The 121,896-nt window shown below is 42.3% G+C and overlaps 2 protein-coding genes across 4 annotated transcripts; both read right to left on the bottom strand.

Moving 5' to 3' along the window:
* Positions 1-1,152: 1,152 nt before the first annotated feature.
* Positions 1,153-63,107, bottom strand: MSH2 (mutS homolog 2; the record flags this gene model as incomplete). 3 transcript variants are annotated; one of them, XM_080711719.1, is made up of 16 exons in its annotated part: positions 1,153-1,323; positions 3,411-3,586; positions 10,441-10,688; positions 12,297-12,501; positions 13,752-13,997; positions 16,079-16,176; positions 19,229-19,379; positions 22,591-22,714; positions 30,393-30,502; positions 41,790-41,989; positions 45,032-45,165; positions 45,786-45,935; positions 49,228-49,374; positions 52,092-52,370; positions 55,705-55,859; positions 62,897-63,107. In XM_080711719.1, the coding sequence occupies 16 exons, from the start codon at positions 63,105-63,107 to the stop codon at positions 1,153-1,155; spliced, it is 2,805 nt and encodes a 934-aa protein (XP_080567845.1). The 3 variants fall into 3 exon arrangements, with proteins under 3 accessions (XP_080567845.1, XP_080567846.1, XP_080567847.1); XM_080711720.1 differs by lacking the exon at positions 45,786-45,935; XM_080711721.1 differs by lacking the exons at positions 1,153-1,323; positions 3,411-3,586; positions 10,441-10,688; positions 12,297-12,501; positions 16,079-16,176 and having other exon boundaries at positions 13,967-13,997.
* A 10,018-nt stretch (positions 63,108-73,125) lies between these two features.
* Positions 73,126-91,046, bottom strand: EPCAM (epithelial cell adhesion molecule; the record flags this gene model as incomplete). Its single annotated transcript, XM_080711189.1, has 9 exons — positions 73,126-73,167; positions 76,454-76,498; positions 78,837-79,037; positions 80,611-80,712; positions 81,753-81,816; positions 85,311-85,376; positions 87,233-87,473; positions 87,758-87,865; positions 90,971-91,046. 9 exons carry the CDS (start codon positions 91,044-91,046, stop codon positions 73,126-73,128), a joined length of 945 nt encoding a protein of 314 aa, XP_080567315.1.
* Between the last annotated feature and the right edge of the window lie 30,850 nt (positions 91,047-121,896).

Raw genomic sequence — 121,896 nt, 5'->3', positions numbered from 1 at the left:
CTGAAACAGGAGTCTTAAGTCAGGGCTCCCAGTCTGATTATTTTGTTAAAACCTAGGTTTCTAAGTCTCAATAGAGGTGCAAGGGTTTGAGGTGCAGATAAGGTGTGTCATGTCTTAGATTTGGAAAGTCCCCTTAGCCCTCATGCAAACAGGGTAGAATGTCAAAAGTGGGTCTGGGTTCCCAAGGAGGAGTCCTGGGAGTGTGGCCTTGGAGAGCATATAGTTGGCTCCTCCTTGCTCTAGTCTCTGCTTCTGGCCTCTGTAACGTGAGCAGAGTACTTGTAATCTCTCTCTGCTTTCCACTGCCATACCCTGAGCTCTGCAGACCCAGTCTGGTGTGGACCGAGCCTCTAAATCTCCAAACACTGAGCTGGTAAGTCTTCCTTCCTAAGAGGTGTGGTAGTCACTTTGTATCATAGGAGTGAGAATGTTCACTGAGACAGTGTTAAGAGTACACCAGGACACTGGATTAACACACTCTTTGGGCCAAAGCACCCGAAGCCAACCTGACTCCTGGTGCTAGATGGACATGCTGGAGAATAACTGGAAATTATTTCTATCTTGTCCTTCGGCCTTAGGATTCTTTACTTTTATAAAGTCTTTTGGTATTTACCTAATGGAGTAAATATGGATAAAAGTTATATTGCAAAAAAGTACGGCACATCACAAATGGCAAACTACATTTTATTTATGAAATTCAGCATATTGCTTACTACTACCTATGTCCATTTAAAAAGTCTTTATTTACAACTCTTAATTTCTAAAAGTTATTGAAAACATACTCAGTTAAGCTATTACAGATTTTTGAAATTATTTTTATTTATTTTTGCAGTACTAGGGATTGAATCCAGGAGCATTCTACCTCCAAGCTACACCCCCAGCCCTATTTTTTATTCTTTATTTAAAAGGGTCTCACTAAATTGCAGAGGACCTCGCTAAGTAGTTGAGGCTGGTTATGAACCTGCAGTCCTCCTGTCTCAGCTTCCTAAATGCTGGGATTACAAGTATGAGCCACCAAACCTGGCTACTGAATATTTTAAGTTGATATTCCATGGACAATGATAATCAATAGTATAGAAAAAAGATTTATATAAAACAATATAAGTATTACATGTAACAGCTTATCAACATTATTCTATTGGTGAGTTTTTTTCATGTAGTAACCTTTATTCGTGAAATGATTTCATTTACAAAACTATTATTCTTTGCTATAACTTCAGCTTTCAGTTGTTTCAACTTCATTATGATGTTTTCTTCCGACATTTCAGTAAAGGGCACTTGTTTCACTTTGGATACAAACTCCTGAATTATTTTTTCACCTTGCTGAAAAACATGTGAACATCGCAAATTATTAAAATGTCTTTTTTGTAAAAGTCACTTTAGACAACAATGAACTGTCTCATTAAATTTCAATCTACACATGCTATCCACTTTTTTTTTGTGGTGCCAGGGACCGAGCCCTGGAGCACTCTATCTCCACGCTACACCCGTATCCCCTATTCATTCATTCATTCATTCATTCATTCATTCATTCATTCATTCATTATTTTGTGGTACTGGGGGTGGAACCCAGGGGCTTTTCAACCTCCGGGCTATACTCCCAGTCTTATTTTATATTTTATTTGGAAACAAGGTCTCACTAAGTTGCTGAGAGCCTAAGTAGCTGAGGCTGGCTTCGAACCTGTGCATCTTCCTGTCACAGCCTCCCAAGCGCTGGGATTACAAGTGTGCGCCACCATGCCTGGCTTATTTTATTTGTATTTTGAAACAGGGTCTTGCTAGGCTAATGACAGTGCCACTACTTAGGCTGCCCTTGACCCTGTGATCCTCCAGTCTTAGCCTCCCAAGTACTAGGATTATGGGAATGGACCATCATGCTTGGCTACTACCCACTATTTACTTATTTACTTACTTATTTTTGCGGGTTTGGGGATGGAGCCCAGTGGCATTCGACCTCCAAGCTACACCCCCTGCCCTATTTTTTATTCTTTATTTTGAAACAGGATCTGAGTTGCGGAGGGCCTCACAAAGTAGCTGAGCCTGGCCTCAAACCACAATCCTCCTGTCTCAGCCTCCAAAATGCTGGGATTGCAAGTGTGCGCCACCACGTCTGGCTAAAAATGTTCTTTAAATAGTGGGTAGTACTCGGAGATAGAATGCCCCTGGGTTCCATTCCTAGTACTGGCCCCCACAAAAAAAGAGATGACTAAAATACACGGTTAAGTTCATACATAGCTAAAAGGAAACCTAAGTTCTCAAGTCTCTCTGCTTTTAAAATTGAAATATAATTCTTTTTCTTTTTTGTAGTACTCAGGTTGAATGCAGTGGCATCCTACCTCAGGCTGTACTCCCAGTTCTTTATATTTTTAAAACAGAGTCACTCTAGGTTGCCAAGAGTGTCACTATGTCACTGAGGCTGGTTTCAAACCTGTGACCCTCAAATCTCAGTCTCCCAAAGATTGATATTACAGGAACATGCCACCACAACACCTGCCAAAAACAAGCCTTTAATTAAAAAACAAACAAACAAACTTTATACTTTAAGACGTATTTAATGTGGTGGCCCAAGCCTATAATCCCAGTACTTGGGAGGCTGGGACAGGAGAATTGAAGGTTCTAGGATAGTCTCAGCAACATAGCAAGACTTTTAGTAATCTAGTAACATCAGCTTCAAAACAAAAAATAAATAGGGCTGGGGGTGTAGTTCAGAGGTAGATTGTCCCGGGGGGGGGGGGGGGCGCACAGAGACAGGCAGGCAGACAGAGACAGACAGGGAGTTCTTATCTCAACTAGATTCTAACAGGTAAGAATATAGAAACTAGAAATTAAATCTTTCATTTTTTTGCTATTATCTAAGAAAATACACAATTTAGCTAGGTGTCTTTGAATGACTAATTATAAACCTAAATTAGTAATTTTTTATTCCTACTTCTCAAATCTGATACATGAAATGTAATTTTTTTCCCTGGTGATGGGAGACTGAATCCAGGGCTTCCTGCATGTGAAGCACACACTCTCCCACTGGGATAAAGCGCAGCTCTGAAATGCTGTCTTTTCATCAAGCGATTTAGTGATACAGAAATCAAAATAAGAGATGAATTCTTGGCCATGCAGAAATTTAACTGAAAAGTATTACAAATGATCAGTACCTGGGCAGGGCGGTACATGCCTGCAATCCCAGCTACTCAGGAGGCTGAGGGAGGAGTATCTCAACCTCCAGACCATCCTAAGCAACTTAGTGAGACTGTGTTTCAAAATAAAAAATAAAGGGTTGGGGATGTAGTCCAGTGGTAGAATGCCCCTGGGTTCAATATCCAGAGCTACAAGAAACATCACCAACTCATCTTGGTGACCTGGTCTATGTAATGATATTGAGGTTATTAAATAACTACAAAAACAAACCAACAAACCTCTCTTTCCAGATAGCACCTCTTTGCTGCTGGTTCAGTTTCATCGTGTCCTTGGGAGGCTCCAATAGTCTGAAACTCCTCAAGTTCCAGGGCCTTTTGTTTTGCACACTCTATCACGTGCCTAGGGAAATTAGCAAGCTCTGCAACATGAATCCCAAAACTTTGATCACAGACACCTACAAATAATTGGGAGGGACGGGGAACAGAGTAGAGACAGTAATTAATATAAATGAAAAGTATCCTTCTTGTCCTAAGGAAACTTATTTTGGATTATTTCAAATATATGAGTCAAACGTTCCAGAGTAACTTAGAAAATAGAATTTAAAATAAGCCCCAATAGCCGGCCGTGGTGGTGCATGCTTGTCATCTCAGTACTTAAGAGGCTGAGACAGGAGATCCGGGTGCATGGACAGCCTCAGCTACTTAGTGAGGCCCTTTGCAACTCAGTGGGAGCCTGTTTCAAAATAAAGAATAAAAAACAGGGCTGGGGCATAGCTCGGAGGTAGAATGCCCCTGGGTTCCAACCCTAGTACTGCCCCCAAATCAATCAATCAATAAACAAATAAATAATCCCCAATAAAAAATGATTATGATTTAGCATACCATACTGTATTTTATCCTTAACAAATATAGACAGTAAAGTAAAAATAGCAGAGGAAAAGCTTTGTAGATAATCTTCAAAGGCCTAGTATCTTTATCTGAAAAAAAAAAAAAGAAAAGAAAAACTTCCACTATCTCTTTTTGGTTTTTATATTTCATGAGAAAAACAAAACAAAAAAGTGTCACTAATTAACAATAACATTTAGTTCAAGATATACTGAACTCATTATTAGCTAATGATCTAGCCTTCAGATTTATGTACATTCTGCAGAGATAGTTACTTAAGAGAATCAGCTGGATCAATACACTGAAAAATTACATAGTATTTTTCTTGGAAAAATTGTTTACTATACATCCATACTCATTCTAAATTACTGATAACAGGACTTCCAGGAAGATGGCGACTGAGAAAAGTGGGGCTTAAGAGCCCCGCTAACAACCAATCTCCATTACCACAAAATCAGCGCCTTTCATAGCCAGAAAACACCATCACCAGAGAAACAAAAAATCACCAGGCTCCAGAGAGAAAGCGGACTGAAAACAGAGCTCAGAGCCACAGAGGAGATACACTGGCCTCACGCCCGAGGCCGCGGCAGCAGCGCCATACTGCCGGCGGCAGCGGCGACTTCACCGGACGGCTACAGTAAGATGAGGTGAGCCGCTGCGGAACAGCCAGGCGGGATTTCTCACCGCAGGTAAAATCTAAAGCTCCCAGTGGCTGAGCTCAGCACATGCTGCAGGGATTCAGAGTAGAAATCAAAACCAAGAAGAAATACGCCAGCCTCACGGCCGAGGGCGTAGCAGCGGCGCCATATTGCCAACGGCGGCAGCAGCAGAGAATTCACCGAATCCAGTACAGCTACATCTGCGTACTCAAGAACAGTGAGTCAAATTGCGGGCCACAGAGGAGAAATCCCAGTACTGTACTCCCTGGGACTTGACCCATTGGGGAGGGGCGGTGGCAGAGATATCACACCATAGGAGAACGCCCAACCTGGCACCCCCCACAGTCTAAAGCAGCCTCTATCGACTCTCTGGGTCGGAGACTCTGTGATATAACCCAGTAAAGGAGTAGTGGGGTTTGAGATAATACTGACTCGAGATCCAGAACACCTTAAGTGAAGTCATAGTGACCCAAGGGAAGAACCCAGAAAAGGCACAAACATCCGAAATCATGGGAAAGAGGAATAATACTGGAGCAATGAATGCCCACAACCCCACAACATCAGAACCCAATAAAACAGAAAATCAGAGATTTCTAGAAGATCAAATCAGGAAAATAACTGTAGAAATAATAGAGGTGCTTCGAAAAGAACTCAGAGAGAGCCAAAAGGAGATAAAGGATGCAATTAATGAAGTAAAGGCCTCAATTCAAAGCACAAACAACCGATTAGACCACATGGAGAACAGAATCTCGCTCTTAGAAGATGATCATTCCAAAAATGAACGCATAGTTTCTAATCTAGAAAAAAATATCCGACAGCAGGAATCTGACATTGAAGAAATATGGGCCCATTTTAAGAGAGCTAACCTAAGAATAATTGGAATAGAGGAGGGAAAAGAAAGTGAAACCTAAGGGATCAACAATCTCTTCAAGAAAGTAATAGCAGAAAACTTTCCAAACATAGAGCAAGAGGTTGATACACAGGTCCAGGAAACTTATAGAACTCCCTTTAGACAGGATCGGAGAAGAGGATCCCCACGCCACATAATTGTCAAAATGACCAATGTGGAAGCCAAGCAGAGAATCTTAAAGGCAACAAAAACAAAGGGCCAAGTGACACTCAGAGGCAAACCAATTAGAATCACTCCAGACTTCCCAAACCAAGTCATGAGAGCCAGAAGGGCTTGGAGTAACATATTCCAAACTCTGAAAGAAAACAACTTCCAGCCAAAAATTTCCTACCCAGCAAAACTTTCTATCAAATTAGATGGAGAAATAAGAAGTTTCCATGACAAACAAAAAATGAAGGAATTTATGTCTTCAAAACCAGCACTAGAGAAAATACTCAAAGAGATTAACTACAAAGAAGAAATAGGTAACACACACCAGAACCAGAGAAACAAGAGTTTGCATCCAACAGACAACTAAGATTGGCTATATGTGGAGATTCATTATTTATGTTAGTCTTTTACCTATCTCTAAATGGTATTGTTTGCCTTTATTGTTGTTAATTTTTAGGATTTCTAGTTGGAATATTAATATACCTTCAGATATAGCATTTGGAAATATTTTATCCCATTCTATTAGTAACTGTTAACTCTGTTTACATTGTCTTTGGATATACAATATTTTTTTTTTTTAGGGAGTTTGTATACTCTTCTGTTGCCTGTGCCATTGAAATCATATCCAAGAAATCACTGCCAATTTCAATGTTGTGAGGTTTTATGACCCAGATTTTCTCCTAAAAGTTTATAGTCTTAAGATTTATATTTAGGTCTTTTATCTATTTTGAGTTAATATTTGTATATGGGATTAGGTAAGGGTCCAATTTTATTCTTTTCCATGTAATTATTATGTTTCAACAATATTTAGTTAAAAGATAATTTTTTCCACCACCAAATGTTTGTGGAAACCTTTTCAAAAATAACTTGACAATATAGGGAAGAATTTAGCTCTAGGCTTTTATTTAACTCCAATGGTTTATATATCTGCCTTTAGAATAGTACTACACTGTTTCAATTATTGTAGCTTTATATGGTTTGAAATCAGAAAATATATATCTTCTAGGTTTGTTCTTTTTCAAGATCATTTTGGGTATCTAGAGTCCATTTTCCATATTAGGATAGATTTTTTTTTCTGAAAAATAAATATATAAATATATGATACTTTCACCTAAAAAATATAAAAAAAAATATTCTCTGGTAAGAAAGAAAGTAAAAAGAAATACTGAAATGTTATCTTTAAGTCATCAAAAGCTTGGTATCAGACAAATAAAACTTATGTGAGATTATCATTTTTAATTTTGGATAAATTGCTATAATACTAGATGTCAACCACTAAGCCAAGCATGGGAGGGAGGGATGAGGAGAGAATGGGGTGGGGATCGGGTGGGGGCTGACTGGGCGATGTGTGCATGTATGTCTACAAAAGTTTGTATCCCACTATGATGTATGAATACAGTGCACCAATAAAAAATAAAAAAATTAAAAAAATAAATTACTGATAACAAATGACAATAATTTTTTTTTACCCAAAGAGGTAGCTTATCTTCATTTCTATTTATAGGAAATAAACTGACTTAAGACATTCTTTCTAAGCATTTAATGCAAATGATGATTGTAAAGTTACCATAGAGCTTTTTTAAAATTTTTTGGCGGTACTAGGGGTGGAACCCAGGGGCATTCTACCTCCAAGCTACATCCTCAGCCCTATTTTTTATTCATTTGGAAACAGGTTCTCACTGTGCAAAAGGCCTCACTAAGTAGCTGAGGCTGTCTGTGAACCGAGATCCTCCTATCTCTGCCTCCCAAATACTGGGATTACAAGTGTGTACCACCATACTTGGCCAAAAACAATGATTTAAAAGTAGAACCACACCGGGCGTGGTGGTGCACACTTGTAATCCCAGTACTTGGGAGGCTGAGACAGGAGGATGGTACAGGTCGAAACTAGCCTCAGCTATTTAGTGAGGCTCTCAGCAACTCAGTGAGACCCTGTTTCCAAATAAAAATATTTAATAGGTCTGGGAGTGTAGCCCGGAGCTAGAAGGCCCCTGGGTTCCATCCCCAGTAACACACACACACACACACACACACACACACACACACACACACACACCTTAATGGTAAATGCCAGATTCACAAGTACCTATATTTAGTGATAATATTTATAATGATATTTACAGTGATAATATTTATAATGATAGTGATATTTATAGTGATAATATAGTGATATATTTTATATAGTGATAATAGTAATATTTATATTGATAATATTTATCAATTATAGTTTAATATAATAATATTTATAGTGATATTTATAATGATAATATAGTGATATATTTATAGTGATAATATTTATGATATAAACATAGTAACTCAGAAGGATTCCCACTGAATGATAAATAGCAAAGGATAAAAGAATCAAGGCTATGTGGTGTAGCTGGGCGTGTTGGTGCACACCTATAATCTCAGCATTTTTGAGGGGTTAAGGTCAGAGGATCACAGTCACAGCCAGCCTCAGCTACTTAGTGAGGTCCTTTGCAACTCAGTGAGATTGTTTCAAAATAAAGAATAAAAATCAGGACTGGGGGTGTAGCTTAGAGGTAGAATGTCCCTGGTTTCCATCCCCAGTACCACACACACACAAAAAGCCACATACACCTATAATCCTAGTACTTGGGAGGCAGACATGGGAGGATTACAGGTTCAAGGCCAGCCTCCACAACACAGTAAGATCCTCAGAAACCTAGAGGGACCCGGTTTCAAAACAGAAATTACAAAGGGCTGGGGGTGTAGTACAGAGGTAGAATGTTCTTGGGCTCAATCCTCAGTATCTTCCCCTCAACACACACAGACACATACAACCAAGACTACATTCAACCCACACCAGGAAATGTGTTCATTAAAGATCAGAAAGCCATGTAAAAGTTATTCTTTTTCTTTCTTTTATTTTTTTAGGTACTGGGGATTGAACCCATGGGTATTCTACCTCTGAGCTACACCCCAGGCTGATTTTTTATTCTTTATTTTTAAACAGGGTCTCACCAGCCAGGCGTGGTGGCACATGCTTGTAATCCCCGCACTTGGGAGGCGGAGACAGGAGGATCGCACAGGTTTGAAGACAACCTTACTGGCTTAAGAGACCCGGTTTCAAAAATATATATATATACATTACATATACATATACATATACATATACATATACATATACATATATATATAATAGATCTGGGAGTGTAGCCCGGAGGTAGAAGGGTTTCCAGGAGCCCCAATACCACCAAAAAACCCCCAAACAAATAAACAAAAACAACAACAAAAAACGGTCACACTGGGTTGCAAAGGGCCTTACTAAGTAGCTGAAGCTGCCTACTATGGCCAGAATGTAAAAGCTATTCTAATGAGTATAGCTCATATAGTATGATAAGATCTTATAATATGTTCATCAATTCAGTGGTCTGAGTAGGTACCAGATCCATAAATGACAAGCTTTTTACCTTTGTTTTTGGTACTGGGGATTGAACCGAGGGCAGCTCTATCACTGAGCTACATCCCCAGCCCTTTTTGAAAGAGTTTCACCAAGCTGTACAGGCTAGCCCTGAACTTGTGACGCTCTTGCCTGGGCCTCCCAAATAGGTGGGATTACGGCATGCATCACCATACCTGGCTGGCAAACATTTCTTAAAGGATGAAATACCAACAGATAAGCCACACCATAGGTCATACTAACAATTCTGGGGTATCTGGAATCCCCTAGCTTTAAATGAACCAATATCTATCATACAATCTTAAAAATACAGAAAATTACACTAAGTATTTGAATTTTTTTCTTGTACTAGGGAATGAACCCAGACACGTTCTACCTCTGATCTACACCACCAGTACTATTTCTTATTTGGAAATAGGTCTCCTTAAGTTAGTAAGAGTCTCACTACTTGTTGAGGTTGTCCTCAAACCTATAATCCTTCTGTCTCAGCCTCCCAAGCACTGGGATTAGAAGCATACACCACCACGCCCAGCTACATCTAGTGCTTTAAAACTTCAGCATATTAATTGTTATTATCTAGTAGCTAATCTGACAAAAAATATACTACTATGAAGATAAGTATATGCCTATGTGTTGATATTCAGGGGTACACATTTAGCTGGGTATAGTGGTGCATACTTGTAATCTTAGTATTTGGGAGACTGAGACAAGAGGATCGCAGGTTCGGAGCCAGCCTCAAAAATTAAGTGAGGCCCAACACAATTTACTAAGACCCTGTTTAAAAAAAAAAAAAAAAGACTAGGGGTGTGGCATGGAGGTAGACTGCCCCTAGGTTCAATTCTCAGTACCACACAAAAAAATTACAGATTATTCTTTCTGTGACTATTTTAAAATGAGTGGTCCTGTCTCCAGATAATAGAAATACACATATTGTACATGTTCCTATCTCCAGAGTCTAGAAGGTGAAAGGTAAATATGTTCCTTAAAGACATTAATGACTGAGCCAAGTACAGTGGAGCATGCCTGTCATTTCTCTTCAGTTTTTGAGAGGCTTAGACAGGAGGATCAAACTTAGACGTTTGAGGCTAGATTTAGCATTTAGCCAGACCCTCAAGAGGGACGCAAGAGGGACTGGGTATAGTTTAGAGGTAGAATGCCCCCGGGTTTAATCCCTAGTACTAAAAATATCAACGATCCATACTAACTGAAAACAGGCAATTACTGATTATTTCAAATGTGGTTAAGTTCCCAACTGTCAGTACACCCGTGGTACATACTCACCTTTCTTCACCTGATAAAGCATAGTTAAAGTCTCTTCAGTGGTTAGTGCTGTGACATGTAGGTTATGAACAGTTGGTATCTGATTGGCCAAGGCAGTAAGCTCATGAAAGTGGGTTGCAAACATGCAGAAAGCACCAATCTTTGTTGCAATGTAATCTGATATAGCCCATGCTAACCCAAATCCATCATAGGTAGAGGTTCCTCTTCCCAATTCATCTATGATTATTAAAGAATCTTTGGTTGCAGATCTGAAACATAGAATTACATGAAAAGTTGCCATGACATAAAATTTAATAATGCAAAAATCAAAACTAAGACAATACATAAACAGATTAATGACCTTAGTGGATTAAAAAAAAATTCAACAGTCAGTAAACAGTACTAAAACTTATTAGCATGCATTATGTTTTATTTTGAAAGATGATCTCACTAGGTTGCTGAGGGTCTTGCTAAACTGCTGAGGCTGGCCTTAAAACCTGCAATCCAGTTGGGCATGGTGGTGCACACTTGTAATCCTTGGAAAGATGAGTTAGGAAGATCGTGGTTCACGGACAGCCTCAGCTACTTAGTAAGCCCCTTTGCAACTCAGTGAGACCCTGTTTCAAATAAAAAATAGGACTGGGGTGTAGCTCGGAGATAGAATGCCCCTGGGTTCCATCCCTGGTACCGCAAAAACAAAAACAAAAACTTGCAATCCTCATGTCTCAGCATCCTAAATACTGAAATTACAGGTGTGCACCACCACATCCAGCTTGTATTGCTTTTATAATTCCTCATGAATAATAGAACCTCTCGGAAGTTAAAATAACACATAATTTACTAAAGTATATACTATATGTAAAGTACTTTATAATTTATCAAGAAAGATAATATAATGATCCTGACTTCAAGAACACTCCTAAAAGTTAAAAAGACAAAAGATTTTGGTAATCTCTAAAATAAAAAATTATAGCCATATCAAATAGTTCAGAAATACCCGTAACCTTAAGTCTCATATGGCCAGAAAACTCATCAGTAGAATTATAATCAATAGGGCTTTACAGAGCTAAACATACCTGGGTAGAGAGCAAGACAGACCACTCTAAGCAGCATGAAGAGTGGTGATAAGTGTGGTAGTGACGGCAGTTTATATGTGGGCCAGAGACTCCTAAGGAAACAACTTTTTCATTTTTTTGCAGGTCTGGGGATGGAACTCAGAGGCATTTGACCACCGAGCTACACCCCCTGCCCAATTTTTTATTCTTTATTTTGAAACATGGTCTCACTGAGTTGCAGAGGGCCTCACTAAGTAGCTGAGGCTTTCTGCGAACTGCGATCCTCCGGTCTCAGCCTCCCAAATGCTGGGATTACAAGCGTGAGCCACCACGCCCGGCAACAACTTTTAAAAGAACAAGTTTTGCCAGACATGGTGGCACACACCTATAATCCTAGCTACTACAGAGGCTAACATAGGAACCTTACAAGTTCAAGGGCAGCCTGGGCAACTTAGCAAGATTCTTTCTCAAAATTAAAAAAGGAAAAAAAAAAAAAAAGGGAAAAAAAACCACAGAAGTTTCCATAACTAATCCCATCATGCTTTCCCCAAACCCTTAAGGCAGGGTATCATGTTTCCCAGGATGGTCTCAAACTCCTAGGCCCAAAGCAATCTTCCTACTTCAGCCTCCTGAGCAGCTGGGACTAATCGTATGTGACATAGCACCCAGCTCCATTCACTCTTTTAAGATAAATGAAGCATATAAAATTCACAGGAAAACAACCATTGAACTGTGATCTGCTTTACGAATGAATCTGCAGATATACCTCCCATGGAATTAGAACATTCACTCCACTTCTAGAGGACGAGGACATGCACTCACCTGAGGATGGAAGCAGTTTCTAGCATTTCGGCCATGAACGTGGAGACTCCTTTCAACTGGCTGTCTCCAGCCCCGACCCGAGCCAATATGCAGTCCACAATGGACACTTCCGCTGACTCACACGGCACAAAGCATCCGATTTGGGCCATGAGTACTATTACCCCGGTCTGGCGAATATATGTTGACTTACCTCCCATATTGGGGCCTATAAAATAAATTACATCAAAAAGCAAGATTATTCATTTATTTCTGCTATTAAGTGGAGTGCTAGTCCTAAATATTGATTAATCACATAAGTCACACTGATATGGTAAGTTAGGAGCAGAACCATAGGCTACCCAAGGAAAAGAGTTACTTCCCATAATGCCTCCCAAAGTGATGCTATTATTATTTTCAGATAAAATTACAATGAGCCATTAAAAATGTCCTATAATATTACCTATAATTTGGTTGTGACCTAAAAAGAGCATATATACATTTCCCTGAGGCTTAAAGAGCTGCCTGCAGATTAATTTCATTACTTCTAGAGTCGTAGTATAGGCCTGGTTGACTACTTAACCTTATTACTGCTTTTATATAAAAGGTTCTACTAGTGAATGGATAATCATGGTCAAATTCTTCAAATCACTTAAAACCCACGCTGAAGTCCTAAGACCTAATCCTTCTTTTGGCAAATATACAAAAAAAATTTGTTAGGGTTAGATTAAATAAATTGAAGCCAGGCATGGTGGTGCACACTTGTAATCCCAGCATTTGGGAGGCTGAGACAGGAGGACCATGGTTCACCGCCAGCCTCAGCTACTTAGGCCCTTTGCAACTCAGTGAGACTGTTTCAAAATAAAGAATAAAAAATAGGGCTGGAGATGTAGCTCAGAGGTAGAATGCCCCTGGGTTCCATCCCTAGAACCACAAAACAAACAAACAAACAAATTGTAACTTTTTCCAGCGTTTTTGTCCTAAGACTCTTACTTCCTTTTGTTTCCTAGAAACTGTTAGGTGTCTCAAAACACTTAAGCTGATACATACTACATTAGTCTTTATGCAAAGCCACTTGTTTTGAGTTTCACATAAATATTTATAGAGTGCCATGTCTTCAAAGAATGGCTACTCTGAGCTGTGGTTTTTCTGGCAGCAAAATCTGCCTGTCCTTCAATGACCTCACTGTTCAAAAGACAGGCTCCAAGGTAAGCTCTGAGGATGCATTCATTTTTAAATGCTCTGAAACCTTGGAATAAGAGTTGCTTATAGGTACAATATTCTCTCATAAACTTTAATCTCCCCTTCAAAATCTTCCCTCCAGTCCAAATGTGAATGCATTACTAACCAGAATGAGTAACATATTCATTTCTTAATTCTGAGGGCTGGGATTTTCTTCATCAATTTAAAACATTTTTATTTCAACATTAATAAAAAGGGAAGTCATCCCTTCAAAAGCATGTAAACTATGCTTTTTACCAGTAATAATGTGGAACATCTGTTTGTCTTTTTCAAAGTATACATCATTAGGAATAAATGCAACATCATCTTGAATTTCCACACAAGCATGTCTGGATCCTTTCAATATAATTCTTCCTTGTCCTTTCTCCAAAATGACTGGTCGTACATATGGAATAGGTGCTCCGTTAGACACATGAGCAAAGCTGACAACGGCATCCAGGTGAGCCAACACATCATTGAGTATCTGCATTGGTTCTACATAACCTGTATTGAAAAAAAGAGAAAGTGTACACATAAATATCAAATAATAACAATAGTTATAAGGCATAGCATTTGAGAATTCAAAACCCATTTCCTAATTTATATACATGGTGGGTGTGTGTTTGTATTACTGGGGATTGAACCCAGGGGCGTTCTACCCCACACCTATGCCTTTACTTTTTTGTTTTGAAACATGGTCTTGCTTAATGACTGTGCTTGCCTCCAACCTATGATCTTGATTCAGGGGGATAAGGTCTCAGACAGGAAAATCACAGGTTACAGAACTGTCACATAGTCACTTAGCAAGACTATTTTAAAACAAAAAGTAGAACCCCACCCCCTAGGCTCAATCCCATGTGTGTCTGTCTTTGTCACACATATATTTTGCTATAGGAAACTTCAAGAACCATGTAAACTCAGTATGGGGTTAAAATCTGTTACTATATCCTGTAAATACATTTCAAAACTAAGCATATGAAGGTGGATACACCTTCTGTACCTGCTTGTAATTCCAGTTACCCAAAGACTGAAGCAGGAGGATCCCAAGTTTGAACTTAGCCTGAGCCACTTATCAAAAACCTTGTCTCAAAATAAAATTTAACCAAGGGCTGAGGCCAGGTGTGGTGATGCATGCCTGTAATTACAAGAACTTGGAAGGTTCAGACAGGAACATATCAAGTTCAAAGCCAGCCTCAGCAACTGAGTAAGACCCTGTTTCAAAATAAAAAAAACAAAACCTGGATTTGGTGACATGTGACTCTAATCTAAGTACCGGGGAGCCTGAGTCAAGAGGACTGCAGGTAAGCAGCCAGCCTCAGCAACTTGAGTCCTCTGCTACTTACTGAGGTCCTATTTCAAAAGAAATTAAAATAGGGCTAGGTGTGTAGCCTAGAGGTAAAATGCTCTTGGGTTCAATCTCTAGTACCACAAAAACAAAACAAACCCGCACTGCAAAAAAAAAAAAAAACACTTCAAACATCCTGATTCTTTTTATATTGTACTGGGATTGAATTCAGAGGCATTCTACCTCTGAGCTACACCTCCACTCCCTTTTTTTTTTTTAACTTTTAAATTCCGATCTCCGCTGGGCGTGGTGGCGCATGCTTGTAATCCCTGCGCTTGGGAAACGAAGACAGGAGGACTGCACTCTTTTGAAGCCAGTCATGCTGGCTTAAGAGACCCTGTTTCCAAATAAAAATATAAAAATAGGTCTGGGAGTGTAGCCCGGAGGTAGAAGGGCTTCCAGGAACCCCAGTACCACCTAAAAAAAAAAAAAAAAAAAAAAAAAAAAAAATCTGATCTCAGCCTCCCATATACTGGGATTAGAGGTGTGTGCCACTGCATCCAGCTCATCTGGATTCTTTTCTATTAGCAAAAATCAAGTCAGAAAGCCAGGCATGGTGGCGCATGCTTGTAATCCCAGTACTTGGGAGGCTGAGACAGGAGGATCGCAGGTTCATGGCCAGCCTCAGCTACTTAGTAATGTTCTCCACAACTTACTGAGGCTCTGCTTCAAAGTAAAGAATAAAAAACACAGGACTGGGGGTGTAGCTCGTAAATGGTTCAATCTCCAGTACAAAAAAAAAAAAAAAATTCAGGTCAGGAGCCAGAATGGCAGCACGCAGCTATAAATTCAGTATTTTGGGAGGCTGGGATAGGAGAATTACAAGTTCAAGGACAAGCCTCAGCTAGTAGTGAGATTCCCATCCACCTAGCAAGCAAGACCCTGTTTCAAATTTAAAAAAAGGGCTGGGGTGTAGCTCAGAGGTAGAACGTCCCTGGGTTCAATCCCTAGTACAATCAATTAATTAATTAGAAGAATAAAATCAGGCCATTTAAGAACATTTAATGTTCTGGTTCTATTAAATGTACCTGAAGCTGGGTGTGGCGACACACATTTGTAATCCCAGTATTTGGGAGGCGGAGACAGAAGGATCACAGGTTTGTGGCCAGCCTCAGGTACTTACGGAGACTGTTTCAAAATAAAAAATAAAAATTAGGGCTGGGGTGTAGCTTGAAGCTTGGAGGCCCTGGGTTCCATCCCCAGCACCACAAAAAATAAACAAATAAATTAAGAAATTTACCTGAAGAAATATTGACGATCTCTTTAACAATGGCATCTTGGGCTTCTTCATACTCAGTTTTATTTTTAGAATATTCTTCGTTGAGAGAGGATAATTTACTACAAAACAAAATAATGGTATTACAAAAATATGAAAACATGCACTAGAAGTAATGTGCATTATACAAGAAATACTCAGATTTGTTCTATGAAGCATCAAAACACTGGTAATTAAAATGAAAACAAGGTGCGTTTGGAGCTGGAATTGTTTATTCATGTTATTTCTATAATAGCAAGCCAGCACAATTCGTGCTGTAATGATTATTCCCTGGTTAAAATTCTGATCCATAACCTTTCATAAACTACTTGTATGTAGTCCTTATTTAGGAATGAAGGCTACCCCCTACCTTTAAAAACACAAACACATATGGCTTTTTCATTACAGTGGTATAACTCTTGATACTGAAATTGTAAAAGAGACATTCTTTCGAAATTAAGTCTTGAGTAATTTGAAAACTGAAATTATCAATTAAAATAAAAATAAAGAAAGATGACAAACAATATTCACTGGCATCAAAGAGAATGAAATTAAGATAAATAGAAGGAAGGAATGTAGAGAAGGGAAAGTGGGGGAAACATCTTAAGTAGGAGGGAACCAAATAACCAAGTAGTTAACTTCAAATGGCATAGTAGACATATACAGTAGCTCAAGAAAAATGCACTGGCATGTTATAAGCACAAAAGGAATTCTATGAAAAAGGCAAATAGAACTAAAGAAAGAAAAGCAAGCGGCAAACACCTTATGAAAGTAGAACCAGCTAGGTGTGATGGTGCATGCCTATAAGACCAGTACCTGGGACAGAATGATCTCAGGTTCAAGGCCAGCCTCAGCAACTTAACAAAGCAAAAGGCAGAACCACTAGGTGAAGAGATGAACTAAAGAAAAGCTGAGGTGGGCAGGGTGCAGTAGTGAAGTAATCCCAGGACCTGGGAGTTTGAGACAGAAGCAGCGCAGGTTTTAGGACAACCTCAGCAAGTAGTGAGACTCTCAGCAATCTAGGGAGATACTATTTCCAAATGGGTGTAGCTCAAAGATAGACAGAATGCCTTTGGGTTCAATCCCCAGGACCACCCCACCAAAAAAAAAAAAAAAAAAAAAAAAAAAAAAGGAAAAGGAAAAGCAGAAGTGAGAGGGGCCATATATTATACAGGCTACAATACAGATTTTAGATTTTATTCTGAATGTTGGATAAGCAATGGAGGGGTTAAGAAGGAAATGATACAATTGAAATGTTGAATATATAGCAACCATTTCATCTACCAACAAAACTGAGTGAAATAATTTTTTATAACTTTTGGTACCATGTAGCTATTCAGTCCAATCTCATTTTTATATTATAATCAGGCACATGGTGATATGATGATGATTGTAATACCAAAAGTTCTATCTTATGTAAGCTAAAATATATACATTTCTTGAACCAGGAAGGATATAGCATGCTAAAAAAACCAACTAGACTTGGCAACAGAAGACCTGGGTTTCAATACTTGTACCAGTCATCTAACCCTGGGAAATTCATATCTCAGCTTCTTTATCTATAATTGAGAGAAATACATCTGCTGTTCCATTTACTTCAGTTGTTACAAGGAACAAGCTAAATTAATTATTTTCATTACTGGGGTAACTAAGTACCTAGAATAATGCCTGTATATAACAGACTCTTGTTAAATAAATGGATGGAAGGATATCTCAGGTGGGGGTGGGGGTGTGCACCTGTAAATCCAGTACTTGGGAGGCTGAGACAGAAGACTGCAGATTCAAATCAGCCTCGGCAATATAGTGAGACTCTCACCAACACAGTGGGACCCTGTTTCACACACACACAAAAAGGGCTGAGGATGTATCTCAGAGGTAGAATGCCCCAGGGTTCAATCCCTGGTACAAAAAAAAAAAGTATCTTACATATATATGGAAGAAAAGCAATACCATATTTATACATATGGTTTCAGTACTGGGAATACTCAAGGAGGGTGAGAGTAGGTTCTGGATTAGTTCAGAAGGAAAAACGATAATCTTCCTCCCTAAAAATCATAGACTTTAAAAACAATTAATTTTTCATCTATGAATAATTTGCATTAGGAACTTCCAAAAATGAGCAAGGAAAAAGGCAAAAGAACCTGGAAAGATTTTTTTTAAGCTGGGCGTGGTGGAGGACTCTTTAATCCCAGGACTTGGGAGGCTGAGATGAGATGATTGCCAGTTCAATGCCAGCCTTAGCAATTTAGCAAGACACTCAGCAACTTAGAAGCTGTTTCAAAATAAAAATAAAAAGGACTAGGGTGTGGTTCAAAGGAAGAATGCCCCTGGGTTCAATCCCTAGCACAAAAAAGTTTTTTCAACACAGAACACGATTTTTTTTAAAAAAGGCTATAATCTAGTGAATGGCCTTAATTAAGGCTGACAGACAGCTAATTTATACATACAACTGAAATACCAGAAGAATTTTTTAATTTGATAAATAACAAAGTTTTCTTAGATAAAATAACAAATAAAAATAACTAAAGCAGTTAGAAGGAACTAGCTCTAATTAATATAGAAACATAGTGTAAAATAAGTTAATGAAATCTATTTGGTACTGACATTAAGAATAAGACAGCTAAGGGAAAGAACAATCTTAAAGAGACCCAAAGTCTCACTTCATTGAAGAGACAGATTATTTAACAAATGGTGCTGGGACCTCTGATTAATCTCTTGGAAGAAAATAAAGCTTGACTCTTATATCAGTGAACAATAAATAAGGTAAAACCTCCTTATCATAAAACTTTCACATTGCCGGGCGTGGTGGCGCACGCTTGTAATCCCTGCGCTTGGGAGGCGGAGACAGGAGAATCGCACAGGTTTGAAGCCAGCCACGCTGGCATAAGAGACCGTTTCCAAAAAAAAAAAAAAAAAAAAAAAAAAAAAAAAATATATATATATATATATATATATATATATATATATATATATATATATAAATAAGACTGGGAGTATAGCCCGGAGGTAGGAGGGCTTCTAGGAACCCCAGTACCACCAAAAAAAAAAGAAAAAAAGAAAAAGAAAACCTTTCACATTTCACCATAGAAACCATGGAACTACTAAAGACTTAAAGTATAATAAAGACTTGCAAACCTGTTAGTGAATTTAACACCATTCTTCTGGATATCTACTGTGCTAAAGTTTTTATTATTACGAAGAACTTTTTCTTCCTTACAGGTTACACGAAAGTAATATCCAAACTGTGTGCTGGAATCCAATTTAATCTGCTTGCCAGGATCCAATCCTTCATGTCCAGGAAGAAAAGAATACATATGTCATAAATGTCTACAGGTGTTGTCTAAAATTAAATCTAAATAAGGAAATAAATACTTTCATTCCATGACAGCTTACTGGAACTTACTAATATTTCAGACTGGAAAAGGTCCAAATCCCACTTTACTAAAACTACATGGAACAGGATCTATAAAATCTTCAAGCTAGCAAACCAAACTGTTAAACTGAAAAATTCAAGTACATATTCCCTGCATAATCATTTTAATAGAGGAAGCTGCTTTCTGGGTAAATGCTCCAAGACTACAGAACATGAGCACAGGAAGCACACACTGCCCCAGATGTTACAGAGATATGAAGATACATAGGGATGGTCTAACCTGAGAAATCACACCCAAGGAATCTTTCCTTAGCTAAAGTAATTCTTTGGAACTATTTAGGGTAAAAACTGATCAAATACTGCCACATACGATGTGCACCTGTAATACCAGCTATTTAGGAAGCTGAGGTGGGACAATCACAAGTTCAAGGCCAACTTAGACTGGCAACTTAGACTCCCGTCTCAAAATAAAATTTAAGAGGGCTAGCTAGGCGTGGTGGCTCCCACCTGTAATCCCAGTATTTGAGAGGCTGATACAAGAGATCACAGGTTTGAAGCCAGCCTCGGTAACTTAGTGAGACCCTGTTTCAAAATAAAAAGTAAAATAGGACTGGGGGTGTAGCTCAGAGGTAGGATGCCCCTGGTTCAATTCCAGTACCACAAATAGGGGGCGGGGGGCTAGCAATGCAGCTGGGTGGTAGAACACTTGCCTAGCATGCCCACAGCCCAGGATTTAATCTCCAGTATTGTAAAAATTAGAAAGGAAAATAAAACGACCAAATGTAATTTCCAAACAAAAAGCATGAGATACTGACAATGAAACTCTAAGAAAACTAGAACAGATATTTTTTGTTAAGTGTAGAAAACTTCACAAAGGACCCAAGTGTGGTGGATTACGCTTGTAATCCCAGTATTTGGGAGGCTGAGATAGGAGGATTGCAGGTTTGAAGCCAGCCTCAGAAACTTAGTGAGACTCTGTTGCAGAATAAAGAATAAAATAAGGATGGGAGTGTAGCTCACAGGTGGAATGACCCTAGGTTCAATCCACAGTGCCACGAAAAAACTAAAAAAAGAGAGAAAAGTTCATAAAGCAAATAATCTGATAAACTAGACTGTATGAACCTGAGATTTTTAACTGTTATAACTGTCCTTTTTTCATAATTTCACTCATCATTTTGATCTTTAGACCATAGGTTCATCTCAAATCCATAATTCTCCTGTCTCAGCCTCTCAAGTACTCGCAATACAGGTGTGTATTACCACAACCAGCTTTGTAAAGGTATTTCTGACGACGTGTAACTTTTACAACCGAAGCACTGAAGCCAGGCAAAGTGGCACACCCGCCTCAGCAACTTAGTGTGACCGTTTCAAAATAAAAAAGGGCTGGGGATGTTGCTTGAGTCTTAATAAATAAAGCTGAAGAACAGAAAATTAAATAATTTGTAAATTCACAAAGAAGTTTCCAAACCAAAACTTCAACTCATGTTTTCTAATTCCCAACCTTCTTACACTACTTTTAGTTTCTTTTTCTTTTGGCTCTAAGGCTCAAACCCACGACCTTATGTATGCCAGGCAATGCGCTACCATTGAGCAACACCCCAGCTCCAGTGTCTCCTCTTCACTTTCACTGCTGCTCATGTTGTTTACAACATTTTTTTTATAAAACAAACTATTTAAACAAAGTTTTCCAGTATCTTCTCATTAGGACGCAAAAAAATAGGCAATAACTAATGCCTACAGATACATTCTTAATTCTTTCTTCATATTACAAGTGTTAGCAGAAAAATGTCAAACCAACAAGTTAACACACCGTGAAACAGAAATTTGTACGTACTTTTTCCTTTCTAGTAAGTCGACACAGTAACCTTAACTCTAGTTACCTAAAACCTCTGTCTCAGAGAGATTTAGCTGGAAAGCGAGGAAGGCAGACTTCAAGTAGCTTTAAGGCAAATCTTTTGCAAGTACCTTTCTTGGAAAGAATCAACAACTTTCATCAGGTTCTCTAAAAATTAAGTATTACTATCCCAAGGGGTTTTCTAATAGTCTATAATTCATTTTTTATTCTAAAAAGATGCTTGAGATGTTCAGCACAACAGGCTTAGTATCCAGAATAAAATGGTGAGAAGCCAGGCGTGGAGGCGCATGCTTGTAAATCCCAGCATTTGGGAGGCTGAGACCAGAGGACTGCAGTTCGTGGACAGCCTCAGCTACTTAGTGAGGCCCTCCACAACTTAGTGAGACTCTCTTTCAAAATAAAGAATAAAAAATAGGGCAGGGGGTGTAGCTTGGAGGTAAAATGCCCCTGGGTTCCACCCCCAGACCTTGAAAAAAAAAAAAAAAGTGTGAACCCTTAGAAATTAACAGTCTAGTATAGAAAATAGAAATTAATAAAAATAAATAAGTTAATGAAGTACTTGGAAATCCCAAAGCCAAACTAACAAATTATCCCTAGGAGAATCAGGCATATATGACAGGTGACATTTAAAAGAGTTTTTATTTAAGTTGGGTGTGGAGGCACATGCTTGTAATCCTAGTACCTGGGAAGCTGAAAAAGGAGGATCGCAGGTTTAAGGACAGCCTCAGCAGATAGTGAGACTTTTATCAAACTAGGGAGACCCAGTTTCAAAAATAAATAAATAAGTATGCGCGTGCATACATGTACGTATGCACACACACATACATACACACACACACACACACACACACACACACACACACACACACACACACACACACACACAGACTGGTGGTGTAGCTTGGAGGTAGAATGCCCCTGGGTCCAATCCCCAGAAACACAAAGTACATGCTATGCCCCCAACCCTATCTTTTTATTCTTTATTTTGAAACAGGGTCTCACAGAGTTGCAAAGGGCCTCACTAACTAGCTGAGGCTGGCCACGAACCATGATCCTCCTGTCTCAGCCTCCCAAATGCAGGGATTATAAGTGTACGCCACCACGCTGACTAAAATTATTTTATCTGAGTGCAAAGGCTTTTGAACAATTTCCATTTGGCTAAAATGTGGAACCATCTCGGGGATGAGAAGTAGTAAGATTAACTCTGGCACCACTGTGGACATTGGGTAGACAAAAGAATCCTTAAATCCTCCAGGGACGCATTCCTACCAAGATCCTGGGCTGCACTTATTAAGGTGGACTGCATCTTCTTCTCCAAGCCATCCATTACTTCTCTTAATTCACTCAGATTAGGATCAAATGAAGGTTTTACAAGGAATTCATGGTTTTCTACCTATAAATAGAACAGAGTAGCTGAATTACATAAAGAATGGATAAAGATGGAAATCATGAAGCATAATTTTCTTCTATTTACTTAAGGGCATGGGGGTGCACGCTTGTAATACCACACTTTGGAGGAGGATAGCACAGGTTCGAAGCCAGCCTCAGCTACTCAGTGAGGCTCTCAGCAACTTAGTGAGACCCTGTTTCCAGATAAAATATAAAATAGGCCTGGGAGTATAGCCCGGAGGTAGAAAGACCCTGGGGTCCACCCTCAGTACCACCAAAAATAAATAAATAAAATAAAATTCTTAGTGTGCAGACAATTACATATAAAAGCTTGAAAATTAGTGTTCTAAAACAAAATGACAAAAACATATTCAATAAATAAGGTTGAGATAAACAGCTTATATTTATTATGCACTTAATCAGAGCACATCTTCATATACTTAAAGTGGACTACATAAGAAAAAATTTATTTTGGGGGGGGCGATACTGGGGATGGAACTCAGGGGCATTCCACCTCTTGGTTCATGGCCAACCTAGGCGAGAAAGTTCGAAGCCAGCCTCAGCTACTTAGTGAGACCCTGTTTCCAAATAAAATGTAAAATAAGTCTGGGAGTATAGCCTGGAGGTAAAAAGCCCCTGGGTTCTATCCCCAGTACCATCAAGAAAAGAAAAGAGTAAAAGAAAAAGCTGGGTGTGATGGCACACACTTGTAAACCCAGTACTTGGGAGGCTAAGACAAGAAGACGGCAGATTAAAGCCTCAGCAAGTAATGAGGTAAGGCTTTCAAACTAGGGAGCCCCTGTTTCAAAATAAAAATAAAACAGGGCTGCGGTTATAGCTGGGAGATAGAATGCTCATGGACTCAAATCCCAGTAACACACACACACACACACACACGCACGCGCGAAAAGAAATAAAAGAAAAAAGCAATTTGCAGTGAGACTCATAGATACATGTTATTCCCTTTTTTTTTTTGCAGGTCTGGGGATGGAACCCAGGGGCATTCGACCTCCGAGCAACTCCCCTGCCCTATTTTTTTTTTAATTGTTTATTTTGAAACCGGGTCTCACTGAGTTGCAGAGGGCCTCACTAAGTAGCTGAGGCTGTCCGTGAACCACGATCCTCCAGGTCTCAGCCTCCTGAATGCCTGGATTACAAGCGTGCGCCACCACGCCCGGCTCATGTTATTCTCTTTGGCATGGCAATTTTACTCCTAGGAATTCAATCCAAGCAAATAATGGAATAGAAATAAAAAACATTTTTATCTGCTAGAATAAAATTTTGAAGATAATAAAACACTACACTGCACAATGGTTCAAGATAATAAAGATTATCTAGAAACAATACCAAGACTTAAGATATTTGAAGGGGAAAAAATATGGTACAGTGGTGGACTGAAGCTGCTATAGAATTCTCTTCCAATGAATCTACAAAGGTCAAGCTAAGTTCCTATCTCACACCCACCTTCCAGGCACCTATTGATGAGCCAACAAAACTGAGAATTCTCACTAATAATCCCAAATCTGGAGAGAATAAATTTTAAGTGGGAGTCGGGCATAGTGGCGCACACTTGTAATCCCAATATTTGGGAGAATGAAACAGGAGGCTCCTGGTTCGCAGAATAAAAAAATCGGATGCGGGTGTAGCTCAGAGGCAAAGTGCCCTGGGTTCAATCCCTAGAACTACAAAAAAAAAAAAAAAAAAAAAAAAAAAAAGTGGGTAACTTTATATTTTCTTTCCTCAAGTAAGAAAGCAGTATTTTGAAAGGGCTGCTAGAGAGATCCAAGCAAAATAAGGTAAAAGCAAACTAGGCTCTTACTAAAATAATATTCAGGGCTTCATACCCTCCAAACAATCTTAGATCATAAAGTACACTGATGCCCAACTACGTATTCTAATCTAACACAGAACATTCTATAAACACAACCTATGATCTCTACTAGTTGCCTTTCCTACCCAGGGACTAAAACATAGTGGCTGCATGAGGCAACACCAAAAGGAGACAGAACCCCCCTACAAACAAACACACACACACACACACACACACTTGGGCCGGACGTGATAACACAAACTTGTAATCCCAGCATTTGGGAGGCTGAGACAGGAGGATCGCACAGGTTCGAAGCCAGCCTCAGCTACTTAGTGAGGCTCTCAGCAACTTAGTGAGACCCTGTTTCCAAATAAAATATAAAAATAGGTCTGGGAGTATAGCCCGGAGGTAGAAAGCCTCTGGGGTTCCACCCCCAGTACCACAAAAAAAAAAAAAAAAAAGAGATGGGAGGATCACGGTTCTCAAACAGCCTCAGGTACTTAGTGAGGCCCTTTGTAACTCAGTGAAACCCTGTTTCAAAATAAAGAATAAAAAATAGGGCTGGGGTAGCTCCGAGGTAGACTGCCTGGGGTACCATCCTCAGTACCACAAAAAACAAACCCCACCATCCTAGAAATACTAGATAAATTATATATTTTTTTTAAAAAAGTATAGTGGAGCTGGATAAAACTAAAGCTCTGAGCCCTCACCACAGTAAATGGCAACCAAAGGGGAAACCTACCTTTGTGAGATTGGTCCCCTAGGGAAGGAAAAGTGGGGCCGACTCTCCATGACAGGGGTGATTAAGTCACTCGGGTTTGGGTTTTACATGCCTACCACTTGTGTTGGCAGACAAAGAGAATTTCAGTTACTGGCTTATTCTATTAGCCCCTCCTTCTTCAGTGATAGAAATGACCATTTTTAGCAGGGCAGTTAGTTAACCAAGAACAAAGAATACCCTTCCCAGCTTCCTTTGCAGCTAAGGTATAAGTTTCTGAATAAATTCTGGCCAACAGAATATGAGCAGGATGATGTGTACCAGCTGGACACAGTGGCACATGCCTATTATCCTAGTACCTGGGAGGCTGAGACAGGAGGACTGCAAGTTTGAGGCCAGCCTCAACAACTTAGCAAGACCCTATTTAAAAATAAAAAATAGTTGGGCATGGTGGTACACGCTTGTAATGCCAGTACTTGGGAGGTTGAGACAGGAGGATCTTAAGTTCAAGGACAGCCTCTGTAACTTAGTGAGGCCATTTCAAAATAAAAAAAGAATAGGGCTGGGGGTGTAGCTTTGAGGTAGAATGCCCCTGGGCTCCATCCCCAGTACCACAATAAATAAATAAATAATAGAGATGGATTGGCTAGCCTCTTTCTAGTATGCCCAGACTGTTATTAAGAAAACTAATGTCCACCACTATTATTTACTCTGAGTTTCTTTTGTCTCTCCCTTCCCTTCTCCTCCTTTGCTCTCCCCGGGGATTCTTCTGTCTCAGTCTCCCAATACAGAAATTATAGGCACACACCATCTAGCATTCCTCTGGGTTTCTTTTTTAGCAATTAAATCTTCACACTAATAAATCTGGAAAGCTCCAGGCTGGGAATTTAAGTTTTACCTGGCTAATTACATTATGAGTCATCTCTGGCAAAGAAGCAAAATTTCACCCGGTAGGATGTATGATTAGCTCTAAACCCAGGTAAGTAAGAACTCACAATCTAAACACATGAAACAAAGAAACAAGATTACACAAAAACGAGTAATGGATTAAAACCCAATAAAGATGTCTGTGATCCCAGATATACAGAGGCCAAGGCAAAAGGATCAAATGTTAGAAGGCAGATGGGCGTGGTGGCGCACGCTTGTAATCCCAGCACTTGGGAGGTGGAGACAGGAGGATCGCGCAGTTTGAAGTCAGCTGCGCTGGCTTAAGAGACCCTGTTTCCAAATAAAAAAGTATAAAAATAGGTCTGGGAGTATAGCCCGGAGGTAGAAGGGTTTCCAGGAACCCCAGTACCACCAAAATAAATAAATAAATAAATAAATAAATAAATAAATAAATAAATAAATAAAGTTAGAAGGCAGACTGGTTAATTTAGTGAGGCCTTGTCACACAAAAATAACAAAAATAAAAAAGTGCTAACAATGTAGCTCAGCTCCGGTTTAATCCCCAGCACCCAAAATGAACAAACAAACAAATAAAACCCAATAAATTTTAGATGTGATATTAAACAAGTGTATTTTAAACATGTAAAGAAATAAAAGAGTATAGAAATAGCTACTTTTGATATATTTTGGTACTATGGACTCAGGGCATTCTACATCTGAGATGTAACCTCAGCCTTTTAAATTTTTTATTTAGAAATTGGATCTAAGTTACTGAACACTGACCTAGAACCTACAGATCTCTTGTCTCAGTCCCCCAAATACTGAGATTAGAGCATATACCACCATGCCCGGCTAGTTTGTGACACTGCTGTCTTATGGAGAAGCTGCGGTTATAGGCGTGTGGCACCACACCTGGCTCTAAGTCAGTTTGTAAGAAGAATGGATCATCATATCGTGTGGGCGTATGTATGCACTATTTTTGGCACACTGGATGTTTACTTAAAACTAGTTTGAGAGAAGGAAGGCATCAAGTGCTAGGTAGCTTTTGGATTGTTTAGACATAGGATCATACCTGGAGAAATTCTAAGCAAAGTCTAATGAGTTAGGTAATATAATTAATGTTTTTGTGAAAAGTCATTGTCTCCTTTGAGACAATCAAAAATTTTTCAAAGTTTTATGGAAAACAACTACAAAAACACTTGAAGCATTATACACAGGCTGGGGGCCTAACTGAATCATTCATGTAGATAACTGATCCATCACAGAACTCCTTAAGTGCACAGCTGGAAAATAGTCAAGCTTTCAAGAATTATACATAAAACAATTGATATTCCCTGGAAATTTCCTCAAAGTGGATCTGAATCATATAATTTGAAAGCCTAAATTCTTTATAAATATTTGTAATGACAGTGCGGGGTTGAGACAAGTTTAAAGGTTTGAAACAGAATAAAGAAGATACTATATTTAAGTCAACTCCCTAAAGTTTCTAGAGCAGTTTTTTGTTTGTTTGTTTTCACAGTACTGGGAATTGAACCCAGGGACATTCTACCTCTGAGCTATACCCCCAGCCCTATTTTATTCTTTATTTTGAAACAGGGTCTCACTAAGTTGCAGAGGGCCTCACTAAGTAGCTGAGGCTGGCTGCAAATCTGGAATCTTCCTGTCTCAGCCTCCCAAATACTTGGATTACAAGCATGGGCCACCACACCAGCTTTCTAGAGCAGGTTTTTAACTAGGATCTAATTTATTTGAGACAATACCATACTATCAGCCATGGAAAACTAGTGTCCTAGAAGACACTATTAATGGTCTACACAACAGTTCTTCCCTCTTTCTCCCTTCTGCAGTGTGAATACTTTGTATAGCTCTTCCAGGAAGGGAGCTGACTCCATAGCCAATCATGGTGACCAAAGTCAATAATCCCACTCTATATCCCTGGCCACAGTCACTGTTTAAATGGCTCTGTATTGGTATTACTAGAGCCCCAGGCCAGAGGCATGACTCATAGATTCCAACAAATCAATTCCAAAAACTCACCCTAGAAACCAAACATAAAAGGCAAAAAACATGAAAGGTACTTTACAAGTGTACACCACTGGAAAGACAAGGACTCATGTCCTTAGCCCTGTCTTCAAAGGGCTGAAAACAACTCTGAGGTTTTATAAAAAGAGCAGGATCAGAGGTTTGCATAGCGAGAGGCTTTACAAAGCAGTCAAAGCAGGCAATCTTGATCAGATGTGATCATATCCATCATTATCTCAGGAATGGTCAGGCAGGGCTTTGTCAGGAATAAAATCAGTTGTGTTGCCTGGGAAATGGCTTCACCTCATCACAAAATGTTTATCCATCACACCTATTTTTCCTGAAATCCAGGGTGTTCAGAACAAAGTAAAGAGATGTGAAATGAAGACAGAAATCCCTAGTCTTTGATCCTGCTTTTAGCCACTCATGGGATATTTGCAGAAAAAAGAAAAAGAGAATCTAAATCCTTGTTACAGTGACAGTATTCTTTTTTTTCCAGGTCTGGTAATGGAACCCAGGGGCATTTGACCTCTGAGCTACACCCCCTGCTCTATTTATTCTTTATTTTGAAACAGGGGCTCACTAAGTTGCGGAGAGCCTCACTAAGTAGCTGAGGCTGGCTTTGAACCTGTGTGATCTTCCTGTCTCAGCCTCCCAAAGGCTGGGATTACAAGCGTGTGGCACCATGCCCGGCTCTCATACACTATTAAAATGCAGAGAGCACACAAAAGAAATTTAACATTTTTTGTGTATGGCACTGCAGATTAAACTCAGAAGCATTCCACCTCTGAGCTACATATCCCTACCTTATTTTTTAGTTTGAAACAGGATCTCACTAAGTTGCACAGGGCTTCATTAAGTTGCTGAGGCTTTCCCCAAACTGGTGATCCTCCTGGCTCAAGCCTCCTAGCACTGGGCACACACCACTATGCCTAGCTTGAGATTTATCGATTTATCTTCTTTAAGTCTCAAATGGTGCACGCTTGTAATCCTTGCGCTTGGGAGGCTGAGACAAGAGGACCACACAGGTTCGAAGCCAGCCTCAGCTACTTAGTGAGGCTCTCAGCAACTTAGTGAGACCCTGTTTCCAAATAAAATATAAAAGAGGTCTGGGAGTATAGCCCGGAGGTAGAAAGCCTCTGGGTTCCATCCCCAATGCCAATAATAATAATAATAATAATAATAATAATAATAATAAATAAATAAAAATAAAAAGACTAAATAATAGGACCGGGGGGGTGTATCTTGGAGGTACAATGACCCTGGTTTCTGTCCCCAGTTCCGAAAAAAAAAAAAAAAAACATATATAGGGCTAAGGGTGTAGCTTGGAGGCAGAATGCCCCTGGGTTCCTTCCTCAGTACCACAGGGAAAAAAAATAAAAGATTATATTGGACAAATATTAACTCAAACTCACAGGTAGTAAGAAGAATGCAAACCAAACTGTTCAAATGAAAAATTCAAGTACATATTCCCTGCATAATCATTTTAATAAAAAATTTAGCTTAAAAAATTACAACATACCCCTCTCTTTTTTGTTGGTGCTGGGGATTAAACCCAGGGGCATTCTACCTGAGCTACACCCTTAGCCCCTTTTATTTTTTATTTTGTAACACAGTTGTGCTAAGCAGCTGGACAGCCTCAAACCTGGGATCCTCTGTCTCAGCCTCCCAAGTACTGGGATGACAGCCATGCAGCACTACACCCAGCTAAAATATTAAAGCCATGCAGCTGGGCACAGTGGTACATGTCCATTATCCCAGTACTTGGGAGGCTAAGACAGGAGGATTGCAGGTTCGAGACCTCCTCAGTAACTTAATGAGGCTCTCAGCAACCTAGCCAAGACCCTGTCTCAAAAGAAAGTCAGGCACTGTGGCACCCACCTGTAACCCCAGTTCTTGGGAGGCTGAGACAGGAGGATCGCAGGTTCAGGCTGGCCTCAGCAACTTAGCAAGACAAAAAATGATAAGGAGGCTATGGGTGTAGCTCAGAGTGGAATGTTCCTGTCAATCCCCAGTAACAACAACAACAACAACAACAACAACAAGAGCAACAACAACAACAACAAATTTCTCTAACACAATTTAACTTTTCAAAAATATGCTCTTTTGTAGTCTGGTCATCTTAGTGAGATCCTATCTCAATAAATATAAAGGACTGGAGATGTAATTCAGCAGTACACCACTCCTGGATCCAATCCCCAGTACTGCTCAAAGGAAAAGAAAACCAAAAAGTATACTGCATACCTGATCCATATCTAAAGTTGTTTCTATCATTTCCTGAAACTTGGAGAAATCAGAACGAAGATCAATAAGAGGAGACACAAAAACTGACAATAACAACGCCTGATGTCTTCCTGAAAAAAAGAAGAAAAATAAACAAATTAAAAGATGTTTTTAAAATATAGGACTATAGACCCTAAAAATTTTTTACTGAGATAATGGATACCATTTAATACAAAAAGCACAAATAGTACAGCAGGTCCCCAAAGTTACTATTTACTTGAGTGTTTTAATTCAAAATTAGTACTCATTTTATAGATAAGAAAATGATGTGATATATCACCAAAAAGTTTCCCACTAATAAAATAATGCATCTCCTGCATGTCTGTCATCTTTCGTAAGGAATCCTAGATGTAGAAATGCAACATTAATTACAACTAAACAAATCTCATTTCTTGTAGATCAAATAACCCAGTCTACTTGTGGATTACCCATGCCTAGTACTTGGAGGGTGAGACAGAGGATTGAGGTCAGCCTCAGCAACTTGCGAGGCCTTCAGTAACTTGGTGAGACCAAGTTTCAAAAAAAGAAAAAATTGGGCTTGGGTATAGTTCAGAGGTAGAATGCCCCTGGTTCAATCCTTAATAACTAGAACAAGCACTGGTGCGCGCGCGCACACACACACACCAAAGCCATTAAAAATAAGACTCTGGCTGGGCGTGGTGGCGCACGCTTGTAATCCCCAGGAAGATTGAGCAGGTTTGAAGCCAGCCTTGCTGGCTTAAGAGACCCTGTTTCCAAATAAAAATATAAAAATAGGTCTGGGAGTGTAGCCTGGAGGTAGAAGGGTTTCCAGGAACCCCAGTACCACCAAAAAAAAAAAAAAAAGACTCTGCCTTACTTTATATTCCTAATTTTCATTAGAAACATAGTGTTTCATTTAATAGAGATTAAATCAAGTATTTGAATACTTGAACTTTGCTTACTGCTATTTAAAAGTATATGCTGGACCCTGGTGTCCAAAATTAAAAGGGCTAGGGATGTAGCACAGTAGTAGCGTCCTTGGGTTTAATCCTCAGTACCACACAAAAAGTTGTTAGGTACTTTTCTAAACACATTTCAGCAGAATTTGTTACCTTTACAACTCTATGTGTTTTATATATTTAAAAATAGTAGCTGAGAGTGGTGGTGCACGCTTGTAATCCCAACATTCTGGAGGCTGAGACCGGAGGATCATGGAAAGCCTCAGCTACGTAGTGAGGCCCTCTGCAACACAGTGAGACCCTGTTTGAAAATAAAGAATAAAAAACAGGGTAGGAAGTGTAGCTCAGAGGTTGAATGCTCCTGGGTTCCACCCCCAAATCCACACACACAAAAAATAGTATTCAGCCAGGCATGGTGGCGCACGCTTGTAATCCCAGCATTCGGGAGGCTGAGACAAGGAGGATCGCGGTTCGCGGACAGCCTCGGCTACTTAGTGAGGCCCTCCGCAACTCAGTGAGACTCTGTTTCAAAATAAAGAATAAAAATTGGGCAGGGGGTGTGGCTCGGAGGTCAAATGCCTCTGGGTTCCATCCCAGACCTAAAAAAAAAAACAGTATTCTGCCTATAACCCTACTACTTTGGAAGCTGAGACAGGAGGATTGCAGGTTCAAGTACAGCCTCAGAAACTCAGCAAGACCTCCTAGCAACGTAGTGAAAACACATTTCAAAATTTAAAAAGGCTAGAGGTATAGCTCACAGGTAGACTGCCCTTGGGTTCAATCCCTAGTAACAAACAAAACAAAACAAACAAAAGACACATTGAGGACTGGGAATGTAGCTCATTGGTAAGTGTGCTTGCGTAGCATGCACAAATTCTGGGTCGTCCTTTGCACCACACGCACAAACCCATACGTCCATCCGTGTGAGAGTACTTGCTGAATGTCTGCTTCCCTTATACTCTAGGAGCAGGCGAGTGCTTGATGCTCCCCGTCACAGCTTCAGTAACTAGCTGTCTCTCTCTTTTTTTCTTTTTCTTTTTTTTGGTGGTACTGGGGTTCCTGGAAGCTCTTCTACCTCCGGACTACATTCTCATACCTATTTTATACTTTTTTATTTTTGGAAACAGGGTCTCTTAAGCCAGCGCGGCTGGCTTCGAACCTGCGCGATCCTCCTATCTTCTAACTTCTAACTTGATGAGTACTCCAAGTGTTTATTGAACCTCTTCCTGTTTCTGCTTTTTTGCTTCTTTTTTGTCCTGAGAACTGAACTCAGCTATACCCTCAGTCCTCTTATGATCTATAACAGCTCTGAATAATAGTCTTTCAGTATAACATGGGTCAATTAATTAAATCAACTCAGCTAATATTCTTTTATCAGTAGAGACTAAAGTTAAAAAAAAAAAAAAGGAACACTAGCTTGGCCTCGTGGCACACATATAATCCCAGTACTTGGGAGTCAGACACAGAAGGATTGCATGTTCAAGGCCAATGCTTGGTAATGTAGTGAGACCCTGTTCGAAAATAAGACTAGGTGAGTGGCAGTACAACCCTAGCTTCAATCATACACATAATAAAAGGGAACACTGCGGCTAGATGAGGTGGTGCATGCCTGTTATCCCAGAATGTGCGACGCACACACGAGAGGAGCACAGATTGGAGGCCAGACTCAGCAATATAGTGAGACCCTGTTTCAAAACAAAAAAGCTGGGTGTATAGCACAGAGGTTGAATTGTATACCACTGGATTCAATCATCAGTTAAAAAAAAAAATACAATTGTTTGTTTTAGTTTTTCTTCATGAAATCAATGTTAAGGAGCTAAAGCATAAAACATAGGACGACAGATTAGCTCTGGAACTATATGGAAATGCTGCAAAACATAAAGCCAGGTGTAGCATATGCAATAAAGATCACACATACCCTCAAAAACAACAAAAAGGCAGGGCGTGGTGGCACACACTTGTAATCCCAATACGTGGTAGGCTGAGTCAGGAGGACTGCAGGCTCACTATCATCCTCAGCAACACACTGAGGCTCTCAGCAACATAGCAAGACCCTGGTTCCAATAAAATATAAAATAGGTCTGGGGGTGTAGCTCGGGGGTAAAAGGCCCCTGAGTTCCAGGCCTAGTACCATAAAAAAAATTACGCCAACAACAAAGTATCTGCCAATGTTCTTTCTAGAAACATAATCAGAAAGTGTGGTTAACAGTCATTATGTTTATGGAATGTTTGCACCAATGCTTCATCCCCAAATTATAAACTTTGCAAGCCTCTCAGTAACTTAGCAAGACACTATTTCAAAATAAAAAAGAGATGGGTGTATCACCCAGAGGAAGAATAATGAATGCCCTAGTTCAATCCCCAGTGACTGACTGACTGACTGTCTGTCTGTTTGTCTCTCTCTCTCACACACACACGCACACACGGTTGGAATTTAAACTTTTTTTTTTTTTTTAACGAAACTAAGGATGGAATCCAGGGGCATTCTACCTCTGAGCTACACCACCAGCCCTATTTTTATTCTTTATTTTGAAACACATTCTCACTGAGTTGCAAAGGGTCTCACTAACTAGCTGAGGCTGGCTTCAAACCTGCACGATCCTCATGTCTCAGCTTTCCAAATGCTGGGATTACAAACATGAGCCTAATACCTGGCTATTATATTTTTAAAAAATTATATATAAATATTCATCCATTCATCACAGTATTGGGGAATAAATCTAGGGTTGTTTTATCACTGAGCTACATTCAAGGCCCTTTTTGGGTTTTTTTGAGACAGGTTCTCACTAAGTTGCCCCAGCTGCCCTCAAACTTGTGCTCTTCCTGCTTCAGTGTCCCGAGTAGCTGGAATTAGAGGTGAGTGCCACCATACCCAGGGAGGTTATGTTTTTACCTCCAAATACAATGCACCAGTCCTTCTACCCCTTGATCAGGACATCATTTAGTTTGTAAGACACACACACATCTAGCCAGGAATAGTGGCACAAGCCTGAAATCCCAATACTTGGAAGGCTAGTCACAAGGTTTGAGGCCAGCTTCAGCAATTTAGCGAGATACTGTTTTAAAATAAAAACTAAGCCGGGCATGGTGGCGCATGCTTGTAATCCCAGCATTCAGGAGGCTGAGACTGGAGGATCACGGTTCAAGAACAGCCTCAGCTACTTAGGCCCTTTGCAACTCAGTGAGACCCAGTTTCAAAATAAAGAATAAAAAAAAAAAAAAAAAGGGGCTGGGGGGTGTAGCTCAGAGGCAGAATGCCCCTGGGTTCCATCCCCAGTACCACAAAAATAAATTAATTAATTAAATTTAAAAAGATAAAAATACAAAGTAAAAAGAGCTAGGGGTGTGGCTCAGAGATAGAGTGCCCAAGAGTTCAAACCCTAGAACCCTCCCTCAAAAGAGGATACTTGCTGGGCGTGGTGGCGCACGCTTGTAATCCCAGCATTCGGGAGGCTGAGACCGGAGGATCGCGGTTCGCAGACAGCCTCAGCTACGTAGTGAGGCCCTCTGCAACTCAGTGAGACCCGGTTTCAAAATAAAGAATAAAAAATAGGGCAGGGGGTGTATCTCGGAGGTCAAATGGCCCTGAGTTCCATCCCCAGACCCGCAAAAAAAAAAAAAAAAAAAAAAAAAAAGAGGATACTTATCTGTCTAGTATTTTGTCACATCTGATCAATGACTGATAACAAAGTCTAGTACAGACATAATGTGACCTTAGAAATTATTCATAATAGTCACCAAGGTTGCAATAGATAAATTAAAACTAGAAACTGTAAATGACTGCTGGAAGAATTTCTGGAGTGAAATTGTGAATGATTTTGAACATTTCCTGGAGATTGGTTAAAAGTAATTAAGAAAATCATTCCTACAGAAAGACAAGTTGGTAGAGACGAAGTTGTTAACATGATTAATGTATAAGTGGAAGAACATTCTGAAGTCCACTGAGTCTTGTCAACACAAGAGGAAAGAACTTGAGTTATCTTCAGAGAAAGAGGAACACGAGGAAGAAACTAAAGCAGAATCAGGAAAGTGAATATTACCAAAATTTGCCAAAGTGTTTCAAACTGGAGAGATATATTTAAGGACAACATTAGGAGATGCGATACTCAGGTATAATGTAGGATTAAAATCATTCATATAAGCACCAATGGACTAAAATCTACACAATACTTTTTTATTTTTGTAGTAATGAGGATTGAATCCTGAGGCATTTTACCTTCAAGATATACCTCCAGCCTGATTTTATTTATTATTTGGAAACAAGGCTTGCTAAGTTGATGGGAGTCTCACTATTGCTGAAACTTGTCCTCAAACCTGCGATCCTTCTGTCTCAGTCTCCCAAGTATACAGATTACAGGTGTGTACCACCATGACAGGCTTGCAGAAATACTTTAAAAAACAAAACAAAACAAAATGCGAGCTGGGCATGATGGCACAAGCATTCAGGAGGCTGAGACCGGAGGATCGCGATTCGCAGATAGCCTCAGCTACTTAGTGAGGCCTTCAGCAATTAGTGAGATCCTGTTTCAAAATAAAGAATAAAAAATAGGGCAGGGAGTGTAGCCTGGAGGTTGAATGCCCCTGGGTTCCACCCCCAAACCCACCAAAAAAAAAAAAAAAAAGAAAAAGGCACAGTCAGGTATGGTGGCACACGCTTGTAATCCCAATATTTAGGAGGCTGAGACAGGAAGATTACAGGTTCATGGCCAGTCTCAATAACTTAGTGAGACTATGTTTCAAAATAAAAGAATAAAATAGAGCTGGGGTATAACTCAGAGGTAGAATGCCCCTTGGTTCCAACACTAGTACCACAAATTTAAAAAAAGGGGGGGAAGACAACTGATTATTTTCCGCCAGAAGGTTTCAGCAAAACAAAAAACAACAAATAAAAACCCTTAATTAAGAATCCCCAACCACTGATAAAGTCATGTTAATGGCCCAAGATCATCCTAAATTGATGATCACCCTAAGTTCTGACATATCATCAAAAGTCAAGAGGGGCTGGGTGTGATGGCGCATCCCTGTAATCCCAGCACTTAGGAGGCTAAAACAGGAGGATCACAGGTTCAAGGCCAGCCTCAAGAATTTAGTGAGATCCTCAGCAACTGAGCGAGACCCTGTTTCAAAAGAAAAACGATCCCAACTTTTGGGAGGCTGAGACAGGAGGATCATGGTTCATGGCCAATGTTAGCAACTTAGTGAGGCCCTTTGCAACTCAGGGAGACCCTGTTTCAAAATAAAGAATAAAAGCCAGGTGTGTTGGCGCACGCTTGTAATCCCAGCATTCGGGAGCCTGAGACCAGAGGATCGCGGTTCATGGACAGCTCAGCTACTTAGTGAGACTCTTTGCAGCTCCGTGAGACTCTGTTTCAAAATAAAGAATAAAAAATAGGGCTGGAGGTGTCAGTTGGAGGTAAAATGCCCCTGGGTTTCATCCCTCAAAAAAGAAAAGAAAGAAAAACTAGAATAGGGCTGAGGGTATAGCTCAGAGGTAGAATGTCAATGTGTTCAATCCCTATTACCAGACACATGAACAAAAAAATTTATAAATAGTGAGCTAGGCATGGTGGCACAAGCTTGTAATCCTAGTACTTGGGAGGCTAAGACAGAAAAATCATAGGTTCAAGAATAGCCTTAGCAATTTAGTAATATCTTCAACAACTTAATAAGACCCTGTTTAAAAATAAAAATCAGAGCTGGGCATGGTGATGCACCCCTATAATCTGCATACTTGGGAGGCTGAGACAGAGGATCACAGGTTCGAGGACAGCCTAAGAAACTTAGTGAGGCTGCCAGCAATTTAGTGAGACCCTGTTTCCAAATAAGAAATAAAATTAGGCTGGGGTAGAATGTCTCTGGGTTCAATCCCCAGCACCACAATATAAATATATATATATATATATATATATATATATATATATATATATATATATATAGCAGGGTTGGGGTATAGCTCAAAAGTTAATGTGACTTAATGCTACATCAGTATCTACATCATTTATCTCATTTCATCCAGTAGACACTGTATCAAATTCTGACAAGAAGGATGAGTATGGCTACTATCTTTGGCAAAATCACATTCCTGAAACTTTTATTACATCGTATTATAATTATTCCCTTATTATTGTTATTCATCTCTTACTGTACCAAATCTGTAAATTAACATTTATCAGATGTAATAGCCAATCGTGGTAGTACATGCCTGTAATCCCAGTACTTAAGAGGCTGAGACAGAAGGATGGGTTTAAAGACAGCCTCAATAATGTACTGATACTCTTAGAAATTATCTGATGAGAACTGCTTCAAAACAAAAAATAAAAGAGGCTAGGGAAAAACCTGTGTGATGGCACACACTTATAATCCTAGCATTTGGGAGGATGAGACAGGAGGATTGCAGTTTGTGGACAGCCTCAACTACTTAGTGAGGCCCTTTGCAACTCAGTGAAACCCTGTTTAAAAATAAAGAATCAAAAATAGGGCTGGGGGTGTGGCTCAGAGGTAGAATGCCCCTGGGTTCCATCCCCAGTAACCCCCCCCCAAAAAAAGGGCTGGGGATGGAGCTTAGAGGTGGAATGTCCCAATACACAAAAAGAGGAAACATCTATATATATAGGGGAAAAAAAATAACATATATAGGGTTCAGATACTATCTACAGTTTCAGGCACACACTGGGGGTCTTGTAACATATTCCTGTGGCTAAAGGGATCCACTACATATGATGAGTTACAGATCATTTCTCCAGAAAAAAATCATATACACAAAATTCTGCATAAGATTTCAGGGTGCTTTTAAGAACTTATTCAAGAATCTCATCTTTAATGTTACTGGTATTTAAATAAGTGGACCAAAATAGCATTGGAGGTGGTGCCACTTAAGGGAAAGGCAAGTCTGGAAAAGAATAAGCTGTATAACAAGAAGAACACAAAAATATTTAACAGAATCCTGGAGGAAAGTATCAAGACTGTCAGACTTGGCAGCAAAAGCCAGTAAGGCAAGGACTGGAGCTGGTTACTGGATTTAGCAACAGACAACTCAGCAAATACTAGTCAAGCACTGTGGTCAAGAATGGAAGGGAAGTGAGCGAATGGGAGGTAGAAGTGTAGGCTTTCAGAAATGTGGCTTGGACTGAAGAGATATGGATGGTACCAGAAAAGGACCCAGGAATAAGACATGGCATTTAAAATAGGACAGATGGACAGGCATAGTGGTGCATCCCTGTAATTCCATTACCTGGGAAGCCAAAACAGGAAGACAGAGAGTTCGAAGCCAATCTCAGTAACATAAGTGAGGCTACCAGCTAAGAACTTAGCGAGACCTTGTTTCCAAATTAAAAATAAAATAAGGATGGGGGTGAGGCTCAGAGGTAGAATGCCCCTCGGTTCAACCCCCAGCCTCCCCCTACACACAAAATAAAATAGGTACAGCTGTGTGTGGTGGTACATGCCCGTAACCCCAGCACTTGGGAGGATGAGGTAGGCTTCAACCCAGGCTCAGCAACTTACTGATGTCCTTGGAAATTTAGCAAGATCCCACTTCAAAATAAAACATGAAGAGGTGGAGGTGCTGGTGCACCCCTGTAATCCCAGTTCCTGTGAGGCTGAGACAGGAGGATCGCAGGTGTGAAGTCAGCCTCGGCAACTCAGAAGCTCTCAGCAATTTAGCAAGACCCTGTTTCTAAGTAAAAAACATAAAGTAGGGCTCGGGGTATAGCTCAGAGAAGGCCCATGGGTTCCACCTCCAGTACCCCCCCTCCACGTACACACACCACTGCTAGGAGTGTAATTCAGAGGTAGAATGCCTCTGGTTCAATCCTCAGTACTACCAAAAAATAAATAAATAAAAAATAAGCAAGTTGGACAGAAGTAGGACTTTAAAATACTTTGTGCTGCCAGACATGGTGGTGCATGCTTATAATCCTAGCATTTGGGAGGCCGAAACAGGAGGATTGCAGTTTGTGACTAGCCTCAGCTACTTAGTGAGGTTCTTTGCAACTCAGTGAGACCGTTTCAAAATAAAGAATAAAAATAGGGCTGGGGATGTCTGGAGGTAGAATGCCTCTGGGTTCCATCCCCAGTATCACATAACAAACAAACAAACAAACAAACAAATAAATAAAATATTTAGTACTAAAGAGCCAGTAGAGAGTAAAAGAAAATCAGCATTAAAGAGGAGAGGAGAGAGGTAGAAAATTAATGGAGTACCTAATCAAAGCCAGAACTTTATCAGTAAAAATAAAAGAATATTTACTATATAATGGGAGAGAGGTATAAGAGAAAAAAGTTCAAAATAGTTACAATGTAAATGGTGAGCATTATTTAGAGAGGCTATTTTTATTAGACCTCTTCTATCCCTAATACTTGTCACCTGTATGTCCAGTTGATCCAGTTGGAAACAGACAAAACAACATGAAATCAAAAAGGCAAAGAGAATGCCGGGCGTGGTGGCGCACGCTTGTAATCCCCGCGCTTGGGAGGCAGAGACAGGAGGATCGCGCAGGTTCAAAGCCAGCCCCGCTGGCTTAAGAGACCCTGTTTCCAAAAATAAAAAAGTATAAAATAGGTCTGGGAGTGTATCCCGGAGGTAAAGGGCTTCCGGGAACCCCAGTACCATCAAATAAATAAATAAATAAATAAATAAATAAATAAATAAATAAATAAATAAATAAATAAATAAATAAATAAATAAATATAAAATGGAGCCCTACAGCCAGGCATGATGGCATATGCCTGTAATCCCAATACTTGGGAGGCTGAGTCAGGAGGATTGCAGGTTCAAAAACAGCCTCAGCAAGTAATGAGACTCTCATCAACCAAGTGAGATTTTCAGCAACTTAGGGAGACCCTGTTTTAAAATAAAAAATAAAATAGGGTTGGAGGGGCCGGGTGTGGTGGCACACGCTTGTAATCCCCGCGCTTGGGAGGCAGACAGGAGGATCGCGCAGGTTCGAAGCCAGCCGCGGGCGCTGGCTTAGGAGACCCTGTTTCCAAATGAAAATGTAAAAATAGGTCTGGGAGTGTAGCCCGGAGATAGAAGGGCTTCCAGGAACCCCAGTACCACCAAAAAAAAAAAAAAAAAAGGCAAAGAGAAGATATTGATTTACAGAATAGAGAATAGCTGTTTTACACTAGATAAAGGAAAAGGCTACCTTAAATTTTAGTTTACATCTATAATTTTTGTATTGTCATCATAAAGTTGAATTTAAGTCTCTGCCAAAGAAAAATAAAACTTTCCTACAATATTAAAATATGTTTTGTTTTGTGGTGCTAACAATCAAACCCAAAGTCATGCACAGTAAGCACTCTATCATTGAACTACATGTCCCACTCCAGAAAGGTATGTTTTAACAGTTCTAAGGAATGCTGATTTTTTTCCCAGTGGTACTGGGGATTGAACCAGAGGCATTCTACCTCCAAGCCCAAGCTATACCATCAGCTCGATTTTATTTATTATTTGGAAACAAGGTCTCACTATGTTGCTGAGAGCCCACTAAATTGCCAAGGTTGGCTTCTACTCTATGAACTTCCTGTCTCAGCTTCCCAAGGACTGGGATTACAGGCATTTGCCACCAAGCCTAGTTATTTTTTGTTTTTGAAACACAGTCTCAGCTGGATGTGGTGGCATACAATTGTAATCCCAGTATTTGGGAGACTGAGACAGAAAGATTACAAGTTCGTGGCCAGCCTTAGCAATTTAGAACCCTTGTTTCAAAAAAATAAAATAAAATAAAATAGGGCTAAGACTGTAGTTCAGAGGTAGAATGCCTCTGGGTTTAATCCTCATCACAAATAAATAAAATAAATAAATAAAGAGACTTTGTTTCAAAATAAAAAATAAAATACAGCTGAGGATGTAGCTCAGAGGTAGAATGTTCTGAGTTCAATTCCCCAGGACCACAAAGGATCTTCCTAGGTTGCTGCGAGTCTTGCTACTGTCTATACTCAAACCCGTGATCCTCCTGTCTCAGCCTGCAAGTATTGGGGTTACAGGTTTGTGCCACCACACCTGACTACATTTAATTCTAAAAAGCAAAACATCTAACCCATTTCATGATCCCTAGCTTCTAACATGATGCGTAGGCCAATATAAACCTATTAAGAAAACTTAAAAAATGTTTCATAAGAAGAGTCACCTAGAGCCGGGCATGGTGGCGCACGCTTGTAATCCCAGCATTTGGGAGGCTGAGACCTGGAGGATCGTGGTTCACGGACAGCCTCAGCTACTTAGTGAGGCCCTCCGCAACTCAGTGAGACCCGGTTTCAAAATAAAGAATAAAAAATAGGGCAGGGGGTGTAGCTTGGAGGTCGAACGCCCCTGGGTTCCATCCCCAGAGCCAAAAAAAAAAAAAAAAAAGAGCCACCAGCACCAACACTTTAAGGACAGAACATCTGCCAAACAGATTTTAGTGAAGAAAAACAAGCAACAGAATCATTTTATTACCTTCATACTTTTCCAGAGCCTGTAAAACATTTGGGAGTTGATTTATACCCTGGTAGAGTTTGTAGCAATCTTGTAAGTTTGCTGCTTGTCTTTGAAATTTCTTGGCAAGCCGGTTAAGATCTGGGAATCGACGAAGTAAATCTTCTTGTAAACTCTGCCTCAATTCTGAATCTTCTACAAAAATTTCCACTAAATTTAATCTGAAATTAATTCCATGAAAATGAATATTTAATATTCTAATAAAATTAAATCTGTTGTCTAGGGTTGGGGACATAGCTATGATAAGAGTAGATATACGCAAGACCCTGGGTTTGACCCCAGCACTACTTCAACAACAAAAACAAAACAAATACACACACATAAAATATATAGATTCTTTTTCCTCTGTTTTATTTCTGCAAATCCCATAAGAGAAATGGCACATCAGCTGGGCGTGGTGGCACAACTTTAAATCCTAGTACTTTGAAGGCTGAGACAGGAGGATCTCAAGTTCGAGCAGGCCTGCTTTAGTTATTTCCAGAGACCCTCAACAGCTTAGTGAGACCCATTTCTAAAAAATAGGGCTAGGATGTAGCTTGGAGGTAAAATGCCCCTGGGGTTCAATGCCAGGTACCACAAAAGAAAAAAGAAAAAGCAACACCTCTAGTTTATGCTAACTGGTTTTAAAGATATTCAAAAGCTGGGCTTGGTGGCGCAGACCTGTAATCCCAGTACTTGAGAGGCTGAGACAGGATCACAGGTTCCAGGACAAACCTCAACAACTTAAGACAGAATTTGTTTCAACATAAAAAAAAAGGAGGGGACGGAGCCAGGCATGGTAGCGAACATTTGTAATCCCAGCATTCAGGAAGACCGAGACAAGAGCATCGCAGTTGGTGGCCAGCCTCAGCTATTTAGTAAGGCCCTTTGCAACTCAGTGTGACCCTGTTTCAAAAGAAAGGGTAAAAATAGGACCGAGGGTGTAGCTTGGAAGTAGAACACCCCTGGGTTCCATTCCCAGTACCACAAAAAATAAAAAATAACAAAAAGGGCTGGGGTTGTAGCTCAGAGGTGGAATATCCCTTGGTTCAATCCCCAGTACCAAAAAATAAAAAAATAAAGTTATTCAAACAACCTCATATAATTCAAACCTCAAATAATTCAAATGTTTTATCCAGAACAAATCCTTACCATAACCCTAGCCTGTGTATTACTCCAGTACTTGAGAGGCGGGACAGGAGGATTGCTGGTTTAAGACTAGCTTCAACAGCTTAGAAAGACCCTGCTTTAAAATACAAAGAACTGAAGGTGCATATTGCAGATAGAATGACCCTAAGGTTCGATCTCCAGTACAAAGAAAATATATATATTCATCTTGAACTAATTTCTCCTTTTCTGTGGATAAATTCTCTTTTGAAACTGGACTTCATTTATACCAAATTTACTTTGAAAGTTTCACAAAAATTACAGAAATAAACCATCATGGAGCAAAAAAAAAAAAGCTCAACATTCAATCTTTTTTACTTTTATTTTTTGGTGGTACTGGTGGTGGAATCCACTAAGTAGCTGAGACTGGCTTCAAATCTGTGCAATCCTCCCGTCTCAGTCTCCCAAGTGCAGGGATTACAAGCATGCGCCACCACGCCCAGTTTAAATCTTTTTTTTTTTTGCGGGTCTGGGGATGGAATTCAGGGACATTCAACCTCTGAGCTACATCCCCTGCCCTATTTTTTATTCTTTATTTTACAACCAGGTCTCACTGAGTTGCGGAGGGCCTAAGTAGCTGAGACTGTCCACGAACCGTGATCCTCTGGTCTCAGCCTCGCTGGGATTACAAGCGTGCGCCACCACGCCCGGATCAATCATTTATTTTAAACTAGCTATTTGATCCCTCGTTCTAAGAGTGGAAGTATATGACAACAGATTTATAAGGCTGAGAACAAACGTGATATCTAAAAAACTGTGGTTAGGTGTTTTTTTCTTTTGGTGGTACTGAGGGTGGGACCCAGGGGCTTTTCTATCTCTGGGCTATACTCCCAGACCTATTTTATACTTTATTGGGAACAGGGTCTCACTAAGTTGCTGAGAGCCTCACTAAGTAGCTGAGGCTGGCTTTGAACCTGTGAGATCCTCCTGTCTCAGCCTCCCAAGCACTGGGATTACAAGCGTGCGCCACCACACCCAGCGGTAGTTAGGGTTTGATTCTCTTTATTTTGGTACTGGGAATAGAACCAAGAAATATTCTACCTCTAATCTAAAGCCACTCCCTTAGAAATTAAAAAAAAAAAAAGAAAGAAAGAAAAGAAACAGGGTCTCACTAATTGCTACAGTCCCACTTGCTAAGTTGCTGAGGCTGGCCTCAAACCTTTAATCTTCCTGTCTCAGCCTCCCAAGTACTAAGATTACAAGTGTGCGCAACTATGCCCGACTCTGTGATTTAATTTTTCCTTTTTTAGTAGTGGAAATTGAACTCAGGGGCATAGTCCTTTTTATTTTTTATGCTGAAACAAGGTGTTGGTAAATTGCTGAGACTGGCCTCAAACTTATCCTCCACTTTCAGCCTCCCAAGTACTGGGATTATAGGTGTGTGTCACCATACCTGGCTCAGCTGTGACTTAATTTTGACTATTTGAGCTCAATCCCCAGTATCACAAAAAAAAATAAGTAAACACATATACACATATACATACATTTATACATTTTACTGTGTATTTGCTTGTTTATAAATATATAGTTATTAATATATTAATATTATTTATACATATACAAATAAAAACAAAAATATAAAGGGCTGGGGATATAGCTCAGAAGTATAACACTTGTGAGTTCAACCTCCAGTACCACCAAAAAGAAAAAAGAAAAAATGAGTTCTTTGGTCAATCTAAAGCATTACTTTCTATTGCTATTCAACTCTCTATGCAGTTAGATGATAAAATATGACCACAAAATTGCTTATGAGAGTAGTGGCATAATCATAAGGAGCAATTGCAAGTTATTTGTTTTGTTTATTTATTTTTTTTTACAGTACTGGGGATAGAACTCAGGGACATTCTATCTTTGAACTACACCCCCAGCCCAATTCTTTATACTTTGAAACAGGGTCTCACTGAGTTGCAAGGGCCTCACTAAGTAGTAGCTATGGCTGTCCGCGAACTGCGATCCTCCAATCTCAGCATCCCAAATGCTGGGATTACAAACCTGTGCCAACCACGCCCAGCCTGCAAGTTATTTAAAGCTAACAAAAGCACACACTAATCATATACCTCTCTTCTATTCTCTTCTTATCCATCAGTGGCTGCTTAATCCACTGGTTAACGAGTCTTTGTCCCTGAGGGGTTTTGCATTTATTCAGCAAAGCAGCCAAAGACTGAGAGCCAGTAGTATCTTCAACAGAACCCTAAAAAGGAAAATGATAAAACAGCACACCCATAAGTGAACACCTTACTATGCTGTAGAAAATACTATTTTTTTTTTTTTATTTTTTTTTTATGGTGGTACTGGAGTTCCTGGAAGCCCTTCTTCCTCCGGGCTACACTCCCAGACTTTTTTTTGGAAACAGGGTTTCTTAAGCCAGCGCGGCTGGCTTCGAACCTGCGCGATCCTCCCGTCTCCACCTCCCAAGCGCAGGGATTACAAGCGTGTTCCACCACGCCCGGTGACAAATACTATTTTTAACATGTAATATTCTTCAAATATAAAATGAGAAATTTCCACAAAAATTCCTTTTACTAAGATCAGCTAATCTGTATTTGTGGCTGTATATTTTTCCTCAAGCCAAAACCACTTTATAATATACCAATATAAAATATACAAATATATAAATATAAACATACAACTTTATAATTACTGAAGCTTGAAAGTGCTATTAATATACAAAATGACTGATAAATCCAAGACAAAGCTACATGTAAAGTGTAGAAGTAGAAAAATAAATGAAAACAATTTAAAGTTACTTACTTAGGTTTCTTCAGTTAACAATGAAATGAAGCATTTTGAAAGTATACACATGTATTTTACCTGGAAAAGGTTAAGGGCTCTAACGGCTGCAATATCCAATTTCATGTACTGGCTGAAGTCAAAAGTAGTCAGTTCAAACTGTCCAAAATTTGAATCATCTGATAAGAGTTCTAAAAACTTGATTACTGCAGATAATGATGAAACTGCAACCTAAAATTAAGAATTTAAAATAGAAGGTTCTCATATTACCAGGACTAATTTTAGAGATTATTTTTTTAATGCAAGATGAAAATAAATACTGAACATTATCATTTTCCTTGGTATTCTTCCACAAGCCAAACCAAGAAAATAAAAATAAGTCCTTCAAGATTAGAAAACAATTTTTCTTTTTCTTTTTTACTGGTACTGAGAATCAAACCCAGGGTGATCTACCCCTGATATACATCTCCAGACAGGGTCTTGCAAGTTGCTCAGTCTGGCCGTGAATGTAGAGTCCTCCTACACCATCCTTTCCAATCTTGCACTGGTGTGCCACCACACTAGCTTAGAAAACAACTCTGAGAAAGTAAAAAATACCTGGAAAAGTAGCATTACTTAAAAAGGTATAGTGGCCCATGCCTGTAATCCCAATACTTAGAAGGCTGAGATAGGATGATTGCAGGTTCACAGGCAGCCTAAGCAACTTAGTGAAAGGTTCTCAACAATTTAGTGAGACCCTGTATCCAAATAAAAAGTAAAGAACTGATGGTGTAGCATGGATATAGAATTCCCCTTAGTTCAAACCCCAGCACCACACAAAATAAAAAAAAATTATAAAAACCTGGAAGAGGTGGGACACGCTTATAATCTCAGTACTTGGGAGGCTGAAACAGAAGGACTGCAGGTGAAGCAACGGCAGCTTCAAAAAGTAGTGAGACTATCACCAACCTATTAAGACACTGTTTCAAAATAAAAATAAAATAAGCTGGGCGTTGTAGTGCATGCCTGTAATCCCAGTGCTTGGGAGGCTAAGACAGGAGGATCACAAAGCCAGCCTCAGCTACTTGGTGAGGCTCTCATCAACTTAGTGAGACCCTGTTTCCAAATAAAATATAAAATAGGTCTGGCTAGGGGTATAGCCTGATGTAGAAAGCCTCTGGGTTCCACCCCTGGTACCACCAAAACAAACAAACAAACAAACAAACAACAAAAAAAAAAACTTTTAAAAATGGAAATTATCTAAATATTGTAAGTGGGACATGGTGGCACATGCCTATAATCTCAAATTTTGTGTGTGTGTGATATTGGGAATTGTATCCAAGAGCATTCTACCTACAAGCTATACCCCCAGACCGATTTTTTATTCTTTATTTTGAAACAGGGTTGCACTGAGTTGCAAAGGGCCTCACTAAGTAGTAGCTGAGGCTGTCCATGAAGCCCAATCCTCCTGTCTCAGCCTCCCAAATGCTAGGGTTACAAGCATGTGCCTCCATGACCAGCTTAATCGCAGTATTTGAGAGGCAGAAACAAGATCAGCCCCTGCAACTTGGCAAGACCCTCAACAATCTAGTAACCCATTTCAAAATAAAAATGAAAATTGAGCTGTACGTGGTGGTGCACACTTGTAATCTCATACTTGGAATGCTGAGATAGGAGGACCACAGGTTAAAGGCCAACCTCAGCTACTTAGTGAGGCCCTCCACAACTTAGTGAGACCTGGTTTCAAAATAAAGAATAAAAATAGGTCTGCAGGTATAGCTCAGAGGTAGAATGCTCCTGGGTTCAATCCCCAATACCAAAAAAATTAAATTAAAAAATTAAAAAAATTTTAAAAAGGGCTTGGATGTAGCTCAGAGGTTGAACATTTCTGGGTTCTATTCCCAATACACCCCCAAAAAAGGAGTAAAATGGATAAATTCTGGCATGTTCACAGTATAGAAAACTACACAACAACAAACCTCAGAATGAAACATTCGCAATCACACTCAATAGTAAGGATAAATTTTACAAATATTGGGGAAAAAAACTAGACAAAAAAGTACATTACATAATAATGTTTAAATAAACTATTAAAACTGACAAAATTAATCTATTTTTAAGGTAAGAACCGGAGTTATGTGCTGGGGCATGTTGGTACACACTTGTACTTGGGAGGCAGATAGGAGGATCACAGGCTCAAGGCCAGCCTCGGCTACTTAATGAGACTCTTTGGAACTCAGGGAGAGACTGTTTCAAAAAAAAAAAAAATAGGGCTAAGGAGTGTAGATTGCCCCAGGGTTCCATCCCCAGTACTAAAGGAAAAAACAAAACAAAACAAAAAACAACCGGAGTTATTCCTTGTAATGGGGTGGGGGAAGGGTTAATGACTACAGGAGGTATAAGAAGGGCTAGTAGAGGTCCAGTAATATTCTGTTTCATGGATACTAGTTAGATAGGTATGTTCAGTTTATGAAATTTCAGCAATATACTTATGGTATAATCACTTTCCCATATGTGTACCTAAACAAAGTTTAAATTATTTATCCGTATTCTTTCTTTTTTATTTTTTTTGTGGTACTGGGGATGGAACCCAGGGGCCTTCTACCTCCAGGCTACACTCCCAGACCTATTTTATATTTGGAAACAGGGTCTCACTAAGATGCTGAGAGCCTCACTAAGTAGCTGAAACTGGCTTCGAACCTGCAGGATCCTCCTGTCTCAGCCTCCCAAGTGCTGGGATTACAAACCTGCGCCACCACGCCCAGCTTAACTTCTTATCACCATAGTATCCCCTTACTTAAGTAACAGTAATTAGGCTCTTGTATATGAAAAAAACATTTTTTTTGCGGTGCTGGGGTTTGAGCCCAGGGGGATTCTACCTCCAAGCTACACCACTAGCCCTATTTTTTATTCTTTATTTTTTGAAAAAGGGTCTCATTAAGTTGCCAAAGGCCTCACTAAGTAGCTGAGGCTGGCCACAAACCTGCAATCTTTCTGTCAGCCTCCCAAGTACTGGGATTACAAGTGTGCGCCACCACACCTGCCTTGTACATGAAATTATTAAAATCCTTCCAACCCCAGGGACATGTATCATTTAGATATAATTTAAGATTTAATTTAGATATAAATTTAAGCCTATTTGAAAATAGGTTTAAAATTTTCCAGCTTGTCAGGTATGGTGTAATACGCTTCCCATATTTAGGAGGCTGAGACAGGAGGATTACAGGTTAACAAACAGTCTCAGCTACTTAGCGAGGCCCTCTACAACTTGGTGAGACCCTATTGAGAATAAAAAATAGAACTGGAAGCATGGCTCAGAGGTAGAATGCCCCTGGGGGTTCAATACTTAATTCTGAAAAAAAAAAAAAAAAAGAGAAAGAAAAATTTTCCAGTTATTTCCTTGAACTTCTCACTCACTTTATCATACATAAAATGAACTTAATAAAACTGATTGATACATAGGTTTTGAGACAAACTTAACAGAAGTAGTCTTCTAAGATACTATTACAATTTAAAAATAAACCCACATTGATAGAACACATACCTGATTCTCCATTTCTGGCAAAACAGCACTATTCATCTGTTCTCCCTTTTTGCTTCTCAACAACCTGTTGAGATCCTGATAAATATCTTTTGTGGAAAAGTCAGCTCTTTTTCTTTCTGTGATCAGAATTCCTCCTCTCTGAATAACCTATTTCACAAGAAATATTTTAACTTACTACGAGAAAAGAATAAGTGTAGCAACGACAAATATAAGTAACTAGAGCTTAATAGATTGCATTTTGTTGTTGTTGGTACTGAGATGAAGGCTACAGTCTGCATGCTAGGCCACTGTTCCACCACTGACCATTCACAGCCCCATAATTAATTTTTATATAAGACATTGGTAATATTACCTAATGACACAAAAGCCCCAATAACACAATTTTTTTTGTTTTGTTTTGCGGTACTGGGGATGGGACCCAGGGGCATTGTACCTCCAGCCCTGTTTTTTATTCTTTATTTTGAAACAGGGTCTGAGTTGGAAAGGGCCTCAGTAAGTAGCTGAGGTTGCCCAAGAACCACGATTATCCTGTCTCAGACTCCCGAATGCTCGGATTACAAGTGTGTGCCACCACGCCTAGCTTTGGTTTTTATTTAATATGTGTACACATGTACATGTTTATATGGGGGGGGGTGCTGTGGCTTAGACCCAGGGGTACTTTACCAGAGCTACATCTCCAAACCTTTGAATTTTTTTTTGGGGGGGGGCAGTAATGGGGATAGAGTCCAGGAGCATTCTATTACTGACCTACACTCCCAGTTCTATTTTTTTATTCTTTATATTAAAACAGGGTCTCACTGAGCTGCAAAGGGCCTCACTAAGTATAGCTGAGGCTGGCTGTGAACCTGAGATCCTCCCGTCTCAGCCTCCCAAGTGCTGGGATTACAAGGGTGCGCCACCACGCCTGGCTCAAGCCTTTGAATTTTTTTTTTTTTTTTTTTTTTTTTTTTTTGGTGGTACTGAGGTTCCTGGAAGCCCTTCTTCCTCCGGGCTACACTCCCAGACCTATTTTATATTTTTTCAACAGGGTCTCTTACGCCAGCACGGCTGGCTTCGAACCTGCGCGATCCTCCTGTCTCCGCCTCCCAAGCACGGGGATTACAAGCGTGCGCCACCACGCCCGGCAAGCCTTTGAATTTTTAACAGGGTCTCACAAATAGCACAAACTCTAAACAAATAATTGCCTATAAAAAATTGTATTAGGTGCAGACCGGAGAATCACAGTTCACAGACAGCCTCAGCTACTCAGTGAGGTCCTTCACAACTCAGTGAGACTGTTTCAAAAATAAAAAAAAGACTAAAAAATAGGGTTGAGGGTGTCTCTTGGGGGTACAATGCCCCTGGGTTCCATCCCCAGTACCACAAATTAAAAGAAAAAGTTTTAGACACAGATTGCCAATGTCAACAATGTTATTCCCAAAGTGGACACTGAGTGGATCCAGGAGGGGTTATAATTTCTCAGGTGCATTTGAGGAGTGTTGAATAAAAATAAGGAGGCGGTAGAAGCACCTAGGGTAAGAACACTAATTTTTTTTATTTTTTTTCTGAAAAGGAAGCATTAAGCAAATAAGTTTGGGCATCTATGGATATTACCTATGCTAAATACTTATCAAAGATTTGCTAAGTACTAGAAATTCTTGTGGTATTTGAAGCTATAAAATGAAAAGAATCCTTGGGGGATAAAACACCCCTTTAAAAATAAATAACAAGCCAGGCGTGGTGGCACATGCTTGTAATACCCGCGCTTGGGAGAATGAGACAAGAGGATCGCACAAGTTCGAAGTCAGCTACTTAGTGAGGTTCTCAGGAACTTAGTGAGACCCCGTTTCCAAATAAAATATAGAACAGGTCTGGGAGTATAGCCCGGAGGTAGAAAGCCTCTGGGTTCCACCCCCAGTACCACCAAAACACAAATAAATAACAAATGGTATCCCTTTATAAATGGAACAACCAGAATTTGATTGAGGCATGATGGTGCATGGCTGTAATCCCAGTAACTGAGAGGCTGAGACAGGAGGATCGCAGGTTCATGGCCAGCCTCAGTTACTTATTGAGGGACTCTGCAACTCAATGACACCCTGTTTCCAAATAAGAAATAAAAAATTGGGCTAGGGTGTAGCTTAGAGGTAGAATGCCTCTGGGTTCAATCCCAGTACCAAAAAATTAAAAAATGAATAAGTAATTTTTTTAATAAAAGGGCTTAGTAAGACCCTGTTTCCAAATAGAAAAATAAAAAAGGCTGAGGATGTAGTTTAAAGGTAAAATGCCCCTAGGTTCAAACCCTAATATTACAAAAAATAAATAAAAAATAAAAGAGCTGGGGTATAATTCAGAGGTAAAGCATCCCTGGGTTTTTCACACACAAACACACACACACACACACACACACACACACACACACACACACACACACACTCTCTCTCTCTCTCTCTCTCTCTCACTCATTCACTCTCCCTCCATCCCTCCCTCCCTCAATTAGGTAGGGCTAGAAATATAGCTCAGAGGTAGAATGCCCCTGGGGTTCAATCCCCAATACACAACATATAAAATTTACTTTTTAATTATTTTTCAATAAATAAAACAGCACCACAGTAATTAAAGAATCTTTCCAGCTGGGTGTGGGGCGCAGATGGTAATCCCAGCATTCAGGAGGATCACGATTTGCAGACAGCCTCAGCTACTTAGTGAGGTCCTTTGTAAATCAGTGAGACCCTGTTTCAAAACAAAAAATAAAAAACAGGGCTGGGGATGTAGCTTAGAGGTACACTGCCCCTGGGTTCCATCCCCAGTATCACAGAAAATAAAAAGAAAAAGAAAGAAAGAACTTTTCCTGGCTTCTCCATCACTGTACTCAATTCCCTTACCTGCCTCAGCTTCACCATGTCTCCAGCAACTTCTCCTCCTGGCAAAACACATTCCTTGGGTCCAATCTGAATCAGGAGAGCCTCAAGATTGGAGAACTGATCATTATCAGGAAATTCACACAATCCAAGCTTCTTCTGTATGGAATCAACATACCCAACTCCAACTTGTCTTTGACCATCAACTGTGGACATTTTAATACCCACAACACCAATGGAAGTCGACATATCATTATTACCGAAGAGAATGTCTTCAAACTGAGAAAGATTGCCAGGAGAAGCCTAAACAAAAGATGAAAATACTTTAAAATCTTACTGCCAAAATTTTTCTACTCAGCCAAGTATGGTAGGACACACCTGTAATCCCAGTACTTGGGAGGCCGAGACAGGAGGATTAGATGTTCACAGCCAGTCTCAGCAACTCGTGAAGACCTTAATAACTTAGCGAGACCCTACTTCAAAATAACAAATTAAACTGGGCTTGGGTATAGCTCAAAAATAAAATGGCCCTGGGTTCAATCCCCAGTACCACACACACACACACACACACACACACACAAAAGGTTTAAGCCCAGCTTCAGCAATTTAGGACCCTCAGCAATTTAGTGAGACCTTGTTCCCCCAAAAATGGGAGGTGTCAGGGGAGTATAGCTTGGAGGTAGGTAGACTACTCCTGGGTTCAACTCCCACCCATACACAAAGAAGAATCCATCAATCCTGATAAGACAGAGGGAAGTGTAGTGTGATCAGCTGATAATCGTGGTGATCACTTGAACATGTAATTCTACATTTTGTTGTTATTTATTGAAGGATGGTACAGAAAACATCCCTTTAGGCTAGGGATATAATTCAGTGCTATATACCTTGCCAAGCATTCATGAGGATCAGTGTTCAATACCCAGAACTGCCAAAACAAAACAAACCACATACCTTTGTGATATACTAGAGCTTCAATTTATTTTTTCCATATTGTGGATAGAACCCAGGGGCATTTTACCTCAAGACTACACCCCCAGCCCTATTTTTTATTTTGAAACAAGTCTCACTAAGTTGCAGAAGGCATCATTAAGCAGCTGAGGCTATCTACAAACTGCATCCTCCTGTTTCAACATCACATTTTCACCTCTTTCTTTTCTTTTTCTTTCTTTCTTTCTTTCTTTTGTACTAGGGATTGAACCCATGGGAATTCTACCTCCAAGCTATACTCCCAGCCCTATTTTTTATTCTTTACTTTGAAACAGGGTCTCACTAAGTTGCAGAGGGCCTCACCAAGTGTCTGGGGCTGGCCGCAAATCTGTGATACTCTTGGCCTCCCAAGTTTACAAGATTATAAGTGTGCGCCACCACATCTGACACAAGTTCAATTTTCTATTAAGATCTTTCAGACAGTAAAAATTTGAGGTCCACCATTCTTAGTATAATAGCAATAAAAATTCCCAAGAAAAGTTTATAATGTAGAATGTTGAATTCTCCTAGATAGCCTACAGTGTACATATATTTATATTTATATATGGGCAGGGGTGAAAGGATAGAACAAAAATAAAAACACTGTATATGAAGCAGCTCTATCAAGTTTAAATGTTATACAGCACAATCATAAAAGACGCCTCAAGGGGAGCCAGGTGTGGTGGCATTCGCTTGTAATCCCAGCATTTGGGAGGCTGAGAGAGGAAGATCACGATTGGCAGACAGCCTCAGCTATTACTTAATGAGGCCCTTTGCAATTCAGTGAGACCCTGTTTCAAAATAAAGAATAAAAAATAGGGCTAGGAGCCGGGCGTGGTGGCGCACACTTGTAATCCCCGCGCTTGGGAGGCGGAGACAGAAGGATTGTGCAGGTTCAAAGCCAGCTGCGCTGGCTTAAGAGACCCTGTTTCCAGATAAACAATGCTCCGGGGTTCCATTCCCAGTACCACCAAAATAAAAAAAATAAAAAAATAAAAGAACCCTCACAAAACTTTAAAATCATAAAGTACCTTAAAAACCTTATAAACCAAACATGATGGCCCATGACTGTACCCTAGCACTTGGAAAAGAAAAAGAATATACACAAAAAGTAATTATCAAGGTAATAAATAATAATTATAAAAAAGAAGAAAGGACCAGACGTGGTGGCACACACTTTTAATCCCAGCATTTGGGAGGTTGAAACAGGAGGATCCGGGTTCATGGCCAGCCTCAGCAACTTAGTGAGACCCTGTTTCAAAATAAAAACAGGGCTGTAAACCAGGCATGGTGCTGCACACTTGTAATCCCAGCATTCAGGAGGCTGAGACCGGAGGATCACAGTTCACAGACAGCCTCAGCTACTCAGTGAGGCCCTCAGCAACTTACTGAGACCCTGTTTCAAAATAAAGAATAAAAAAGAGGGCAGGGGGTGTAGCTCCATCCCCAGACCCCGCCCCCAAATAAAAAAAGAAGCCAGGCATGGTGCTACACACCTATAATCCCAGTACTTGGGAGGCTGAGACAGGAGGATCACAGGTTCTCAGCCAGCCTCAGCAACTTAATTGGGCTCAGAAACTTAGCGAGGCCCTCAACAACTAGGCAAGACCCTGTATTTTTTTTTTTTTTTTTTAAAGAATAGGGTTGCCGGGCATGGTGGCACATGCTTGCAATCCCCCGCACTTAGGAGGTGGAGACAGGAGGATCGCACAGGTTCGAAGCCAGCCTTGCTGGCTTAAGAGACCCTGTTTCCAAATAAAAATATAAAAGATAGGTGTCTAGGAGTGTAGCTTGGAGGTAGAAGGGTTTCCAGGAACCCCAGTATCACCCCCCCAAAAAAAGAATAAGGTTGGAGTTGTTGCTCAGAGTATAACACCCCTGCATTCAATACCCATTATCCCCTCATACACGCAAAATTAAAAAAAAAAAAAACCTTATAACTTTACCATTTATGAGAAATAGATACAGGCTAAGGTTTGAGGATTTGCCTAGTCACCCATCACTCAGTAGGGACAAAGAAGAAAAATGAAATCCCTGACTTATATAATCCCACAGCATTGTCCTTCTTACTACATAATTATTCTCTTTCAAGAATAAAACTCACTCTCCAGACATTATAACCACTAATTTATTCCAATATTTATTGAAAACTTAATCTGTGCAGGTACTGTGTGTATGAAAATTTTTTTTTGTATGTGGTACTGAGGATTGAACCCAAGGGCATTCTACCTCCAAGATATACACCCCAGCCCTATTTTATTTTTATTTTGAAACAGGGTCTCCCTAGGTTGATTAAAGTCTCACTACTTGCTAAGGCTGGTTACAAATCTTGTGATCCTCCTGCTTCAGCCTCCCAAGTACAGGCATATGCCACCATGCCTGGCTTAAAAATATGTGTTGTCAGCCAGGCATGGTGGCGCACACTTGTAATCCCAGTACTTGGGAGGCCGAGACAAGAAGATCTAAGGTTCATGGCCAGTCTCAGCTCCTTAGTGAGGCCTTCTGAAACTTAGTGAGACCTTGTTTCAAAATAAAGAATAAAAAAAGGGCTGGGGGTGGGGGTTAGGGTAGCTCAGTGGTAGAATGCCCTTGGGTTCAATCCTCAGCACCAGGAAAAAAAAAAAAAAAGAGAGAGAGAGAGAGAAAGAAGTAAGTTAAAGGAGATAAGTACCTTAAATGCCAAGTACCAATCGTTTTCCTTGGACGCTTTATTCCCAGCTTTGCTCTTGTAGACTTCAACTCTGTACTGGCGGACCAGGAGAAGATCTTTCACAAAAGACTCAAAGTTCATTTTACTAAGCACAACACTTTGCAGAGTCTTTGCTCCTAGAAGAAAAATTTATGTCATAGAACTGGCCACAGAGATGGTGTTTAGCACCTAAACCATTTTCCCAACCGCAATCACTGGACTTTTCAGTTGACTATTTATCAAGCACCTGTTTTATGTCCCAGGCAGGGAAGGAGAATGGTGAGTAGACACAACACCCTGTTCCTGTGGAGCCCACATGTCAAACCCAGAGATCCCTGGAGAAGACATGAAGATAGCCCGGCCTAGGGCACACCTGTGATCCCAGACTTGGGAGGCTGAGACAGGAGGATCATAGGTTGGAGACCAGCCTCAGCAACTTATCAAGACCGTTTCAAAATAAAATGAGAAAGGGCTGGGAGTGTAGCCGAGTATCACAAAATATAAAAAATAAAAAACAGGGCTGGAGGTAATAACTCAGAGGTAGAACACCCCCGGATTCAATCACTCACACACACACACACACACACACACACACACACACACGACATATAGATAAAAGAATGAGTAAATATTTCTATAAACAAAGCCTGGCATGGTGGCACATGCTTGTAATCCCAGGAGTTAGGAGGCTGAGACAGGAAGATAACAGGTTCATGACCAGTCTCAGCTACTTAGTGAGGCCCTGTGAAATTTAGTGAGACCATTTCAAAATAGAATAAAAAATACGGCTGGGGGGGTAACTCAGAGGTAGAATGCTCCTGGGTTCAATCCCTAGTCACACACACACACACACACACCAATCTATAGCTAACCTTTAACTTGTCCTTTCTTGTAATTTATTTTTCACAAGTTTTTTTGGTGCATGTATGGTGCTGGGTATTGAACCTAGAGGTGTTCTGCCTCTGAACCACACTCCTATCCCTATTTTACTTTATTTTATTGGAAAATAGGGTCTCACAAGCCAGACTTTTTAACATGTTTTAATGAAAAGTCTTATATAAAACCACAAGCTGGGTGAAATGGCACACACCTGTTGCTACTTGGAAAGCTGAAGCAGAAGGATCTCTTGAGATCAAGAGTTCAAGGCCCGGCAGGGTAACAGAGCAACATATCAAGACCCCAGCTCAAAACAAAACAAAACTCAAAAATATGGTATGTTTTTGTATAGAACAATCCTTTATCAAAAGGTTCATGAAAGTTAGTCAGTTTGTGAAGTAGCTATTCACATAGTTCAAAGTAGTATAGCAAAGTCTCCCTTTCATTGTTATCCCCCTTACATTATCTGTTAATAGATTATATTTTCATATATATCCTATATATTCATTCAAGCAATTATGAAGCATTTCCCCTCTTTTATATAAAAAGTGGCATATTGCACATACTTTTCTGTATGTTTTTCAAATTTTACTTGGGAGATTGTTCCAATAGTACATAATTTGCTTTTCTGTTTATAGCTGCAAATATTTCAGTGTCTGTAGTTTCCTATTGATATATATATATAATTTATATATATGTAAATAATGCTGCATGAATTACATCATACATGCTTCATTCTCCAATATTAAAATATATCTCTAAGTCTTAAAATTAGATTTTATTAAACATGTAATTTTGATAGTCAGATTATCCCTCTTGGTTATGTATGAGTACATCTCTCTCTCCTACATGGTTAACATGAAAAATTTTCAAACTTTCTCATGTTTATCTTTTTTTTTTTTTGTTTGGTTTTTTTTTGGCGGTACTGGGTGTGGAACCCAGGGGCATTCTACCTCCAAGCTATACCCCCAGCCCTATTTTTTATTCTTTATTTTGAAACAGGGGCTCACTGAGTTCCAAAGGGCCTCCCTAAGTAGCTGAGGCTGTCTACAAACCATGACCCTCCTGTCTCAGCCTCCCAAATGCTGGGATTAGAAGCATGCACCACCACACCCGGCTCATGTTTATCGTGTGTGTGTGTGTGTGTGTGTGTGTGTGTGTGTGTGTGTGTGTAGTACTGGGGTTTGAACCCAGGGCCATTCTATCTGGAAGCCACACACCCCCAGGTTCATTTTTTATTCTTTATTTTGAAACAGCGTATCACTAAATTGCAGAGGGCCTCACAAAGTAGCTGAGGCTTGCCAGAACCTGCTATCCTCCTGTCTCAGCCTCCCAAGTACTGGGATAACAAGTGTGCACCACCACACCCAGCTGTCATGTTTATCTTTGATCACTAGTTCTTAACTAGGGCTAACTTTGCTCCCCTCAGGGACATATGACAACGTCTCGAGATCTGACTTGTCACAAGAAGGGGGCAGGAGATACTAGTAAAATCTAGTGGATAGAGGCAGGGATGCTGTTAAACATACACAGAACTAGGCTACAGAGGTAGCTCAGTGGTAGAATACTTGTGTAGCAACTTTGAGGCCTTGGGTTCAATCTTCAGCACCATTTTTTTAAAAAAAGGTAGAGAAAGGGAGAAAGGAGCTGTGGCTTTCAGGAGGCTATGGCAGTGGAATCACATGTGTGACTATACAATTAAAGACGCAAAACATATTCGATAAACATAACCACAGTGAAATGATTACTATACAAATTAACATATCCATTAACTCACGTTACCCTTGAGGGGAGATGACCTAAACCTATTTTCTTAGCAAATTATAGTCTTCATACATTTCTTTATATACCTTTCTTTCTTTCTTTCTTTCTTTCTTTCTTTCTTTTTTTTTTTTTTTTTTTTTTTTGCAGTACTGGGGATTGAACGCAGAGGCATTCTACCTCAAAACTACACCCCAGCCCTATTTATTTATGGGTCTGGGGATGGAACCCAGGGGCATTCGACCTCTGATCTACACCTCCTGCCCTATTTTTATTATTTATTTTGAAACAGGGTCTCAGTAAGTTACGGAGGGCCTCACTAAATAGCTGAGGCTGTCGTCCACAAACCGCGATCCTCCGGTCTCAGCCTCCCAAATTCTGGGATTACAAGCGTGCGCCACCATGCCCAGCTCTATTCCTTTATTTTGAAACAGGGTCTCACTAAGTTGAGGAGGGCCTCACTAAGTAGCTGAGGCTGGCTGTAAACCCAGATCTTCCTGTCTCAGTCTCCCAAGTACTGGAATTACAAGTGTGTGCCATCACATCTGGCTTTTTTTTTTTTTTTTTTTTTTTTTTTTAGGTACTGGGAATTGAACCCAGAAGCATTATACTTCTGAGCTATACCCCAAACCCTATTTTAATTCTTTACTCTGAAACAGGGTCTCACTAAGTTGTGGAAAGCCTCACTAAGGTTCCCAAGTATTGGGATTACAAGCATGCACCACAATTCCCAGATAGAAGGTCTCTTTTCTTATAACTAAAGAATATTCCATACTTATATTTCACTTTGGACAATTCACTGACTTTTAGAAACCATGGTGCATTTCTGGTTTTAAATCCTTTTCTTTTCAAAAGTCATTTCTGTCCATTTTTAATCATTTCTGTCAATTTCTAGTAACAAAGTTACCGCTCTGGGGAGCGGGTACTTGGTATTGAAACCAGGGGTAACCTACCTCTGAGCTACAACTCCAGCCTTTTTTTTTTTTAATTTGGAAACAGGGTCTAAGTTACCTCATACTGTCCTTGATTCTGTGAGTCTCCTTTCTTAGCCTCCCAAGTTCTAGGATTACAGGTGTGTGCCAACACTCTTATTATAATGCTCAAATAAAGATTAGGCCAATATTTAAAATGTGTCTGTGGCATTGTCTAATGTAAGAAATAGATGCTTGGAAATAGTTCATATTTCCTTGTTGACCTCTTTAACCATTCTTAACATGATTAAGATGAGTTGACTAAGGTTATGCTTTTTTTTTTTTTTGCGGTACGGGGGATGAAATCCAGGGGCATTCTACCTCTGAGCTGTATCACCAGCCCTGTTTTTTTATTCTTTAATTTTGAAACAAGGTCTCACTAAGTTGTAGAAGGCCTCACTAAGTAGCTAAGACTGTCTGTGAACCTGGATCCTCCTGTCTAAGCCTCCCAAATGCTGAGATTACAAGCATTTGCCACCACGCCCAGCTAGGTTACTCCATTCTTAGAAATACCCCTGCAATCTGGGCACAGTGGCACTGTAATCCTAGTGCTTGAGAGGAACAGGAGGATTCCAGGTTCGTGGCCTGCCTCAGCACTATGGTGAGACTTTTCTAAACTTAGTGAGGCCCTATTTAAAGTAAAAAATAAAATAAGGCTAAGGGTGTAGCTCAAATGCAGAATCTTCTGGGTTCAGTTCCCTGTACCACACACACATACAAAAGGAAGAAATACCTCTGTGAAATACATTTTAAATTTCATAATCAAAATTAGACAAAAAAATTAAAAGCATTAGAGTAGGTGCTTAGAAAAATCAGTGATCTAAATTATACAAAGATATATAAATAAGTATAGTACTTTTCATATCACTTTAAACACTAAATCTATTCTGTTTTGTTTTTGCAGCAAGGGGGTTGAAACCCAGGAGCATTCTCTTTTTGTGGGTCTGGGGATGGAACTCAGGGGCATTCTACCTCTGAGTTACAACCCCAGCCCTATTTTTTATTTTGAAACAGGTTCTCACTGAGTTGCAAAGGGCCTCACTGAGTAGCTAAGGCTGTCCACCAACTGCGATCCTCTTATCTCAGCCTCCCAAATGCTGAGATTACAAGCATGTGCCACCATGTCCAGCTAAACACTAAAACTATTCTAAACTGAATACAAAGAGCTATGTGCAGTAACCTCAGAAAACAGGACTCATAATCATCTTAAAAATAGAAAGCAAATAAAAACTAAAAATGAGAGACCATCATTAACTATGAAGCCACCCGTAAACTACTTCTTGTTAATCTTAACTAGTCCTATACTTCTACAGGACTTGGCCCCTTTTAACCCATTGTCTGCACGAAAGCCATAGTGACCCGATGCCCCATTGAATGTTCACTTCCAAGCCTTCATACTTCTCACTGCCTACAACAGATTCAGCCTTTTGTGGGCTGGGAGTGTAGCTCAGTGGTACAGCACTTACTTAGCATTTAAGAGACCCTGAATTCCATACTCAGCACCATTCAAAAAAAAATTTTAAATAAATACAAAGCCTGTTAGGCATGATGGTGCATTTATAGTACTTGGGAGGCTGAGAGAGGAGGATCAAAGATTCAAGGACAGCCCTCAGCAACTTAGCAAGACTGTTTCAAAGTAAAAAACACAAAGGGCTAGGGGGTGTAGCTCAGAGGTAAAACATCCCACAATTCAATCCCAGTTCCACAAAAAATAAATACAAAGCCTTGTATAATCCTGATCCCACCTACAAAGGCTAATCTCCTCACCCATCAGTACCAATATACCTTCTTTCAAGCCCACTCCCCCAGCAAACTCCAGAAAATTCCTCAAGTGAAATCTGGCATTCATCTAACACTACTTCTGCTGTCTATAGTCTTTGCTATAGTCCTGCTTCTATGCTTCTTGACCAGCTTGTTATGGTGTTCACATCCAAATATTTTCACTTTGAATAGTAGATTTTTCTGCCTTACTCTTCACTAGAGTGAGTTCTGAAGACAAAGACAGTCTTTTCATTGAGACCATAACCCTGCCTAACAGTATTTCTATTTAATGAATGAACTATCTTTTAGTAACATCCTACTTGTACCTAGCAACATCAGGACCAGAAACCACAACTCCTTAGTGCTCTTTAATGCTCCCTAGGATGCCCTTTCAGTTATCATATCTGAAAGAAAAACAAGGGAGCCAGGGAGGAAAGAGACCCTAACTAACATCTAGCCTGAAGGGGTGGGATGGGGGAGTGGGAGCACTTCAACTTGCTTGATAGGTGGGGCTGCACAACAAAGGGTACTGAATGCTGAGCTGAAGGTCACACAGTAAGTAGGTTAGCTAGATCTGAAACCTCGCTGCCCAGCTCCAGAACAAGTTCAGAGTTCTGACAGCTTCTTCATACTGCCCCTCAGTGGTGAGCCATTCATTATAGGTCCTCAAGCTGACTAGAGGTAAAAATAATGTGTAACAGAAGGTCTTCCAAATCCTTACGCCAGGAGTGGTGGAGCACGCTTGTAATCTCAGATCTGGAAGAGTGAGGCAGGAGGATCAGGGTTCACCCCTGTAATCCCTTTACTTGGGAGGCTGAGACTGGAGGACCACAGTCAGGATGCCTGGCTATAATGACATTAACAGGACCAAGGCGAGACCTCCTCAACTGCTGGAAGATGAAACATAACAAATAGCATGCCAATTGAAAGCCTGCTCCTAAGAAACTTTCTAACTTACGCCTACAATTCTAATCACTTAGAGCCTAAGAAAGGAGAATTCCAAGTTCAAGGCCAGGCTGGGCTTAGTGAAACTCCATCTCAGCTGGGCGTGGTGGCACACACTTGAAATCCCAGCATTTGAGAGGCTGAGATCTGAGATTGAGGATCTGAGATCTGAGGTTCGTGGACGGCCTCAACTACTTACTAAGGCCCTTCGCAACTCAGTGAGACCCTGTTTCAAAATAAAGAATAAAAAATTGGGCAGGAGTTGTAGCTCGGAGGTCAAATGCCTCTGGGTTCCATACCAGATCCGCAAAAAAAAAAAAAAAAAAAAGAAAAAGAAACTCCATCTTAAAAAAATAATAATAAAGTAGGGTGTGGTGGCTCAAACCCAGTACTTAAGAGGCTCGCAGGTTCGAAGCCAGCCTCAGCAACTTAGCGAGACACTTTCCCAATTAAAAATTAAAAAAAAACGGACTGGGGTTATAACTCAGAGGTAGATGCCCCTAGATTCAATCCCCAGCACCACAAAACAAATAAATAAATAAAAGTAAAAAGGACGGGAGGTGGGGTAACTCGGTGGTAGATGGCTCCTAAATTCAATCCCAAAGACCAAAAAAAACACCAGACCCTCTCCCTGCGTGGGTCGCGAGTTCCGGCGCAGGGCGGCAGGAGACCCGGATTCTGGGCAAGGGGGCGGCGCCTCCTCGGCTGAGCAAGTACCCGAGGAGGGGATCCCTCCGGAGGCACGGCGGTCCGCGCCCCCGGCCTGGGTGCGAGTAAAGGGCGGCCGCCACTTCCTGGAGGGGCAGTGGAGCCCCCGCAGGCCCCCGCAGCCAGGTCCTCCCGCGCCGTCCCGCTCTCACCTGCCGGCCCCATGTACTTGATCACCCCCTGAGTCTTGAACACCTCCCGGGCAGCCAGCAGGGCGTCCTCGCCGTGAGCCGTGTAGAAGTCGCCCCGGTCGAAGAGGCGCACAGTGGTGGTCGGCTTCTCGGGCATGCTCTGGAAAAAGCGCACGAAGCTGACCTCGGCCGCGCTTTCCAGCTGCAGCGTCTCCTTCGGCTGCACCGCCATTTCGAAACCTCCGCACAGCTGGCTAGGGGAACCGCGCGACACGCACCACTAGGCGGTTTCCCGCCTCCCCTCCTCAGACCCCCTCCCGGCTGCGTCCGCCGGCGGACGCGCCCAATCAGCATCCAGCGCCGCACCTCGGTGGGTGGGAGTCCTCCCAAACAACCAATCACAAACAGAAGCGGCCCAGCCTCCCGCGCACGCTAGGGACTCTGCTTACTGCGCATGCCTGCGCTAGGTCGCGGGCAAATCCGCGTTCGCGCTTGTGTGAGCAGGGTGGTTTCCTGGGTTGTCTGGGCTGCGCCCCCTAGAAACCCAGGTAGGTAGACCGCTAGAGTGAGCAGGGATGTGGTGGAAGGTGTCCCTCAGTTTATTTTGTGCCCCGAAGCATGAGAGTGAAAGAACCTGAAGACGAAAGACGAAAAGTAGCCATCTTTCTCCCCCGCCCTAGTACTTTTCTGGGGATGGCGGGGCTGGAGATTGAACCTCAATGGATTTCTACCTCGGAGCTACACGCCTAGCTGTATTTTTTTTTTTTTTTTTTTTTTTTTTTTTTGCGGTGCTGGGAATGGAACCCAGGGGCATTCTATTTTCGAGCTATACTCCCAGCCCTATTTTTTTTTTAATTATTCTTTATTTTGAAGCAGGGTCTCACTAAAGTTGCGGAGGGCCTCACTAAGTTGCTGAGGCTGGCCAGGCGTGGTGGCGCACACTTGTAATCCCAGCATTTCGGAGGTTGATACAAGAGGATTGCGGTTTGAAGACAGCCTTAGCTACTTAGGCCCTTTACAACTCAGTGAGACCCTGTTTCAAAATAAAGAATAAAAAATAGGGCTGGGGGTGTAGAGCAGAGGTAGAATGCCCCAGGGTTCCATCTCCAATACTGCAAAAATAAATGAATAAAACTCACGATGAAGGCAAGAAAGTGAGATGGTGTGTCTGTTATCATCTAGGCTTAGATGGCAACTAAGGCAAGAGAATAGACAAAATCCTCTAGAGGGAAAACAGAATGAAGAAAACAGCCCTAGGAACATTAATATCTCAGAATCAGGAGAGGAAAACCAGTTTGTAAACGATAATATACTGGAGCAGAAAATGGCCAGTCATCTCAGTGATGGGCTGTGGAGAGTACTCATGGCCCATTAGTAGTAAGTCAGTGTTGGCCTTAGCAAGAATAGCTTCAGAAGAAAGAGAACAGAGAGCTGGGCACGGTGGTGCACGCTTGTAATCCCAGTATTTGTGAGGCTGAGACAGGAGGATTGCAGTTTTGAAGCCAACCTCAGCAATTTAGCAAGACCTCATTTTAAAAAAAAAAAATCAGCTGGGCATAGTGGTGCATGCTTGTAATCCCAGCATTCGGGAGGCTGAGACCAGAGGATTGTGGGTCGCGGACAGCCTCAGCTACTTAGTGAGGCCCTCTGCAACTCAGTGAGACCCGGTTTCAAAATAAAGAATAAAAAATAGGGCAGGGGGTGTAGCTTAGAGGTAGAATGCCCCTGGGTTCCATCCCCAGACCTGCAAAAAATAAGTAAATAAAATAAAGAATAAAAAATAGGGCTGGGAGCCGGTGTGGTGGGGCATACTTGTACTCCCAGCATTTGGGAGGCTGAGACCAGAGGATTGTGGTTCCCAGACAGCCTCAGCTACTTAGTGAGGCCCTCTGCAACTCAGTGAGACCCGATTTCAAAATAAAGAATAAGAGGGACTCCAGATGATGGAGGGGAAATCTCAGCAAAGCTTGAATGGAAGGAGAGGAGAGGAAGAAAGCTGAGGTTGTTCAATGGAGGAGCTACATACAAATATGTGTAATAGCATAAATACAACATGATTAACCTGGACACTCTTGGGGGGGAGGGAAAAGAAGGGGGAAGGGCATGAAGCACAATGTAAATGTACACCACTCTCAATATGTTCCACTTATTAAATTAAAAAATTAAATTAAAATAAAAACAATAAATAAAAAATAGGGCGGGGCTGTCGCTTGGGGGTCAAATGCCCCTGAGTTCCATCCCCAGACTCGCAAAAAATAAATAAATAAATAAATAAATAAATAAATAAATAAAATGGGGCTGGGCTGTGTAGCATAGAGGTAGAATGCCCCTTGGTTACACCCCCAGTATTGCAAAATAAATAAATATCAGTCTAGGGATGTATCTTGGAGGTAGGATGCCCCTTAGTTCAATCCCTAGTATAAAAAAAAAGAGAGAGAGAAAGAGAAAGGAACCGGGCATGGTGGCGCCCACTTATACAGGAGGCCTGAGACCGGAGGATCGCGGTTTGCAAACAGCCTCAGTTGCTTAGTGAGGCCCTTTGTAACTCAGTGAGACCCTGTTTCAAAATAAAGAATAAAAAATAGGGCTGGAGGTGTAACTCAGAGGTAGAATGCCTCTGGGTTCCATCTCCAGTACCGCAGAAAGAGAAGGAAAGAAAGAAAGAAAGAAAGAAAGAAAGAAAGAAAGAAAGAAAGAAAGAAGAATGGGAAGAAAGAAAGGAGGAGCTAGGCAGGCAAGGTGGCTCATACTTGTAATCTCAGTACTTGGGAGGCTGAGGCAGGAGGATAACAGGTTCAGGGCCAGGCTCAGCAACTTAGGCCCTCCACGCATGGTCATCATCATTATTTTGAGGTATTGGGAATTGAACCCAGGGACATTCTACGTCTGCGCTAACCCTCAACCCTATTTTTTATTCTTTTATTTTGAAACAAGGTCTCACCAAGTTGCCTGGCCCCTCCACACCTTAGTGAGACTCTATTTCAAAATAAATAATAAAATAGGGCTGGGTGTGTAGCTTGGAAGTAGAATGGCCCGGAATTCCATCCTCAGTACCACAAGAAAGGAAGGGAGGGAAATAGAGACTTGAAGGCAGAGGGTTGAAGAATGTGCTAGTTACTGACTTCCTCCCAAATTCACCTTTTTTGTCTGCTCTGTGAAAGGAAATCTGAAGCTTTGTCACCAGAGGGCACTGAAGAGGCACTGCAAAAAGAAAGAGTTGAGCTGGATGTGGTGGCCCATGCCTGTTAATCCCAGTACTTAGAAGGCTAAGACAGGAGGATTGCAGGTTTGAGGACAGCCTGAGAAGGTAGTTAGACTTGTAAATCTAGCAAGACCCCATTTCAAACTAAAAACCAAGCCGGGAGTGGTGGCGCACGCTTGAATTCCCAGCATTTGGGAGGCAGAGACCAGAGGATTGCAGTTCTCGGATAGTCTCAGCTACTTAGGCCCTCCACAACTTAGTGAGTGAGACCCTGTTTCAAAAATAAAGAATAAGCTGGGCGCAGTGACACATGCTTATAATCCCAGCGATTGGGAGGCCGAGGCAGGAGGATCGCACAGGTTTGAAGCCAGCCTCAGCTACTTAGGCTCTCAGCAACTGAGACCCTGTTTCCAAATAAAGTATAAAATAGGTCTGGAAGTATAGCCCAGAGGTCAAAAAGCCCTTGGGTTCCACCCCTAGTACCACACACACACAAAAATAATAATAATAAAAAGATAGGATTGGGGGTGTAGCTCAGAGGTAGAATGCCCCTGGGCTCAATCTCCAGTACCAAGAAAAATAAAAGATGTATAAAGGTTGTTTCCTAGTTCTGATGTGCTGTCTCCCACCCCCAGGCTGCTCCCTCGTTGGACTTTTGGCAACATGAGTGGCTTCTTATGCTCCAGGGCTGCAGTGCAATGGATGGCAGCCAGGAGCTTCCCTGAGTACCTCCCACCCCACACCTGCTGGAGCAAGCTTATAGAGGGCCTTTGGTGTCCACTGAGACACCTTCCCAGGAATAGCTGTCCCCAGTACTCTAAAGCAGAAGTCAGCAAACTTGTCCTGTAAAGGACCAGGCAGGCAATATTTTAGACATCGTGCAGTCCATTACAATGAAATATACAACCCTGCTGTTATGCAGAGCATCACAAACAATATGTAAATGAGTGGCATAGCTGTACTCCAAAAGGCTACTTGTGGAAAATGAAATTTGTATTTTATGTGATTATCACATAGCAATAAGTGCTCAGCCGCATGTGGTGGGACAGACTTGTAATCCCAGTACTTGGTAGGCTGAGACAAGAGGGTCTCAGGTTTGAGGACAGCCTCAGCAAGTCGTGAGGCTTTCATCAACTTAATGAAACTCTTTCAAAATAAAAATGAGACAGGGCTAGGGTATATCTCAGAGGCAGAATGCCCCGGGGTTCATCCCCAATACCAGTCCTGCCTCGGTCTCCCAAAAAGCTGGGATTAGACACATGCCACCACGCCTGGCTAAAATTGTGAGTGTGGTACTGGGGATTGAATTCCGAGGCATTCTACCTCTGAGATGCCCCCTTTTTACTTATGTATTTATTTATTTATCATGGTACTATGGGTGGATCTCTGAAGCCTTCTACCTCCAGGCTATACCCCCAGCCTAACTTTTTCTTATTTAGAACAGGGTCTCACTAGTTTGATGAGAGTCTCACTACATGCTATGGCTGTCCTTGAACTTATGATCCTCCTGTCTCAGCTTCCTAAGTGCTGGGATTACAAGGACGCAGCACCATACCCAGCTTACTTTTTATTTTGGAACGGGGTCTTTTTAAGTTATGGTGTGCTGGCCTTGAAACTGCGATCCTCTTGTTTTGACCTCCCTCTACTTTGCTCAGAGATTATTTTAACAGTATGGGAGATCAAACCCAGAACCTCAAACTGACATCTCCAGCTTGCAGGCTATGTTTGTGGTTCTGGGGATTGAACCCAGGGACATTCTACCTCTGAGCTACAGACCCAGCCTATTTTATTTTTTATTTGGAAAGGGTCTTTGCCAGGCGTGGTGGTGCACGCTTGTAATCCCCGCGCTTGGGAGGCAGAGACAGGAGGATCGTGCAGGTTCGAAGCCAGCCGCGCACACGCTGGCTTAGGAGACCCTGTTTCCAAATAAAAATAGGTCTGGGAGTGTAGTCCGGAGATAGAAGGGCTTCCAGGAACCCCAGTACCACCAAAAAAAAAAAAAAAAAAAAGAAAAAGAAAAAAGAAAAGAAAGGGTCTTAAGAGCCTCACAAAGTTGCTGAGGCTGGCTTCAAACCTGCGATCTTCCTATTTCAGCCTCCCAATACTGGGATCACAGGCACGCACCACTTCAGCTTATCTCAGGCCGTGGTTTGATGAGCCCTACCCTAGAGAAATTTCCAGCAAGTTCTACAAGGCAGTTCAAGAAACTTCCATTACTCTTCAGTGAGTCATGGCACCATCTCCTGCGAGGTCTGGGTCTCAGCCTAGCATCTGGGCACTAGGAAGAATGAGAAGGGTCTCTTATGTGGGCATACCATCGTAGCCCTAGGGGAAGTAGCTGATCCTCATGTCCGTTATTCCTAATTTGTAAAGCTCTCATTATTCTTTATCAGATGTAATTATTTCTACAGTGGTATAACAAATTACTATGAGTTTAACATCTTAAGACAGTAAAAACAGTTGGGCAGCTGGGCGTGGTGGCACATGCTTGTAATCCCTGCACTTGGGAAGCGGAGACAGGAGGATCATGCTGGTTCGAAGCCAGCTGCGCTGGCTTAAGAGACCCTATTTCAAAAACAAACAAAAAAGTATAAATAGGTCTGGGAGTGTAGCCCAGAGGTAGAAGGGCTTCCAGGAACGCCAGTACCACCAAAACCAAAAAACAAACAGACCAAAAAAAACCAGTTGGGCATGGTGGTGCACACTTGTAATTCCAGTACTTGGGAGACAAGACAGGCAGATCACAGGTTTGTGGCTAACTTCAGCAACTTAGACTCTCTGCAACACAGTAAGACCCTATTTCAAAATAAAATAATAAAATAGGGCTTCAGGTATAACTCAGAGGTAAAATGCTCCTGGGTTCCATATCCAGTACACACACACACACACACACACACACACACACACACACACACGAAATTTATCTGTTTACATAGGTCAGGAGTCAAGATATAGGTTAGTTGGGTCTTTATTCTTGGTGCTGTGGGTTGAACCAAGGGGCATTCTATCTTTGAGTTATACCCCCAGCCCTTTTATTTATTTATTTATTATTTATTTATTGCAGTACTGGGGATGGAACCCAGGGGCATTCTACCTCCAAGCTACACCCCCAGCCCTATATTTTATTCTTTATTTTGAAACAGGGTCTCACTGAGTCGCAAAGGGCCTCACTAAGTAGCACCGGAGGCTGTCTGCGAACCCCTATCCTCCCATCTCAGCCTCCCAAATGCTGGGATTACAAGCGTGCGCCTCCACGCCCGGCTCTTTTTATTTACTTTGAAACAGGGTCTTCCTGAGGTGCCAAGGGTAGCCTGAAACCTTAAACCCACCCGTCTCAGCATCCCAAGCTCTGGAATTACAGGTGTGCACAAGCACACCCAGCAGTGTCGAGTCTTTTGTTCAGGCTCTCAGGGGTGCAGTAAAGGTGTTATTCAGGGCTGAGATCTCATCAGGGCTGAGGGTCCCTCTTCTAGGCTCTGGTTCCTGGCAAAATTTCTTTCCCCTGTTTGTGGGACCAAAGCCACAGCTTCTGGAGTCGTTTGGTTCTCTCACAGAAATCCAATCCACAACATGGCACTTTGCTCCATAATGTGAAAGCATCTCTTTCATGTCAGCTTGTCTGTTACGTTTGTTTTTGTATGTCTTTTTTTTTTTTGTACTGGAGATCAATCCCAGGGCCATGTACATGCCAGGCATTCTACCGCTGAACTACACCCCCAGTGCATCTCTTTTAGGCATCTTTAAAAAGGTTCACCTGCCTAGGCCAGGCCCACCCACAGTAATTTCCTCTGTATAATCTATTCACCTCTACCATAAGATATAACTTAAATCTTGGGAGTGATTGTCCATATTTTTAAGGCCTGCCACACTTAAGGGGAGTGGATTATACATGGCAGGAACAGGAAATCTTGGGGCCCATCCTAGAACTCTGCCTACAACAGAAGGGGTAAAAATCACAGGTAATTTTGGGGAAATTTGTTCAGTCCCCAGGAGAAATCTACTATATACCACCATACCTGGCCGACTGAACCCAGTGAAGTTCTATGATGGGGCTACAGCCCCAGACCGTTTTTTACTTTTTATTATTAAACACAGTCTCACAGCCGGGCGTGGTGGCGAATGCTTGTAATCCCCGCGCTTGGGAGGCGGAGACAGGAGGATTGCACAGGTTCGAAGCCAACTTGCTGGCTTAAGAGACCCTGTTTCCAAATAAAAAGAATATATATATATATATATATATATATATATATATATATATATATATATATATATATATTAAAAAAAGGTCTGGGAGAGTAGCCCGGAGGTAGAAGGGTTTCCAGGAACCCCAGTACCACCAAAAAACAAAACAAAAATACAGAGTCTCACTAAGTTGCTGAAGGTCTCTCACGAAATTGCTGGTGTTAGCTAGGTCTGCTGGAGTATGCTTGTAATCTCAGCATTCAGGAGGCTGAGACAGGAGGATCCAGGTTCACGGCCAGCCTCAGCTACTTGGTGAGGCCCGTCACAACTCAAGCCGTTTCAAAAAGACTAAAAAATAGGGCTGTGAGTGCAGCTTGGAGGTAGAATGCCCCTGGATTCCATCCTCAATACCCCAAAATTAATTAATTGCTGGTTTTCACGTCAAACCTGTCAGATCCTCCTGATTTAGCCTCCCAAGTACTGGGATTAGAGGCACTATCAAAACCAAGGTGGTAAACTGGGTATAGTTGCACATGCCCATAATTCCAATACTTGGAAGACTGAAACAGGAGGATCACAGGTTCATGGCCAACCTAGCAACTGGTAAGATCCTGTTTCAAAATATATAATAAAGAGCTGGGCGTGGTGGCACATGCTTATAATCCCAGCACTTGGGAGGCTGAGACAGGAGAAATTGTGCAGGTTCTAAGCCAGCCTCAGCTACTTAGGCTTTCAGCAACTTCATGAGACCCTGTTTCCAAATAAAATACAAAATAGTTCTTGAAGTATAGCTTGGGGGTAGAAAGCCCATGGGTTCCATCCCTAGAAACCCCCCCACACACACACATACACATATAAATAAAATAGGGCTGGGAGCTTGGAGGTAAAATGCTCTTGGGTTCAATCAATCTCCAGTAACACACATATACGCCCTTGGGTTCAATCTCCAGTACACACACACACACACACACACACACACACACACACACACAGGGTGGAAAGCCAAGGTAGTGCAGGTCTATAATCCCAGCTACTCAGGAGGCAAAGGCAGGAGGATCACAAATTCCAGGCCAGTCAGATGAACTTCGTAAGATCCTTTGCTAAAGTAAAATAAAGTAGGGTATGGTGGCACATGCCTATAATTCCAGTACTTGGGGAGGCTAAGACTAGAAGATCACATATTCAAAGACAGCCTCAGCAATTTAGGAAGACCCTGTCTCAAAATAAAAAACTACAAAGTGCTGGAGAGTAGCTCAGTGATAAGAGTACCCCGGGAGTCAACTCCCAATACAGCCTTCTTCCTCTCCCCGTAAAGAGTAGGCTGGGGGTATAGTTATAGTGCTTGCCTAGCAAAACCCTGGGTTTGATACCCAGTACTGTTAAAAAAAAAAAAAGCCGAGCATGGTGACACAGATGCTTGTAATCCCCATGCTTGGGAGGTGGATCACGTAGGTTCAAAGCTAGCTGTGCTGGCTTAAGAGACCCTGTTTCAAAATATAAAATAGGTCTGGGGTAGTAGCCCGGAGATAGAGGGGCTTCCAGGAACCCCAGTACCACCAAAAAAAAAAAAAAAAGCTGAGCATGGTGACGCATGCTTGTAATCCCAGCACTTGGGAGGCTGAGACAGGAGGATTGCACAGGTTCAAAGCAAGCCGCAGCTACTTAGTGAGGCTTTCAGCAACTTAGTGAGACCCTGTTTCCAAATAAAGTATAAAATAGGTCTGGGAGTATAACCCGGAGGTAGAAAAAGGCCCTGGGTTCCACCCCCAGTACCACACACACACAAAAAGTAAAATATTTCAATATGCTTTCACTTCATGGCAACCTTTCTATTTATTTATTATTTTTGGTGGTACTGGGGTTCCTGGAAGCCCTTCTATCTCCGGGCTACACTCCCAGACCTATTTTTACATTTTTATTTGGAAACAGGGTCTCCTAAGCCAGCGCGCGGCTAGCTTCGAACCTGCGCGATCCTCCTGTCTCTGCCTCCCAAGCGCGGGGATTACAAGCGTGCGCCACCACGCCCGGCCATGGCAACCTTTCTAGATAATGGAAAGAAATGCATTTGTACCCTAATTGTTTATTATATAAGATAATGACAAAGCAGTGTACGAAGCCTTACTCTTAACCATGGAATTCACAGTTCACAACTCTCTCCAGCCTCAAGGTTCAAGTGTGACCAAAAACAGAATCTTAAATCGATTAACAATAGAATTTTTTTCTAAGTAGAAGTTCTATAAGCTATGTTTTATATTATGTATACAATACTCTTGCAAAACTAATTTATAGTTCATGTTCTAAGCTTTTCTCTTTTTTTTTTTTTGGTGCTGGGGATTGAACCCACAGCTTCTGCCATGCTGAGTATGTACTCTACTACTGAGCACTGAGCTACACCCCCAGCTACAGCATTTTTTATCTGATGTGTATATTAGGAAATTTGATCCAAGCAACATTAGAAAACTCAGTTTAAAAATGTTTTATTTCACACTTCATAAAAAAAGTTTATATGTACAAGACTCAAAGTAAATAGAAAGGCAGCTCTCAATCACAAACAAATGAGACAGTGATCATTCAAACTCCAACTGTGACAGTATATGTATGGCATATTATGTCAATATTGTGCATGAATAGTTTTATCCAGCCCAAATTCTGGGTTTTATATGAATTTGCAGATATAAGACACTGGTCAAATTTTAAGATTGGTATGCCAATTTAAAGCTGCTTATATTGTGACTACAGGTTTCATGATCACTAATATGTTTCACAAAACAGTAATCTTCAAAGGTCTTTTCTGTCCCATCTTCATACAGTTGTAATCTGAGTTCATTTATTAACTTCCATTCTTGTAATCTTCAAATTATAGTAATTATGCATTGAGTTCCCTATGCATCTCACCCATCTCTTTTATCTGAAACAGAAGGGAAAAGTAGAGAAGAAAATTTAAAATAATTTCAGAGTTGGCATGGTGGTACATGCTTGTAATGCCAGTATTTGAGAGGCTGAGACAGGAAGATTGCAGGTTCATGGCCAGCCTCAGCTACTTAGTGAGACTCTAAAGAATAAAAAATAGGGCTGGAGTTTAGCTCAGAGATAGAATGCCCCTGGGTTCAATCCCCAATACTGCAAAATAAAAATAATAATAATAAGCCGGGCGTGGTGGCGCGCACTTGTAATCCCTGCGCTTGGGAGGCTGAGACAGGAGGATCGCAGGTTCAAAGCCAGCCTCAGCCACTTAGTGAGGCTCTAAGCAACTTAGTGAGACCCTGTTTCCAAATAAAATATAAAATAGGTCTGAGAGTATAGCCTGGAGGTAGAAAGTCTCTGGGTTCTGTTAGATTTATTAGGTTCTTATTTCAGAACACCTCCCCCCCCCCCCAATAAGCTAAGTTTCCTGAAATGCCCTGGTCTGACCTGTTAAGCTACCATCTCCCTCTGACCATACCTGATCACTTACCTGGGAGACCTGCCCCCTCCTAGTGCCCTTGGCCAATCAGTGAAAGGGACATTCCCCACTCACCCCGAGTCAATTACCTGGCCACACGCCCCCTTCCATGGGACTCTAGCCAATTAGTTCAAAGGGCATTTCTCCTAACCTATGAGCCCCCAATCTATAACCCCAAGCCCCTATATAACCCTGATCCCAGCACATGCTCCCTCTCTTCCTGGATTCTTCTTTCTCTCTCTCCCCCTCTGTCTCTGTCTGTCTGTCTGTCTCTCTCTCTCTCTCTCTCCCTTTATGCCTTTCATACCAGCCCCTCCAATAAATCTCTTGGCTACAAGGTGGTCTCTGGTGTGGTCAAACTTGGTCCTTTCAGGTTCCACCCCCAGTACCACCAAAAATAATAATAATAATAATTTCAATCTTTTGCTCATTCTGAAAAAAAATTTTTTTTGGTACTAGGGATACAGGGCATTCTACTTAGACGTTACACTCCCAGCCCATGTCTCCAAGTTGCTGAAGCTGTTTTTGAACCTGTGATCCTCTTGTGTGTTAGTCTTCCAAATACTGGGATTATAGGCATGCTCCACTGTGCTCAGCCTGAAAATATGGTGTCTTTGTTTTGTGTATGGTACTAGGAATTGAACCCAGGGGCATTCTACCTCTGAATTACAACCCTAGCCCTATTTTCTTTTTGTTTTAGAACAAGGTCAAACTAAGTTGCAGAGGGCATCACTAAATTGCCGAGGCTGGCTGCAAATATGAAATTCTCCTATCTCAACCTACCAAGTACTGGGATTACAGGCATGGGTCACTTGAAAATAGGTTCTTCGATTTTTGCAGTACTGGGAATTGAAGCCAGAGGAGTTCTACCTCCGAGCTACACCCAGAGCCCTATTTCATTTATTTATTTAGTGCAGGGGATTGCACTCAGAGGCACTGTACCTCCAAGCTATCCCCCAACCCCTGTTCAGTTTTTTATTTCTTATTTGAAAACAGGGCCTTACTGGGTTGCTGAGAGCCTTGTTAAGTTTCTGAGGCCTCCCAAGAACTGGGATTACAGATGTGCATCATCATGCCTGGCCAAAATAAATTTTTCTTTAAAGAGCTTGGGGTATAGTTCAGAAGTAGAATGACAAGCTGAGAATGATAGCAAATGCTAGTAATCCCAGTATTTGGGAGGCTGAGGCAGGAGTACCGCAGGCTCAAAGCCAGCCCCGGCTACTTAGTGAGCCTCTCAACAACCTAGTGAGACCCAGTTTCCAAATAAAAAATAAAATCAGGCTGGTGGGCTGGTGGAGTACCTTGGATCCTTAGTACAAAGAGAGAGAGAGAGAGAGAGAGAGAGAGAGAGAGAGAGAGAGAGAGAGAAGAGAAGAGAAGAGGAGAGGAGAGGAGAGGAGAGGAGAGGAGAGGAGAGGAGAGGAGAGGAGAGGAGAGGAGAGGAGAAGGAGGAAAGAGAAAGTAGAATGACCCTGACAGTATCGAGTACCAACAAGGGAAAAAAAAAAATAAAGGAACAGTTAAAACTTTTACTAAATATACACTATTTTCATATAGTTAGGAAGGATCAATTCATTTTCTACTATCAATCTTTTATTTTATAGGTGAGGAAATTGAAGTTCAGAACTAAGAAACCTATCCCAGAGCACATAATTAGTTATAGGCAGAACTGAAACAACAATGACCACTATTATGGGCAAACTTGTCACTATGTGGCAAGCATAGGACCAACACTTTACATTCAGAACATTGTGTTTAATCCTTACAAGTCCATACTATTATCTCCATTTTTGTATGTAAGAAAACATGGAGGTTTAAAGAAATTATATTACTCGCCTAGCTAATAAGCAGTCAAACCCAGGTCTATATTGCTTTTAGGTAAGTTCTACATCATTATTTTGAAGTTACAAGTCAGTTTTAGGGGTAATCTCCTAGGCTTACAGCCACCAAACCAGATAAGCCAGATAATCTCCTATGGAACTGAAAGAAAATGTTAGGACTTTCTGGTTCTCATAGATAAGCAACACATATACAATTACAAATACATACAGATAGACAAAAATCGATGAGTATGTAGAAAATATTACTGATAGAGTTCAGAGACAAATGTGTTCTCATACAGTTTCAAGTGAATGAAAAACCCAATCTGACACTGACTTTACACTAATATGAGTAATAGGTATATGTAACATTTACTATGACAAACCAAATTTATCTTAATATTTACTTGAAAAGAGACAATGAATCAGGTCATTAGCCACAGAGTTTCTTAATGTGACTCTACTAGTAGAGTATGGCTTTAAAAGAGTCCTCTAAATGTTGACACTTATGATGCAGAATTCAATAAGGTGGAGCTCATGTACTCAGATAAGAGCTCAGTCTAACTAAGACTGTCCCTAAGACCCTAAAGACTATCATGTTTTGTTTTTGTGGTACTGGAGATTGAATCCAGAGGCATTCTAACTCCAAGCTACACCCCCATCCTGGTTTAATTTTCAACTTGGAAACAGGGTGTCACTAGGCTGCAGAGAGCCTTGCTAAGTTGCTGAAGGTGGCTTTGAACCTGTGATCCTTTTGTCACAGCCTCCCAAGTACTGGGATTAAAGCATGCACCACCACACTCAGCTTCTAAGGACAATAGTGTAAAGAGACTTCGGGGTAACAGAGATCTGTCAATGTCTAGAAAAGCACAGGTATAACTAGCAATAAGAGACTAACAGGCTCATGTTAAATACAAAAGCAATCCATTTACCTCAGCCTTCTCATACTTTGTTGTTTTCTTCTTTCTGGAAATAACCTGAATGGAAGAAAAAAAAGATTACTACTTTAGAACTATCACTTAAACCAAAATGTTAGTCTAAATTGACATATAAACTGGGTGTGGTGGCACGCACTTGTAATCCCAGTACTTAAGAGGCTGAGACAGGAGGGTTGCAGGTTCAGAGCCAGCTTCAGCTACTTAGGCCTTCTGCAACCTAATGAGACAGTTTAAAAAATAAAGAATACAAAATAGGGCTGGGGGTAGAGCTTGGAGGTAGAATGCCCCTGGGTTCAATCCCCAGTACCACAAAAATACAAAATCAATTGAATATTTGACATATATGTACATAATATACGTAATTCTCATCTGCATAATTTAAAAATCTACCTATAAACATGTTTGTTAAGCCAGGCATGGTGGTACATACTTGTAATCCCTGCATTTGGGAGGCTGAGACAGGAGGATCGCGGTTTGTGGACAGCCTCAGCTATTTAGTGAGGCCCTTTGCAACTCCATGAGACTCAGTTTCAAAAATAAAGGATAAAAATAAGGCTGGGGGCTGGTTGTGGTGGCGCATGCTTGTAATCCCAGCATTTGAGAGGCTGAGGCAGGAGGATTGCGGTTGGTGGACAGCCTCAGCTACTTAGTGAGGTCCTTCGCAACTCAGTGAGACCCTGTTTCAAAATAAAGAATTTTTAAAAAGTTGGGCTATATGTATAGCTCGGAGGTAGAATGCCCTTGGGTTCCACCCCCAGTACCGCAAAAACAAAAAACAAACAAACAAAACCAAAAAAACACCTCAGTACTAATCTAAAATAACCCTACCATAACCATTGAAACCAACTAAAAAAAGATTATTTTCTTTTGGTAGTATAGAGATTGAACCAAGGGGCATTTTACCTCCAAGTTACAACCCCAGCCTTATTTTTATTTTGAAATACGTCTCACTACACTAGGTTGATGAGAGTCTATCTCACTACTTGCTACGGCTCTCCTGTCTCAGCCTCTCAAGTACTCAGATTACAGGCATACATCACCACACTAAGCATGAATAATCTTTAATGCAATTTAACAGTCTTGTGTGCATTCTTTTTCCATACTAAAACAAAACAGATGCATAAAAACTTGGGGGGATCTAAAAATGGGACCATAAAATGTCAATCCATCTTTAAACAGCCTGTATCTACATCACAGGAATGTTTCCAAATCAAAAGAGACCGAAGGCATTCAAAACACTCCATGGCATGGACACACTATTTACTCATCTACATGCACTCAGGTTGTTTTCAGGCTCATGATCACAAGCAGTGCCACATACATAACTTTGCATGTGTCCTCTTTGTTGCCATATTTTCTGTTGGTCTCATCAATTTGAAAGAACTCCTTGTCTATTATACATAATATCTACTTTTATTTTATTTCATGAACATTTTTTTCTGCCTACCACTGACTTGTCTTTTCTTTTTTTTTTTTCCTGTGTGTGGTAATGGTGATTGAACCCGAGAGGACATTCTATCTCAAGCTATACTGTCAGCTCTATTTTTTTAATTTGGAAATTAGGTTGCACTAAGTTGCAGGGGGCCTCACTAAATTGCCAAGGCTGGATTTTTTTGCATGTGTGCGTGGCACTGAGGATTAAGCCTGCAGGCATTCTACCTCCAAGCTTTACCCATAGTCCTATTTTATTTTTATTTTGAAACAGGTTCTCACTAGGTTGAGGAGAGTCCCACTACTTGTTGAGGCTGTCTTGAACCTGAGATCCTCCTGTCTCAGCTTCCAAAGTAATGGAATTACAGGCATGTACCACCATTTAAAAATATATCTTTAAGGCCGGCATGGTGGCACACCCTTGTAAACCCCATTTGGGAGGCTAAGACAGGAAGACTGCAGTTTGCTGCCAGCCTCAGATACTTAGTGAGGCCCTTTGCAAAGTAGTGAAACCCTTCTTTCCTTCCTCCTCCCTCCCCCCCTCTCTCTTTCATTTTCTTTCTTTTTTTGGTTGTACTGGGGATGGAACCTAGGGGCATTCTATCTACAAATTATACCCCCAGCCCTATTTTTTAGTCTTTTTATTTTTGAAACAGGGTCTCACTGAGTTGCGAAGGGCCTCACTAGGTAGCTGAGGCTGTCCACAAACCATGATCCTCTGTTTTCTGCCTCCCAAATGCTGGGATTACAAGCGTGCGCCACCACACCTGGCTGAGACCATGTTTCAAAATAAAGAATAAAAAACAGGGCAATGGGTATAGCTTGGAGGTAGAATGCTGCTGGATTCCATCACCAGTACCAAAAAGAAAAAAACAACAAAACAACAAAAAAGAATGTATCTTTAAGCACATATACTTAAATTTTACTTGTTTTGTACTGTACTCACCAGCACAACAATTCCAGCAATCATTGCTATTGCCACAACCACAATGACAGCAATAATACCAGCTTTTAGGCCCTGCATTGAAAATTCTGGTGCTTTTTCATCAACATAGTAAATTAATGTTTCACCAGGATCCAGATCCAGTTGTTCCCCATTTACTTTCAGGTCTGTTTTTGTAGACTGGAACAAGGATTCCCCTTTAACCTGTATTAAGAAGTAAAAAAAAAAAAAAAAATTTAGAAAACCAATTGTGGCCACCAAAATTATATGCCAAAAGAACTGCTATCAATAATTTTCCTGGTTTTGGTAATAAAGATCTGATGCACTGAGACCTTTAGAGGAAATTTCAAACATATACAAGATCAGAAATAGTATTATAAAGCCCACAAACCTAATATAGAGATTCTACAGATTCAAAGATAACAACACATCGCCAATCTTATTTCATCTTTTTTTTTTCTTTCTGGTACTGAGGATGGAACCCAGGGCATTCTTCCTCTGAGCTCCCTGCCCTAGCCCTATTTTTTATTCCTATTTGGAAACAGTGTCTCACTGAGTTACAAAGGGCCTTGCTAAATAGCTGAGGCATCCATGAACCCGGATCCTCCTGTCTCAGCCTCCCAAATGCTGGGATTACAAGAGTACGCCACCACTCCTGGCTCATTTCATGTATTCTTCCTTCTATCTCTCTGCTCCCCACTCTAGCCAGATTAATTTAAAGCAAATCTTAGATTTCAACAGAAATACCTCACTATAATGTATATTTTGTTTTGTGGTGCTGGGAATTGAATCTGGGGGCATTCTACCTGTGGGCTATACCCCCATCCCTATTTTATATTGGAAATGGTCTCACTAAGTTACTGAAAGCCTCGCTGAGTTGCTGAGGCTATCTTTGAACCTATGGTCCTCTGTCTCAGCCTCCTACGTTCGGGAATCACAGGAGTGTGCCACCACGCCCAGTTGTATTAAAGTTTGAACAATATTTTAATCACACTAGTTACATAATTTTTTTAAAAATGTAGATTCTTATCCATGTAAATTATTAGTATAACAGAGAAAGAATAAACACACAAAGTAATTATCAAGACTAATAAATACTAATTATAAGAAAGAAGAAGCCAGGCGGCATGGTGGTACACACTTATAATCCCAGTACTTGGGAGGCCAAGACAGGAAGTTTGAGCCCAGTCTCAGCAACTTAGCAAGATTCTGCTTCAAATAAAAATAAAACAGTACTTCGGATGTAGCACCAAGGTAGAACACCCCTGGTTCAATCCCAATACCAACAGCAAAAAAAAAAAAAAAAAAAAAGGAAAAAAGGAAAAAAAGAAAGAAAAAAAAAAGCAGATGATATTGTAGGAAGAACAATTTGATAAACTACATAAAAACAAAACAAAAAAAAAGCCGCACATGGTGGTGCACGCTTGTAATCCCAGCATTAGGAAGGCTGAGACAGAAGGACTGTGGTTCGTGGACAGCCTCAGCTACTTAGTGAGGCCCTCCGCAACTCAGTGAGATCCTGTTTCAAAATAAAAAATAAAGAACAAGGCTGGAGGTGTAGCTCAAAAATAAAATGTCCCTGGGTTCCATCCCCAGTAGAAAATAAAAAAGATGTATATAAGGGACAGGGAGGACAAGTTTAAATGCAGCAAAAGATCTACTTAAAGATATATAGCTGATATATATTTGGAGAAAAAGGTTATGAAAGATCTTGAATCCATGGAGACACGAATATGTTACATTTCTGAACACATAAAATAAGGAAGTTTATACTTACATCTTTTTCGAAATAATAAGCCACATCAGCTATGTCCACATCATTCTGAGTTTTCTCAGAAGAATTTTGCTTCAGATCAATAGTGATAATATTATCCTCATACTAGTGGAAATAATACAAAAATACAAATTAATATTAATGTAATCCAAGTAATATGAAATACTGTTCAAAAGAATATGCAGTATTAGCTGGCAGGCACTGTGGTACATTCCTGTAATCCCAGCATTCAGGAGGCTGAGACCGGAAGATTGTGGTTCACGGACAGCCTCAGCTACTTAGTGAGGCGCTTCACAACTCAGTGAGACCCTGTTTCAAAAATAAAAAGACTAGCCGGTGTGGTGGCACATGCTTGTAATCCCAGTATTCGGGAGGCTGAGACTGGAGGATCGCGGTTTGCAGACAGCCTCAGCTATTTAGTGAGGCCTTCCGCAACTTAGTGAGACCTTGTTTCAAAATAAAGAATAAAAATAATAGGGCAGGGGTGTAGCTTGGAGGTCGAATGCCCCTGGATTCCATCCCCAGACTCCAACACACACACACACACACACACACACACACACACACACACACACAAATATAAATAAATAAATAAAAAAGACTAAAATATAGGAATGAGGGTGTAGCTTGGAGGTAGAATGCCGCTGGGTTCCATCCCCAGTACTGCAAAAAAAAAAAAAAAAAAAGAATATGAAGTATTGGGTAATAACAAGAAAAATCCATCCAAGGAAATAAGACAGCAAAACTGGTTTTCAAAAACTATCAAGGAAAACATTAGGACTTTCACATTAAGTTCCAGGACTGTTACTAAAATCACTGGCTGAGCCGGGTGTGGTGGCACACGCTTGTAATCCCAGCATTTGGGAGGCTGAGACCTGAGGATCGTGGTTCGCGGATAGCCTCAGCTACTTAGTGAGGCCCTCCGCAACTCAGTGAGACCCTGTTTCAAAATCAAGAATAAAAAATTGGGCAGGGTGTGTAGCTTGGAGGTCAAATGCCTCTGGGTTCCATCCCCAGACCCACAAAAATAAATAAATAAATAAATAAATAAATAAATAAATAAATAAAATCACTGGCTGCCCTTATACCCAAATTATAGTCTTCTACCAACATTCTGCTAAAACTCAATTACCAAAATGTCATACCAGAATACTTGTGATATATTTTGGATTCAGCTGATAACGAGTGGTGATCATCTCCGTAAGTGCACTGTAAATAATTAAAAATCTATGTTAAAGAAAAAGTTGTATACTACCATAATAAGCAGTTCTGCTTTTTAAATAAGAGATAGCTCAAGCTCTACACTTATTAACCAAGTTGTTAACATTTTATGCCATTTGTGACTATCATAATAGTTAATTTGTTCAGGCTAGCATCATCCATTAATACCAAATAATTGAGTGCCAATTCAAATAGAACATGTAAACAGTCTCCAAGTATCTGCCCAGAAACCAGGTACAGTACATATTCCTATAATTCCAGTACTTGGGAAGCTGATATAGGAGAGTCAAAGGTTCAAAGCCAGTGTACAGCAACTTACAGAGAACCTGTTTCAAAATAAAAAATAAAAATGGAGCTGGGCATGGTGGTGCACACTTGTAATCCCAGTATTTGGGAGGCTAAGACAGGAGGATAGCAGGTTCATGGCCAGCCTCAGCTACTTTTTTCCCCCCATTTTATTTTTATTTAATGCTAAAAGTTAAAAGAAAAAAAAATACTGTAAATCTGACAAATGACAGAATGCAGGTGATATTTCCATCGCCTGATTTTAAAATATAGTAATGATATCTGAGATTACACTTACTTCATTTGACAAGCCTCAGCTACTTAATGAGGCCCTCCGGAATTTAATGAGACCCTGTTCAAAATGAGTAATATAAAATAGGGCTGGGGTATAACTTGGAGGTAGAATGTCCCTGGGTTCAATCCCCAGTACCATGGAAACATCAAATAATTCCAAGTTTGAGAGACATTTATAAAATAGCTGTCCATGCTCTTCAAAACTTGTCAATGCCAGCCGGGGATGGTGGCACATGCTTGTAATCCCAGCCCTTGGGAGGCTGAGATAAGAGGATCCCACAGGTTCAAAGCCAGCCTCAGCTACTTAGTGAGGCTCTCAGCAACTTAGTAGCGATATCCTGTTTCCAAATAAAGTATAAAATAGGTCTGGGAGTATAGCCCAGAGGTAGAAAAGCCCCTGGGTTCTACCCCAAGTACCACAAAAAAACAAAAACCAAAAATAAATAAACAAAAACTGTCAATGCCAAGTTGGGCGTGGTGGCACACACTTGTAATCCCAGCATTTGGGAGGCTGACACAGGAGGATTGCGGTTTGCGGACAACCTCAGCTTCTTAGGCTCTCTGCAACTAAGTGAGACCCTGTTTCTAAATGAAGAATAAAAAATAGGGCTGGGGGTATAGCTCAGAGGTAGAATGCCTCTGGGTCCCATTCCTAGTACTGAAAAAACAAACAAACAAACAAACAAACAAACAAACCTGTCAATGCCAGACTAGGGATAGCTCAGGGATAGAGCATTTGCTTAGAACATGCAAGTCCTGGGTTCAATACTCATCACTGCAAAACAAAGTAAGATCCCCCAAAGTAGACTTATCCCTATACTTGAAAGGCTGTGACAGGAGGATCACAGGTTCAAGCCAGCTCATGCTAACTTAGTGAGACCATGTTTGTAGATAAAATAAAATAAAATAGGACTGGGGATATAGCTCAGGGTTAGAACTCCCTTGGGTTCAATCCCCAGGACCAATAAATAAATAAAAAGAGAGGTGGGAACCTGGCTTGGTGGCACATGCTTGTAATCTCAGTACTTGGGAAGCGGAGACAGAAGGAGCGCAGGTTCGTGGCCAGCTGCAGCTACTTAGTGAGGCTCTCCGCAATTTAGTAAGACCATATTTCAAAATAAAGAGTAAAAAATAGGACTGGAAGTGTAGCTCGGAGGTAGAATGCCCTTGGGTTCCATCCCCAGTACTAGAAAAAGAGAGGGGGGGGGAGGGAGGGGTGGGAATGTAGCTCAGTACTAGAGCATTTGCATAGCATACAGAGGCCCTAGGTTAAATTCCCAGTACCACAAAATAAATAAAAGAGACACTAAAAAATCATTAACATCATACGTAACCTTGGATTGGATCCTTAATCCAAGGGTAAAATTTTGCTCCAAAAGACACGGTTGACATGATTATGGTAGACTTTCTGAATTCGATCATTGTACAGTGGTTATATAAAACAATGCCTTTGCTCTTAGGGAAATATATACTGAGCTGGGCGTAGTGGCATACCTTTGTAATCCTAGTACTTGGGAGGTTGAGATAGGAAGATCGCAGGTTTGAGGACAGTCTCAGCTACTAGGGAGACTTTCATCAGTTTCTCAAGACCATTTCCAAATTAAAAAGAAAATAGGGCTGGGAATGTAGCAGAAATGTAGCTTGAAGGTAGAATGCCCCTGGGTAACCTCAAGTGCCCCCCCCCCACAAAAAACACTAAAGTGCTTAGAAGTGGTTCTAGGAACCGTGTTTATTCATGTAGAGATATAAAGTGCAAACAAACGCCGGTGTGGTGGTGCATGCTGGTAATCCCAGGTCTTGGGAGGCTGAGACAAGAGGATCGTGCAGGTTCAAAGCCAGCCTCAGGTACTTAGTGAGGCTCTCAGCAACTTAGTGAGACTCTGTTTCCAAATAAAGTATAAAATAGGTCTGGGAATATAGCCTGGGGGTAGAAAAGCCCATGGGTTCCACCCCTAGTACCACAAACACAAAAAAGTACAAACACAAACAAAAGGATGATGTGGCAAAACATTAGTGAATCTCAGTGAGGGGAATAAAACACTCACTGTACTCTTATTACGACTATTTCAAAAACTATTCAGCTGGGCATGGTGGTGCACACTTGTAATTCCAGCTCTTGGGAGGCTGAGACAGGATCACAGGTTCAAAGCCAGCCTCAGCAACTTGTGAGGCTCTCAGTAACTTAGTGAGACCCTGTTTCCAAATAAAAAATAAAAAATAAAACAGGTCTGCGGGTATAGCCTGGAGGTAGAAAGTTCCTGGGTTCCATTCTCAGTATGAAAAAAAAAAAAAAAGCCAACAAAACTGTTTCAGAGAAATAAGAAAAGGCATTTAGTATTTAGTTTTTCTTTTGAGGGGTAGTGTGTGTGTGTGTGTGTGTGTGTGTGTGTGTTTACTGAGACTTCAACCCAAGGAATTCTACATCTGGGCTACATCCTCAGCCCTATTTTATTTTTTATTTTGACACAGTCACACTAAATTGCTAAGGGTCTCAATAAATCGCTGAAGCTGATCACAAACCTGTGATTCTCCTGTCTCAGCCTTCCAAGTTCTAGGATTACAAATGTGAAATTACAAATGTGTTTCTCTCTCTCTCTCTCTCTCTCTCTTTTTTTTTTTTGGTATTAGGGATTGAATCCAGAGGCATTCTGCCTATACGCTATACCCCAGCTTTATTTAATGTTTTTGTTTTGAAGCAGGGTCTCACTAGGTTGCTGAATGTCTCACTATGTTGCTGATGCTGTCCAAGAACCTGCAACCTCCTGTTTCAGGTTCCCAAGTACTGGGATTATAGATATATGCAGCCACGCCTAGCTTCATTTAGTTTCTAATGACAGAGGACAGTAAAAGATGAAAGATGTGAGAAGCAAACTGGTTAATAAGATGCACACAATTGCACTTACTTCTGTAAACTCTGAGTATCGTAAGGTTTTTCTCTTTCTTTGTGTTTTAGTTCAATGATGATCCAGCTATAAAGAAAAAAGACAGTGACAACTGTTTATAACTATTTTTGGGGGGGTTCTGGGGATGGAACCCAGGGGCGTTCTACCTCCAAGTTCTACCCCCTTGCCCTATTTTTTTATTCTTTATTTTGAAACAAGGTCTAAGTTGCAAAAGACCTCCCTAAGTAGCTGAGGCTGTCCACAAACGGCTATCCTCCTGTCTTAGCCTCCCAAATGCTGGGATTATAAGTGTGCGCCATCATGCCCGGCTATAACTATCTTATAACCGTTTATAACTATCTTATACTGTTTTCTTAATAAGCAAATGCTAAAATTGTCCAGTGGAATTATAGTAGTTAACAGAACAAGCATTTTGCATTAAGTATACCCATATTTTCCTCTCTCACCCTCACCCATTGATGCTTCATGTAGAACCTACCCAGAAGGAACATGCTTTCTAATGTTGACCCTAATGTCTAATGTCAAAGATGGACTGGCTGTGTTGGGCCTTGCTAAGCAAAGGAGGCCAGGTGTAGTGATGCTCGCTTGTAATCCCAGTACTTGGGGGCCTGAGACAGGAGGACTGTAGATCTGAGGACAGTCTTAGGAAGTAGTGAAACTTTCATCAACCTAGAGAGACCTTGTTTCAAAATAAAAATAAAATAGGGCTGGTAGTGTAGCTCAAGGCTAGAATACCCCTGGGTTCAATCCCCAGTACCATAAAAAATAAAATAAATTAATTTAAAAAATAAAAGCCGGGTATGGTGGTGCACGCTTGTAATCCCTGCTACTTAGTGAGGTCCTCTGCAACTTAGCAAGACCCTGTTTCAAAATAAAGAATAAAAAATAGGGCAGGGGGTATAGCTTGGAGGTCAAATGCCCCTGGGTTCTATCTCCAGACCCGTAAAAAAAAAAAAAAAAAAAAAAAAACAAAATACAAAAGGACAGAAAGAAAACCAGAGAAAAATGACCCTGGGCTCCAGAACACAGAGCTGTGGAGCCTGGTGCCCCGCCTCTGACCCCGTCCAGCAGTGTCTCTCCAGCCTGCGTGAGCTTGAGCGAGCTCTTGCTCCTTCCCATTAAATGTCCCCAGACTGCCTTATCTTTTAATGCTGGGGATTAAAGTGGCAATTTCTTAAATGCCAATCCCTTTACCACTGAGCTACATCCCCAGCCCTCATCTCACTTTTAAAATAAGTGAGCAAATGTGTAAATAGCTTCAGCTATTCATATACATTTAACACTAATTCAACTTTATTTTTCGTGCATGTGTGGTACTGGGGGTGGAACCCAGGGGCCATTCTTCCTCTAAGCTATGCCTTCAGCCCAATTTTTTTTTTTTTTTTTTTTGGTACTGGAGATGGAATCCAGGGGCATTCTGCCTCCGAGCTGCACTCCCAGCCCTATTTTTTATTCTTTATTTTTGAAACAGGTTCTCAGTTGCAAAGGGCCTCACTAAGAAGCTGAGCCTGTCCACAAACTGCAATCCTCCTGTCTCAGCCTCCCAAGTACTGGGATTACAAGCATGAGCCATTATGCCCAGCTTATTTTTTATTTTGAAGCAAGACTAACCTTACACTCCTGAGGTTGGCCTGGAACCTATGAGACTCCTATCTGAGCCTTCCAAGGACTGGGATTACAGGTGTGTACCACCACAGCAGCAGAGTATATAGTGACCAGTATTCCCAGGTGGTCTCCCATCCAACTACTAAATAGACCTGACCCTGCATTAGCTTCCAAGATCAGAGGAGATCTGGCATGTTCAGAATGGTATAGCTGTAGACTTCTATCTTTTAAGTGAAATCATATTACGATATTAAAATATACATTTGTTAAATGAATCGGAAAAGCATGAAAACAATAACACTGGCAACTCCACTCACTAGGTCCTGACTCGCTCGGAGCAGGTTATTTCAGTGTCCTTGTCAGTCCTTCGGACGCCAGCAGTGTTCACACACCAGCAGGTGGCAGTGCCATTGCACTGCTTGGCTTTGAAGAGCCCTTGCTCATCACAGTCAGGATCATACAACCCGTCATTGTTCTGGATCGCCCCTTCAGGTTTCTGTCTTCTCCCAGACTTTGAGTAACTCATTTCTGCCTTCATCACCAAACATTTGGAAGCCACTGAAAAGAAGCTTATTGTCAAACTAAAAAATAACTATAGTTTTACATGCACAGGGAAAAATACTTTTAATTTACTCTAAACTCCCTGTCCAAAGATTCTTTCATATTTCCATTTTCCCACACTTAATTACTTACTGAAAATAAGAAGCTCCAGATGTGAGATAATTTTGACAAAATAACAGGATTCAGATCTGAGCCAATAAAACTCTTCCCAATTAAAGACACATCAATTAAAAAGCTATTATGAAGATAAAGTTTAAAGGCAATAGGAATATTTTACTCACGTTTGGAGCAAAGGACAGTATTTTGTGTACCAATGGAAATACACTGGCATTCACCATTTTGGTTCTTAAAGCAACTTGTGGTCAGCTTATAGTTTTCACATACACATTCTAGGGAAAAACAAAAACAACAAAACTATCAACTTTGATGTCGCTGCTAAATTATATTCTGACAATAATGCCAAAGTTATATGGACACGAACCCTTACAAAGTGGTCCTAAAATTTTTTAAGTGCTTCCTAACTGCTGGCACTTAAAAGTTTGCATATATTACACAGACCTGTAATCCAATTTCTGTGTATTCTCTTTCCTTTTCTTTTTTTCAGTACTAGGGATTGAACTCAGACCCTCGTGCATGGAGCTACATCCACAGCCCCTCGTTTCATTATTATTATTATTATTATTATTATTATTATTTTATTATTATTATTAATTTTATTTGGTTCTGGGAATGGAACCCAAGAGCATTTTAACCCAGAGCTACACCTTTAGCTCTACTTTATGTTTTTATTTAAGACAGGGTCTAAGTTGATGAGAGCCTCCTAACTTGCTGAAGTTGGCTTCAAACCTGTGATCTTCCTGCCTCTGCCTTCTAAGAACTGGGATTATAGGCATGCACCACCATGCCCCAATGGCATACTGGGATTGAGCCCAGGGCATTCTATCTCCAAGCTACACCCCCATCCTGATTTTTTTTTCAGTACTAGGGATGGAACCCACGGGCATTCTACCTCTAAGCTACCTCCCCCAGCCCTGTGTGTTTTTTTTTTTTTTTTTAATTTTGAAACAGGGTCTCACTAACTCACAGAGAGCCTCACTAAGTTGTTGAGGCTGGCCGCAAACCGTGATCCTCCCACTCTTCTTAGCTTTATTCTTTATTTTGAAACAGGGTCTCACTAAGTTGGGAAAGGCCTAAGTAGCTGAGGAGGGCGGCAAACAAGAACCCTCCTGTCTCAGCCTCCCATATTGAAATTACAAGTGCTCACCACCATGCCTGGCATAGGGGTATCTTTTTATGTGGGTCCTAACTACATAAAATCCTGGTACCTGATTTTGAAAATGACACACAGCAACCATTCTGGTATTAATGTCAGTTTAATAGTTTGTTGTTGGGTGTTTTTTTTTTTTTTGGCAGTATGGAGAATTGAGCCCAGAGGGCATTCTATCTCCAAGTTACATCCCCAGCTCTATTTGTTATTCTTTATTTTGAAACAGGGTCTTGCCGGGCATGGTGGCGCATGCTTGTAATCCCCGTGCTTGGGAGGCGGAGACAGGAGGATAGTGCAGGTTCGAAGCCAGCCTCTCTGGCTTGAGACCCTGTTTCCAAATAAAAATATAAAAAAGTAGGTCTGGGAGTGTAGCCCGGAGGTAGAAGGGCTTCCAGGAACCCCAGTACCACCAAAAAAAAAAAGAGAGAGAGAGAGAGAGAGAGAGAGAGAGAGAGAGAGAGAGAAAGAGAAACAGGGTCTCACTAAGAAAAAGAGGGCCTCACTAAGGCAGCTAGCAGAGAATCCTGCAGCTAGCTGCAATCCTGCTATCTCATCCCTCAGCCTCCCAAGTACTGGGATTACAAGGTGCACTGCCACACCTGGCTTCAAGTTCATTCTAACTTCATTTACCAGTCAAGACAGCATGACAAATCAAATAATTTTTATATTGGTCCTTCATAACATATTTACCATTTAAATTGTAAATTGAGATTATTTAACCCAAGATTAAAACTAAAAAGACACCTCTTAAACTGCACTACTTTGAAAGTTCAATGGAAAAACACAGGCCACCCCATTAGTGAGCGTATAAAATCCCATCCAGAGAGCTTTGGCCAATTCTCTCCACTTATAGGCACCATCTTACAAATAAATCAAATTATCATAGTCAACATGGTGTGAACTTCCACTCTACATTGCTCAGGTACCTTTTAAGTCATATTTTTTAAAGACTAAAGAAAATGGAAAATTCTGGATATAGGGAGGGGACATGATAAGGTTATGTGTGTTTACTGGGGATTAAACCCAAGGGCCTTATACCACTGACCTACAACCCCCACACCCCCCAGCCCTTATTTTTCTTTTTGCTTTGAAAAAGGGTGTTGCTAATTCACTGCCCCGGAAGCCAACCTGTGGCCTGTGGCTTCGTCCTGTCTCAACTTCCCAGGCCTGTGTTACCGCGCCCAGCTATAAACCTACATGTTTGGATTAAGGCCGTGCTTAGAACAATGTCTAAAAGAAAATATACCCAATTATTAAAAATAATATACCCCATTATAAATTTATTTTTGGTGGTACTGGGGTTCCTGGAAACCCTTCAACCTCCGGGCTACACTCTCAGACCTATTTTATATTTTTTATTTGGAAACAGGGTCTCTTCAGCCAGAGGCTGGCTTTGAACCAGAGCGATTTCCCCCATTTCCGCCTCCCTCCCAAGCACGGGGATTACTAGCGTGCGCCACCATGCCCGGCTTAAATTTGATTTTTTAAAGGGTGGGATTATGGAACTTTTGCTTTTTATGTTTTCATTTTGTAGTACTGGACACTGAAGCCAGGGGCGTTCTACCTCTTAGTTGCACCCCCAGTTCTTTTTATTTTGACTCAGAGTCTCAGTTGCAGAGGCCTAAATTCCTGAGGTTGGCCAAGAACCTGGGATCCTCCTGTCTCAGTCTCGCAAGTACTGGGATTACAAGGGTGCGCCATTACACCCGTTCTCCACGATAAACTTGGCATTACTTACAGGATTCCTGGAAAAGTGAAAACAGGTCTGGTTGTGAAGTTCCAGAGGGCCGTCTGCTGGGCGCAGGTGCACAGCGGCCCTCGCACCGCCATCCGCGCCCGCCGGAGCCCCACAGCCGGGCGCAGGTGCTCGGGGGAATGGCGGGCCAGCAGCCGCGCGGAGGCTGCACGCCCGCCCCAACTACTCTACTCCTCTGGAGTCTCAAATGGGCTCCACCCGAGGTGGGCGCGCAGAGCTGCCGGCCGCGGCGGCTCGGTCCCGCCCCGAGCCCCGAGCCCCGAGCCCCGAGCCCCGAGCCCCGAGCCCCGAGCCCCGAGCCCCGAGCCCCGAGCCCGACCTTTTCCCGGAGAGACGCGCAGAGCGAGGCTGCGCCCTGCCAGGGGCGCGCCAGGCCCGGCTGACTGCGGCGCCCCGCCGGCCGCGGGCGCGTGCCCTCCGCCCCCACCGTCTCCTTGGCCGAGTCGGCAGGTCGGCATCGGCCCGCCTCACCTTCCTGAGCCGCGGCCACCGCCGCCGTCGCCGCGGCGAGCAGGAGCCCGAACGCGAAGACCTGGAGGGACATCATGCTGAGCGCGCGCCGAAAAGAGGGGCGCAGGGCCGAGTGGCTGGACAGACCGCGCAGTGCGAGCTCGCCGACGGCCTGCGCGCTCTGGGCGCGATCCCCCAGCGGCGCGCACCTGCCGCCCGGCCCCGCCCCTCCCGACGCCCCGCCCCTCCCGACGCGCACCTGCCGCCCGGCCCCGCCCCTCCCAACGCCCCGCCCCTTCCCGACGCGGACCTGCCGGCCCGGCCCGGCCCCGCCCCTTCCTGACGTCCCTCCCCTTCCTGACCTGCACCTGCCGCCCGGCCCGGCCCCGCCCCTTTCTGACGTCCCGCCCCTTCCTGACCTGCACCTGCCGCCCGGCCCGGCCCCGCCCCTTCCTGACGTCCCGCCCCTTCCTGACCTGCACCTGCCGGCCCGGCCCGGCCCGGCCCCGCCCCTTCCTGAGGCGCACCTGCGCCAACTGCGCCAGGAGGGAATGGGGGGATGGGGCAGGGGCACCGCGGGGGACGGGGCGGGGCGCCGCGGGAGGGGGGCGAGGAGGGCGAGACCGGGCGCCCGGCGCGGCGGCCAACCCTACAAGCCCCCGAGGTTTGGAAATACTCAGACCTTTTACCCCGACTAGCGCTACTCTGAAGCCGGTTATGGGACGCGGGAAAGGGTGAGGGGACTCGAAGAGGAACTTGGAAGCCATAGTGGAATACAAAGAAAAATAGAGAACTATCCCTAAGCACAATAAAAAAGACCTTTGAGCTTTACCTGGCAGTTTAATGATACTTCTTTGAAATGAGACGTAGGCCGGGCGTGGGCCAGGCGTGCCAGCGTTTGGGAGGCTGTCTGGAGGATTGCACAGGTTCGAAGCCAGTCTCAGCTACTCAGGCTCTCAGCAATTTAGTGAAACCCTGTTTCCAAATAAAGTATAAAAGAGTTCTGGGAGTATAGCCCAGAGGTAGAAAAGCCCCAGGGTTCCACCCCCTCCCCCCTGCCCCAGTACCACAAAGAGAGAGAGAGAGAGAGAGAGAGAGAGAGAGAGAGAGAGAGAGAGAGACATAAAAGGAAAAGAAATTTCCCTGGCTCTCTTCAGAACACTTGAAGACATAAGGAAGGGTTCTCTAGGAGCTAAATGGTGAGAATTGAAATTGCTTCCATATTGTATTAATATTAGAGAACAGAGTTAATGAATCAACCCAGCATTCAGCATTCTGGAGGCTGAGACAGGAGGATCATAATTCGCAGATAGCCTCGGCTACTTAGTGAGGCCCTGTTTCAAGATAAAGAATAAAAAATAGGGCTGAGGGTGCAGCTTGGAGGTAGAAATGGCCCTGGGTTCCATTAGCACCGCTAAAAGAAAGAAAGAAAGGACTAATTTATTTCAGTGGAAATAAATTCAAATTACAACACAATTTTAAAAAATATTAAAAGTATTAGGTGTTTTAATACTATTTGTTAGTTGTAATAATACAACCTGCTTTAAAGAGGTTCTTTATCTCCTTAACTCCTGGGAATAAGTTCAAAAGACAGAAGATAATAAAGCAACTTTTAGGATTCAAGTAAGTTTCAATAATTTTTTTTTTATGGTACTGGGTATAGAACCCAGGGACCTTCTACCTCTGGGCTACACTCCCAGACCTATTTTATATTTTATTTGGAAACAGGGTCTCTTAAACCACCTGAGGGTGGCTTTGAACCTGCGCGATCCTCCTGTCTCAGCCTCCCAAGCGTTGGGATTACAAGCCTGAGCCACCATGCCCGGCTAAGTTTGAATGATTTTTACAAGTTCATGTCAAGTCAAAGGTTATGCTTTTTTGTTTGTGTGTGGTACTGGGGATGGAACTCAGAGGCATTCTACCTCCGAGCTACACCCCCAGCCAGATTTTTTTCTTTCTTTCTTTTTTTTTAGATACCAGGGATGGAACCCAAGGGCATTCTACCTCTGAGCTATACCCTCCGACCTAATTTTTTATTCTTTATTTTTGAAATAGGGTCTCTCTGAGTTGCAAGGGGCCTCATTAAGTAGCTGAGGCTGTCCATGAACCACGATCTTCCTGTCTCAGCCTCCCGAATGCTGGGATTACAGACATGCACCACCATGCCCAGCTTGGTAGTACCTTTTTATTTATTTTTATTTTTATTTTTTTGGTGGTACTGGGGGTGAAACCCAGGGGTTTTCTACCTCCAGGCTATACTCCCAGACCTATTTTATGTTTTTTTTTATTTGGAAACAGGGTCTCACTAAGTTGCTGAGAGCCTCACTAAGTAGCTGAGGCTGGCTTCGAACCTGTATGATTCTCTTGTCTTAGTCCCCAAGCACAGGGATTACATGCATGCACCACAACATTCGGCTAGTAGCTTCTTAATTTTTTTTTTATTTTTTTTTTATTTTTTTATTTTTGCTATCCATTCATCTGTTGATGGAGATCTGGGTTGGTTTCATATTTTGGCTATTACAAATTGTGCTGCTATGAACATAGGTATGCATATGTTGCTGTAGTTCTCTGAATTCAACCCCTTTGGAAAGATACCCAGGAGTGGTAGAGCTGGATCATATGGTGGATCTATTCCCACCTTTCTTAGGAATCTCCACACAGATCTCCATAGTGGCTGAACTAGTTTGCATTCCCACCAACAGTGTAAAAGAGTTCCTCTTTCCCCACATCCTCGCCAGCATTTGTTGTTATTTGATTTCTTTATGCTTGCCACTCTGACTGGGGTTAGATGGAATCTCGGTGTAGTTTTGATTTGCATCTCCCTGATGGCCAGTGATGAAGAACATCTTTTCATGTATCTATTAGCCCTTTGTATCTTTTCTTTTGTGAAGTGTCTATTCAGTTCATTTGCCCATTTCTTGATTGGATTGTTTGTTTTGCCAGTGTAGTGTCTTTTGAGCTCTTTGTATATTCTGGATATTAGCCCCCTATCAGAGTGGTGGCTGATAAAGATCTTTTCCCATTCTGTAGGCTTCCTCTTTAGGTTATTGATGGTTTCCTTTGATGAGAGGAAACTTTTTAGTTTGATGCTATCCCATTTGTTAATTCTTGATTTAATTTCCTGAGCTTTGGAGGTTTTGTTGAGAAAGTTACTGCCTATGCTAATATGTTGTAGTGTTGAGCATATGCTCTCCTCTACTAACTTCACAGTCTCAGGTCTAATTTCTAAGTCTTTGATCCATCTTGAGTTGATTCCTGTGCATGCTGAGATATAGGGGTTTAGTTCCATCTTTCTACAAATGGATAGCCAGTTCTCCCAGCACCATTTGTTGAAAAGGCTGTCTTTTCTCCAGCATATGAGTTTGGCCCCTTTTTCAAAGATTAATTGACTAAAGATGTGTGGATTTGTTTCTGTATCTTCTATTCTAGTCCACTGGTCAGTATATCTGTTATTGTGCCAGTACCATGCTGTTTTTACTACTATTGCTCTATAGTATAATTTGAAGTCTGGGATTGTGATGACTCCTGCATGTTTCTTATTGCTGAGAAGTGCTTTGGCTATTCTGGGTCTTTTCTTTCTCCATATAAAGTTCATGATTCCTTTTTTCTAGGTCTGTGAAGAATGTAGTTGGTATTTTAATGGGAATTGCATTGAATCTATAGATCACTTTTGGCAGAATGGCCATTTTGATGATATTTATTCTGCCTATCCATGAGCATGGGAGGTCTTTCCATCTTCCAAGGTCTTCTTCAATTTCTTTCTTTAATGTTTTATAGTTTTTGTTGTAGAGGTCTTTTACATCTTGGGTTAGGTTTATTCCTAGGTATTTTATTGGTTTTGAGGTTATAGTGAATGGAATTGTTTTCTTTGTTTCTTTCATTGTGGATTCATTGTTGGTGTAAAGAAAAGCCACTGATTTCTTTAGGTTGATTTTGTATCCTGCAACTTTGCTGAATTTGTCAATCAGCTCCAGAAGTCTTTTGGTTGAGTTCTTTGGGTCTTCCAGATAAAGGATCATGTCATCTGCAAATAAGGATATTTTTAATTCCTCTCTTCCTATGTGATTCCTTTGATTTCCTTCCCTTGTCTTATTGCTGCGGCAAGGGTCTCAAGGACTATATTGGAAAGGAGTGGTGATAGTGGGCATCCTTGTCTTGTTCCTGATTTTAGAGGAAATTCTTGCAGTTTTTCCCCGTTCAATATAATGTTGGCTTTGGGTTTACAGTATATTGCCTTAATGATGTTGAAGTATGTTCTTTCTATCCCAATTTTCTGCAGTTTTTATTTTTTATTTTTATTTATTTATTTTTTTAGAGGACGTGGGAGAGTAGTCTGAATTGGGTTATGAGGCCCCGGTGGGTGCCTCACCTCAGCCACTGAACTCACTCTGCTGGCTGTGAGTCTATTCCAAGCCCCAGCAAGGGAGGCATCCACTGGGAGCCGCGGGGCGGCGTCCGCGGCTTCTCCTGCACACTCTGCCCTCGTGCAGAGCCTCGCTCTGTGGGAACTCACCTTCCTGTGCTCAGGGAGGACCCTGTTAGGGCCACGCTGGCCCTAGTCTCAGACCTTCCCAAGGGACGCAGGGAGTGATGTGGCGCACTCAGCTCGTAGCCCCACCGATGAGCTTCCCTCCGCCCCTTGCAGTGTTTTTAACATAAATGGATGTTGGATTTTGTTGAATGCTTTTTCAGCATCTATTGCATGATGATGTGGTTTTTGTTCTTGGTTCTATTTATGTGGTGAATAACATGTATTGATTTGCGTATGTTGAACCAGCCTTGTTTTTCTGGGATGAAACCGACTTGGTCATGATGTATTATTCTCTTGATATAGTTTTGAATGCGTATGGCTAGTATTTTGTTTAGAATTTTTGCACCTATGTTCATTAAGGATATTGGTCTGTAGTTTTCCTTTCTTGAGGTATCTTTATTTGTTTTGGGGATTAATGTGATACTGGCCTCATAGAAGGAATTTGGGAGAGTTCCATCTCTTTCAATTTCCCGGAACAAGTTCTGAAGTATTGGTATTAGTTGTTCACTGAAGGTTTTGTAAAATTCAGCTGGAAACCCATCTGGGCCTGGGCTTTTCTTTGGTGGAAGAATTTTTATTGCCATTTCTATTTCTTTGGTTGTTATTGGTTGGTTTAGGCTTGCTATGTCCTCTTGGTTGAGTGTAGGAAGGTTAACTGTACTTAGAAACCTGTCAATTTCATCCAGGTTTTCAAATCTATTGGAGTATAAATTTTTAAAGTAGTTTCTGATAATATTTTGAATTTCTTCACTATCTGTGGTGATATCTCCTTTTTCATTTCTAATTTTGATCATTTGAGTTGATTCTTTTTCTTTTGGTTAGGTTGGCCAGGGGTTTATCAATTGTATTAATCTTTTCAAGGAACCAGCTTTTTGTTTTATTGATTCTTTGAATTTTTTTTTTTTGTTCTCTATTTCATTTATTTCTGCTCTAATTTTAATAATTTCTTGCCTTCTGCTGGCTTTGGGAATAGACTGTTGCAGTCTTTCTAGGTCCTTGAGTTGTGTCATTAGGTTCTTTACTTGGTGGTTCTCTGTCCTTCTTATGTGGGCACTCAATGCAATAAACTTTCCTCTTAATACTGCCTTCATAGTGTCCTATAGATTTCGGTAGGTTGTGTCTCTGTTTTCATTTGTTTCCATAAATTTCTTTATTTCTTCCCTAATTTCTGCTCTTACCCATTCATCATTCAATACTGTATCATTCAATCTCCATGTATTTGAGTAATTTCTTTTGAGTTTCCTGTTGTTGATTTCTACTTTTATTCCATTATGGTCTGAAAAGATGCAAGGAATTATATTACATCTTTTGAATTTGCTGGCACTTTCTTTGTGTCCCAGTATGTGGTCTATTTTAGAGAAGGTTCCATGGGCTGCTGAGAAGAATGTGTATTCTGTAGTTCCTGGCTAAAATATTCAGTAAATGTCTATTAAGTCCATTTGGTTTATGGTTTTCTTTAGTTCTAAAGAGTCTTTACTCATCTTATGCCTTGAAGATCGAACCAGTGGTGTGAGAGGCATATTAAAGTCTCCCAGAATTATTGTATTTGGGTCTATTTGGGATCTGATGTCCAGAAGGGTTTGTTGTACAAATGTGGTTGCACCCATGTTTGGGGCATATTTACTATCATTATATCTTCTTGGTGTATTGTTCCTTTTAATAAAAGGAGGTGCCCTGATTTGTCTCTTCTGATGTGTTTTAATTTAAAGTCTGTTTTGTTGGATATCAGGGTTGCTACCCCTGCTCTTTTTTGGTCTCCAATAGCATGGTATATCTTTTTCCATCCTTTCACTTTCAGTCTGTGAATGTCTTTGGCTGTAAATTGAGTTTCTTGCAGACAACGTATATTTGGATTATGTTTTTTAATCCACATTGTCAGTCTATGTCTTTTGATTGGTGAGTTAAGTCCTTTGACGTTAAGAGATATTATTGAAATATGAGTTTTATTTTCTGACATTTTGTGTTCTGTCTACTTTTGGGTGGTTTTGTCTTTCTTCTTTACTTAAATGGCCCACTTATGAACTTCCTCTCTTCTCTGGTTCTGAAGTCTGCTTCTTTTTTCTTCTTTATGGTTTATTTCTTTAAGAATTTTCTCTAGTGTTGACTTTGAATTCATGAATTTTTTAAAGATTCTGTTTATCCTGAAATACTTTTGTTTCCCCATTGATTTTGAACAGGATTTTTGCTGGATAGAGTAGTTTTGGTTGGAAGTTATTTTCTTCCAGGGTCTGAATCATGTCGTACCAGTCTCTCCTAGCATTCATGACCTGGGTTGTATAGTCTGGGGTGATTCTTATTGTTTTGCCTGTATATGTCACCCGTCCATTTGTTCTCAGTGCTTTTAAGATTCCTTCCTTGGCTTTTATGTTGGTCATTTTGGCTATTATGTGGTGTGGGGAGGTCCTTCTTTGGTCCTGTCTCAATGGTGTTCTGTATGCCTCCTGGACATGAAGATCTAAGTCTCTTTCCATGTTTGGAAAATTCTCTGAGATTATTTCTTTGAAGAGATTACAGATGCCCTTGGTCTGTACCTCTATCCCTTCTTCAATGCCTGTTATACATAAGTTAGGACACTTCATATTATCCCATATTTGCTGGATGTTTAGGTTTTGTTGCTGTAAAGATTTCTGTATATCGCTGACCGTGTTTTCGGTTTTGGATGTACTGTCTTCTAACAGTGATATTCTGTTTTCCATTTCATCTAATCTTCCAGAATTTCTTTCTATTGCTGTCTTCATTTCACTTATTGATTCTTTCATTTCATTCCAGACCTCTTTCTGATTCTTAGTGTTTCCAACTCATCTTTCATCTCCTCTAGACTTGTTTTAAATCCTTTCATCATACTGTAAATCAAGATTCGGAACTCCCCTTCTTGCATTTCTTGTAGGTCAGTATTCGTGACTTCTGTCGTTTCTCCACTATTCCTGGTTCTCATATTTTCAACGTTCTCAGGCCTGTTCTTCTGTTGTCTTCCCATTGATTGTGGGTATTGTGTATAGTCCAGTCTTAGTAGAATAGATTTAGAAGAGTTAAAAGGTAAACAGTACTTTTTCGAGTGGTAAGGGTTGGGTGATGGTGGAGTAGCAGGGGTCAGAAGTCAGGAACCCTGAACACCAAAATTTTGTTTCTCTGTTCACAAAATGACAATAAACAGTAGCCAGTGCCAACGGTTATTGAGTGCGCTGTTGCAGACTTGGTGAACTCGCTGCCGTCACCGAAGGGAATATGGCGCCGCTGCCACACCCTCAGCTGTGAAGCTGGCGTATTTCTTTTCTGTTTCTGAGCTCCACTCTGAGTCCCTGGAGGGCGTGCTGAGCCCGGCCCCTGGGAGCTTTAGATGCTCCTTGCGCCGAGAAAACTGCTGAATTACACCAGGCTGCTCCGCAGCTGCTCACCTCAGCTCGCTGTCTGCCCCTCCTCTCTGGAGCCTAGAGGCTGGTTGCATGCGCTGGTCTGGAGCCATCTGGTAAATTCTCCGCTGCCAGAGGCAGTATGGCGCTGCTGCCTCGTCCAGGCCGTGAGGCCGGCGTAGCTCCTCTCTGGTTCTGAGCTCTGTTCTGAGTCCCCCTCCTCTCTGAAGCCTGGCACTGCAAGGGAAGATGGCGCCCGCAGCGCGGCTCTGCCACCGCTAGAATGCAGGCTGGTTTCCTCTCTGGCATCTGGCCATTCTTCTAACCTTCCTTCCCTCTGTCCCTTGTACTTGCAGTTTTTATTTTTCTGCTGGTGGTGTTTTCTGGCTATGAAAAGCGCTGCTTTTGTAGTAATAAAGATCAATTGTTAGTGGGATTCGTAAACGCTGCTTTACTCGGTCACCATCTTCCCAGCAGCTTTTTAATTTTGATGGTAGTCAGTTTGATAAATGACAAGCCAACCCAAAGCCAAAGCTGGATGAGTAAGAAGAGAAACTAGTTAAGGTGTGTGCCACCATGCCCAGCTCTATTTTTAATTTTTGAGATAGGATCTTTCGAAGCTGACCAGGCTGGCCTCCAATTTGTGATCCTCTTGCCTCAGCCTCCTGAGTGGCTGAAGTTACAGGAGTATGCCACTATGACCTGCCTTTGCTTCCACTTTTTTTTTCTCCTTCAGTTTTGTATCACCTATTCACACTGTACAGTAAAAGACTTTTTTTCTCATGCAATGGTCTCTCCCCTGTATCATCATAACTTTGTATGGGGAAAATATCCCTCTTCTGGGGGATTAAATGCATCTGACAAATGCATATTCCTGTGATCCATATTCTATTAAAAAACCCACCAATAGTGACTCAGCTGGCCGATCAGGACTATGCGCAACTCTTCAGACATGTGGCCTGTCGGTCTCTTCCCCCATGGCCAGATGACTCCCTGGAGGGTGCTGGGTTCAAATAAAGCAGTGGTCTCTGATAACCGGGTTGGTGTTTTTACCTCCCTCCTAAACTCCCTAACTCTATTTTCAACCTTTCATCTGATGCCAACCCCAGGAGGATTTTGGAGGGTTTATCTCCTTTTATTTTCTCTTTTTTTGAGCCCTGGACTCTCTGACCTGCTAGCAGCTCAACCATAAGGTCCCACGCCAGTGCTTGGCTTGCAGGCGTGGCTCTGCCCGCCATCTTTGTCACTGCTGCAGCATACAGGCTTCAATCCCACCACTGCCTCTTGCAGGTTCCATGTGGCTCCTGCAGGCTCTGCTTGCCACCAGGCTGCCAGTTCCACCTGCCCCGAGCCAGGCCGCTGGTGCCTGCTCTGCCTGCCAACCACCTGCACGAGGCCACTGCTTAGACATCCCACAACCACCCTTCCCCCTGAGCTCTGGTCGCCGCTGGAACCTCTGGCTGCTCAATTCTGCCCGCCCTGAGCCAGGCTTCTTGGGCGGCACACGCCCGGCCTCGGCATCCACCACAGTCATCCACACCAGGCTTGATATATAGGTGTAGCTCCACTTGCTGCTGCTGCTCCATTTTGCCCACTCCAAAGCAGGCTCAATGGGCGGTGTGCCCCATGGTGTGGCCTCAGTGTCTGCTGCATGCTTGGCAGCCATTTTGTTTCCATGCTGCAGGCCCAGCAAGCCACGTGCCCCACACACCACCATTTGATTCTGCCCACGCCAGCCACCAGTGCTGCCCACACCAGGCACAGGAGCCATGCGCCCAGCTCCACCACACCCCCAACAGTTTCTCAGTGCTTGTGCTGCAGCCGGTGCTGGCCAGCAACACTTTACTCCGATAAGCTCCCTCCCCTTCCCTTTGTTAGCCAGTTCTGGACTTTGGTATTCCAGTCCACTGGGACCCCAAAATCCAAGCACTTAGTGACCTACTGTGCCCCAGTCCACTGGGGCCACCCTCTGGATGACCAGGTCATCCTCTGGTTTTGAGAAGGGATTGAGACATCTTTCCTGATCTCTTAACCCCTGTTTTTGAACTATTGATCAGGAAAATGGGGATGCCTGTTTCCTGTTCTTCATTTTTACCCACCAATTATGGGAAGTCGAACCTCCAAACTAGCAGAGGACTTATGCATTCCCTGAGCACCTGTCTGGCATTGATACCAGTTGAGTAATTGGTTGCAGGCACCCAAGAATGGTCAACAACTATTGTAAGCAGTCTGGTAAATGGTCGGAAGTCTTTATGTCCACATTTTTTTCCCCTGCATTTCCATCCCTCCAAATGCTTTCCCCCATCAGCTGCCATTTTCCCATCAGCCGCCATTTTGTGATGGCGCACAGGCACTACCTTGTGACGTCACAGTCGCCATCTTGGTTGCCATCTTGTGACATCACACAGCCATGACCTTGTGTTGTTACACAGTCGCCATCTTGGCCTGCATCTGCCTGCAATTCTGCTGACTCACAGGCACAGTCGCCATTTTTTAGCAACACGTGGATGCCAGCATCTGACCCTGCTGGCTTGCAGGCTCCGCTTTCTGAGGATCCTGATTCACAGGTTCTCTCCTCATCGCCCTGGTCACCATCCTATCCCAAGACAGCCTTCCACTCTTACCTGCTCAATTCCCCCTGCCATCTTCCCTTACCTTCTATACCCTCTTAGATCCATCTACTGAGGCAGGATCTGAGGTATTGACAACTCATTTTATTGGGCCTTCAGCCCCTGATATTTGGAAAAATTAAGAAAGGTTGAGGATGGTCCTCAAACTCCTATCTGAGATTTGGTGAACATGGCTTTTAAAGTTTTTAATTCCAGAGAGGAACAGGCAGAGATGGCATGTAAACTCCAACTTTGCCAAAAGGCAGATTCCTGGTAGTTGCCCTGCGGCCAACAGCAGAGGCTCAGCTCTCGGGGCGATGAGCCCCACCTAGGAGTGGAGGAAAGCAATGATAACTACCTCCAGGAGCCTGCCTCAAGTGGGGCAAGGCCGCATCCACCAACCAGACCATGCCTGGCGTGTGGCCAGGAGACACTGGAAAAGTGAGTGCCCTTGGAAAAGCGGTGAGCCCCAGGTGCCTCAACTCAGGGGAACCACCTTTCCAGACCAGGACCTACCACTGGCCCTACTCGGCCTGGCCAAAGACTGATGGTTCCTGGATCCCTCAACCTCCATCCTCCTTGCAGCCCAAGGTAACTCTCTGGGTAGCAGGTAAGCCAATCTCCTTTTCAGTTTCCTGCTCAGTCCTTCCATCCTTTCAGGTCTTAGTTTTCCTTTTCTGATCTCGATATAGGGGATTGATGGCAAGCTCTTCTGCCCACGCACTACAGGCCCTCTTTTACAGGACCTATATCTTCCCCAACCTGAGACTAAAGAAGCAGTTCCACACCCAGCAGTCAAGGCCCCTAAGGCAGGGGATCAAGTCCTCCTCAAGTCACTTCAACCAAAACATCTACAATCTACCTCATATCTGGAAAGGCTCCAAGGGCCAGCAGCTGCTGGGCTCCTTCCATTCTGGGCAAGGGCCGATTGCTGATGGGCTCCTGCCTTTCTCAGGACCTGCTCTCATGATTTGCCTTTTCTTTTAATAGTTCCTCATCTGTTAAAATCTTCTTGAACGCTCATCACCAAGCTGTGATGCCCACCACTGCAAGAAAAGTGATTTTTGGAGGGATATCCCAGAAAAGATCAGAAAGCAGACTGCTCCTGTAACACATGCACAGGAATACTTAACAACAATATACTCTTGGAGAGACCCAGAGGACAGTGGCAGTGGCAACCAGTGTTCAGGAGAGGCAGACAAGATCCCACCAAATCCACCTTGAATTTTGAAGAAATGTCCCCCAAAGTAGACTGTTCCTGCCCCACATGCTCAGGAAATCTGAACAACATACTATGTAAGAAAAATGTCTGGGGCAAGTCACAGGGAGCCCCGCCCATATTGCTGGGCTGGCTTGCTGTGCTGGGTGTCCCAGGAGAACTCAGCTCATCTGTGCTGCGCTGGGGCCAGGGTGTGTTTGGAGCAATGGATCCTGCTCTCGATGGTAAGGCTGCAATCCTCCACTTTCAGTGGGGAGATAAAACCCATTGCTGCTAGGGAATTGGGGTCCCTATGCAAATGACATGTGCTGTTTTCTCCTACTTAAAAAAATTAAATATATATAATGAATATATATATACACATATATTCTTTATATATATAAATAAATTATATATATAATATATATAATATAATGTATATATGGAGAGAAAAATGGAAACCTCTGTAAACATCCTGCCCACAGTGACAGGGACCGGCAGGGCAAGGCTGGGTCTGGAGCCAGCGAGGCCAGGCCTGGAGCCTGTTGCGCAACAGGCCCAGAGCTGGGGCCTGCTCCACAGCAAAGGGCTAGTGGGTTTCTTCAGCTGTGTGGCCAGGAAGCACTAAAAGTTGCCGCTGTCTCACCTAATCTTTCAGCAGATTTCCAGATCCAAGTGACTTCTATTAGAAAAAATTGGTTGTGAGTGGATCATCTTGTTAAAGTTACTCACCTTCTGGTTTTCAGGTACTTGGGAATAAGTGTGGAGAAATAGAAGCTCTAATACTTTGTTGGTGGGATTTCAATTTGGTGCAACCATTTTGGAGAACAGTATAGAAGCTCCTCAGTGGAACTGGAGGACATTATGCTAAGTGAGATTACTCAGTCACAAAAAATAAGAAATCAGATGCTTTCCCTAATATGTGAAAGCTAAGGAGAAATGGGTCATAGGAGGAACTCTAGATGAAAAACGAAATCCTATAGGGGTATAAACAAGACAACCTAAATGAGGAGATGGGGAAGGGGAAGAAGGAAATTCTTTTTTTTTTTTTTTCTTGCGGGTCTGGAGATGGAACCCAGGGGCATTCAACCTCCAAGCTACACCCCCTGCCCTATTTTTTTTATTCTTTATTTTGAAACCGGGTCTCACTGAGTTGCAGAGGGCCTCACTAAGTAGCTGAGGCTGTCCGCGAACCACGATCCTTCAGATCTCAGCCTCCCAAATCCTGGGATTACAAGTGTTCACCACCATGCCCGACTGAAGGAAATTCTTTAAAACACACAATGTACATATCTAAGCCAACCACTAAGCCAAGCAGGGAAGGAGGGATAGAAAGGGAATGGGGTGGGAATTGGGTAGAGGTTAAATCCGTGATATGTACATGTATGATGTATGAATTTTATGAACCAAAAAAACAAAAAAACAAAAAAAACCAGGGTCTTGCTAAGTTGCTGAGGCTCGTCTCAAACCTCAAACCTGTGGAAAGAAAAAAAAAAAAAAAAAAGAAGCTCCTCACAAGAAGGAAAATGAACTTACCATATGATCCAGCAATACCACCTCTAGGTATCTACCAAAAAGAATGAAAACCAAAACACCAAACTAATGCATGAACAACCATGTTCATAGCTGCACAGTTCATCATTGCCAAACTGTGGAGCCAGCCAAGATGTCCTTCAACGGATGAATGTATTTCAAAACTATGGGATATGTACACAATGGAATTTTGCCCAGCCATAAGGGAGAACAAAATTATGGCATTTACAGTGAAATGTCACACACAAAAAATAAGAAATCAGATGCTTTTCTTAATGTGTAAAACATTAGGGAGAAATGGGTAATAGGAGGAACTCTTTATGAAGAAGGGACCTATAGAGGAACAATTAAGGTGACATATCTGAGGGGATAAGAGGGAGGATCAGGGAAACTCTTTAAAGCACATGATGTACTTAAACATATCAAAGTCAGGAAGCCAAGCATGGGTGGGAGGGAGGGGGAGGGAAGGGGTTAGAGATTGGGTAGGGGCTGATTGGGTGATGTGTGCAAGTATATCTCCACAAGTTTTTTTTTTTTTTATCCCATTGAGATGTATACAATGCACCAATAAAAATTCATAAAAAAGAAAGAAACCCACCAATAGAAGGGCCTCACCCTTGGCTTAACACTCTGATGTCACCTTCATGATGGTCTCTCTCTGCTTTTTTTTTTTTTTTCTTTTTTTTTCTGGTACTGAGGATTGAATTGAATCTAGTGGCCCCCTACCTCTGAGCTACATCCCTCTTCTTAGCTTGAGACAGGGTCTGGCCAGTTTGTTCAGGCTGGCCTGGGACTTGTGACCCTCTTACCTCAGCCTCCTGAGTACCTGGGATTACAGGCCTGTGTCACCATTCTTGGCTTCGAAGTTCTTAATAATAATATAATAAACCAGGCATAGTGGAGCATGCCAGTAATCCCAGTACTTAGGAGGCTGAGACGGAAGGATTGCAGGTTCATAACAGCCTCAGCAATGTAGAGACTCTCAGCGACCTAGCGAGAACATGTTTCAAAGCAAAAAACATGAAAAGGGTTGGTAGTACGAGTAGAATGTCTTTTAGTTCAATCCCCAGTACCACACACATGCAAAAATAGTAATCATGTAATAAAAGGCCACACATTTTCATTTTATATTATGTTCCAGAAATTATGTAGCTGGTCTTGCTAGAATTTTCATATAAAAATCATACCACTTGAGCTGGGCATGATGGCACACTCCTGTAATCAAAGTAACTGGGAGGCTGAGACAGGAAGATCTTAGGTTCAAGACCAACTTCAGCAACCCAGCGAGACTCTTATCAATGAAAAAGTGTTTTTTTGGAGTGTTGGGGATTGAACCTCCCAGGAACATTCTACCTCCAAGCTACATCCTCATCCCTTTTTATATTATTATGTTTATTATTATTATTATTATTTTTGCAGTATCAGGGATGGAACCCAGAGGCATTGTTCCTCGGAGCTATACCCCCAGCCCTATTTATATATTCTTTATTTTGAAACAGGGTCTCACTGATTTGCAAAGGGCCTCACTAAGTAGCTGAGGCTGGTTGCAAACCTGGATCCTCCTGTCTCAAGCCTCCCAAATGCTGGGATTACAAGAGTGTGCCACCACACCCGGCTTCTTGTTCTTTGTTTGTTTGTTTGTTTGCGGGTCTGGTGATGGAACCCAGGGGCATTCGACCTCTGAGCTGCACCCCCTGTCCTATTTTTATTCTTTATTTTGAAACAGGGTCTCACTAAATTGCAGAGGATGTCACTAAGTAGTTGAGGCTGGCCTCGAACTGCAATTTTCCTGTCTCAGCCTCCCGAACACTGGGATTATAAGCATGTGCCACCACGCCTGGCTCCCAGCCCTCTTTTTTATTCTTTATTTTGAAACAGGGCCTCACTGAGTTGCAACGAGCCTCACTAAGTAGCTGAGGCTGGCCAGACCCATGATCCTTCGGTCTCAGCCTCCTGAATACTGGGATTACAAGCATGTGCTACCACGCCCAACTAAGAGCTACAGTCCTTTTTTTTTTTTTTTTTTTTTTTTGCGGTTCTGGGGATGGAATCCAGGGGCATTTGACCTCTGAGTTACACCCCATGCCCTATTTTTTATACTTTATTTTGAAACCGGGTCTCACTGAGTTGCAGAGGGCCTAAGTAGCTGAGGCTGTCCGCGAACTGTGATCCTCCAGGTCTCAGCCTCCCGAATGCTGGGATTACAAGCGTACGCCACCACGCCCGGCTGAGCTACAGTCTTAAGTAGTACTATACCTTGATTTCAGGAGTACATTCCACCTAAGATTTTTTTTTTTTTTTTGGTACTGATGATGGAACCCAGGGACTTGTTACCTCCAGGCTACACTCCCATACCTATTTTTATATTTTGAAAACAGGGTCTTACTAAGTTGCTGAGAGCCTCACTAAGTAGCTGAGGCTGGTTTCGAACTTGTGTGATCCTCCTGTCTCAGCCTTCCAAGTACTGGGATTACAAGTGTGCGCCACCACATTTGGCTCTCAACCTAGTATTAATACTATGGATAAGATACAAAAATGTGGAGTATACATTTGGTATGCTGGAAGAACAGAAAGAAGGTCACTGGAGCTAGGATTGGCTGACTGAGGGAGAAGGTCTTGGAGGTAGGAGTGAGCTCAATCAAAGCCTTAAGAAAGGGTAAGGAAGCCGGGCGTGGTGGCACACACTTGTAAGCCCAGCATTTGGGAGGCTGAGACCAGAGGATCAGGGTTCCCAGACAGCCTCAGCTACTTAGTGAGACCCTTTGCAACTCAGTGAGACTCTATTTCAAAATAAAGAATAAAAAATAGGGCAGTGGGTGTAGCTCCGAGGTAGAATGCCCCTGGGTTCCACCCCCAGACCTGTGTTTGTGTGGGGGGGGGGGAGAATAAGGAACAAGGATAAGGAATGCCAAGGTTATTCTTTTTTTTTTTTTTTTCGGTACTGGGGATGGAACCCAGGGGCATTCTACCTCCGAGCTACATCCTCTGCCCCATTTTTTATTCTTTATTTTGAAACAGGGTCTCACTGAGTTGCAAAGGGCCTCACTAAGTAGCTGAGGCTGGCATCAAACCTGTGTGATCCTCCTGTCTCAGCCTCCCAAATGCTGGGATTACAAGCGTGCGCCACCACGCCCGGCTGAAGGTTATTCTAAGAAAGATAGAAAACCAGGGTCCAGACATGATTTATGTTGTAAAAAGATCACTTCCTAGCTATGCATATTGGCACATACATGTAATTGCGATACTTGGGAGGCTGAGACAGGTGGATTGCAGGTTCAAGGGAGTCTCAAGCAACTTAGTGTGACCCTCAGAGACTTAGCAAGCTCCTGTTTCAAAATGAAAAATAAGAAGGACTGGGGATCTAGCTCAGAGGTAGAACACTCTGGTATTATGGTCTTCAATCCTCAGCGCGCGCTCACACACACACACACACACACACACACACACACACACACACTCTGGTGCTTTGTAGAAAATCGATCATAGGCCAGGTGTGGTGGCGCACGCTTATAATCCCAGCGCTTGGGAGGCAGAGACAGGAGGATCGCACAGGTTTGAAGCCAGTCTCTCTGGCTTAAGAGACCCTGTTTCCAAATAAAAAGTATGAAATGGGTCTGGGAGTGTAGCCCAGAGGTAGAAGTTTCCAGGAACCCCAGTATCACCAAAAAAAAAGAAAATGGATTGTATAATTCTAGCATTTGGGAGGCTGAGAGAGGTTTGCGGACACCCTCAGCAACTTAGTGAGGCCCTTTGCAACTCAGTAAGACTCTGTTTCAAAATAAAGAATAAAATGTAGAGCTGAAGGTGTAGCTTGGAGGTAGAATACCCCTGGGTTCCACCCCCAGTACTGAAAAAAAAAAAAAAAAAAAGGATTGTAAACCAGGCATGCTTGTAATCCCAGCATTTGGGAGGCTGAGACCAGAGGATCGCAGGTCGTGGACAGCCTCAACTACTTAGTGAGGCCCTCTGCAACTTAGTGAGACCCTGTTTCAAAATAAAAAATAAAAAATAGGGCAGGTGTGTAGCTTGGAGGTTGAATGCACCTGAGTTCCATTCCCAGACCCGCAAAAAAAAAAAAAAAAAGATTGTAAACATGAGGGTGAAGATAAGAGGCTACTGCAGTAGCCCAGGTGAAAAATAATATTAATTTGTGCAAGGATAGTGTTGGTGAAGATGGAGAGATGTATCAGTATATAAGAGATGTATTCTGGAGTTAGAATTTCTAATACCAGTGTGAGGAAAGGGAGGAATCAGAGATGACTTCTAGGTTTTTAGCTAAAGCAGTTGTAGAAGAATTATGGTCTATTTTGCAGACATGGGAGAACTACAGCAAGGGACTTGGGAAGTTTGAATGCCAATTAATGGTGTACACAGAGATGTCAGAGTAGAGTGTGGCTATGTAAGGTCCAAGTCCCTGTGGGAGTTACCTGCATAGAGATGGTATTTTTTTCTTTCTGTCTTGCAGTGCTGGGGATCTAACTCAGGATCTTGCACATGCTTAAGTGCGTTAGTTCACTCTTGCTATGATCAAAATACCTGACACAAATAACATAGAAGAAGAAAGCTTTATTTGGGCTTACAGTTTCAGAGAGGGGCAGCCCGCAGACATCCAGCTCCTTGGCATGTGGGGAGGGCAGCAGCTCATCCCATGGTAATCAGCAAAGAAAAAGACCCAACCAGAGAAGAGCAAGTCCTTCAGGCCACACCCCCGGGGCCTGCCTCCAGCCACACTTTACCTGCCTGTTACCACCCAGTAGGTCCATTCAGACTATTAAGCCTTCAGTGGATTTAACCACTCATGAGGTTAGAGCCCCGATTCAATTATTTGACCTCTGAACATTTTCCATTGCCAACATATGAACTTTTCCAGGAGACATTTTATATTCAAGCCATAACACTACACAAGGCCTCTATTACTGACCTCCATCCTCCAACCTTATAGATGGTACTTTAAAGCTAAGGGAATATATGAATAACTAGAGAGGGCCATAGATTGAGAAAAGAACAGTTCAGGACAAGAGTCCTGGGGTAGTCCTGCATCTAAGAGTACGAGGAGTCAGGAAGGGAGAGGGAGGAGCAGGGCCAGTGAAGTAGGAATAAGTAGGAGAAGGCATTTCTCAAAATATCCCTGAAGTCAAGAGAAAAAGTGAGTTTGTTTTTGGTTTGGGTTTTTGTGGTTCTGTGAATTGAACCCAGGAGTATTCCACATTTGAGTTGCATTCTTAGCCCTTTTTATATTTTTGTTTTGAAACAGGGTCTCGCTAAATTGTTGAGGGTCTCACTAAGTTGCTGAGTGCTGGCCTCAAACCTGTGACCCTCCTGTCTCAGCTCCCCAAGTCCTGAGATGATAGGCCCAGCAAACGTGGCTTTTAGCTAGGCATGATGGTGCACGCCTATAATCCCAGTGCCTGGGAGGCTGAGACAGGAGGATCTCAAATTCAAGGCCAAACTCATAAATAAATAAATAAAATTTAAAAATGTGCCTGGAGCAGCATTTGGCAGGCTGAGACAGGAGGATCTAGGTTCACAGCCAGTCTCGGCTACTTAGTGAGGCTCTCCACAACTTAGTGAGACCCTGTTTCCAAATAAAGAATAAAAAATAGGGCTGGGGGTGTAGCTCAAAGGCAGAATGCCCCTGGGTTCCATCCCCAGTACAGAAAAAAAAAAAAAAAAGCCAGGAATAATGGTACATGCTTGTAATCTCAGTACCTGAGAGGCTAAGACAGGAGGATCTAAGCTTCTAGGCCAGACTCAGCAACTTAACAAGACCCTCAGCAACTTGGTGAGACTCTATCAAAAAGAAAGAAAGAAAAGAAAGAAAGAAGAGAAAGAAAAAGAGAGAGAGAGAAAGAAGGCAAGAAAGAAAGAAAGAAAGAAAGAAAGAAAGAAAGAAAGAAAGAAAGAAAGAAAGAAAGAAAAAAGTAGGGGTATAAAAGGTAGAATGCCCGTAGGTTACTTTAAAATAAGCTGGGGTGTGGTGGCACATGTTTGAAATCCCAGTACTTGGGAGGCTGAGACAAGAGGAGTACAGGTTTATGACCAGCCTCAGCACCTTAGTGAGGCCTTCCACAATTTAGTGAAACCCTGTTTCAAAATAAATAATAAAATAGGGCTTGAGATGTGGCTCCGAGGTATTAGAATGCCCTAGGTTCAATATCTAGGAAAGAAAAGGAAAGAAAGGAAAAAAAAAAAGGGAAAAGGAAGGAAGGAAGGGCTAGAAGTATAACTCAGAGGAAGAATGCCCCTGGGTTCAATATCTAGTCAAGAATGAAAAAAAGAGAAAGAAAGAAAGAAAGAAAGAAAGAAAGAAAGAAAGAAAGAAAGAAAGAAAGGAAGGAAGAAAGGAAGGAAGGAAGGAAGGGCTAGGAGTATAGCTCAGAGGAAGAATGCCCCTGGGTCCAATCTTCAGTAACACACACACACACACACACACACACACACACACACACACACACACGTGTGTATATATAAATAAATAAGCCGGGCATGGTGGCACACGCTTGTAATCCCCGCGCTTGGGAGGCTGAGACAGGAGTATCGCACAGGTTCGAAGCCAGCCTCAGCTACTTAGTGAAGTTCTCAGCAACTTAGTGAGACCCTGTTTCCAAATAAAATATAAAAGAGGCCTGGGAGTATAGCCCAGAGGTAGAAAGCCCCTGGGTTCCACCCCCAATACCACACACACACACACAAAAAAAAATTTCTAAATATAAAATAAATAAAATAGCCGGGCGTGGTGGCGCACGCTTGTAATCCCCACACTTGGGAGGCTGAGACAGGAGTATCGCACAGGTTCGAAGCCAGCCTCAGCTACTTAGTGAGGCTTTCAGCAACTTAGTGAGACCCTGTTTCCAAATAAAATATAAAAAAAAGGTCTGGGAGTATAGCCCGGAGGTAGAAAGCCTCTGGGTTCCACCCCCAGTACCACACACACACACACACACACACACACACACACACACACACACACAAAGGGCAAGGGGTGTAGCTCAGAGGTAGAATGCCCCTGGGTTTAACCTCAAGTACCAGAAATAATATAATAAATATAATATAATATAATATAATATATAACAAAAAGATAAATAAAAAGTAAAAATAAATAATAACAAATAAAATGCTTAAAGGTAAAATGTCCCTGGGTTCAATCCTCAGTACAAAAGCAAAACACCCAGTACTTGAGAGGCTTAGACAAGAGGATAAAAGTTTCAAGGCCAGTGCATAGTAATTTAGGGAGACCCCATTTCAAAATAAAAAATAAGAGCCGGGCGTGGTGGCACATGCTTGTAATCCCAGCACTTCTAAGGTTGAAAGAGGAGGATTGAAGGTTCTCCAATAGCGTCAGATGCTTAGTGAGACCCTCCACAACATAGTAAGACCGGTTCAAAATAAAAATAAAGATGTATGACTACAATACACCAATAAAAATTTTAAAAAATAAAAATAAAGAATGAAAAAGAGGGCTGGTGGGGTACCTTGCAGGTAGAATGCCCCTGGGTTCAATCCCCAGTACTGAAAAAAAAAGAACAAGAAAAAGAAAAAGAAAGAGAGAGAAAAGAATATTTGGTATGGGAATGGCTCAAGCGGAGTTCTGCAGTCTGAGAGGTAACAGAGCATGTATACATGATAAAAAAGTCATCTCGGGAGAAGGGAGAGTGATGGTAGGAAGGTGAGGAGGACTGGAGGAGGGACATCCTGGAGAAAGGGAGAGGGAGAGGTGGGACCTGAGCTCTGGAGGGTTGGCTTGGAGAAGAGCTGGGGGCGTCTCCCTGGAGGAGCAGGATGGCGTCTCCGTGGAGGAGCAGGATGGCAGCAGAGGCCAAAGCACTGTCATTTTCCTTTTGGTACTAAGGACGGAACCCAGGGGTGTTCTACCTCCAATCTACACCCCCAGCCTCCCTTTTTTGTGGTGCTGGGAATTGAACCCAGGGCCATTCTACCTCTGAGTTACATCCCCAGCCCTATTTTATTTTTATTTATAAACAGGGTCTCACTAGTTTGATGAGAGTCTCACTAAACCGATGAGGCTGCTACCCATCCCTAGACCTGCAGACCTGCAAAGGTAAATAAATAAATAAATAAATAAATAAATAAATAAATAAATAATCGCGGAGGCTGCCCTTGAACCTACGATCCTCCTGTCTTAGCCTCCCAAGTGCTGGGATTATAGGCGTGCGTCACCATACCTGACTTTATTTTTATTTTGAAATTTCTTTTCAGTACTGGGGATGGAACCCAGGAGCATTCTACCTCTGAGCTATACTCCCAGACTGTATTTTATTCTTTATTTTGAAACAGGGTCTCACTGAGCAGCAAAGGGCCTCACTAAGTAGCTGAGGCTAGCTGCAAACTGAGATCCTCCTGTCTCAGCCTACCAAATACTGGGATTACAAGAATGCTCCACCACACCTTGCATTATGAAATATTTTTGTATTTCCAGAAGAGTTGCAAATATAGTACAGAAACTTTCCATATGACCTTTACCCACTCATCCCAATTTAATCTCTTATATTACTTTGGTACCTTTATCAAGACTAAGATAATGAACATTGGAACGATATTATTAACTAAGCTGTAGACTTTATTTGGACTTTCTCAGGTTCTCCATTATTGTTACTCTTGTCACTGTTTCAGGATCCAATTCAAGATTCAGCATTGCAATTAAGTCATCGGTCATCACCTTAGTCTCCTTCGATCTGCAATCGCCTCTCAGCCTTTTTCTACCTTTCATGACCTTGACACTTTTCTTCTGTTTTTCTTTTTGCAGTACTGCAGATTGAACCCAGGGGCATTCTACTTCTGAGCTACAACCTCAGCCCTATTTTTATTATTTGTTTTGAAACAGGGTCTCACTAAGTTGCAGAGGGCCTCACTAAGCAGCGGAGGCTGGCCACAATCTTGCAATCCTACTGTCTCAGCTTCCCAAGTATTAGGATTACAAGCATGCACCACCACACCTGGCTTGGGTTTTTGTTTTTGTTTTTTTTTTTTTATACTGGGGATTAAGCCCCAAGGCTTTCTACTTTCCAGTTATACCCCCAGCCCTTTCTGTTTTTTAGTTTTTTTGAGAAGTACTGGGGATTGAATCCAGGGACATTTTACCTCTGAACTATACCTTTAGCCTTATTTTATTTTATTTTGTTTTTTTGTTTGTTTATTTTTGGTACTGGGGACTAAACTTAGGGGCATTCTACCTCTGAGTTACATCCCTAGCTTTGTTTTCATTTTGAAACGGGGTCTCTCTAGATTGACAAGAGTCTTATTACTTGCTGAAGCTGTCCTTGAACTGTCTCAGCCTCCCAAGTACTGGGATTATAAGCATGTGCCATCATGCCTAGCTTTATTTTTTGTTTTGAAACAGAATCTAATACACTTTTGAGGCTGTCTTTGAAATGGAAATTCTCCTTACTTCCCTCCCAAATACTGGGATTACAGGTGTGTGCAACCACACCCAGTTATTTCTCATCAAATCATATCAGCAGGTGCACAATATTAATGTGGTTTATTACTGGTGATGTTAGCCTCATTCATTTGGATAAGGTCAAGGTCATGTCTTCTAGATTTTTCCACTGTTAAGTTTCTTTTCTTTTCTTTTTATGTGGCACTGGGGATTGAAACCCAGGGACATTCTACCTCCAAGCTACACCCCAGCCCTATTATATTTTTATTTTGAAACAGGGTCTCACTAGATTGATGAGACTCTCACTACTTTCTTTTCTTTTCTTTTTTTTTTAGGTCTGGGGATGGAATCCAGTGGCATTTGACCTCTGAGCTACACCCCTGCCCTATTTTTTATTCTTTATTTTGAAACAGCATCTCACTAAGTTGCAGAGGCCTCACTAAGTAGCTGAGGCTGTTTGAGAACCTCGATCCTCCAGTCTCAGCCTCTTGAATGCTGAGATTACAAGCATGCACCACCATACCTGGCTTATCTCACTACCTTCTGAAGCTGTCCTCGAACCTTCAATCCTCCTGTCCCAGCCTCCCAAGTACTGGGATTACAAAGTATATGCAACCATGTCCAACTCACTGTTAAATTTCTTTCTTTCTTTTTTTTTTTTGGTAGTACTAGAGGTAGAATCCAGAGGCTTTCTACTTCTGGGCTATACTCCCAGACCTATTTTTTTATATATATTTATTTGAAAACAGGGTCTCACTAAGGTACTGAGAGCTTCACTAAGTAGCTGAGGCTGGCTTCGAACCTGTGCGATCCTCCTGTCTCAGCCTCCCAAGCGGGCCTGCGGGCCTGGTGGGGGAGAGCCCATCTCTCTGTCTCTCTGAACTCGCTTCTCTCTGATTGAGAGGCGTGGTCCCCTCTTGGAATCACCGGGCTCCGCCTCCTAGCTTCCGGTCCCGCCCCCTGCAGGCAGGGGCTCTAACCTTTCACTCCGACCTTTTTGATTAAGGGGGTAGGAGGGGCGATGATTGGCTCTTCTAGCGACTTCCTGCTGTGAAGGGACGTTGTCAGTCAGGGGCCCCAGGTCGGGAGAAATCGGAATCTGAGCCACCAGAAGGGGGCAGGTAGGTGTGGTCGCAGCGAGAGTTGAAGGTTACCCTGGAGAGCTCGGTGACGTGGTTTGCTTTGAGGAGACTAACAGGCAAGGTGCTATTAAAGAAAAAAAAAAATCGTGAGAGTGGAACCCAGGCTGGGCAGGAGCCCCTTTAGATACAAGGCAGATTGTCACTAGATCTATTAATACAAATAGCACTTTCCTTAGGAATACATGTGCCGCCCCTTTAGCAGTTTTTTCATTAGACCAGAGTCATTAATAGCAGCAACTCCTGGAGAGAACCCCACACCACTCTTTTCAGCATTGAGTGGGTATGGACTTGTCTGGTCAAACAAACACCTGTTACTGCATCAGGAGTATCAGTTACCCATTTTAGCAGTTTAATACTTATGGCAATTTGGCATCTGAAGAGGGAGAGCACCATAGTATGTAAACAAGTGGACCTGCTAAAATATAAACATCAAAGAGAGTTATGTCGAGAGAAACAAAGTTTAGTGGGTCCCAACACCGTGCAAGAGAATTTGTCCTGGAGCTGCTGTAATGGAGCCCTTTTAGATATGGCCTAAGCCGTGGGCAGAGGCAGGAGAGCTTGCCATCATCACCCTGGACCGAGATTTGGGAAGGAAATTAAGGCCTGAAAGATTGAGCAGGCCACCAAAGAGGAAACCGGCTTACCCTGTACCTGTAGAGTTATCCTGGGCCAGCAAGGAAGATGGAGGAAGGAGGATGAGGGATTCCAGGAGCTGTCAGTCCTTGGTCAGACCAAATAGGGCCAGTGGCGGGTCCTTGTCCAGAAGGGTAGACCCCCTGTAGTGAGATACCTGAGGTCCACCACTTTTTAAAGGACACTCGCCTTTTCAATGGCCATTTACTCCACACCTGAAACAGGCTCCTGGAGGTGGTTTTCTTTACTGCCGTCCTCCCCTGGGTGGCACTTGCCACCCGGAGGGCTGCCCTTCCTCCTCCGGCCTCAGGGCTGCTATCAGGGCTTGGGACTGTAAGTCCGCCATCTGACGAAGATGGAGGGTACGCTCCACTTCGGCCTGTTCCTCTCTGGAATTAAAGACTTTAAATGCCATATTCATCAAATCTCAGACAGGGGTCTGCAGGCCATCCTCAGCTTTCTTTAAATTTTTTCGTATGTCAGGAGCTGCTTGCCCAATGAAATGGGTGGCCAGTATGATTGAGCCTGCCTCAGAGGATGGATCTAGACGGGTATAGCGTGTAAGAGCTTCTCATAACCGATTAAGAAAAACTGCTGGGTTTTCGTTTGGACCCTGAGTGATTTCCCTAAGCTTATCATAATTAACCGCCTTATGGGAGGCATCTCGCATACCATCAAGAAGACATTGTATCATATAATTTCTTATTTCTATTCCCTCCTTTACATTATATTTCCAGTGGGGCTCCTTGGATGGAACTGCAGCTGTGCCAATAGGAAGCCCCGGATCTGTTAAATGAGCCTGGTCAGCTCTTTCCCTGGCCACTTTCAGGATCCTATCGTGTTTGTCTGGAGTTAGAGAAGAGGTTAGAATGACATGCAAATCCTGCCAGGTTAAATCATATGCTTGCACAATATGTTGGAATTCCTTGATAAAACCAGAAGGATTGGTAGAAAAGGACCCCAGTCTCTTTTCCAGTTGAGTGAGGTCAGGAAGGGAAAAAGGGACATGGACCCGGACCACCCCTTCTGTACCAGCCACCTCACGAAGTGGGGCCAGGAGAGAGGGAGATGGGGCTTGTAACCCAGCTGGGTCAGACCCTGGCACCCACGTTTCATCGCAAAATGGTGGCTGTGGGTCTGCAGCATTATAAGCCTGTGACCCAGAAGGGCTACCAGGTGGCGCCTGTGAGTGCCATGTGGTGTCCAAGATGGCGGCTGTGGCTGGCGGGACTCACCAGCCAGCATGCCTTGGGCAGTAGAGACGGTAGAGGGAGAAAACAGAAAATGTAGTCGCCAGAAGGGTTGTATATACGTGAGGTCACACCATTTTGCCGACCGCGTGCAAAATTCACTGAGAGCCATCAACATCCTAGGATCTAGCGTGCCCATTGCAGGCCATTGAAAATTATTAGTTAAATCATATGTTGGCCAGACCTTAGTGCAGAGAGACACGAGCCTCTCAGGGGACAGTTCCCCGGAGAACCCCAAAGTCTGGAAATTAGCCAACACACGGCCCAGTGGAGACTGAGAGTCGATCTCAACCTTTGATGGTTGACTTCCCGCCATGAGTTGTAAGTGGGCAAGAACGAAGGCAGGTCCCCAGCGTCCCAAGGCCCTGCCTGAGTCCAGAAACAGATCGGGTATGTCAGAGAGAAGACGTCTCTTCTCTTTTTACACCCCTCAATCGGCCCGGCCGATCGGAGAGAACTGGGGAGTACCGGTACCAGATTCAGAAGCAGTCAGAATCCCCCCCAGTCTGGCAGAGGCTAAAAAAAAAAAAGCCAGAGCCCACTAACTCCCTTAAGAGGAAGCTTACCGCTGAGAAAGGCTGCTGTGGAGATTTGGCCTAAAATGGTTGCAAAAAGTTTTTTTTAAAGATGGCCGCCAACTCCTAGGATGGGTTAGGAGTGGAAAGTGTGAGGGGTTAAAGATGGCGAGGCCTCCAGTGAGGCCATGAGGTGGGAGGGGTTAAAGATGGTGAGGCCTCCAGTGAGGCCAGGAGGTGGGAGGGGTTAAAGATGGCGAGGCCTCCAATGAGGCCAGGAGGTAGGAGGGGTTAAAGATGGCAAGGCCTCCAGTGAGACCAGGAGGTGGGAGGGGTTAAAGATGGCAAGGCCTCCAGTGAGACCAGGAGGTGGGAGGGGTTAAAGATGGCGAGGCCTCCAGTGAGACCAGGAGGTGGGAGGGGTTAAAGATGGCGAGGCCTCCAGTGAGGCCAGGAGGTGGGAGGGGTTAAAGATGGCGAGGCCTCCAGTGAGGCCAGGAGGTGGGAGGGGTTAAAGATGGCGAGGCCTCCAGTGAGACCAGGAGGTGGGAGGGGTTAAAGATGGCGAGGCCTCCAGTGAGGCCATGAAGTGGAAGGGGTTAAGGATGGTATGGCCAAGATGGCGGCCCACCAGTGATTCCACGTGTCCAAGATGGAGGCCCCCTCAGTGATTGCACGTGGGGGCAAAGATGGCGGGCCAAAGCTGGCACCCACCCCCCCAGTGATTCCATGTGACTGCTTACCAGAATGGCCAGGCCCAGGCAGCGGGGGTGGGCAGGCAAAGGGTGAAGGGAGCCAGGGCGCGAGTCCAAGTGGAGGGACCAGCTGGAGTGTGGGCTGGACTTGGCGGGCAGGGGCTGTTCAGCAGAGTGGCAGCTGCCCAGATGAAGAAGGTAGCCAGTGCAGGGGCCCGGGCCACCTGGCAGGTCGCGTGGGCTGTGCTCAACGGCACTGTGCCGGCGGGCACGCTTTCGGTGGCTGCAGTGTCCAGGATTACAGGGCGCTGGGCGCAGCGGCCACGGGCAGCGGCAGCAGTGGCAGAAGCACAGTGCAGGCAGGTCTAAGCAATGCCGGGCGCGGAGAGGGCATGGGCGCGCGGCAGTGGAAGCGGCACGTGCCCGGCGTGGCGCATTATGAAATCGCTGCGTATCTTCTTTTAGCTTTTGCAGAAGATCGCTGTGTGCCTGCCTGAGCGGGGCCAGGACCTCCTTGGCCCCGGTGCAGGGCGGGCGGACACGCAGAGAGGGGATGGAGCCGGGGCTCGGAAGCAGCTGCAGACAGAGCGATGGAGGGTCCAATAAGCGCAGGTCCAAGTCAGGCCCCATAAGTCCAATACGGCTTTCGGCCCCAAAATGAAAGATATTGTGGGTCCCCCTGGTGCACAGATACACGCAGAAATCCATTATAGGTGGTATGGATGCCTTTATTAGTGGGGAGTTGGCCGCCAGCTCCCGCGGACCCGCGGGGGCTGGTGGGGGAGCGCCCGTCTCTCTGTCTCTCTGAACTCGCTTCTCTCTGATCGAGAGGCGTGGTGCCCTCTCGGATCACTAGGCTCCACCTCCTAGCTTCCGGTCCCGCCCCCTGCGGGCAGGGGCTCAAACCTTTCAGTCAGTACTTGGGAGGCTGAGACAGGAGGACTGCAGGTTCAAGGACTGCCTCAGAAAGTAGTGAGATTCTCGTCAACATAATTAGAACTTGTTTCAAAATAAAAATAAAATAGGGCTGGGAGTATAGATTGGAGGTAGAATGTCCCTGTGTTTGATCTCCAGTAACACACATACACACACACACACACACACACACACACACACACACACATACTCACATACTCACACAAAGAAGTAACAGACTGGAACTGGGCTTGGTGATGCATGTTAAAACAGTCAGAGTTAAGCTGGGTGTGGTGGCACACACTTGTAATCCCGGCATTTGGGAAGCTGAGACTGGAGGATCGCCGTTCGCGGACAGCCTCAGCTTCTTAGTAAGGCCCTTTGCCACTCAGTGAGACCCGGTTTCAAAATAAATAATAAAAAATAGGGAAGGGGGTGTAGCTCGGAGGTCGAATATCCCTGGGTTCCATCCCCTGACCCAGGGGGGAAAAAAAAAACTGTCAAAGTTAATCGGGCATGGTGGAACACACTTGTATTTCCAGTTCTTGGGAGGCTGAGACAGGAGGATTATAGGTTGGAGGACAGTCTCGGTAAGTAGTGAGACTCTCATCAACCTAGTGAGACCCTGTTTCAAAACAGAAATAAAATAGGTAGAATGCCTCTCGGTACAATCCCCATTAACATCACACATACACACACACACACAGCATTCTACCTCCAAGCAACACCCCCAACCCTAGCCCTATTTTATTATTTATTCTCTTTTATATGTGTTTGCGCACACGTGTGAGCACGTGCGTGTGTATGTGTGTGTGTCTACCTCTGAACTACACCCTCAACCCAAATTTTATTCTTTATTTGGAAACAGGGTCTCACTAAGTTGCAGAGAGCCTCATTAACTAGTTGAGGCTGGCCACAAACCCGGATCCTCCTGTCTCAGCTTCCCAAGTACTGGGATTACAAGTGTGTGCCACCATGCAGGCTGGCAACTTCATAATCTTTAACTTCACTTTACTGGGTCTGCTCTTTCTTAGGCAAAAGCCCTTAATAGGCCACACTTTTAAAAATCATAATGGCCCCTCTTCTCGCTTGAACTTCCTGGGATGCTTGGCAAACAAAATAATTCCAGAGGCAGTCCCCTGGAGAGCCCAGGCATCACCCAGCCCCCATCAATGAGATGGTGAGTACCTAAGGATTCAAGGAAAAGGGATGGGCCACCCATCACCCCAGCCCTGTCTATGTCCCTCTCAGGATTCCCTACAAAAGAAGGCCTGTAAAGACCCCAGGAGCCCTCTCTTTCTCTTGAGATGGCCTGAGTGCTCCCTAGAATGTATAACCCCCACTTTCCTAAATAAACCTGTGTCTTTGTCTTTGACTGGCACATGCTGAAATTCTTTTCTGCCACAGAAGCTAAGGACCCCGTAGATCCTGAGTTCCTGAGCTGTGAAATGGACCCTTCACTCTTTATACTGTGAAAAGGACCAGGTGGGGGGAGCTTCCCAAGAGTTAATGGGTATTGGGTATTGGGTAGTGTGTGTGTGTGTGTGTGTGTGTGTGTGTGTGTGTGTGTGTGTATGTTACTGGTGATTGAACCCAGAGGCATTCTACCTTCAAGCTACACCCCAGGCCAATTTTATTTCCTATTTGGAAATAGGGTCTTGCTAAGTTTCTGAGGGTCCCGCTGAGTTGCCGAGGCTGGCTTTAAACCTCCCAGGTATGAGAATTACAGGCTGCACCACCATGCCCAGCTTGAGGCTGGTGTTTGAAGGAAGTAAGTAAAGAAATAGTTTGGAAGTGGCAAGCAGAAAACCCCCTATGCCCTCCAGCCTGCAGTCAGAAGAAAGTAAAAACAGCTTCAAGGAAACATTCAAAGAAGTGGATGAGGCCACCAGGTGGTGTGTGTTTGTTTGTTATACTGGGGATGGAACCCTAGAGGCATTCTATCTTCAAGTTCTAACCCTAGCCTCATTTTACTTTTGATTTGGAAACAGAGTCTTGCTAAGCTGTTGAGCACCTCATTAAGTTGCTATGTCTTTGAACCTCTGACCCTCCTATCTCAGCCTCTGAAGTACTGGGATTACAAACAAAAAATAAAGAGTCAGGTGTGATGGTGCATGCTTGTAATCCCAGCATTCCAGAGACTGAGATGGGAGGATTGTGGTTTGCAGGGAGCCTCAGGTACTTAGTGAGGCCTTCCACAACTTAGTGAGACCCTGTTTCAAAATAAAGAATAAAAAATAGGGCAGGGGGTGTAGCTTGGAGATCGAATGCCCCTGGCTTCCATCCCCAGGCCCACAAAAATAAATAAATAAATAAATAAATAAAATAAAAAGGGCTGAGAGTGTAGCTAAGAGGTAGCATGCCCTTGGGTTCAATCCTCAGTACCACGAAAAGAAAGAAAGAAAGAAAGAAAGAAAGAAAGAAAGAAAGAAAGAAAGAAAGAAAGAACGAACTGTGGGAAGGTTAGGGGGCTGAGGAATGACTGCTGTCCCTGGCAGAGTGTCCTGGTGGTAACAAACTGCAGGGAGGGAAGAAAGTGCTCTCTCTGGGGCAATGGCAACGCAGAGAGGTGCAGGTAGCTGGTCCTAACCTAATAACTACCAGTCTGTTTGAGTCATGATCATTAGTAATTATTTATTGGGTACCTTCTTGGTGTAGAGTTTAATCATTTGGCATTGTAAAGAGAATGTAGTGTTCTTTGAGCCAGCTGAGAAAGGAGACAGTTGGTTCCAGAGACTGTTCTTAGAAGGAAGTGGAGAGCTACAAATTGAGCTGGACTTTCACCTCTCCCTTATCAGGATGGGAGAGGGCGGGTCTTTATGGCAGGCATTTACAGGTGTGCAGTTGACCTGAGGAAAACTGAGAGATTTTTTAGACATGGCAAGTTCATGTTTAATGACATCTCTGAGGCAACTAAGTATATATATATATATGAAGTTCCTTGTCCTAGAAACCAGAAGACAGGGAGAAACAAAGATGTCTGTGTGGCTCTTAAGTTGATGGTTGAGGTTAATAAATTTCTTGCTTGCAAAACATGATAAAAGAGAGAGAGAAAGAGAGAGAGAAGGAAGAAAGAAAAGTAGGTAGGCAAGCTGGACACAGTGGTGCACACTTGTAATTCCAGTACTTGGGAGGCTGAGACAGAGGATCTCATATTTAAGGACAGCCTCAGCAAACTC

Source organism: Muscardinus avellanarius, assembly GCF_963383645.1.
Source record: "Muscardinus avellanarius genome assembly, chromosome: 15".
Taxonomy (NCBI): Eukaryota; Metazoa; Chordata; class Mammalia; order Rodentia; family Gliridae; genus Muscardinus; species Muscardinus avellanarius.
The sequence above is the reverse complement of the archived record's forward strand: the minus strand, read 5'-3'. Positions and strand labels throughout refer to the sequence as shown.